At 42.1% G+C, this 144,179-nt stretch overlaps 1 protein-coding gene across 2 annotated transcripts; it reads left to right on the top strand.

Moving 5' to 3' along the window:
- Positions 1–39,016: 39,016 nt before the first annotated feature.
- Positions 39,017–123,608, top strand: STAM (signal transducing adaptor molecule). 2 transcript variants are annotated; one of them, XM_032782891.2, is made up of 14 exons: positions 39,017–39,147; positions 70,894–70,978; positions 94,384–94,459; positions 94,548–94,643; positions 98,302–98,448; positions 98,795–98,885; positions 103,204–103,396; positions 106,723–106,817; positions 108,803–108,891; positions 110,661–110,748; positions 116,302–116,356; positions 116,964–117,117; positions 120,303–120,478; positions 121,565–123,608. In XM_032782891.2, exons 1-14 carry the CDS (start codon positions 39,108–39,110, stop codon positions 121,785–121,787), a joined length of 1,608 nt encoding a protein of 535 aa, XP_032638782.1. In that variant the 5' UTR covers positions 39,017–39,107; the 3' UTR covers positions 121,788–123,608. The 2 variants fall into 2 exon arrangements, with proteins under 2 accessions (XP_032638782.1, XP_074918412.1); XM_075062311.1 differs by lacking the exons at positions 39,017–39,147; positions 70,894–70,978 and adding an exon at positions 92,250–92,331.
- The last annotated feature ends 20,571 nt before the right edge of the window (positions 123,609–144,179 follow it).

Below are 144,179 nucleotides of genomic sequence, written 5' to 3'. Positions count from 1 at the left end.
ACTCATTTGCGCAAAATCAGTGTCGGCAGTTCAGGGAATCTGAGGAACTCTCGGGAACTGGAAAGCGGGTCCAGCCCAGACCCAGGACAAAAAGCGGGCATTCCCTCTAGCTCAATCCGGATTCCCACGGAGCAGCCACGCCAGTGAATCAGCTTACGGGCTGCTACGAGCAGCAGCTGCGGTTGAATTTGATTAGTGCATGCAGAACACACATGTTCACCTCTCCCTGCGTGAAGTACTAACTGTAAGTTTGAAACACAGTCTAAAGGACCTCTCTCCGGCAGAATGGGTAGGTTTCTGGTACCTCCACGATCCCATGCGGGTCGATAAGGGATTTTTTGTAATCCCAGGGTACATGATGACAGACTCATCAGGCGATTATCAAAGTGCAAGTTTGGCACAAGATCCCCTCAGACTCTGCCAAGGATCTAATCTATTGCTGCAGCTCATTCTTAGTGCTTTATCTCAGTTCCTGGAGCGGTACAGGCAGGAAAGAGTGATGCGGCTTTGGTCTCTACGCTTGATAGGGAACTCGACCACCACGTCACTGGCACCGCCATACGTTGGCATTAAATTTGAATGGTCGCGTTTTCCTTGGTCTCATCTGACAAAGGAAGCCGATAGTGGACTGTCATTCGCTCTAGCAGAGTGGGCGTCTTGCCTGGCCTCTCGAGTCCACAAAAGAGTGTGGGCGTAGAGAGGGAATCAGGCAGCAAGGCGAATCGTCTCCTGACTTTCAAGTTACTCCAAAGAGAAGGTAGTAGCGACTATATTGTCCATGTATATACATGCCACCTGACCCATTAATAGTTTGGGGCAGATATATTGTTGGAGGAAACATTCGATGCCACATTGAATTAAATCTGTGTCATGGGAACCGCAGGTTGCCTCTGTACGTGTTATCAAACAAATACCTGTTATGGGTGAGGGGGGGGGGGGGGGGGGGTGCAGTGGCTGCTATTAGGGGAGAAATATGGGACCTTTGCATGCCTAGTTGCCAGAGCAGCTGCAGCAGGCGGACGTAGGAGTATTCCATCTAGCCTTGGAATAACAACCCGGTTTTTCGTAATACAGAAAAGTCAGGAGGTGTGGAGATTATCCTGCCGATGGTTTAGGGAAATTTAATAAATGATATTCAAGCCCATGGGCCCTGCTTCAGTTTGGTCTCCAAATCCTAATTGTGATTCCTAATTCTTATAAAATGTGCTGTTATTGTTCTTAAGGATTTGTTTTTTTACAATTCCACTTGCTAAAGCAGACAGGGAAAAATTGGCATTTACTGTGCCCGGTCTATAACCATGGCCCAATCTGACACAAACCGGTATTCTAATGGAAGGTTTTGCCCCGGTCATGCTAAATTCATCAACGCTAATGGTTCAACATTTTGTTGATTTGGCTCTGCGCGATTTTCGCGTAACACACCCGGAGTTAAGAGATTGTATCATTATTATGGATTGACATTTTGCTGGCTGGAGTTGTTGTTGAATGACCTTGTTTGTACAGGCACTTAGAACAAACACTTGCGTTGTTTGGCCTTGTAGTTCCCCAGAGAAGGTTATAAGGAAAGCACGCTATTTATATCAGTAGGCAATAAAAATTGCTATTCACTATATGCCTCTCCGGCAGCCCCTGAAGTGGTAATTCCCACACCCTGAGCACTGGTGAGTTGCGAACGAATTAATAGGGCACCTAAATTGATTAGGCCTTTTTTTAAACTGCCCACAAAATTGTTACAACATGTTTCAGCTTATTGAAAGGACCCAAGCATCCAACTGATTGTTGATTCAAATTACTTCAGCTCTTACAGTTTCTGTGTGTGATAGTTGAATGTGGCTGTAGCCGATGATATTTGTTTGATCCAGCCTCCACAGGGCTTTGGCCCTTTAAATTAGCTCTGTTGACACGACTGCCCACCACCCCTACAGGGGTGTTATATGTCGATAAGGAAAAAGATTTCTGTGGTATATTAATTGAATGGATGTATTTGCCTTCGACCCCCCCCACGAGCATATTACCCATATATGGGATGCCTTGGCCGATCTTGCTTCGTAAAGCTCGGCATCAGCTTTGCAGTTAAACTAGGGTTTGATCTTTTTAAGGTCTGTCTTCCAATACCCCATGGACGAATTTCACCATTTACAGCAAACATTCCTTGTCTTGGCAAATGCCTTTTGTAGATTATGTAGGAGAAATTGGCATCATAATTCCCCAAGGATCCTCGTTTAGTAACTTGTACAACAGGTTCCAGCTTATGCTCACATCCAAGGCTTCCCCTGATCTCTCGGTTGTACAAAGCCATTACAGTATTTATGCATGGCGGTTTTCCCCTTTTGGGGCACGTGGGCGTTGTACCTAACCGGCACCCTGTTACTAATGCATGCAGACTCGTTTTTACCACTGCCTCCAAAAGTCAGCCCAACGATCAGAGATTGCAGCAGTCATTTTGGGCTTTTTCGACTTTTTTGTGATCAACCATTTAATTTGGTAGTTGATATCTGTTTAGCGTTTATTAGTTGCTGATTCACCTTCCACATTCCTTATTAACTCCCTCACTTGGATTCTTGATTTGTTGTCTCTTGTTCCTTACCTTGCCAATACTCTATTATCTGTCGACGACATCATTGGGTGTTTGTCTGTCATGTCAGAAGCCACACCGCGTTTGCCAGACATTGCTCACTCCAAGGCAATTGCTTAATGCTGAGTTCAAGCACTTAAACAACTAGTATATGCCATTCCTTGTTCTTTCTGATCCTATCTGATAGTCAGCCTTTTTTCATCCTATCTCCTTAAGGTTTTGGCTAACAATTTTAATTTGCCACTTCCCTCAAGCTCAGCAAAATTGTCCGTCTTGCCTCACGGTGCCATGATTCCTGTTGACTTCCCTCACGCGGTAAATCCCAGAGGCACAGAAGGCTAACGCAGTGTGCGCAGAATGAGATGTCAACAATGGTTTCCCTTTTTTAAAGCCATGTAATCGATGTTTCATATTAACTGTTAGATTACCTTTTCAGGATTTATTTTGGGCTAGCAGCCCAGCGCGGTGCAACAGTGGACACAGGTGAGGCAAGTCACGTTCTGGCACTGTATTGCAGTCCATGGGGAGACCGAAGAATTGAAAAACTGATAAATGCTCCTGCTTATGTTTTCGACGATTTTCAGATTTTTGTCTCTCAATGGGCAAATTCACATGTCAGCATGTATTCCCCTATAATTCTACTGGCCAGGTATTTGTGAACGGGCTAACCGCTTCCTTCAAGAACATTTTTGGAAAAACAAATTAAAACAGGGGGAAATCCTAGGACCGTAAGGGAGGTCTTACAGCAGAATTATATATTTTTGTTATTTAACTTTAAATTATTTAACCTTGAATTCGGATTCTTATTGTCTGCGATCTCCATTTTAAATTTCAGTGCCCATGGGAACGACCGCTTGCTATGGTTATATCGACAGCTACCGGACCCTTGAGTGAAAAAGGCCCAGTTGCGCTTAGGTCATATAACATGGGGAAAGGGTGCAATGCTTCTGTTTCCACTGAATACAGTCCAGTTACTGTGGGTACCAGCACGGTGCGTGAAACCAGCGGTGAGACGCATGGCATGGCACCAAGGCCTGAAGAACCCGATCCCGAACTTCCAACTGACCATTGGGGAGGAGACTCAAGACCCAGCACCTGACCAAGCGCCGCCAGCAGGACCTGAATCACCTGCATGCCGTCCAGCTGACTTTGGTGGCTACCTGATTTACTTGGCTGAGAACGGCCTTTGGATATTGCATAATTGGCTTGGCTGGACTTGTGGCTGTTGCTGTTTTATTCATGCTTTCCTTTCCTTGTGATCAGTTGCTGTACACGCTACTTGGTCCTCAACGGCCAAACTATAAGGCTGTCTGCTGACGACGTGGCACGTCTTGAGAAACAGTTTGCGTGGCGGGTACCGGTGACCCGCAGTTATTTAGATTGAAAAGAAGGGGATGTAGGAATGACCCGGGCCACAGGCCTGGATACCTTTATTATTGAGGCATTTTGTTCTTGTCTGCAAACTGGCACACCCGTGATTCTTATCTTCAGGAACTTGCCTTGCCTCCATCCTCCCCTGTATTTCACACGGACGGCCCGTCTTGCATCTGGCGGTGTTTTGTAACTTCCCCCTTTGCTTTTCCAGACTGCTGCGTTTTTGCAGCTGGGGGGTGTTTTGCAGTTTGCTATGCTGTTGAGCTCGTGATGATGGGAGATTTTTGTAAGAAATCTTGATTTGTGCTGTGCAATTGCGCATGTGTAATCTTAGATAATAAAAGAGGCAGGTGAACTCAGAAAAGCAGCTTTTTCACCTCCTCATTTATCCTGCAAATTGGTGTCGAGTCTTTCCTTCATTCAATGAATAGAAAATTGTTGGGGGCATACTTAGATCTGGACAAGGATAAGTCAGGAGATAATTGTGAGACATGAGGGACAGGCAGTAAAAACAAAACTGAAACTGTTTGAGCAGCATATTCCAGAAGTCTTTAGGTCTTTGAGTGTAGCCTTCACTGATTTGAGATCTACCATACCATTCTCTCACTACAAGGGGAAACCTATAATGGTAGCAGGCTGTAAAAGAGACCCAGTTTGGAAATAAGAACCATTCAAGACATATGTTTGCTGATGCTGCTTTAAAGAAAGTCACACCAGTTAACTGGTGGAAGTCACTTAAGCATTTGGATTCAGAGACTGTTGAAGTGATAATTTCACTTTTAAGAGCAGCAGCTGCTTCTGCTGGTGTAGAAAGAATATCTTCTTCCTTTGGACTAATTCATTCCAAAGTGAGAAATCATTTGGGACCTGAAAAAGCAGGAAAGTTTGTTCATAATCGGGAAAAGAAAAACAAAACAGGAAAATGAAGGTGAAGACAACCGAGTTAGCAGAAGCCAATATTTTAAGTTTCTCGTATTGACCTGGCTGACATAAATAAAATATTAAAAAAAATAAATTGACTAACTATTTTTGTTAAAAACAATTTTAACAAATCCACCCTGGCCAGAATTGAGGTGCACTAACAGCTAGGCTGCCTGGCCGTCTGAGTATCCTATCACACAAGCAAAGTGAAATTTGTTTTCAAAAGTTCAATAACTGTGAATATTCAAGTGATCTCCTACCCACATTGCCCCTGAAGCTTAACTATCTGTCCCAACTTGCATTTAGCTCAGACACTTGGATTTCTTTCCCCAGACCTGAAGAAGAGCTCTGTGTAGTTTGAAAGCTTGTACCTTCCACCAGCAGAAGTTGGTCCAATAAAAGATATTATCTTACCTACCTTGTTTCTTTAATATATATATATATATATATAGGAATATTTGTCCAATTCTAGTGGTATTATGACCCCAGGGGAGCTCCAGCTACCTCATTCAGATATCTTCATTTGCATACTTAATATAAGACAAAAGGAACACACTTGAAGGAAAAGGCAGCACGTTTTAAATTGATAAAAGAAAATTGTCTTAACATAATGAATAATTAACCCAGAGGTCAGCAACCTTTCAGAAGTGGTGGGCCGGGTATTCATTTATTCACTCTAATTTAAGGTTTAGCATGCCAGTAATACATTTTAATTTTTTTAGAAGGTCTCTTTCTATAAGCCTATAATATATAACTAAACTATTATTGTATGTGTAACCCTTCTGCCCCTCTGAGTTGGGAGCAACAAGGGCTGGGTTCAGTATCCAGGGGTTCTGTTTCAATAACACAATGCAAAACTGGCTCGAGCCCCTGCCCAGTGACCTGGGACAATCCCCCCGGGCGCCTCTAGGAGGCAATACTTCCCCTCTCGCAAGCACAGAGTCTGAGTATAGCAAAATCCTTTTAATAAAGGAGGGAAACAATGTGGCATCACATTTGAGAAACACCACAAACAGGATTATAACACAAATCATAAGCAAAAAAACCCACCTCCAAGTACTTGTGGCAAAGTCCTCTCCCTCTTAGGGTCTTAAGTCCAATCACCCCCAAGTCCAACAACCCCAAAAGTCTCTGGTCAGTGCCAGTTCTGGTGAAACATTTTTATCTGCAGAGTTTTACCCCCTCAGCCTGGGTGGAAATGGGGGGGAATCCACACAGGGTGTTAAGGGGCACCTTATGTGGGCCAGGGCCACTGCTCCGCCTTGCTGTGGAGTTCTGCTGCAGCCTTCACCACAACCAGCTCTACGGGACAGTAAATTGCCCTCTCGTTGTAATTCAAGGAGTTTAAAGTACAGTAATCTTCCAGGAAACCATGAAGGGAAGCCTGGGGGAAGTAAAAAGAAGACAAGGGGGGGGTTATTTCCCTTTGTGTAAGACTCAGCGTCTAGTTCATGGGGGTCCCCAGGGAAGGTTTTGGAGACCCAGAGTGGCCAAACACTGGAAATTTTTCGGTGGTGCAGCTGATCAGACCAAGCTGTAATTAAGCTTGGAGGTTATTGCTAGGCACCCACATTTTGGATGCTACGGTTCAGAATTCAGATTTTGCTTATGATAGGGGGAGTTAAACTTCTGCAGACTAAACTTTGAACTTGGGTGGGACTGATCGGGGACAGAGTCTTTTGGGTTGTGGCTTTGGGTATGAGATTAAGACCCTAAGGGGAAAATGACATGCCAAACTTATGTTGGTTCTTTGCTCATGTTTATTATGAATCCTGTTTGTGGTGTTTCCCCAATGTGATGCGCATTATGTCCCTCCTTTATTAATAAGGTTATTTTGCATTACTCAGACCTGTGCTTTGCAGAGGGGACAGTATTGCCTGCCTAGAGGGCGCACCGGTGGATTGTCAGGTCATGGGCAGGGCTCGAGCCAGTTGCAATGTGTTATTGAAACAGAAACCCTGGAGTACTGAACCAGCCCTTTTTGCTCCACTCAAGAGGGCAGAAGGGTTTACACATAACAATAATAGTTAGTATTTTTATATTTATAGGCCCTTAATAGAAAGAGACCTTCTAAAAAAATAAAAATTATTACTGGCATCTACCTTAAATTAGAGTGAATAATGAACCACGCCCACCATCTTCTGAAAGGTGTCGAACCTCTGGGTTATATATTCATTATGTTAAGACAATTTTCTTTTATCAATTTAACAACGTGCTCTTTTCCTTCAAGTGTGTCCTTATGTCTATATTAAAGTATGCAAATTGAAGATATCTGAATGAGGGTGCGGAGCTCCCTGCGGTATAGAACACTAGATAGGACAATATATCATATAATAATATATATATTTAAGAAACAAGGTAGGTAAGATATATCTTTTATTGGACCAACTTTGCTTGTGGAGGTACAGCTTTAAAACTACACAGAGCTCTTCTTCAGGTCTGGGAAAAGGAATCAAGTGTCTGATCTAAAGCAAGTTGGACAGTAGTTATGCTCAGGGCAATGTGGGTAGAGATCACTTGAATATTCAAGTATTATGAACTTTTGTAAAACAAATTCAGTTGCTTGTGTGATAGATACTCAGACGGCCAGGCAGCTAGCGTTAGTGCACCTCAAATTCTGCATGGTGGATTTGTATAAATTGTTTTTACAAAAAGATAGTTAGTCAATTTATTTTTTTTAATATTTTATTTATGTCAGCCATGGTCAATACGAGACTAAAATATGGTTTTGTCTAACTCGGTTGTCTCACTGTCATTTCCTGTTTTGGTTTTTCTTTTGCCCGATATGAACAAACTTTCTTGCTTGCAGTCCACAAATGATTTCTTCACATTTGGAATGAATTAGTCAAAAGGAAGATAGATGTCTTTCTACACCAGCAGAAGCATCTGCTGCTCTTAAAAGATAATATCACTTCAACAGTCTCGGAATCAAATGCTTAAGTGACTTCACAGTTAATGGTGTGAACTTTCTTAAAGTGCAGCGATCAGCAAACATATGTCTTGAATGGTTCTTAATTTCCAAAATCTGGGTCTCTTTACGCCTGCTACCATTATAGGTTCCTCCTTGTAGTGAGAGAAGTTATGTAGATCTCAAATCAGTGAAGCTACACTCAAGACCTAAGACTGGAATATGGCTGCTCAAACAGTTTCATTTTGTTTTTAACTGTCCTTCCCTCTGTCTCCACAATTATCTCCTGACTATCCTGTCCAGATCTAAGTATGCCCCCAACAATTTTCATTCATTGAATGAGAGAAAGACTCGAACCAATTGCAGGATAAATGAGAGGTGAAAAGCTGCCGTTTCTGAGTTCACCTGCCTCTTTATTCTATTAGAATGTCACACGAAGCGCAATTGACGCACAAATAAGATTTTCGTACAAAATACTCCCATCACGAGCTCCAAACAGCATAGCAAACTGAAAACACCCCCCAGCTGGCAAAACGCAGCATCTGGAACAGCAAAGGGGGAATGTACAAAACACCGCCAGATGACAGACGGGCCTGTCCGTGTGAAATACAGGGGATGGAGGAAGGCCAAGTTCTGACAGATAAGAAACCGGTGTCCAGTTTGCAGAAGAACAAAATGCCTTCATAATAAAGGTACAGGCCTGTGGCCGGGTATTCCTACATCCCCTTCTTTTCATTTAATAATGCGGTCACCGGTACCCACCAACTGTTTCTCCAAGACGTGCCACGTCGTCACAGACAGCCTTATATTTGGCCGTTGAGGACCAAGTAGTGTACAGCACTGATACAAGGAAAGGAAAGAATGGATTAAAACAGCAACAGCCACAAGTCCGCCAAGCCAATTATGCAATATCCAAAGGCGTTCTCAGCCAAGTTAAATCAGGTAGCCACCAAAGTCCTGGACGATGCAGGTGATCAGGTCCGCTGCAGGCGCTGGGTCAGGTGCTGGTCTTGAGTCTCCCCCCAATGGTCGTTGGAAAGTTCGGGATCGGGTTCTTCGCCTTGGTGCCATGCCGATGCCTCACCGCTGGTTTCAGCACCGTGCTGTACCCACACTGACTGTATTCACGTGGAAACAGAGCATACCCTTTCCCATGTTATAAGCGCATGGGCCTTTCATCAGGGTCCGAGCTGTCGATATAACATAAGGGTCGTTCATGGGCCACTAAATTTAAAATGGATGACCGCAGGACAATATAGAATCCGAATTCAAGGTTAATAATTTAAAGTTAAATATACAAAATAATAATTTCTGCTGTACTCCCTTACGGTCCTAGGATTTCCCCCTGTTGTCATTTGTTTTTCCAAAAATGTTCTGAAGAGCAGTTAGCCCGTTCACAAATAGCTGGCAGTAGAATTATAGGACTACATGCTGACATTGAATTTGCATGAGAACAAACTCTGAAAATCGTCGAGAAATAAGCAGGAGCATTATCAGTTTTTCATTCTTCGTCTCCCCATGACTGCATAAGTGCCAGAACTGATTTCTTACCTGGGTCCATGTTGCACCGCGCTGGCTGCTAGCCCAAAATAAATCCTGAAAAGTTAATCAACAGTTAATATGAACATTGATTACATGCTTTAAAAAAAGGAAACCATTGTTGACATCCATCTGCCACACTGCGTTAGCCTTGGCCTCTGGGATTAACCGCGTGAGGAGGCACAGGAATCATGGCACCGTGAGGCAACCGGACATTGCTGAGCTTGGGAGTGGCAATTAAAATTGTTAGCCAAAACCTTTAGCAGATAGGATGAAAAAAGGATGGCTATAAAATAGGATCAGAACACAAGAATGCATAAGTAGTTGTTTAAGTGCTGAAACAGCATTAAGCAATTGCCTTGGAGTGGCAATGTCTGGCAAACGCTGTGGTTCTGACATGACGACAAACACCCAATGATTCGTCGACAGATAATAAGTATTGGCAAGTAAGGAACAGAGACAAAATCAAGAATCCAAGTGAGGGAGTTAATAAGGAATGTGAAGGTGACCAGCAACTAATAAACGCTAACAGATATCACTACCAAATAAATGTTGATCACAAAAAAGTCGAAAAAGCCAAATGACTGCTGCAATCTATGATCGTTGGGCTGACTTTTGGCAGGGGTAAACGAGTCTGCATGCATTATATCAGGTTGCAGGTTAGGCACACCCCGTGCAGGGAACATCATAAATACTGTAATGGCTTTGTAAGGTACAGGGAAGCTTGGATTTGAGCGTTTGGACCTCTGTACAATACTAAACGAGATCCTTTAGAATTATGATGCCAATCCTCCTACATCATCACAAAAGCCATTTGCCAAACAAGAATTTGCTGTAAATGGTGAATTCGTCCATGGGGTATTGAAGAAGACCTTAAAAGATCAACCCGTAACTGCAAAGCTCATTCCGACCTTACGAAGCAAATCGGCCAAGGCATCCCATATATGGGTAATATGCCGTGGGGGTCGAAGGGATACATCCATTCAATTAATATACCACAGAAATCTTTTTCCTATCGAATATAACACCCTGTAGGGGTGTGGGCAGTCGTGTCAACAGATCTATTTAAAGGCCAAAGCCCTGTGGAGGCTGGATCAAACAAATACATCGGCTACAGCCACATTCAACTATCACACAAAGAAACTGTAAGAGCTGGAGTAATTTGAATTAACATCAGTGGATGCTTGGGTCCTTTCAATAGCTGAAACATGTTGTAACAATTTTTGGGCAGTTAAAAAAAGGCCTAATCAATTTAGTGCCCTATTAATTCGTTCGCAACCCACCATTCAGGGGTTGGACTTACCACTTCAGGGCTGCCGGAGCGGCATAAGTGAATAGCATTTTATGCCTAGATATAAAACGGGCTTTCCTTATAACCTTCTCTGGGGAACTACAAGGCCAAACAAACAGTGTTGGTTCTAATGCCTGTAAAACAAGCTCATTCACAACAACTCCAGCAGCAAATTGTCAATCCATAATAATGATACAATCTCTACTCCGGGTGTGTACGCGAAAATCGCGCAAAGCAGATCAACAAAATGTTGAACCATTAGCGTTGATGAATTGCATACCTGGGCAAAACCTTCCATTAGATACCGGTTTGTGTCAGATTGGGCCATGGTTATAGACCGGGCACAGTAAATGCAAATTTCCCTGTCGGCTTTTCAAGTGGAATTGTAAAAAAACAATCCTTAAGATCAATAAAACATTTGATAAGAATTAGGAATCAAATTAGGATTTGGAGACCAAACTGAAGATGGCCCATGGCTTGAATACATTTATTAAATTTCCCTTAATCATGCAATAATTCCACCCTCCTGACTTTTCTGTATTACGAAAAACCGGGTTGTTATTCCAAGGGTAGATTGAATACTCATACGCCCTTCCTGCAGCTGCTCTGCAACTAGGCATGCAAATGTCCCAATTTCTCCCTAGTAGCAGCCACTGCTCCACCCATACAGGGATTTGTTTGATACCACGTACAGAGGCAACCTGCGGTTCCCATGACACAGATTTAATTCAATGTGGCATCAATGTTTCCTTCAAAAATCTCTGCCCAAACTATTAATGGGCAGGTGGCATTATAACATGGACAATATAGTCGCACTACCTTCTCTGGAGTCACTGAAAGTCAGGATAGATTCGCCTTGCTGCCTGATTCCCTCCTCGCCCCAATCTTTTTGGACTCGAAGGCCAGGCAAGACGCCCACTCTGCAGAGCGAATGACATCATCGGCTCTGTGCAGAAGACCAAGGAAAACCGACCATTCACATTTAATGCCAACGTAGGCGGTGCCAGTCCGGGGTGGTCGAATCCTTCAAGGTAGAACAAGCCGGACCCTCTTTCCTGCCTGTACCGCTCCAGAATGATAAGACTAAGAATAGCTGCAGCAATAGATTGATCCTGGGCAGAGCTGAGGGAATTTGTCCCAAACTTGCACTTTGATATCCCCTGATGTTGTCAATGTACCCTGGATTACAAAAAATCCCTTATCGACCCGCATGGGATCGTGGGTTACCAGAAACCTACATTCTGCAGGAGAGTCCTTTAGCCTGTGTTTCAAACTTACTGTACTTCACCAGGGAGAGTGAAATCTGTGTTTGCATGCATAATCAAATCCACCGCGCTGCTGCCGTAGCAGCCCGTAAGCTATTCCTGGCTTGGTGCTCCGTGGGATCGCATGAGAGGGGAATGCCCGCTTTTGTCCTGGGTCTGGGGTGACCCGCTCTCCAGTTCCCGAGAGTTCTCAGATTCCCTGACTGACCACTATTCCAATGAGTATCGCTTCTGGCACTTCGGACACGTTTTGGACGTCTTTTCTGTTTAATAGCGACAACACTTCCCGCTGAAACTGTCCTGGTCCTACATTAAACAATTTTCCTGTCCTGTTTCCCGGGTGTAACGGCACTGCCAACGACCCGCTTTATGAGGTCTGGAGATCCAATATTCTGGCAGGCACGGCAGCATGTTCTGAGAGTGGACAAGATTTGTTTAGCAGAAGTGCCTTAATTGCTGTTTGCAGTCCTCATTCGCACTGCTCTATGGCTTTTAACAAATCTCCTGCGCGCATCGGTGTCAAACCTGATGATTTATGGCTTCCTGCAGGCGATTGCTAAATCTAAAAACATTCTGTAGACCCCATGACGATGGAGGCGAAGCTTTAGTGGCTTTCCTGCGTGGACCTTTTTAAAGGCATACTGCGCACAAGCTGTAATGAGGGGGATAATGTCTGCAGTGCGACTTTGAGTGTTTGGCATCGCCCACTCCCCTATCGCAATGATCAAAACACCCACCCTTCGGATAAATTGGCTGGGACTTGAGCCGGATACTTCAGTTCCATTGCGAATCAACTTAACCAAATCACATACTGACCAGGGTTGAGCCATTCTATGATGATTTCCAATCATATGGTACTAGGCTACCATTCCCAAGCCACTCAATAAGGCCTTAAGCATAAGTGCTGGCCAATTCCCAAATTCGTTGAATAGCCTTACGAATCTCTTCTCAAACAGAAAAGTAGTGCGCCCATGGTGCCAATAAGGTAGGATTACCGTCCACGTCCAAGTCCCCTCAACCCAGGTCACAGGCAGTACAACGTCGGTCAGCTAATTCTGAGGCTGATAAATCAGGGACAACTTAGTGCAAAGGCCCCCCCCCCCCCCACCGTCTTGTTTTTTGAAATTAGGGGCCCCCCCGTTTTGCCCTGCGTGCCTTACAGGAAGTGCAGTGTCATGGGACTGGGCAAAGGTTGGCCCTGGTTGAGGGGCAAGGGGTTTGTTCGCGAGAGGCGCGGGGCAGGTAAGAAGGGGTTACTATAGGTTTAGGAACAGGTGCAGGAGGGGAGAGTAGTAGGCCAAGGTGTGGAGACCACATTCAAAGCAACGATTGAAGCCTCTGAGGGGCCAATCGCTCCACCGCATCCCTGCAGAGATGCCAAGAGTGCAGGCACCTTCAATCGGTGCCCTAGTTCAAATGCAACGTACGGCAATTTTTTCCATTTCCGATAATCGGAGGTTCGCCTCCGGATACCAAAATTGTCCCCTACTTAGCTTAAGCATAGCAGACAAGCTCTTTAACACTGCATTTATGATGAGCCTTACGAGCAAATAAAAACGTCATCCCTTGCCTTAGCTCTGTATGCTGATAGGTAAGCTCCATATTCACCGAGGATCAAGAGATCGGAACTGATGACGCGTCTGTAACCTTGCGGGCGTGGTGAGCGAAAGACCTCAGGTACAGCCTAGGCTCTGTTCCAGTTGTCGGCCCACGTTGGCGCCAGATGAAGTAAAGATCACACCAATTGCAGAATACAATGAGGAGTGAAAAGCTGCTTTTCTTTTGAGTTCACCTGCCTCTTTTTTATCTAAGATTACACATGCGCAATTGCACAGCACAATACAAGATTTCTACAAAATCTCCCATTCACGAGTCAACGCATAGCAAACTGCAAAAAACATTCCAGCTGCAAACGCAGCAGTCTGGGAAAAAGAAGAAGGGGGAAGTTACAAACACCACCAAGATGAAGACGGGGCCATCCGTATTGAAAGTACAGGGATGATGAGGAGGCCAAGTTCTGAGCTAAACCGGGTATGCCAGTTTGCAGACAAGAACAAAATGCTCAATAATAAGGTTATATCAGCGTGTGGGCCCAGGGTTTCCTACAATTGAACTTTTGTTGAAACTTTTCACGTTTTAGAGAAGGTAAGAGATTACTCTATGTACACAAATTTGCGAGCCATAGGGTTGACGTCTGTTATTTCTCCTCTATTATTTTTTTATTGTATTTAAAACTTTTTGCTGTTAACAGAGCATGTTATTTGAGAACATCCACAGTTTGAGAACTGCGAAACTAGCCCTCCTTCATGGTATGTCCTAGATTGAGCATGGTCCCATGGTAGATTTGAAGAGAACCTAAATAAATCTATAGAAGCCCCTGGAAGACCATAAGATTGGGTCCCTAATCCCCATTTTGGGGGGAATCTATTTGAACTCATTTAACATTTCTTAAAGATTACATGCTATATTTCTCATACTATGAATTAGAAGATATAATCCGCTATTCTAGGATGAGAATCTTTGAGCTGTAATTGTATCTATCTTAGATGACTTTTTTCCCAAAGCATTTTTATCAAAAATCCAATTTAAATTAAAAAAAATCAATTTTTTTTAAATCATTGATTTTATCCTCCTGCTTCTGGCCCTCATGCTTCCTGGCAGCAGAACGTGCCTGGTTCTGACCGTGGCTGGGACCTTCTGGTTCCACGTTGCATTGGGCCTTAGCCTTTAAAGAGGTGGGGTGATGACCCTGCACTCCCTCTCACCAAGTACAGGCACAGGCCCTGTGCAATGCAAGCCCAAGGCCTCCCAACAGGAGTCTAAGTCCACTGGTCTAGGTGACAACTTTTCAAAAGGCAAAGCAAGATACATGCAGGAGCCCCACCCCTTCTGTGGCCCCACCCTCGTCCCCTCTTTCCCCCAGTCCTAGCCAGATGGAAGAGAGATGGGCACAGTTCAGAGCCATCCAGGGAGGCCGGGCCACTGTGGGGAGTCACGGGACCCTCCACTTGCTTAGGTGGGGGCTGGGTGCATGAGAGCATCTCTGTGGCCTGTAGCCCCATTCTCCAGGCATCACCTAGGCATCTGTGGACAGTCCAGGCTCCCCGCAGCTCTTATCTCCTGCTTTGAGTTCTGACTGGCCAGGAGGCTTTGGGGAACGGGTTGGCCTCGATGGCAAGAGGCGGGGGCTAAAGCCCACCTCAGCCCCCACAGCTGGGAAAGGCTACACTGCCAATGAACCTTGGGCAGCTGGGACAATGCAGTCCTGGATTCAGCCTGACAGGACTTAACTTTGCATTTTGGAAGGGACGCATCAATTCGGGCATGGGTGGCTACCTACCACTGCCTTTGGAACTACTTCCCTACCCATTCCTTCAGTTTGTGGCATGTCTGCCCTTATAATCCAGTCTCTAGTGTCTTCGAAGTAGCTCCCCTAGTGGCATTCTTCATGTCTCTAGGCCGCGTGTGGCTAAGGTGGATGTGAAGGTAGGAGGGGCTTAGCTCCACTGTGTCTTTATAATCAATACCACAGTTTTGCTTGCTAAACGTAACTCAATTTGCATACCTTTAGATCTATTTTCCCGTAGTGTAGAACCTGCCCCAGTCATGGCACACTCTTCTCTGCCATGCTGCCTGCCTTGTGAGATTCCTTCATGTAGAGGGCAAATTTATCTCCTGCTTCTCTCAGAAGGTCTACTTCTCTCTCCTAGTCTTTCGCTCCAGGCTTGGCTTGGCGCGTATTGCAGAGCTGGCTAGTGGACCATAGCTCTCTTTAACCTTTTCTGCTGGAATGAGTATCTGCTTCATCAAAGCCTGTGTTCACTTTGAAAAAGAAACTGCTTAGAATATTCACAAAAATGCAAATATAATTCATTAGTTTCAAGCATTGACCAGGAACAAGTTGTGACGATTGTTCTGGCGGACCCACTGCAGATGCCAATCAGATCAATGCTCAACAGGGCAGTACAGCCAAAGGCGGGGTTTTCTCCCTCTAAGCAAACCAACAGCCAGACAAAAACTTGGTGTCACCCTTGGGCTTAACCGCAAGTCACACAAGCAATTTCCTTAGACACCGTTCTCCCAGTATTACCACCAGTCCCACCCGTCCTGGATGATTGGTTATGAAAACCAACACCCCAGTAAAAGAAAAGGTTCTCTCGATTCCCAAAGGACCAAGCCCCAGACCCAGGTCAATCAATATGGTTCATTAGAGATATTCAAATAAGATATACACGAGTTTGCAGTCAGTCATTAGTCATCGGGCAACACAAGGTATGTGGGACGCTGGTATTTGGTTATGGGTTAGCATTATAGTACATACAGTCTGTAATGTCCCAATGCCTAGTCTACGTGGGTTGGGTTCAAAGTATATGTTATGAGGAGCAGTCAGGGTACACTCGCTCATCTAATGGGCTTTACAATAGTCATGATTAGAGCAAGGCAGCCGGCGGGTAATGGACAGTGACCACGAGGGGAATCCAGATGATGGTCAGGACTCAGGGATGTAGTTTAAGTAGGGGGGTTGTAAGAGTTTTCCCTCCCCCCGTGGGTGCGTGGAGCCACATCAGCCTCACTCCTAGTATGGCGTGCCGTATGTGCTTCGGGTATAGAGTCCCTTGGACCACCGTGATAGGTCGAGGACATCAAACGTTCAGTCAGTCGTGCACGAGCCCACACCCACAGGCCCTAAGTACACGTTTCGTTCTACAGGGTCCAGTGGCCTAACACTCTATCTTACCCACAAATCACGCTGTTCCAAATCCTTTAGAATCTAAAAATCTAAAGGTTTATTCTAAAAGGAAAAGATAGAGCTGAGAGGCTAGATTGGTTAAACGAATCAGTTACATACGTAATGGCAAAGTCTTAGTTCAGGCTTTGTAGCAGTGATAAGGTAACTGCGTTTAAATCCAGTCTCTGGAGAACATCCCTGCTGGGATGGAGTCATCAGTCCTTTGTGCAGAGCTTCAGATTTTAGCCATAGTTCCCTTCCAGGGGTAGAAGCAGGAGTATTTGAAGACAAAAATGTAGATGAGGCCTTCCCCTTTATACGACTTTTCCAGGTTGTAAGAACATTTCCTGCTGTGAAGTATACAGCAAATGGGAGTTTGCAGTCATGGAGCCCAGTTTCTGCATACACTTGTCTGAGTCCCAACGCGTATTTGCCTCTTCAATGGGTTCATTGTGTAGGTGATAGTCCTTAATGGGCATCAAGCAGGTAGGCTGAGCTGAACCCAGCTTGTCTGGAGGTGTCTCCCAGAACTGCCGCCCAGTGTTAAAATACAGACAGCTACAGCACCATATTATAATGTAACTACACAATGTAGAATACAGCGCATTATAACCAGTAACCGTAACCTGGTTTAGCACCTATATGACCACCATGTTACACAGGATTTGGTGCCACTACCGAACCTTGGTTGCAAACCCGTGTATTATATCCGGTCCCCGAGTTTATATCAATAACGTCAAACAAGGCTTTAGAATGTATTGCTCACTCTAATCAAGGAATTCAAGTGTTGTTATCCATACATCACACCGTGTTGCCAGGCAAGCAGTTCAAGTGAGCAGCCCAGGTTGAAAACTTTAATGTAAAGTTTCATCTAATCATATTTGAACAAAAAGCACTGACTCCTTTAATCTACGTCAGAGGCATACTATGAACTGAAATGGGCAATTATATAATTATTTGCTTTAACTGGCAGTTATTGTGAATATTTTGAATACTTTTAGATCAGGCACTATTAGGTTGTTATCTGCACTAAGGCCTATGGTTTGGAATGGGTGAACATGGGAAACAACACTTGCATAACTTGTAGGAAATTTTTGAATTGTGCTGATGCATTTGCGCATGTGTATTCTATAGATAATAAAAGAGGCAGGTGAACTCAGAAAAGCAGCTTTTGCTCCTCGGATTTCTACAACTTGGTGTCAAGTCTTTCCTTCATCTGGCGCACCACGTGGGGGCCGCGAGCAACTTGGAACAGAGGCCTTAGGCCGGTGACCTGAAGGCCTTTTGGCTCACCCGTACGCCCGGCAAGGGTTTACAGACGCGTCATTCATCCGACTCTTGGATCGACGCAGTGAGTATGGGAGCTTCCCATCAGCAAAGCAGCTAAAACATAGGGGATGACTTGTCTTATTTGCTCCCAGAAGGCTCATCATAAATGCAGTGTTAAAGAGCTTTCTGCTATGCTTCAGCTTATAGGCCGGAAAACAATGTCCTTGGTAATCCGGAGGGCGGGACCCTCCAATTATCAAGACTGGGAAAAAATTGGCTATACGTTGCATGCTGAACCTAGGGCACCAATTGCGGTGGCTGCGCTCCTGGCATCTCTGCAGGGATGCGGTGGAGCACTTTTGCCCCTCCAGAGGCTCAATCGTTGCTTGAATGTAGTCCTCCAGCAGCCTTGCCTACTATTTCTCCTCCCTCCGGTGCACCTGTTTACCTAAGTAAGCTAATGGTAACCCCCCTGTACCTGCCCCCCCGTGCCTCTCACGGAAATAGATAACCCCTTTGTTCCTCAATGCCCAGGGCCACCTTCGCCAGTCCCCGTGACACTGGCACCTTCTACTGTAAGGCACCGCAGCAAAACTGCTATCAAAGATGGTGGCTGCTGCTAAGTCATCCCCTGAGTTTATCAGCCTCAGAATTAGCTGACCTGACGGCTGTATGCCCTGTGTACCTGGGTTGCAGGGGACTTGGACGTGTGACGGTAAGTCCTACCGTTATTGTAGCGCCTGGGCTGCACTACCTTTTCTGTTGTGGAAGAGATTCGTAAGGCTATTAACGAATTTGGAATTGGTCAGCACTTATGTTAAAGGACTTATTGAGTGAGGGCTTGGGGACCTGATTATGTCTGGTAACCTGAGATGATTGGATAATTACTTATGAGAATGAAGTGCTCATCTGGTCAGTAATGATGACCCTGGGCTGCGTGAGTTTCGTCAGATGGCTGAGTATCAGGCTCAGATCCAACCCATGTTAACTGGGGGCTGTTGTTTGACCATTCTAGCTGGAGAGAAGGTAGAAGAAGGGTCAGAGAGAGGCAGGAATCAGCCCCCAGGCTCCCAACACGGCCTCTTCCAAAACCCAGACCACAGGGATAAAAAAAGGGCGTTCCCTCTGCAATCCGATCCCAACGGAGCAGCCAAGCCAGTGAATCAGCTACGGGCTGCTACGGCAGGCAGCGCTGGGTTGGATTTGATTATGCAAACAGAACACAGATTTCACTCTCCCTGGTTGAAGTACATGTAGTTGAAACACAGTCGCTAAGGACCTCTTCCGGCAGGAATGGTAGGTCTGTTCTTGTACTCCCACGATCCCATGCGGGATCGAAAGGGATTTTTTGTAATCCCAGGGGTAATTGATGCAGCTATCAGGGGAGATTATCAAGGTGCAAGTTTGGACAAAACCTCGCTCAGGTTCGCTGCCTTTAGCTAAGGATGCAATACTATGCTAGATTCTCCTCAGCCTCATATTTTAGTTTGCCCTTATTCAGTTCCTGGAGCGGTTACAGCAGGAAACAGTGGATGCCGCTTTGGTAGTCTACCTTGATATAGGACTGACCAGCCAATGGTCACTGGCACCCGGCCTATGCGTTGGCATTAAATGTGAATGGTCGCGTTTTCCTTTGGTCATTTGACACAGGAGCCGACGTGACTGTCATTCGCCTGCAGGCAGGAGTGGCCGTCTTCCTGGCCTCTGAGGCCACAAAAGAGTTGTGGGAACGTAGGAGGGAATCAGGCAGCAAGGCGAAGTCTCTCCTGGTGCTTTCCAGTGTACTCCAAAGAGAAGGAGTAGCAACTAACTATATGTCCATTTATAATGCACCTGCCCATTAATATTTGGGGCAGAGATTTGTTGAGAGAAAAACTTGATGCCCACCATTGAATTAAATTTGTAAGTCATGGGAACGCGTTGCCTCTTACCGTGTACTATCAACAAATCCTGTATGGGGTGGAGCAGGTGGCCTACCTAGAGAGAACAATTGGGACATTTGCATGCCTTAGTTGCAGAAGCAGCTTGCAGCAGGGCATATAGAGTATTCCACTAGCCCCTGGAATACACCGGTTTTTGTAATACAGAAAAAGCCAGGAGGTGGAGATTATTGCATGATTTAAGGGAAATTAACAAATGTATTCAGCCCATGGGCCCTCTTTAGTTTGGTCTCCCAATCCTAACTTAATTCCTAATTCTTATCAAATTGTGTTTATTGATCTTAAGGATTGTTTTTTTACAAATTCCCCTTGCTAAAGCAATAAAATGACCAATAGGGAAAAAATTTGCATTTACTGTGCCCAGGTCTATATCATGCCCAACCGACACAACTGTCGGTATCAATGGAAGGTTTTGCCCCAGGGTATGCTAAATTCACCAACGTTACTGTCAACATATTTGTTGATCTGGCTTTGCGCGATTTTCGTGTAACACACCCGGAGTTAGAGATTTATCATTATATGGATGGACATTTTGCTGGCTGAGTTGTTGTTGATGACCTTGTTTTACAGGCATTAGAAACAACACTTGCGTTTGTTTGGCCTTGTAGTCACCCCAGAGAAGGTTCAAAGGGAAGCAATTCCGTTTTTATATCTAGGGCAATAATGCTTTCCACTTATGCCTCTCCGGCAGCCCCTGAAGTGAATAATTCCCACACCCTGACACTGGTGGGAGTTGCAACAAATTATAGGGCACCTAAAATTGGATTAGGCCTTTTTTAAACTGCCCACAGAATTGTTACAACCCTCTGTTTCAGCTATTGAAAGGACCCAACATTCCAACTGATATGATTCAAATTACTCCAGCTCTTTTACAGCTTGTGTTGATAAAATTGAATGTGGCTCTAGCGCACTGATGTATTTGTTGATTGGCCTCCAAGCCTTTGGCCCTTAAATTTAGCTCTGTTACAGACTGCCCACACCCCTACAGGGGTGTTATATGTTGATAAGGAAAAAACTTCTGTGTATATTGTTGAATGGAATGTATTTGCCTTCGACCCCACGGTAACCCCGTCGGGATATAATACCCTATATGGATGCTTGGCCGATTTGCTTCGTAAAGCTCGGCATCGAGCTTTGCAGTTAACTGGGTTTGATCTTTTTAAGGTCTGTCTTTCCAATCACCTGCGGGATGAATTTCACCATTTACAGCAACATTCCCTTGTTTGGCAAATGGCCTTTTGTGATTATGTAGGAGAAATTGCATATAATTCCCCTAAGGGATTCTCGTTTAGTAATTGTACAACAGGTTCCACTTACACTCAAATCCAAGCTTTCCCCTGTACCCTTACAAGCCATTACAGTATTTACTGATGGTCCCCCACCCGTGGGGCTGTAGCTACCAGCACCCTGATACTAATGCATGGCAGACTCGGTTTACCCCTGCCTCAAAAGTCAGCCCAACAATCAGAGATTGCAGCAGTCATTTTGGCTTTTCGGCTTTTTTGTGATCAACCATTTAATTTGGTAGTTGATACTGTTTGTTTATCAGTTGCTGGCTCACCTTCCACATTCCTTATTAACCCTCACTTGGATGCTGATTTGTTGTCTCTGTTCCTTACCTTGCAATACTTATTATCTCGACGACATCATTTTGGTGTTTGTCTCATGTCAGAAGCCACACCGCTCTGCCAGACATGCTCACCCAAGGCAATGCTTATGCTGATTCAGCACCTTAAACAATACGGATGCATTCCTTGTTTTCTGATCCTATTGATAGTCATGCCTTTTTTCATCAATCTGCTAAGGTTTTGGGCTAAGCAGTTTAATTTGCCGCTTTCTCAAGCTCAGCAAATTGTCCGGTCTTGCCCTCACTGTGCTATGATTCCTGTAGCCTTGCCCTCACGCGGTTAATCCCAGAGGGACAGAGGCTAACCAGTTGTGGCAGATGGATGTCACAATGGTTCCCTTTTTTTAAGCCAGTGTAATCATGTTCATTTAACTGTTGATACCTTTTCAGGATTTATCTGGGCTACAGCCCAGCGCAGTGCAAACGCGACCCAGGTTAGCAATCACGTTCTGCACTGTATTGCAGTCACGGGGGAGACCGAAGAAATTGAAAACTGATAATGCTCCTGCTTATGTTTCTCGACAATTTTCAGATTTTTGTTCTCAATGGCAAATTCAATTGTCACATGGTATTCCTATAATTCTACAAGCCAGGCTATTGTGGAACGGGCTAACCGCTCCTTCAAGACACTTTTGGAAAAACAAAGTAAAACAGGGGGAAATCCTAGGACCGTAAGGGAGTACAGCAGAAATTATATATTTTGTATATTTACTTTATTATAACCTTGATTCGGATTTCTATATTGTCCTGCGTCATCCATTTTAAATTTCAGTGCCCATGAACGACTATGGTTATATCGACAGCTACCGGACCCTTGAGTGAAGCCCATGCCGCTTATAACATGGGGAACAAGGTATGCTTCTGTTTCCACTGATACAGTCAGTGTGGGTACCAGCAGGTGCGTGAACCAGCGGTGAGGCATGGCATGGCACCAAGGCTTGAAGAAACCCAGCTCCCGAACTTCAATGACATTGGGGGGAGACTCAGAGACCGCACCTGACCAGCGCCATAGCAGCGGACCTGAATCACCTGCATGCCGTCCAGGACTTTGGTGGCTACTGATTTAACTTGGCTGAGAACGGCCTTTGGATATTGCATAATTGGCTTGGCGACTTGTGGCTGTTGCTGTTTTATTCATTGCTCCTTTCCTTGTATCAGTGCTGTACAGCTACTTGGTCCTCCACGGCCAAGATATTAAGGCTGTCTGCGACGACGTGGCAGTTTGGGAAACAGTTGGTGGTACCGTAGACCGCATTTATTAAAATTGAAAAGAAGGGGATGTAGGAATTGACCCCGGGCCACAGGCCTGTACCTTTATTATGAGGCATTTTGTTCTGTCTGCAAACTGGACACCGGTTCTTATCTTCAGGAACTTGGCTTCTCCATCCTCCCCTGTATTTCACCGGACGGCCCCGTCTTGTGATCTGGCGGTGTTTTGTACTTCCCCCCTTCTGCTTTTCCAGATGCTGCGTTTTTGCCGCTGGGGGTGTTTCAGTTTGCTATGTGTTGAGCGTCGTGATGGAGTTTTTGTACGAAATCTTATTTGTGCTGCTCAATTGCGCCATTCGTGTGTAATTCTTAAGAATAAAGAGGCAGGGTGAACTCAGAAACGGCAGCTTTTTCACCTCTCATTATCTGCAAATGTTCGAGTCTTTCTTCATTCAATGAATGAGAAATTGTTGGGGGCATACTTAGATCTGGACAAGGATAAGTCAGGAAGGATAATTGTGAATTGAGACATGAGGGAAGGCAGTTAAAAACAAATTAACTGTCTTGAGCGCCATATTCCGAGTCTTGAGGTCTTGAGTGTAGCTTCACTGATTTGAGATCTACCATACCTCTCTCACTTACAAGGAGGGAAACCTATAATGGTAGCAGGCGTAAAAAGAGACCCAGATTTGGAATAAGCAACCATTCAAGACATTATGTTTCTGTATCGCTGCATTTAAGAAAGTTCACACCAGTTAACTGGTGAAGTCACTTAAGCATTTGATTAGAGACTGATTGAAGTGATAATTTATTTTTAAGAGCAGCAGCTGGCTTCTGTGGTGTAGAAAGAAATCTTCTTTCCTTTTGGACTAATCATTCCAACATTGAGAAGAAATCATTTGGGACACTGCACGAAAAGTTGTTTCATATCGGGCAAAGAAAAACCAAAAAGGAAATGAAGTGAAGACAACCGAGTTAGCAAACATATTTTAGTTTCTCGTATTACCTGGCTGACCATAAATAAAATTAAAAAAATAAATCTGACTATATTTTTGTAAAAACAATTTAACAAATCCACCACCTGCAGAATTTGAGGTGCACTAACAGCTAGGTGCCTGGCCGTCTGAGACTATCACCACAAGCCAAACGTGAAATTTGTTTTACAAAAGTTCATAAATTGAATATCAAGTGATCTCTACCACATTGCCCTGAGCATTAACTACTGTCCAACTTGCTTTAGATCAGACAATTTGATTCTTCCCAGACCTGAAGAAGAGCTCTGTGTAGTTTGTAAGCTTGTACCTCACCAGCAAAGTGGTCCAATTAAAAGATATTATCTTACCTACCTTGTTCTTTAATATATATATATTATTATATGATCTTTGTCAATCTAGGTGGTTTATACCCAGGGAGCTCCCGCTACCTCATTCCAGATATCTTCATTTGCATACTTTAATTATAGACAAAGGAACACACTTGAAGAAAAGAGCACTTGTTAAATTGATTAAAGAAAATTGTCTTAACATAATGAATATTAACAGAGGTTCGCACCTTTCAGAAGTGGTGGGCGGGTATTCATTTATTCACTCTAATTTTAAGGTTTAGCATGCCAGTAATAATTTTTATTTTTTTAGAAGGTCTCTTCTATTAAGGGGCCTATAAATTAATAAAAAAACTTAAACTTATTATTGTATGTGTAACCCTTGCCCTCTTGAGTGGAGCAAAAAGGCTGGGTTCAGTACTCCAGGGGTTTCTGTTTCAATAACACATTCAACTGGCGTCGAGGCCTGCCCATGACCTGGGACAATCCACCGGGCGCCCTCTAGGCAGGCAATACTTCCCCTCCGCAAAGCAACAGGTCTGAGTATATCAAAATCCTTAATTAATAAAGGGGGACAATAATGTCGCATCAATTGGGAACACCACAAACAGGATTCATCAATATAAACCATGGAGCAAAAGACCAATAAGTTTGGCTATGTCATTTCCCTTAGGGTCTTAAGTCCATACCCAAAAGTCCACAACCCAAAAGACTCTGTCCCCTGATCAGTCCCACCCAAGTTCAAAGTTTATCTGCAGAGTTTAACCCCCCTATCATAAGCATAATCTGAATTCTGAACCTTAGCATCCAAAATGGTGGGTGCCTATCATAACCTCCAAGCTTTAATTACCAGCTTGTCTGATAAGCTGCCACCAGCCCGAAAAATTTCCAGTGTTGGCTCACTTGGTCTCCAAACCTTCCCTGGGGACCCCATGACTCAGATGCCTGATCTTACACAAGGGAAATAACCCCTCCCTTGTCTTTCTTTTTACTTCCCCCAGGCTTCCCTTCCATGGGTTCCTGGAAGATTACTGTACTTTAAACTCCTTGAATTACAACGAGAGGCATTACCTGTCCCCTCTTCTTCTCCTTCTTTTTCCCCCTCCCAGTCTTTCCCTGAGAGAGACCGTAATCCTGGCACAGGGATTTCTATCCCCTAGAGCCTCACTTAGAAAAGAAAATCCAACAGGTTTTAAAAAGAAAAGCTTTATATAAAAAGAAAGAAAAGACATAAAAATGGTCTATGTATCAAGATAACAATATACAGGGTCAATTGCTTAAAAGAAAAATATGAATAAACAGCCTTATTCAAAAAGAAATACAATTTAAACATCCCAGCAACTACACACATGTAAATACAAAAAAACAATAAAAAGCCTATTGTTTTTCTACCTTTGTACTCACAACTTGGAAACTGAAGATTAGAAGCTTGAAGATAGAAAGATCCCTTTCATAGCCGAGAGACAGACAAAAGACACAGACAAAGGGATACACACCCAAACATTCCCTCCATGAGCTTTTAAAAATCTTGTTTCCTGATTGGTCCTCTGGTCAAGTGTGGTTCCCTTTGTTAACCCTTTACAGGTAAAAGAAACATTAACCCTCAGCTATCTATTTATGATACCCCTCCAGCCTGGATGGAAATGGGGGGGCACATGCAGGGTGTTAAGGGGCACCTTACGTGGGCCAGGGCCGACTGCTCCGCCTCTCCATGGAGTTCTGCTGCAGCCTTCACCACGACTGGCTTCGCTCCACCAGCTATGCTGCTCCACCCGTCCCCGCAAACCGCTCCACTCTGCTTGCTGTTCCGTGGGTTGCTCCAACTATGCTGCAAACTGCTCCGCTCTGCCAGCTGCTTAGCGATAGATCTTCAGGCTCCCCCACTAGTTAATACAGCACTCAGTGATCTCAGCTCAGTAAGTTTAGCTCTTTTAGTGATTTCAGCTTGTAGTAGGGGAGCCCCAGTGCTAGTGCATCATTGGCCCAAAAGAATTCAGCTCAGCAGCCTCTAGATGAGCTCCTAATGGAATCAAAATTAGCTCTGCTCTTCAACAGTGGAGAGAGGAGGCAGTGCAATTGGTGTTCCAGGCCCTCAAAAGGGGTCCATACCATCAGATGTACACACCAATCCCCACCCTCTCTCCATTCACTGGGTTTTGGCATCCATGTCCCTTGTCTAGCGAGTGCTACTTAATTGATGCTGAGACTTTCTGTCATAAAGCAGTTTCATAGTTCCTCATTCACATAATCAGGGTGACAACACTTTATTCCTCCTCCCCCAATAACAAAGAAATTTGGGATCCCAGAGCTGTCAAAATAACTATCCCAGGCTGCGATGGGCTATGCTAGGCGGGGTGGGTGTCCAAATGCAAACACCTGAAATTCCTTTCCACAGTCCCCGTAATTCACGACCAGATGTCAGGTAAGAGCTCATCCTGACCCTGCTTACATCTGTAAAGTAAATAAGGTTTTTAAAATGTTTAAGAAGATTCATTTAAAATTAAATTAAAATGCAGAGCCCCCTGCCCACTGGCAGGACCGGGCAGTGTGAGTGCTACTGAAAATCAGCTCACGTGCCGCCTTTGGCATGCATGCCATCGGTTGCCTTCCCCTGAATTAACCCATATAACTCAGTGCTGAGGGAAATAGTTTAACAGAAATAAAAAAGGAAGCAGATGTACTGGGATAAGAGAAAATATCCAGAGTTACTCATTAGATAAAATTTTACATGGTAAATCAATCTTTATACTGCAGGGCAGGATTTACAACACATTGTCACAGGCTGGGACTAAGAAGAAATGTCCTTTTACCCATATTACTGTATAAATATCCATTATGAAGATCTTACATCCTCCTCTAAAGATCTGTTACTGACCACTGTTGAAGACAGGGTATGGGATTAGATATGCTATTGACACTTCCTTTGTTCTGAGAATTTGTTTTCTGCTTCCACTTTCTCTCCATCCCCAGTTCCAAGTAAAAAGCAATTTATAACAAAGGATATCCCTGGAAAACTAAAATTAAAATACTGAGGGGGTGAGTCCTGTATCTGGCTGATACCTTGGCTGGAAGTTTGGTCTCGGTATCTGTTCTGTTCCTGAGTCTGTCTGTATGACTTCTTTTCTGGCTCATACCACTCAAGGACAGCTGCTAAAAACCTCATGCTGCTACGCTGGGCATGTGTGCTACATTAAATATGGATGCCAGGTCTGAGTATTCCTCACTGAACACGCTCCCCGGAAGTCCAGTTGACCTTCCTTTGATGGTCATAGTATTTTTGTCTTTACTCTAAAAAAATATGCTCACTGCAATTTGGGCTGACCACCAGACTGCCAGTTACTATAATCTGTCTGGAAATAGACTATATCCTTACAACTGGCCTAACCTGTTCTAATTTAGAAATAACTGTTCAAAAGTGCACCCCTAGAACAAAAGGGGGATGGGGTACACTGTGTTATCATAACTTAACTTGATACCTAGAGTCAAATGTACATGACAGACACATGTGAACAAAACATGTCTTAAATAGCTAACAAAAAATCCATACAGATTTGTAGTAAAAACAAAATTGAAAAGTGTGTGTGTGTGTATCAAAAAAAAAATATGGGCATCACAGAAACTTGGTGGAATGAGGATAATCAATGGGACACAATAATACCAGGGTAGAAAATATATCTGAAGGACTGAACAGGTTGTGCTGGTGGGGAAGTGGCACCATATCATATTTATCAAATGAAATAAAAATCTTAAATGAACCAGATTGTAGCATAGAATTTTTATAGTAATTCCATGCTCTAATAATATAGCAGTCGGGATAGACTACTGACCACCTGACCCGGCTGATGATAGTGACTGTGAAATGCTCAGGGAGATTAGAGAGGCTATAAAAATAAAAAAACTCAATGATAATTGGGGATTTCAACTATCCCCATATTGATTGGGTACATGTTACCTCAGGACAGGATGCAGAGATAAATTTTCCTGAGACTTTAAATGACTGCTTCTTGGAGCATCTAGTTCTGGAACCCACAAGAGGAGAGACAACTCTTGATTTAGTCCTAAGCAGAGCACAGGATCTGGCCCAAGAAGTGATTATAGCTGGACTGCTTGGTAATGGTGACCATAATATAATTAAATTAAACATCCCTGTGGTGAGGAAAATACCACAGCAGCCCAACACCATAGCATCTAATTTTCATAAAGGGAGCCGACACAAAAATGAGGAAGTTAGTTAAAGAGACATTAAAAGGTACAGTGCGAAAAGTGAAATGCCTGCAAGCTGCATGGAAACTTTTAAAAGACACCATAATAGAGGCACAACTTAAATGTATACCCCAAATTAAAAAGCCTAATAAGAGAACAAAAATAGTGCCACCATGACTAAACCACAAAGTAAAAGAAGCAGTGAGAGACAAAAAGGCATCCTTTAAAAAGTGGAAGTTAAATTCTATTGAGGAAAATGGAAAATGGACACTTCTGACAAGTGAAGTGTAAAAATGTAATTAGAAAGGCCAAAAAAGAATTTGAAGAACAGCCAAAGACTCCAAAAGTAATAGCAATTTTTGTAAAGTACATCAGAAGCAGGAAGCCTGCTAAACAACCAGTGGAGCCACTGGACAATCGAGATGCTAAAGGAGCACGATAAGGCTATTGCGGAGAAACTAAATGAATTATTTGCATCTGTCTTCACTGCTGAGGATAAAAGGGAGATTCCCAAACCAAAACCAGTCTTTTTAGGTGACAAATCTGTGGGACTGTCCCAGATGGAGGTATCATTAGAGGAGGTTTAGGAACAAATTGATAAACTAAACAGTAATAAGTCACCAGGACCAGATGGTATTCACCAACACTTTTGAAAGAAATCAAACGTGAAATTGCAGAACTACTAACTGTAGGTTGTAACCTATCATTTAAATCGGCTTCTGTAACACATGACTGGACTTGACACATGGTGTCAAGCTAATGTGACACCAATTTTTTAAAAGGGCTCCATAGGTGATCCTAGCAATTACAGGCTGGTAAACCTGACTTTAGTACCAGCCAAACTGGTTGAAACTGTAGTAAAGAATAAAATTTTCAAACACATAGATGAACATGATTTGTTGGGGAAAAGTCAACATGTTTTTTGTAAAAGGAAATCATGCGTCACCAATTTGCTAGAATTCTTTGAGGAGGTCAACAAGCAGGTGGACAAAGGGGATCAGTTTTTCTGAAAACATCTACTCAATGTGCAGTGGCAGTCAAAAAAGCAAACAGAATGTTGGGAATTTATTAAGAAAGGGATAGATAATAAGACAGAAAATATCATATTGCCTCTATATAAATCCATGGTATGCCCACACCTTGAATACTGCGTGCAGATGTGGTCAGCCCATCTCAGAAAAGATATATTGGAATTGGAAAAGGTTCAGAAAAGGGGTATGGAACAGCTTCCGCATGAGGAGAAATTAGTCTGGGACTTTTCAGCTTTGAAAAGAGACGACTAAGGGGGAATGTGATAGAGGTCTATTTAACTATGACTGGTGTGATGAAAGTAAATAAGGAAGTGTTATTTACTCCTTCTCATAACACATGAACTAGGGATCACCAAATGAAACGAATAGATAGTAGGTTTAAAACAAACAAAAGGAAGTAATTTTTCACACAGCACATAGTCAACCTGTGGAACTCCTTACCAGAGGATGTTGTGAAGGCCAAGACTATAACAGGGTTAAAAAAAGAACTAGATACATTCATGGAGGATAGGTTCATCAATGGCTATTAGCCAGGATGGGCTGGGATGGTGTCCCAAGCCTCTGTTTGCCAGAAGCTGGGAATGGGAGACAAGGAATGGATCACTTGATGATTATCTGTTCTGTTCATTCCCTCTGGGGCATCTGGCATTGGCCACTGTTGGAAGACAGGATACTAGGCTAGATGGACCTTTGATCTGACCTAGTATGGCTGCTCTTACGTTATTTTCCTGCAAGCCAATGGGTAGTGAATGTTTTGTTTCAATGTAAGGCTTTAACCTACGGGAGTGGAATGTTGATGTACTTAAAATTCCATTCCATTTTAAGTGACTCAAAAGTAAGCAGCTAGACGATACAGTGCAGATATTATGAAAATATAACAGTGCAGAGAAAATTATTATCCCTTAAGCTGTATCTATTTTTCTGTTTATTCCAGAGGCAAATCATATTTCAACATGTGCACATTTCATTGCTGTCAAATCAAATTTGGTCTGGATTGTAAAATTCAGTAAGGGTGGGAAAAATGGCTTTAATAACTATTGATTTCAGTCATGACTAACTTGAGAATATAATTAAAATGTGATACAACAGTCTTTTTTTTCTGTTCATTCTGTAAAATCACTAAGATGGAGGATTTCATTTGGCTGTATTTTTCTATTCTCAGGTGAGTTTTGTCTGACTAAGGTAATATAAAACAGAACAGTGTGTGTATCTGTACCACAGTGGATTCAGAACTGTTTAGCTGGATGTCATAGCCTTGATAGTGCTACCAGTTAATGGAAAATTTTCTTTAGCTATAGGACCTGAATGCTCAAAAGGAGTTAAGTATTGTGACATTGTGCATCATAGCATCTAAATTTTAGGTGACTAGAAAATCACTGATTCACAAAGCCTGAGTTCAGTGTCTAAACTCCTATATAATTGTTACCGAAATGTCAGGTCCGCCTAGCTGAGAGCCAATGACAGCCAGACAGGGATAAGGAAAAGTTGCTTTATTCTGCAGAAGAAAGGAGAGTTTTGCACCTTGGTAGAAAGACTCTACTCCATACAAAAACCAGAGATCTTTTATACACTCCCACACACAGGCTCCGGTCGTGTTAACATTTCATTGGTGGTTAACAAACGCTGCACTTCTGCTATCTGGTGAGCAAAAACTGGCTTGGGACCAGCTTCAGCTGCCTCAAGGCTGAAAAGGGAAGACAGTTCAAAAGTTCAGGCAACTGTGTACATGAGGTGTCTGATTTCCCCTAATGGCTACTAACTGCTATCTATCAAAAAGGCTACCAGAAGTTAAGGGGGTTGCTGCTAACTGTCAAAGTCCCCCCTTCGGGCCTGACAATCCCAAATTGTCAGGCCCGTTACTCAATTTGCGATCAAGCTGGAGGGAGAGATATTGTGTTCTCCTATGGACAGCAGAACCTTTTGTAACAGCATTACATGTTTCTGGCGACCCCAGATGGCACCCTCCTAGCTTGGACATTGGACTCCAGATGGCTGCGGCGAACAAGGAGTCGCACCACAGGGGTGCTTAGCCCCTCATCCTCACTTCACCGAGCCCCCTGGGGTTCGTGCTCCGATAAGGTGAGCCCTAATAGGATAAGGAAACACTATTTGGCTCTGGTTCTGGTTCTATTCTGGTTAACTGATTAATGCATTTCTGTCTCATACACTCAGGTGTTGGGAGTGGGCGGAACAGAGTTTCTCATTTGTAATTCCTCGGGGTGGAAGCCATGGCGTGCGAGGAAGCCCTGAGGTCGAATTGAGATCCCTCTGTCCCGTCCCCTGCAGCAGTCAGTTGTGAACAGAGATTGCTGGGTTGGACTTTCTGGATTAGACCATTATTCCCTCTGTCTTTCTGTTTAATTCTCTATTTGAGTGTCAGAAGGGGGGTGGATGCGTCTCAGTGGAAACTCTCTAGGGATAGCCCTTTGGATTACATGTTAAATAAATGGCCTTTACCCGGTGTTCAGAAAGGAATGTCGAAGAGACGCCTGTTGCGGCTTTGTACCCAGGATTGGCCAGCCCTGGATACCGATTGGCCCGAGTCCAGATCTTTTGACATTCCGATCCACTTAACTCCCCTGTGCCTGGTGCTGGAAAACCAGGCACCGGGACAAATGGATTATTGGTTCTTGTGGGACGATGAAGCTCATCATTGTTTAAAGAAAATACAGATTCAAGCCCCTCTATACCCAAAACCTTCTGCCCCTAAAGAGGCCGATTTTGGGGAGGATAATCCCTCCATATATTGTCCTCAACCTTGACCACCGGTAGCAACAGCACTACCAAGTGAGATGGGCCCGGTACCTTCCTCAGCAGCCGTAGGTTCAGAGACAGCAGCCCTACCACAGAAACCCTCGCCCGAGAAAACTGAGGACGCTACAGTTCAAATAGACGATTCGGCTACTGGTGGGATGACAAGTAGTGGGTTAGATGCTCCCATCTTTTAGCCCCTTGGGTAGTCCATCCCATAGACTGGGGTCAATTTATGGGAAGAAAACCATGGGCAACATAATTCAAGTACCCCTCGGGGTCATCCCAGTTCCAACAACAGAAGGGAATGTTGTGGACCGTCACGTTCATGTTCCGTTTACCACAGCGGACCTCATGAATTGGCAAACCACTACACCTCGCTTCAGGGACAACCTGGATGTCGTCCATAGGCAATTTCGTACCATTTTTCAGTCTCATAATCCTGATTGGCAAGATGTGGGCCAATTTTTGGATTGTTTGTTATGCACAGAGGAGAAGGAATGGGTCCTCCATGGTGCCCGGGCTGCTGCAGAAGCCAGCAGCCATTGCCGTGACCTTATAAGCCTTGCTAACCCAGCCCAATGCAACCCGAATGATTCGGCCCACCAGACAAATTTAAAGGCATTTCGGGACTGCATTTTAACAGGTATCAAATAGGCAGGCGAGAGAACTCTGCATTGGTCAAAGGTTCACAATATTGTGCAAGGAAAGGAGGAGTACCCTTCCGACTTTTATGAGAGACTTTGTAAAGCATTCTGTACCTAAACTAACCTAGACCCCAAGACCATGGAGGCACAGTCCACGGTCCGGCTTATCTTTATTTCCCAGTCAGCCCCGGACATCAAAAAACGGTTGCAGCAACTCGAGGGCTCTGAAGGGAAATCCCTGGAAGAACTAGTAAGCGTGGCTACCCGTGAATATAACACAAGAGAGAAGGTCCAAGAGACAAAGCAGGTGAGAATGCTGGCAGCTCTTGTAAATGCTGGGAATGAAAAACAAGGACGGTGGAGGGGACCTCCCAAGAGACAACCTAAAACGGACAAAGGGGGGGGGGGTCCTGGGACATGCCAAAGATATGTGTAACTATTGTAAGCAGCTTGGTCATTGGAAGAGGGAGTGCCCATACCGACCCACTTGGTGGCAGCCCTGCCGCCCAGACCCACTGCGACACTTGATGGCTGTGGAGAAAATGGACATTAACGATAGTGAGGAATGACGGCGACCGGGGGGTCCTTCTGTCACCTAGTCAAATGAGTTTACCACTTATGTTTGTTCCTCCAATGACCCACAGGTCCATCTAACTTTGGGATGAACCATCTATTCTTGTCTTCTGGACTCTGGAGCTGCCCTTTCTACTGTCACTGCCAAACCACATAAGGGGAGCCTGATGTATAAAAGTATCCGGTAATGGGTAGAGGAGGAAAGCCATTTGAAATCTTCTGTGTTGCAGGAAGCTACTGTGGAAATTTCTGGTGTCTCCGCCTCTCATGCCTTTTTGCTAGCTCCGGATTCCCCAGTTAACCTCTTGGGAAGAGACCTGTTGTGTAAATTATATGCTCAGATTTTCTTTTAATATAATAATAAAAAAAGTGATACAAGTCTTTTTTTCCCAGTTCATTCTGTAAAATCACTAAGATGGAGGATTTCATTTGGCTGTAAGTTTTGTCTGACTAAGGTAATATAAAACAGAACACTGTGTGTATCTGTACCACAGTGGATTCAGAACTGTTTAGCTGGATGTCATAGCCTTGACAGTGCTACCAGTTAATGGAAAATTTTCTTTAGCTATAGGACCCAAATGCTCAAAAGGAGTTAAGTATAGTGACACTGAGCATCATAACATCTAAATTTTAGGTGCCTAGAGAATCACTGATTCACAAAGCCTGAGTTCAGCGTCTAAGCTCCTATATAATGAATGGGAAGAGACTGGCACCATAGGGTATGTCTACATGTTCAGACTCGTACTGCAGCCTGGGTTTCAAGGCCCTCCCACCTTGCTGAGTTTCAGAGCTTGGGATCCAGTCTGAACCTGAACGTCTACACTACTATTTTTAGTACGAGCCCTGCAAGCCTGAGTCATTTCACTAGGGGGGCTCTGAGCAGTACCGGCTTTATAATGGCACCATGGTGGCCTACACTCAGAATTTGCTGTGTACCTGTACAGTTAGTCTGCAATTCACAAAAGCCAGCATTCTAGAAAGGGAGCTGCCTAAGCTATCCAATGGGAGATGGTGACAAGAGGGCTATTTGCTAAGCCCTGCCCCTGTCTCAGCTGCAGGGAGGCATCGATATGTGCTTGGGATTCTGAGCTATAAACCCTCTCTTGGCATTAAGTGCTTATGCTGTTTTAACAAGAAGCGGACATAAGGAGGAAGAGAAGTTATCTGAGAGAGACTTAGGATCTGGTCCCCCTGCACCAAACCTCTTTAATTATTTATCCAGAGTGCAACAGCTTCAACAGGAGATTGAAGAAACCCCACAGCAGAATATCCCATAGCTCAAGTTAAAGCAGGCATGTGAGTGGTGATATACATCTTAGGTGGAGGGGGTGACTTGACCTGGGTGTCTCCCACATCCCAGGTGAGAATCCTATCCACTGTGCTAAAAGTTATGAGGGAGATTCACCTCTGGCTGTTTTGTGTGAACTCACCTGAAGGGCCTGATAAGCTAGTTGGCCTCTAAGCACACCTATTGAATTTTGCCATGCATTCTGCTTAGGTGACAGAACACCTATCTTCCTCTGGTTTGTGAATCACTCTGGGGCTTAGATGGGAGATAGGAACCTAGAGGGAGGCAGAAGTATGTGTGCTAAGGAGCCAAAACAAAGGCACCTAGGGAATTTTTACTGCAAAAACCTAGGTGTGTACAAGTTCAGAGGGAGTTTGTGCATGAGTGGTTCCAAAACTGGGACTTGGGGACTTAGGTGCCTAACCCCTTTTGTGTATATGGGCCTCTAAGTGCTTATGATTCTGAAGCTAGATAATTTGAGTTCTATCCCTGGTGCTCCTATGATGCTCCAAACTGCTGTGATCTGCAACATAGAGATAATGAAAAAGTCACATGTGGCTATGGATTTGTTTGCCTCTGAGCCATGTGGAAAAGCACATTTTATAAGTTAATAAATAAAACAAATTATAAATACTTATTTGTACTGTCTGTGTAATGTTTTTATATTAATTATGCTTTATAAGACTAACTCGTTTGATAGCACCAACTGAAAGTCATAACTATTGGAAGACTACCCCTTGGTCTTTGTGAAGTGAGTTGGGTATCTCAATCAATTTCATAATGGACAGGTGGCCACATTTCAGAAAAATCTTTCATAACTGACATTTGTTGTCAATCTTGTCAAGAAAGCCAAGCAGACTGAACTTCTCTCTCATGCCCACCGATAGTCCTTCAAAACAGGGTTGAGATATATTGCCCAATGTTTTAATGATCCCAGTAGAAATTTTACAATGGAGAACTTTGAAAATTAATATATTTCACAATTTATACACCCTCTTTTATCCCAAACCTCTTCATAAACCATATATATAAAATATCACTGAGTGCACCCATCTCTGAAGTGGAGAGTAGCAACCAGTCAACACACAGAATGCTGTATTATTAAGAGGAAGGGACAACTTTGGCCTAGAACAGACAAGCAAACCTTTATCCATTAACTGCCATGTTGGTTTATAGTTATGCAGCTCAGCCACAGCTTTGTTTTTTAAAGTCTTATCTGAAAGATCATGGCACAGTAAACTGCAAATTATCCACCTTGGAAAAATGATCTACATCATACAAGTTGGACTGCACCCTGTGGTTCCATGGAGTCTAGGTATACAAAAAATGATGCTTAGAGCAAAACACGTCCCCTCTGGTTTTAAAGCACTTCAGTGGGGTGAAACAGGATTTCAGTCCCCTAGTATATTAACCTATATTAAATTTCATGAAGCCTACATTTATAGTGGTCACCTTTAAAAACTTTCTGATTTTGCTCTATTTAATAGTATTTGAAGTATTCTCTAAATACACTCTACAGTAAGTGCAGGGAACACTGTAAATATTGAGGTCTAATCTAAGGAAAACTGGAAAGTTTTTTAGGGAGATCACTTAATTATTTTAAAAAGTGTAACTCTTACAAAAAATTACATATATTTAAATTTCCTCTAGAAATGCCTTTACAAATTGCAAAACAGAAAAACCTGTTTTTAAAATAATATTTTATAACAGTGTTACTACTGTAAATAAAGCTGGGACTGACACTAGCTTGTAATGTGAAATCAACAACTATAGAGGGACATAGTCTCTGATGGCTAACTCTACTGAAGTCCAAAGAGTTGCACCAGCAGAGAATTTGATACAGGGTATTTCCTGTCTGTTACTAAAGCTACCTTTCATTTTTTGCTGTATATAATATGCAAAAGACATTAAAAGTAGACAGCTCTAGTTGACGCTAAAGAATCCTTTAAGATGCCAAAATACAGTATTATGTGCATTTGAGACAAGCTTCTGAAAACCTTCTTGTTTTCTAAACCAGTGAGACTAAGAATCAACCTTCATCCAAGTTATTTAAAAAGAAATATCCAGATATGTGCATGACTTAATAACAGTGACACTAGATGAGGGAAAAAATGGGAAATTTAAGTATTGCCTTGAAATATATTGCAAAATCAATTTTTCAGAGACATAATTGCCCTTTCTCCCTTAAATGTGGAATTTCCTCTAGTTCTAGAACAGGAGCTTTATTAGGGGAGATTCCCTGCATCAATGGGATCCAATAGTCTGTTCTAAACCTGTAAAGGCCAGATAACAGGACTTTAAAAGCAGAGCATTTTTATAAGCATAAACTATTTTTGCTTATTTTTGAAAACTTTTTTTTAAATTACTTTCTCTTAGTCCTGTACAACTGAACTCATGACCTAGCTTTACAAGCAGAGATACAAAAATGGTTCCTATAATAATTTGAAAAACTCTAGATTTTTTTCCTGTAACACGTGTAGGCAATCTTTCTCTGGTAGGTTGTTTTTTATAAAAAATGGTGTCTACATGAAGCTGGTCAAGAGTTTGGAATATCAAAGTAAGTCCTGGGGAGATGGATTAAGGGGTAGAAAGCAGATGAGGCAGTCAGAAACGTGAAAAATACATGTAGCACATGGTTCTGCAATTTGTCACATGGATATCACTGTCCAGTAGGAGGCATGTGTAAACACAGAGCAATTAAGAAACAGGAACTGATTAAGCTACATTGATAATTAACTGAGCATTATTACTAATATAATAGTGGCATATTTATGAATAGTTCTATATAAAAGGTGAAGTATGTCAAATATATAATAGGTCCCTGTCTCAAGGGCTTGTAGACCTTCCTATGCAGAGGAAAGGTGATTTTTTTTTTAGCAGTTTTTCTGAAGGATTTTGTGAAGGCCTGTTGCATAGTAGACAACATCTATTAAGTCATGAATATACTGACCAAATGGGGAGGGATTTTCCCCATTTGGTCAGTATATTTAACCATTTTATTTCTGTATTGCATAAGTTAATATAAATCTTACTTTTTAAATTCATGTTTGTTGCTATTTTGTTTTCTTTTATGATATGTCAACACCATCCTTCCTGAGCAGATACTTCTGACTGTCATCACTATTCACTCTCTTTCGAGCTCCCTAATTATGCCACCCTAACAACCTATAAAGAAAATGACTGAGCTTTAAATGGCAGGGACAGGCAGGAAATGTGTCATATGCTGTGACCCAAATCCTGCTCATGGAATAAATTCCATTGGACGTGATGGGGTCACTCCTATGAAGTTAAGAAAACAAGATTTAGCCTCAGGGTTACATATCATGTGCATATTAAGTACCATAAAAACAATAATACCTTTATCAATAATGTATCTCTATATAAATCCACATTGATAACAGGCCAGTCCATGTTTATTTATAAATATATACTGTATTGAGGAATAATCTCAGTGTCATCATCCTGAAACCCATCCTTAATTTCCTAATTTTTTTCAAAGGTTTGAGAAAGTTAACAGGAATAGTGTTAGATCAGCCCAATCCACAGGGAATCCTTGAACATTAGAAACAGAAATCATAGCAGTTTGGGCACGAAAATGACTCACAATTTGGGACAGCAACAAGGGAGGGGGACAAAGAGGTCCCTTTTAATGACATTTTACTTGCTCCTTGCCGCTACAACACTGAATTGCTTGCCCTGGCGCAGCTAGAATTGGACGAAGCTGGGGCCTGGGGGTGTGTGGAGGGAATTAGTCACAACTACCAAGAATGGGGAAGGGACAGTAGAGCAGCGGGGATCCGAAGCCAGGCAACGGGGGACCGGAGCTCGGAGGTCCCTCATCTGCCAGGCCCTGGACTCTGGAGCTGCTCCTCCCTCCACCCAGAGCACGCAGCTGTAACCACGCAGCAATGTGGTACAAAGGACAGAGCCCGCTCCAGCCTCGTGACCCCATCCCTCGTGCAAATCACGTCAGCATCAGCAGTCACGGGGCCCCCGCCGTTGTGGCTAAGATGCGCGAGCTGCCCCCTGAAACGCGGGGCCTGGGAGCAGGTGCCGCCGGGGTGCGGGCGAAAGGCCCAGGAGCCGCCAGTGGGTGAGGGACGAGCCCCCTCCCTCCCGACGCCTTAAAGGGACAGCACCCGCCGCGTGGGACTGTCCCGCTGCAAAGCGTCCCTGCCTGGGCCACTTGCCAGCAGGTGTAACGTCCCGGCTCGCACTCGCTTCAGTCTGACGGGAGGGGTGTGTGTGTGTCAATCACCGACCGTCAGGGGCATAGCTGGCCTGAGAACGCCTGAGGGGCCTCCTCTGCTGGCTGACCCAGCTCCCTATCCAACGACCCATCCTGGGGCGACAGGGGCAATGAAAGCACCGCGATTAACATACAGCCAGGGGGAAGAGCCCCTGTCAGCCCTTTGTGCCTGTGCTGAGAGGAGTCTTCGGGTCAGGCATTGGACTGGGGAACCCTATTTTTCCCAGCATGCTCTGCGAGCACGGAGAGGCGGCTCCTGAGCTGTTCCCTGACAGGGAGGCGGAGCTAAGGCCGCCGCCGAGCCCCGCCCCCCCATCGCCTTCACGCACTACACACCGTACCCGCGACCGGGAGGGGAGGGTGAGGCTGTGCCCTACCCGCAGCGCGCGGATCCGAGATGCCGCTCTTCGCCACCAACCCCTTTGACCAGGATGTGGGTAAGTGGCACCGACACAAGCGGGCCCGGCCCCTTCTGTCTGGTACCAAACGCTCTCCCCGCCTGCCCCCTGGTGTCGGGCCCTCCCCACTCTGCTGTGTGCTCCCCCCTCCTACCCGGGTCTGTCACTATCAGCTCTGGCTCGCCCCTTCCCCATGCTCTGAGTTGGCCCCAGCTCCTCATCTCAAACTTGTTTTGCCTCCCCCCCCCCCCGGGGAGCCCCCGTTGTTCATGGCTTTGTTGTCTGGGGGAGGGGCAGAAACAGCTGGGACCCGGGGTAGGCATGGGGGTGGGCTGTGCTGAGCCTTGCCGACAGTGCTACTGCGCTCTCAGGGGCTGCACTCCGTCACGAGGGACAGGGACACGCACACAAAGGGGATGGAAATGCTCACTGGTGAGAGCACCGTGGACAACGAGGAGTTGGTGTCTGCCTGACATGATTCAAACTGCTCCTTCGGTTGGTTATTATGGGTGCCATCCGTGCATATGCTGCTGTGCAGAGGCACCAAGGCCTCTGGCCTGACTAATAAAACGCTTGTCACAGGGTCTGCATCAGAAAGAAACTGCAAAAAAACTGTGGTTCTGAATGTCTTATTGAAACATACACAAAGTAAAATTCCCACCTAGAGACATAAGCACACACAGCACAATTATCTGTCTCCCCAGAAAGAGAGCATAAGCAATGCTCTTAGAGTTAATCACTAAAGAGAAACTTTACTCTTCGGATATGATCTATTTTCCTCCTTTTTCCATGCCTGACCAGTACTTAACTGAAAGGAGAGGAAATATGTTCCTTTTATACTTGATCTAATTTATTCTTAGTGTCTTGATTCTGCCAAAATGTAAAGCTACATATTAATGAGCTGAAGTTATTTTCTGCCTGCCCATTTGATTTTTGTGTGTAGTTGGTTTCTTATCAGTGATTAGCTTCAAATTTTTCAGTGCTGTGTTACATAGAGAAGTTAACATGAAGGCAATTACACTTTTAAAGACAATTACACTGTCAGTGACCTAACTGTTTTAAAGGTAGAGATCTCTGGTTCATCTTATTTTGATAAGCAAGTAAAGCCACTCGTGATCTAAAAACTCTATGCTATTAAAATATGAAATATGTTTCTGGGATCAGATTTGTTCAGTACTCATCACTTTTTGTGTTTAGGACTTATAAGCTGCACATGTAGCTGCACTACATACTCTCTGCAGATTTATATAGCCATTAGCCTGAGAGACCTGTTAAAAGTTCTCCCCAAGAAACCCTGGATTTTTCTGTCATGGCACGTCCAAATTACCAATTTGATACTGTCCTGACAAAGGGTTCTTGTACATAACTTCATTAAGATTTGCTCTTTAAAGGCCCAAATTGGCTGAAAATGATTGAAATGTATGTGAAAGTGGTATTAAAGGCAGAACTGAATGGACTGAAAAACTTAGAAGTCATGCACAAGAAAAAATATTGCAAATAGCCAATTTGACTGAAAATTATTTATTTATGGGCAATAAAATGTATGAAAGAACTAAAAATTCTTGCCCTCCTGGGATGTTTTATGCATCAATATTTTCTGCAATCATCAGTCTAACAGATAATGTGCAGTAAATTACCATGTCTGTCTTTTGATAGCAAGTATTACCCAACTCCCATAATTTGTTTTTCATGGCTATACTAACTTTTTACTGTAGGCTGGACTGTTTTGCTGTTTTCCCTTAAGAGAAGTGTTTGTACACCAGCCTCACTGTTACGTTTAATGATGATAAATTTAATAAAGTTGATGCATTTTTCTATGCAAATACCTAAAATATTACCATTTTATTTGTCAGCTAATATATTTTTCTCAGCAACAGCATTGAGAAAAGAAAAGCACAAACCTTTTTGCTGGGATCCTCTTGTCATGGTCTTAAAAATATTTAAGAAATAAATGTCATATACAACTTATCTATGAATCAATGTGATTATATAAATCAACGTATTTTCTTATTCAAATCTAGTGTTCATTTTGAACTATATTGTTGTTGACACTGTAGTGCTTATTCCCTGAGTAAAATACATTTTTATTTCCCACTCAGACAGTCTGCTTTCAAAATCTCTCTTGTTGCACACATTGTCTTTGTGAATGACAGGTTCAGAAGCTTTTTTTGTCAATGTTCTCACACTTCTGACACTTACACAAGCCTGTGTGGGAAAACCCATCAGCAAAACAGGAATACCTCTCTGTTTGACTTTTCACATGCCTGCAGCATATTATCTGGTGCTGGATTTTTGTCATCCAGGTGCTTGCTGGCAAGCCCCTTGATTTCTAAATGCTATCCGTGATCAATGGGAAGGGGCATACATCCTGTTAACAAGAGAGTGCCTCATTATAGCAGCCTCATTATTTGCCCACTTGCTCTGTTGGTATAGAGCAGGGGTTCTCAAACTTCATTGCATTGCGATCCCATTCTGGCAACAAAAATTACTACATGACCCGAGGAAGAGGCACCAAAGCCTGACTCCATCCGAGTCCCACTGCTCCAGGTTGGGGTTCCAAAGCCCGAGCTCCACGGGCTGGGGTGACAGGGCTGGACTTCAGCCCTGGGGCTGTAGGTCTCGGGCTTTGGCCCTGGGCAGTGGGGTTTGGGCTTTGACCTTGGCTTCAGCCCCAAGCCCCAGCAAGTCTATGGTCAGCCCTGGCGACCCCATTAAAATGGGTTAACGACCCACTTTGGGGTCCTGACCCACAGTTTGAGAACTGCTGGTGTAGAGCATCACATGTTTGTGGCATGCTCTATTCAGGCAGTGAAGATGATGGTAGGGAGCACGTATCCTGTGATGAAGTTTGGCCTTACAGGTGACTAACAAATTTACTTAAGCACAGGGAATCATCCAAAGCACAGGTCTTGGTGGTGATGGGGGACTTCAACTACCAAGACTACTTACAAACTTTAAGGTCAGAAGAGACCATCATAATCATCTAGCTGGACCTCCTGTGGATTGCAGGCCATAGAACTGCACCCACCCACTCCTGTAATAGACCCATAACCTATGGCTGAGTTACTGAAGTGCTCAAATCATGATTTAAACACTCTGAGTTACAGAGAATCCACTTTTTACGCTAGTTTAACCTGTAAGTGACCTGTACCCCATGCTGCAGAGAAGGGCGAAGGCCTCCCTCCCCAGGTTTCTGCCAATCTGACCTGGAAGGAAATTCCTTTCCAACCCCAAATACATCGATCAGTTAGACCCTAAGTATGTGGGCAAGACCCAGCAGCCAGGCACCTGGGAAAGAATTCTCAGAGCCCTCCCCAACTAGTGTCCCATCATCGGCCATTGGAGATATTGCTACTAGCAGATGCAGATTGGCTGCATGCTGTTATAAGCAATCTCATCATACCTTTCTCTCCATAAACTTATCAAGCTCAGTCTTGAAGCCAGTTAGGTTTTTTGCCTCTACTACTCCCCTTTGAACGCTGTTCCAGAACTTCACTCCTCTAATGGTCAGAAACCTTCGTCTAATTTCAAGCTTAATGTTATTGATGGTTAGGTTTTAGCCATTTGTTTTTGTGTCAACATTGGTGATTAACTTAAATAACTACTTTCCCTTCCTGACATTTATCCCTCTCATGTATGTATACAGAGCAATCCTATCTCTCCTCAGTGTTCTTTTGGTCAGGCTAAACAAGCCAAGCTCTTTGAGTTTCCTCTCAACGGTAGGTTTTCCATTCCTCTGATCATCCTAGTAGCTCATTCTCTGCACCTCTTCCTAATTAAATTAATCTTTCTTAAACATGGGAGACCAGAATTGTACATAGTATTCCAGATGAGGTCTCACCAATGCCTTGAACAGTGGAACTAACACTTCCTTGTCTTTTTACTGGAAATACCTCCCATGATGTATCCTAGGATTGCATTAGCTTTTTTTCACAGTTGCATCACATTGGCAGTTCATAGTCATCCTGTGATCATCCAGTCCACCCCAGTCTTTCTCCTTCTTTGTCACTTCCAATTGATAAATCCCCATTTTATAGCAAACATTCTTAGTGTTAATCTCAAAGTGCGTGACCTTGCATTTTGCACTATTAAATTTCATCCCATCTCTATTACTCTAGTTTTCAAAGTCATCCAGATCTTCTTGTATGATATTCCAGTCCTCCTTCATATTTGTAATACCTCTCAGCTTTGTGTAATCCACAAATTTTATTAACATACTCCACTTTAGTGCCAAAGTCATTAATAAAAATGTTAAATAAGAAAAGTTCCAAGACCGATCCCTGAAGAACTCTACTAGTAACCTCCTTCCAGCCTGACAGTTCACCTTTCAGTATAACTCAGGGATCAGCAACCTTTCAGAAGTGGTGTGCCGAGTCTTCATTTATTCACTTTAATTTAAGGTTTTGTGTGCCAGTAATACATTTTAATGTTTTTAGAAGATCTCTTTCTATAAGTCTATAATATATAACTAAACTGTTGTATGTAAAGTAAATAAGGTTTTGAAAATGTTTAAGAAGCTTCATTTAAAATTAAATGCAGAGCCCCCTTGGACTAGTGGCCAGGACCTGGGCAGTGTGAGTGCCACTGAAAATCAGCTCACTTGCTGCCTTCGGCACATGTGCCATAGGTTGCCTACCCCTGGTATAACTTGTTGTCTCCCCTTTAACCAGTTCCTTATCCACTTTTCAGTTTTCATATTATCTTCTCCAATTTAACTAATTAATTTCCCATGTGGAACTATATCAAATGCCTTGCTGAAATCCCGGCAGATGTCTGTTGGGAAATAATACAGCAGGGCACAAGCTATTCAGTAAGTTCTTGGAATGCACTAGAGACAGGTTTTTATTACAGAAGGTGAGAATGCAATGGGGCAAGACTGTTCTAGATTTGATTCTGACAAAGAGGGAGGAACTGGTTGAAAATTTGAAGGTGGAAGGCAGCTTGCATGAAAATGATCATGAAATGATAGAGTTCATGATTATAAGAAATGGTAGGAGAGAAGACAGCAGAATAAGAACAATAGACTTCACAAAGGCTGACATTAGCAAATTCAGGGAACTGGGAGGTAAGATCCCATGGGAAGCAAGTTTAAGGGAAAAAAGTGGGCAGGAGAGCCGGCAGATTTTTTTTTTTAAAGATATATTAAGGGCACAAGAACCAACTATCCCAATGCAAAGAAAAGATAGAAAGTATGGTAAGAGACCACCCTGATTAATGAATAAATCTTCAGTGTCTGGAAACTCAAAAAAGAGTCATACAAAAGGGGAAACTAGGTCAAATTACAAGGATTAATATAAAAACAGTAACACGTGCGTATAGGAAAGAAATTAGAAAGGCTAAGGACAAAAACAGAACCTCTCCCACTCCCAAAAGCAACCCTCCCAAATTAAATTAGCTAGGGACTTAAAGGGTAACAAGAAAATGTTTTACAAATATATTAAAAGTAAGAGGAAGACCAAGGACAGAGTAGGCCCGTTACTTAATGAGAAGAGAGAGACTATAAGAGAAAACATGGCAGTGGCCAGTGTATTAAATGCCCTTTTTTGTTTCAGTGTTCACCAAAAAAGATTAGTAGTGATCAAATGATTAACATAGCGAACATCAGTGTAAATGAGATTTGGTCTGAACCTAACTAGAGAAAGAACAGGTTAAGAATTATTTAGATAAGTTAGAAGTCTGCAAATCAGCAGGGCCTGATGAAATACATTCTAGAATACTTAAGGAGCTGTCTGAAGAGATCTTTGAGCCATTAGCAGTTATCTTTGAGAATTCATGGAGGATGGGAGACATACCTGAGGACTGGAAAGGGTCAAATATAGTACCTAGCTATAAATAGCAGAATAGGGACAACTCAGGGAATTAGAGACCAGTCAGCTTAATTTTGGTACCTGGAAAGATAATGGAGCAAATAATAGGTCAATTTGTAAACACCTAGAAGAAAATAAGGTGATAAGTAACAGTCAACATGGATTTCTCAAGAGCCAGTCGTCATGTCGTATCCTTCTTTGACAGGGTAATGGGCCTTGTGGATATAAGGGGAAGCAGCAGATATTAGATATCTTGATTTTAGTAAAACTTCTGATACTCTCTCATATGACCTTCTCACAAGCAAACTAGGGAAATATAGCTTAGGCATACCTACTGGAAAGGGGGCGGAGGAGGCGGGGAGACCAGACCCCTGGTTGTAAAGCTGTACTCCAAGAGTATCAATGGTTCAAAGTCAAGTTGAAAGGGCATATCGAGGGGGGTCCCTCAGGGAGCTGTCCTGGGTCTGATTTTGTTCAGTATCTTTGTAAATGATTTGGGTAATGGCATAGAGCAGTGTTTCCCAAACTTGTTCCACCGCTTGTGCAAGGAAAGCCCCTGGCAGGCCGGGCCAGTTTGTTTACCTGCCTCATCTGCAGGTTCGGCTGATTGCGGCTCCCAGTGGCTGCAGTTCACTGCTCCAGGCCAATGGGGGCTGCAAGAAGTGGCGCGGGCCGAGGGACATACTGGCTGCCGCTTCCAGCAGCTCCCATTGACCTGGAGAGGCGAACTGTGGCCAGTGGGAGCTACGATCAACCAAACCTGCGGACGTGGCAGGTAAATAAACTGGCCCGGCCTGCCAGGGGCTTTCCCTGCGCAAGCGACAGAACAAATTTGGGAACCGCTGGCATAGAGGGTACACTAATAAAGTCTGCAGACAATACCAAGCCAAGAGAGATTGCAAGCACTTAAGAAGACAGCATTAGAATTCAAAATGATCTTGACAAACTGAGAAATGGTCTGAAATAAATAGGATAAAATTCAATAAAGTTAAAAGCAAAAGACTATGCTTAGGAAGAAATAATCAATTTGCATAAATACAAAATGGGAAATGGCTCCTGAGGAAGGAGTACTGCAGAAAAAGGATCTAGAGGTTATAGTGAATCATAAACTAAACGTGAATCAACAATGTACTGCTGTTGCAAAAATAGCAAACATCATTTTGGATATATTAGCAGGAGTGTTGTAAGCAAGACCTGAGAAGTAATTCTTCCACTCTATTCAGCACTGATAAGGTTTCAGCTGGAATACTGCATCCAGTTCTGAGTACCGCATTTTGGGAAGGATCTGGACAAATTTGAGAAAGTTCAGAGGAGAGAAAAAAATTAAAGGTCTAGAAGACATGGTTTATGAGGAAAGATTGAAACATCTGGGTTTGTTTAGTCTGTAAAAAGGACAGCTGAGAGGGGACAAGACTTCAAGTACGTAAAAGGTTGTTATAAAGAGAGGGTGATATACAGTTCTTCTTACCCACCGAGGACAGGACAAGTAAGTAATGAGCTTAAATTCCAGCAAGGGAGATCTAGATTATACATTAGGAAAAACCTCCTAACTGTGAGGCTAGTTAACCATCACTAGAGGTTTTTAAGAACAAGTTAGATAAGCACTGGTGAGGGACGGTCTAGAGATAATCCTTAGCCCTGCCTCAGTGCAGGGGACTGGACAAGATGACCTAATGAGGTCCCTTACAGTCCTACATTTTTATGATTCTATGATTTAAACTGTTCTGATTCCCAAAGTGTGCAATATCTCTTGATGGAATCTAAATGCTCATTTTTGGATCTACCTGAACCTCAACCACCAACAAATTCAGGAGTACTTTAACAGAAAAGAGTACTACTCAGTGCAGACACAAGCCGTAGTAAATTGCTGTGGGAAATTCCTGTATGCGTACACAGGGTGGCTAGGCAAAGTGCATGATGCCAGAATTTAAGGAAACAAAATTCTGGACTTGTAAAGCAGGGGACTCTATTCCAGTGTAAAACATTGACATTTATGTCTTTATCCTTATTAATTTTCTGAAGGACCTTAATATCAATTTTTGCTCCATTCCTGACAGATGCAGATTCAACTCTACTTTTGGTAGCTGCAAGACGGTAGTGGACTGTGGCTTTTGGGAGATTGAAAGCAAGATGGTGATATCTGACTTACCATGACAGTTTGATTACTAGTGCTGCAACTATATTGATGTGCTGCATTTTGCATAATAGATGGATGCAAAAGCAAGGTCCTTAATGAACAATAGAGTGAGGAGCCAGGAGTTTGGACACAGTTGCACTTGAGTCTGCTAAGTTAGATTAGCATAGCCTACTAGTGTGCTTCCTGCCCAAAGTACAACTGCTCTTTGCTCTAATATATGTTGCTAGAGAAATTTCATGTTGTTTTGGTGGTTTTATGGCAAGGAGTTCTTAGAGGCTTTTTTATACTTGTGGTGGCGGATTTTACTATTGATGATCTCAGGCATTTATTTTTATCATGATTAAGTAATGACTTGTATTATTTATGGGGAGTAAGTTTATGGATGAGTGAATTGATGATTTATTGACATTAAGCAGCATGCTTGAAGTGTTAATTGTCCTTTTCCAGAGTCTGATTTATAAATCAAACATTCAGACCAGCTGCAGTTGCAGAGATCTAGGTAAAATATTCTCAGTAAAAAGGCCAACAGAGTGTTGTACTGTTTTACAAAGTACATTTATTGGGAAGTCATCCAGAAGTGAGTGAGTGTCTGTCTAGTTTTAGCTGGTAACTTTTTGAATCTCCATTCAGGAATTGTTGCATTTCAACCTCCCCAGCTGCTTTCCCTTACTTTCATTGTGGGAACGAGAAAGAGAGCACTATAAAGATTGATCTTTATTCCTCTACGAAAGATTAATAATGGTAGAGAGTGTGAACAGCATCAGACTGTAAGCTTGATCACACTGAAAGATTTTTTGAAAATCATTGGCACATGGATGCATCAACAACTTGAGACAGAAGTTAGCAGAAGTTGGTTTGGTTTCCACTCAAGAATAGGCACAAGGAAGGCAGTTTTTGCCCTGAGGATTGTATATGAGTGTGCGATAGAAGTGTAAAGGGAAATGTATATGTGTGCTATAGATTTTGAGTAGACGTTTAAAAAAATGCTGCTTGACAAGATGATACATATTCTTGAAGAATGTAATATTGATTTCCAAGATCTACAGTTACTAAAAAGCAAGTCAGAAAGCAGCAGTCTGAACAAACTGAAATATCCAAGTATTGCAACATCAATAAATCTGTACACCAGCGTTGCATTCAATCTTTGTAACTATTCAACATATGTGTATATGGTAGGTATAATCAGGGAAAGTTTAGAAATTGCCAAGGGGCAAACAGGTCAATGGAATATACACCAACAACATGAGATACACCAATGACCTAGTTTGCAAAACTTTGAGTAGGGAAGAACTTCAGAAAATGCTTATTGCTGTGAATAATGCCAGCAAGAAATGTGAAAAGACAATCGATGTTAGGAAGATAAGAAGTATGACAATAAGTAAACACAGCAGTGTACAAGATAGGTACCATCTAGATTTCGTAGTCAGGTGGTGAAACAACAGTATAATTCTTCCTATTTAGGGATTTTAAATAACCGACAAAAGATACGTGAAGAAATCAAGAGAAGGATATAACTTGCAGAAAATACATTCAGCACTTTCAAAGGCTTCTGTGAAGTTGGAAGAAGGATGTTCAAATTAACTGGATAACCAAAAGTATGAATGATGAGGTGATGAGAAGGATGAATTTAAAAAAGAGCACAATTACTTGAGATCCTAAGTAAGAGAATAACATCTTTCTGTGGACACATTGCTCACCAGTCACAGTGTGTCTCGATTCTGCCACTCATACTATCAGGCATGTTCACAGGCAAAGCAGGAAGAGGAAGAAGAACCACTACATCGGACATATCACCAGATGGATTGGTATCCACAGGAGAGTGGAAATTTTACACCTCTGTTGAAACTGCAAAAGATGATGTGGTTGACAACCTCCATATCCGAGATGTCATTTGAAGGTATATTGGGAGGGATGGAATGCATGGGGCATGGATGAGGGAGCTGGAGAGTAGAGTCCAGTAAGTAGTAGTGTATTATGATTACCGGTATATGCAGGAATAGGAACGTGCTCTCAACTTGATTCTTCTGTCTGTTGAAATTTTAAAATTATAGCTTTTTTTCGTTTCCTTCTTGTTCAAAAGAAGTGCTGGATTGGCCCTCTATTTTTCTGCCTGTACTAGTCCAGTGTTTGAATCTTGCCCCTTAATTTGTGCTGCTTATACTCAGTGTTCCCTCTAATTTTTCCCACCCGTGTGTGAAATACATTTTGTTATGTGCACCAAGCTGCGGATGTGTGCCACCAGTAGAAACAAAAAACCTAGATATAGTATATATTTTTAAAAAGTTACAAATAGGGATAATTACTCCAGCGAGGGCAAGTTAGGCATTTTAGAACTCACTACTCAAAGAATTACATTTAAAGGTAAGAGAGAAGTAAAAATTATGAAATGCATAGACCAGTAAAAAACTAAAATAAAACACTTTGAAAGAATAAAATTGCATAGAATATGTGTGCATTGCAGGAAGTACCAAGAAATAACAACAGCAGCATGTTTATGTGTGAGACGTTGACACTGTGTGTGCTGGCTGCTGGGGAAGTTTCTGAGAGACGCCCGTCAGCTGTCTCTTCAAGGCACTCACTGTAAGCTCCTCCTCCTCCTGCACCATGTCCCCGTTCCTCCGCTCTGTGGAGATGGAGTACATGGGCAGGAGGGAGGGAAAGAGACTGTGTGTGTGTGTGTGTGTGTGTGTGTGCGCGCGCGCACGCGAGAGAGGGAGAGACAGAGAATGTGTGCGCTGGCTGCTGGGGAAGTTTCTGAGAGATTGTGTGCTGTCTCTTTAAGGCACTCACTCACCGGAAGGCTCGTTCAGACCTCAGAGCTGCTGTGAGTCCTGAGCTCTGTCCCCTCTACCCTGCTCTGTGGAGATGAGGTACAGGGGCTGGGGAAGAGGGACACCCTGACATCAGCACCCTCCTCCCCCTGCCACGCTCTGCACAGTCAGCAGGAGGGTCCTGGGAGTAGCTGCAGGAGCAACATGGCTGCAAAGCAGCGGGGGGTCCAGGGGAGGCACCTGAATACACGCTGCTGGCTGGATGTGCATGGCACAGCACTTTAATCTCTCCTGGGCGGCCACCCAACCACACAGCTTACAGGAAACACAGCTATATGTTCAGTCCAAGTCCCCATTCTCATGTCCAGGAATAAGTTGCCACTGATTTTTTTCTCTTACTGGAGCTCACGCACGTAAGAGTTTCTGTCACTGCATTCTGACTGCTGGTCTCTTGTCGGTTTCGGAATGTCCTTAGTGCTGCAGTGATTAATACAGGGAGAGAGAAGAAATGATAGTTAATCACAATGACATTCCTAGAGTTCAATTTTGAATTCCAGTGCTTTCTTGGACTGGAGTTGGTAAAGACGTCTCATTAGAACTAGCACACAATATGGTGAATGGGTGTGCTAGATTATTGTGAAAATGAGGTAAAAAAGGGTAAAGGGATCTGTTGATGGTCAGTGTAACTAGGTTAAATAAGGTTGTTTATTGAGACAAACAGGACCCTTGAAATCATTTAGTTATGGAACGAAGAAACTTTATTCAAAAGGTAGGAGAGAGGCTTATATTAGAGTATTTCATGTGGATACCACCAAAGGTAAACTGCATGAGTCTGTGGAGGTTGTTGGAAATATGTAGTGACCTATACTTTGATACTACAACTTACTGAAAGGTGTTTGGACATTATTATGATAGTGCCCAGTGGCCATCTGAGAATGGGACTCCATTGTGGTAGGCACTGTACAAATACAGTGTAATACAGTCCTTGTCCCAAAATGCTTATAGTTAATAGACAAGATAAAGGGAAAGGAGCGTACCATATAAGTATGGTGATGGTTTTCAAACACTTGGTTCCAAAATGTTGTCCGATCTTGTCTTGGTAGCCAATAACTTGATGATGATTTCATAACAATGGCAGTACAGGGGATATGAGTAGCAGTGAAGAGGTGACATTGCTGTGACAGATAATGATTTGTAATCACAGAAGAAGACAAACAACTTGAATTTAAAAATGACTTTGGATATTTTCTCTTTTCTCCCCTACTTCCCACCCAAGACTTCAAAATTGAGATTTATATTTACAATATCAGAGGCCTTTTTTGTGTCAAGATATCACAGTGGTTTATAGCAATGAGATATTCCCGGGTTGTCTGAGTGTCAACTGCTGTTAAACTGAGACTAATTTAGATTAATCTAATGACAGAACTTGAATTGTCTTGGCTGTAAATGTTATGACTTTTTTGAAACATGGTGGAATAAGTGAAGACATTGTTTTAAGTGAGTTTAGTGCAAATCATGCCTTCTACACACAGAACTGATGCAGCATTAGCAGCTGCCCTCCAAGCTTCTTTATGTTGCCAGTGTCTCTAAATTGCATTGGAGATAACACCCCCAGAGTTATAGAGGTAATTCAGTCATTGGTGCTGTGTTGACTGAGATACCATCCTTATTTTAAGATGACCAGTATCAGAGAGTCTACTCTGAACAGCCCCAGTGTGGTGTTGGCCTGTAGTTTCTACTCATCAGAACAATTTAACTGAAGATGATTCTGTATTCCATTGCCAATCCCTTGCTGTAAATATTTTTCAGGTTGATTAGTGCTAGGAAAAAGAACTAGTGTGACTTTTATTCTTAACAACAGGTCTTCTAGAAATATTGGAGTCAAATCTGCAAGTAAGTTTGTTCTGTGCTATATTTTGTTTAGCACTTGGCCAATCTGAAACTGTTTGTGCTTCATAAATTAAAATTAGTTGTGACCTCGCAACTTTGTAGTTACCTCTTTGACTTACTAATAAATGTCATTGCTGGATTCTGGAATGAGCTGATGAGAAAAATAAGTACTAATTATGTAACATGCTGAAGAATTTGTAGTGGTCTCAAGCTATTGGGTGTAAGGGCTGGTGGATGTTTCACTTAATAAAACAACTGGCAGAGCAAATACGTTGCCATAAAGTTTATAAGCCCAAACACCCAGTTTATATTTTTGTATTATCAAATATGTTAATCTCGTGTTATTCCAAAGTGTATATATTTCAAAAGTGTGTGTGTGTGTGTGTGTATGTGTATATACATATATAATGACAGCTATTTTTATATGTATAATGAAAGCTCTCTATATAAAAATAGCTTTCATTTTATATGTATATATATAAAAGCTTCCATAAGAACTAATTTTTCTCTTGTGTATACAGAGAGAGTGAGATAGCACTATCTATTCAGAAAAATAATAGCATCGGCAAATGATGGACATCATCTTCTCTGCATTAATCTCATCAAATGCGATCTGCTCTGAGTCCTCTCTCTCCAAAGTGCTCTGTTCAGTGCCATATCCTCTCTACCGCCACGTGCTAACACATATTCCTGTATAATATCCCACTGCTGCTTCTGGGTTGGACTCTGCCTTTTTCCTTCCATCTTGATGTGTTGTACTTTTACCCACATGGTTGTCAGGTCTGCACTTTATCTGTCCAAACCATCTGAGCCTACATACACTAATTTTTTTCATTTATGGGTATTACTTGGCACATGTCTCAACATACATGTTCCTCGTGGTCTTTCTTGCTTACTCATCCATCTTAGCGTTTGCATGTCTATGGAACAGATCACTTGTTCATGTTTGAATGTTGGGCAACAAGGAACAGTGTCCTACATTAAAACTGGATAGGCCACCATTACATAGACTTTCTCTTTTTTAATCTTACTGATATTTTCCTGTCACATACCTCTCACTTAATTCTCTTCATCTGAGCCAGGCATTTATAATCTAAACTCATATTTTATCCTCCAGTTTTCCAAGATTCTGGAACCCAGATACTTAAAACTTTTCATTTTTATTATTGTTTGCCCATGTAGTTTGAAAGATCATTCTTCAGTGTTCACATTATTGATCTTACATACCAAATGCTCTGTTTTTCCTCTGCTTATTTTGAACCCATGTCTCTCCAAGACATCTCTCCATTTATCAAGATCCTTTTCTAGACTGTCTTTCTCCTACTGCATATAATGATATCACCTGCAAACAACATGCACCAAGATGCCGCCTTCTGTATATTCCTTGTGGAGGTAACCAGGATGAGGATAAATTAGAAAGACCTCATTGCTGATCTTGGATGCACTCTTTTACTGATAGTTCATTTGTTTCACCGCTAGATGTTCTGACTGTTGACATTGTACCTACGTAGTTGGCTTGAACAAGCCACACAAAGTTCTGGTACCAGTTTTTCCCTCATCCACCACCAGATGACTGCCCTTGGAACTGGATCAAAGATCTTATCCAGATGAATCAGCACCAAGTGAATGTTTTTTCCGTTTCTCTCTAATCTTTCCACTAGCTGCCTCAGTGCAAAACCAGCATCTATTGTTGACCTTCCTAGCATGACTCCATATTGTTTTGCGGTAATATGTACTTCACTTCTTAATGTCTTATCAATGACTCTGTTCCCCAGCTCCATTGTATAAATCACCAGTTTTATACCTCTATAATTTGTACAGTTTCCAGCACCACCTTTTCTCTTACATATTGCCATAAAGATACTTTTCTTCCATGTGTTTGGTATCTTTTTCCCATCTCATGGTTGAAGAGGGATGTCGGCAGATGGATGCCTTCTTTTCCAAAGTTTCTCCATGTATCAGTAGGGATTCCTTCTGGGCCTAGGTCCTTTATTATTTTTCATTTCTTTTACAGCATTTGCTACTTCCATCTGGTGTAATAGGCTCTACTACACAAACGTTAATTTTGAAGTCATAGATTCCAAGTCCAGAAGGTGGTATTGTGTTAATTATTATACAGTCTGACCTCCTGTATAACACAGGCCATTAGAAGTTCCCTCAAATACTTTCTAGGGCATATTTTTTAGAAAAAAAAATCTGTTTTGATTTAAAAATGGCCAGTGACGGTGGATCCACCACAACATTTGGTCAATTGTTCTAATGGTTAATTATTTTCACTGTTAAAATGTATACCTTATTTCCCATCTGAATTTATCTCATTTCAGCTTCCCGCCAAAGGATTATGTTTATACCTTTCTCTTCTAGACTGACGAACCCATTATTAAATATTTGTTCCCCATCTAAAGATACTTATAGACTGTAATCAAGTCACCAGTTCTCTTTAAGATGAATAGATTGAGCTCTTTGAGTTTATTGCTGTAAGACATGTTTTCTAATCCTTCAGTCATTCTTGTGGCTCTTCTCTGAGCCCTCTCCAGTTTATCAACAGCTTTCTTGAATTGTGAACACCAGAACTCAACACAGTATTCCAGTGGTGGTTGCACCGGTGCCAGACAGAGAGGTAAAATAACCTCTCTGCTCCTAATGAATTCCCCTGTTTATGCATCCCAGGGTTGTATTAGCTCTTTTAGCCACAGTGTCACGCTGGGAGCTCATGTTCAGCTGATTATCCACCACGGCCCCCAAACCTCTTTGAAAGTTTCTGCTTTCCGCGATGGAGTCCCCCATTCTGTAAACATAACTTATGTTCTTTGCTTCTAGATGTATACATTGAATTTAAGCCATATTAAAACTCGTATTGTTTGTGTGTGAAGTTTACCAAGCAATCCAGATTGTTCTCAATCTGTGACCAGTCCTCTTCATTATTTACGAATCCCCAGATTTTTCTGTCATCTGCAGCCTTTATGACTGATGATATTGTTTTCTTTCAAGTCATTATCAGTGTTAAATAGCATAGGACAAGAATAGATCCACGCGGGACCCCACTGGAAATATATGAGCTTGTTGACTTTTGCATTTGGAGACCTAACAGTTAGCTTGTTCTTAATCCATCTAATGTGTGTCATGTTAATTTCACATTTTTCTAGTTTTTTAATCAAAATGTTGTGTGGTACCAAGTCAAATGCCTTACAGAAGTATAAGTATATTACTATGGTGGGATTCCCAGGGGGTAGCCTGGAACTGGGATACTGCTGTGTCCCATTAACTCTCCAGCCTGGGCTGTCTCTCACAATGCTTTGCTAGTGACAAGCAGTAAACCCCTCCAGGCTCTGTTGTCACTCAGCACAACAGCATGTGGGACTCACACTCAGCTAGATTGCATGAATGCACCCAAAGCCACTTATGAATCACACAGAGAAAGACATTAGCCAATTCCTCTGAGCCCCCTAACCTTAGACCCCAGAGCTGTGACCAGTGTAAGTGTATTACCCGGTCCGCCCCTCCCTCAATGTGGAGAGGACATGCACTAGCCTTTGTAAACTGAGCTGAGATTTTTCAAGCACTTCAAACAAAATACACTGTTTTAGAAAAAGTATAAAACAGATGTATTAACTACAGAAAGATAGATTTTTAATTGATTGTAAGTGGTAGGCATAAAAGGACAATAATAGTTACCAAAGAAAATAAAAGATAAACACACCATCTAAATCTTAAACTTTATTATATTAGACAGTATTTAGATCAAGCAGTCTTTCTTAATAGACAGGCCTCTCCCTTAAGCCTGAAGCAGTCTCCTCAGTTGAAGTCAATCTTCTCAGCATTCTTGTTGCTTCCAATGTAGGCGGGGGAGGAGAAAGGCAAGAGCATGATGCTATGGTACCCTATTTTATGTCCTCATTCTATGTGCTTAGAAGACACTTGCCTGGACATGTCCTGGTGGGCTTTACTGAATCATTAGCTTGAGTAATCCCCCGGCATGGTCTTGTGTAACTGAGTCATTGAGTTGAGCATTCTCCATTGTGTGGTACTTTTGCAATTGTCATTGAATTGTAACTCCCTTGATTACAAGTCCCCTGCTGATTAATGGTTGTTTAACATCCTCCTAGGAGTGGTTCATCACCTAGTAGTAGAGACTTTCAAACTTATAACATATTTCAATAACAAACATATTGCAAAATCTCATAACTTTGTGCACACTAATGTTGTATATATTTGGATAGAACAACAGGTTTCAACAGATTCATGACCTTTCATAAGATATCTTAGATATCATGCTTTGTATGAAATATCACAGCCATATATGAATGATAAATGTAGGGGTTATAGAGTGCTATTTTGAGGTACGGTATGTCACAATTACATTAACAGTATTACCTTTACGAACCAAACTTTTAATCTCATCAAAAAAGGTATCAAATTATTTTGACAGGATTTATTTTCCATAAATTTGTATTGAGTTGCATTGCTGTCTTGGATTTTCTTAATTTAAAAGCTGTTCAGAATATTTTTCCATTGATCTATCATGCAACTATGATCAGTCAACCCCATACCAGTTTAGTCTTTGGTGGACCTCACTTCCTTTTTATCTTTGGTGAAACCACAGGAGAGAGTACCAATCTGTACATTTTCCCTCCATCCTTTGCTCCAAGTCTTCCATAAAGTTCCTCAAAGATCTTTGCTTTTGCTTTGGCAACTAAATTCCTGGCCATTTTCTTTACATCCTTGTGTTCCTCCAGGTCTCATTTGCTCCTACTCCTTTGCCAGTGTTTAAACTTCTTTCTCTTATCTTTTATCACTTGTTTTTCTTTGCTCCACCCATCAAGTTTATTTTCTGAAGAAAAGGCTTTTCCTTTTTGATTTGTCCATAACTTGTTTAGCACTCTCCAATATATTTGTGACCATAAAATCCCCAAATTTATCTGCTCCTCCTGCATGTGGCGCTGACCTCAGCTTCTCTTTAGCCAACTTCCTAACATGTCCATTTAAATTGGCACCATTAATATTTTCTGAAGATATTTCCCAGGAACTTGTCTTCTCATCCTCACCACAGCCAGACTGGGAAATATGTGCTGATCTATATTTCGTCAGCCACATGCAAATGACAACTGGCTCCTCATGAGCCAGTTGTTGATTCTACTTACTCTCATCGTTCTTTCCTTTATTTTACTATCAAGAGCTCTGCCTATTCTGTTTCTTGAGTTGGAGGCCTCACAGTACCTTTAATTAGTTTGCATCTTTCTCCAGTGTCTTTGGTCTTCTCTGCTTTCCATTTTGTTTCATGGATGCATGCTATCTGTACTTTTCATCCTTTTTAGCGTCTCTGCCAGCTCCATTTTAAGGCAGTTAGTGTGCCAGCATTTCTGAAGTCTGTTCTTTTATTTAAATGGCATGGAGATAGGTGGGATGGAAGGAATCAAATTTTGCCACACACGAAAAAAAGAAAAAATGCAATTGTTTTGTGAAGAGATGTTTATTGAAGATTCTGAGTATTAAAAACAATAGCAAACAAGAGGCAACCGTTCACTCCCATTTTTATTAGACGTGTTTACTTCTAATTTCTCTCCCTATTTATCTGTTTTCCTCACCCCCCCCCCCCATGTGTTTGTACGGAGTCTTCCTCCATGGTATTTGAATGCTGTACAACAATTAAACAGTGTCTTATCTCCTTAGTAACAGGCTACACTCAGTGCCCTTCCACTTGCCCCATTTTTTGGATTTTCAGCTTGGATGCTGATGTGTTTATGTGACTGTGTTAACACTAATAACAGTTCACTTCACAATGGCCATGTGGGGAGTGAACTGCATGCTTATGGTATCCAGACAGGATCAGTGGTAGGTGGGGAAAAGAGCAGCACATCTGAATTTGAATAAATGGGACAGGTGCCTGAATGGAAAAAGAAAAATCTCGTAAAAATCAAATTAAGTATCTGTTACCTCAAGGGGAGTAAGGCAACGCTTCAAAAGGAAATACTTGAGAAATGAGAGGGGAAAGATAGAAAAGGAAAGCCCCTTTTCTCAGAAGTGCAGACTCTGCTCCCTTTCTTGTCTATCACCAGTGGATTTAGCTTCCCAAATAAAATATCCCTCCCTCCCTGTATAATGTAATAAAAATGAAGAGAAGACAACGTAATGTGGTGCAAACAAAGCTGAGTGTATTAAGGGTAATGGTACAGAAACTGGGATAAGTGGCGGGGGAGAGGAAAAGTGCTATTATTAATACAAACAGTGATACAGTGACTGGCTTTAGGAGCTTGAAGCTCAGGCCTGTAAAACCTCACTTGGTATTCAGAAAACAATAAAGGAAACCTCCAGCACAGAAACCTTTCCTATGGTTAAGTGCAATGGACACAGCGTACAGGTGCAAAGCCCAGGACCTTCCACTCTCTGGCTAATTGGAAGCCTTTGGGGAGGAACACTGGGGAGTCCAGACGCCAGCTGAATATTGTCGCTGTCGGGGAGACCCTCTAGGATGATGAACACCAGGAAAGCAGGATTCTCTTCTCTACAGACAAGATAAGATGGATTTGATTTGTTGTAGTGCGGATGGCGATGACAGCCTCTCCTTCCTCAGCCTCACTGTGGGATAGATGTTATTCTTCTCCTTGGCTCTGGAGCACTGGGAAGATCCGACCTGTGTACATGCTGCCGCTGGAATGCACAGCAGTGCCCAGGCGCTGAGCAAGTCCTTATAAAGCTTTTGTGGTGGGAAAAGTTCTGAGGAGATAGAATGTTGGGGCTGGCTTTGGCGGGAAAAACTGGTTCTGACCAGTCTGAGCCAAGGACTCGTAGTGTTCTCAGTGGTAAACAAGTCCGCTCTTAAAGATGGAGTCAATAGTTCATATACTCCATCTTGGATTTTATTTAAAGCCAGTACTTTACTTAACATTACCTTATAAAAGTATTATTAAACAACCGATTAAACACACCAAACAGATTTATTTATACCTAACATATCATAACTTAATTATGGCATCACTAAATAATTTGTTACCTTACCATCTTTGATATATAGTTACTACACTGTTGACAACTGATTAATCACCTCTTATAATTACTAGAATATAATTGTTGTTGGTCTGCATTTTTGTGTCATGTCTGTTCAGATCCGCTCACTGACATATCACTAGTATGTATTTTTTCTCTCATAAATGCTCTTGATCAATTTACTCATTCCGGAATATGCTATGTATCTATAAAGACTGGCTTTTTAATACTGTGGTATGAACTTAATTATCCAAAATAAAATTATTGATCCCATTATCTGGTAATTACATTGAAGATTTTCTAGATTATCAGAAACCTGTCTCCGATGACATTTGGTTAGTCAGGTTTGTACTCTGTGTCTTAAAAGTATTGTAACAGGTGTTTATTTGCCTTTATGTGCATGTTGAGCTTGGAGGCATCTGGTAATTATTAAATCATACTTCTGAGTGAGGTGTTTTGGTGCTGCACATTTGAGTGGTTTTGGTTTTACATGTTTTGGGATTTATTTTTCATATATGTTGGCCCTCATAAAGTTTGAAAACACTTGTCCAGTGTATAGGACATTGGTGCCTCTACTTTTTTCAGGATGTAATTGTATGCGTAAGATCCTAGATGGAGGTTTTTTTGATCTTGGGTATGTTTAGCAGTGTGTTTGGGGAAGCTAGTGGTGATGTAAAGAGTAGGTTTAAATTGTCTATCCCTTTGCTTTTCTGAAATTTTCCATGGTTTGCTTAGTCTTAATATTGAGGATTATGGAGTATATAGTGTGTGTGTGTGTGTGTATGTATGTATGTATGTATGTATGTATAATTGCTTTTCAGAAGGATAAAAATACTAAATAAATATCCTGAAAAGTTAGCAGTCCAAAGACTCAATGATTTCTTTAACTGTGTGCGGATTTTTTTCATTAATAAGCTTAAGGGTGCCGAGTAGTATAGGAAAATGACTTTAAGGAGATGAGGAAGAATGTTTGGCACATGTTAATTAAGAGACTTCTAAAGAAGCAACAAAGTTGGGAATGGTAAAATCAGTACAAGAAGGAGAGAAGTTTGGGAAGACCATAGGGCTCCGGCTGGGAGTGCAGACTCTGGGGTGCAGCTGGGTATGAGAGGTTTGAGGTGCAGGAGGTTGCTCCGGGGTGGGATCTAAGGGTTTGGAGGGCAATCAGGGCTGGGGCAGGTGGTTGGTGCGTGGTGCGGGTCAGGGGTGCAGGATCTGGGTGGCCCTTACTTAAGCGGCTCCTGGAAACTGCGGCTCATCCCCTGTCTTGCTCCCACGTGGGGGCGGGGTCACACTGCTCTGCATGCTGCCCTGTTTGCAGGCATTGCCCCCTCAGCTCCCATTGGCTGCAGTTCCCGGCCAATGGGAGCTGCAGAGCTGGTGCTTGGGGTGGGAGCAGCGTGTGAATCCCCCTGCCTGCCCCTGCTTCTGGGAGCCACGCGGAGCTGTTGCATGCGTGGAGCGGAGCAAGGCAAGCCCACGACTCTGCTCCCCAGCTGGAGCACTGGAATGGGGAAAGCTTCCAGTGCCGCTCGCTGGCGGAAGCTTGAGGGCCAGATTGAAAGATCCGATGGGCCGGATGTGGCCCGTGGGCCGTAGTTTGCCCACCCTTGTAATAACTGGTTGAATTAAGTGATGGTGGCATGTTTATGGTACAGTCTTTATAATCCTTTGAATTAGTTCCAAATGTAAGAGAGAGACTGGCAGGCCAGGATTCATTTATATCAGTTATCTAGTGTTAGAATGCCACGTTATATTTGTAACATTGGCATCCAGATTACCGTGCATTTGTGTTTTTGATTAATCTTTGTCTTAAGTTTATAAAGGCATTTTTATAACTGTGCATTAGGTATTGAAAGAGATGGTATGTTTTTATTATTTTTGTTGTTGTTGTTGGCAGGAATAATGGAAGTCTGCAGGAAATGTCTGGAGTGAGTTTGACTTGTATATTCCTGACATGAATCAAATCTTTTCTCTGAGGACATAGAATAGATTACTTTTCCTAAAAGCATATACAAAGGAAGATGGTCAACTTGAAATCTCAGTGATAAAAATTAGATACTAAACTTGTCCTTATGTGTTCCTGCAAGTTCCTTCTGTTACATTTCTCTCCCCTTTTGCTAAAATAAACAAGATTAAAAAAATGGAGAAATATTTTCTCTAACTTTCCAACTGTAATAATTTTGGGCAATGTCTGTAATAGGAGCAGGTTTCCCCTCGCCCCGCACCCCCTGAAGGCTGATTTTTAGGTAACTAGTGTAGTTTAATGGTCTGCTAGCATTTCTTAGTTCTGGAACTTTAAAAGATTTTGGATATCAGTATGGCACTGGCAGCCACAAATTATTAATTTTTTCCATAATTTTGTTGAATGTGTACTTTATAAGTTTGTCAGCAGGCCTGCAAGACATGTACAATAAGTTTCTGTAAGGCTATCTGAGACAACACAGACCTTGGGTCCGTTCTCCTTATTTGATCTGAAGGGCACAAAGATGATCAGCTGCCATCCAGGATTTTTCTATATTCTCTTCGGTTCCCATTTGATTCTTGCCTCATGGAGTAGTGCAGCATGCAAAAAAGTGACTTCCACATCCACATCTCACACTATTTTGTTTCTCCTTAGAATATGCTATTTGAGAGCATAAAACAGCCCAAGAAGGCTAAATTAAAAGAGGTAGTGACAGGGTGGATTTGATTTAAATCATGATCTAAATCACTAGTCAGGAAGACTCAATTTAATCATGGATTTCTACATAAAAGTGCATTCTTGTTGGTTGTTATAACCTTAATACATATTCTTCACAACTCAGAGATGTATGTAGGCTTCATTTTTAGAAGGTACACACTATACATTTTTAAGTGATTTATTCTGAAAACTTTTCAGATTAGTTTTACAGCTATATCAGAAGATGAATAACTGTTTGGTTATTTCATTTACCAAAGGGAATTGAAGTAGATATTTATGAAGTCATTGGGAGGTGAACTATCTCTGATTCAACAGGTTAATCATTAATATTGAGAGGATTTTTTTGCCATGCTGTATTAGGAGGAGAACATCATCAGATAGACATTTACATTGTTTTATTTAACTAAAACAATGTTATGTATTCTGGATTTTTTCTTCAACTGCAAACATATAATATTTTAACAAAACAAGCTTAGAATTTTTGAATTGAGTTAAACATTCAAGTTTTTTAAAATCAAGTTTGTTTTTGTTAAAATTGTTTTTAAGGAAAATAGTTAAATGAAATATTTAAAAAAAACCCACAAATATTAAATTGACTGTCAGCCAGGTCAACATGAGAAACTTAAAATATTGGCTTCTGCAGCTAACTCGGTCGTCTTCACCTTCATTTTCCTTTTCGTTCATAATCTGGAAAAGAAAAACAAGCTTTCCTATTTTTTCAGATCCCAAACAATTTTTCAATTTGGAATGAATTAGTCCAAAGGAAGAAAATATTCTTTCTACACCGGCAGAAGAAGCTACTACTGTTAAAAGTGAGATTATCACTTCAGCAGTCTCTGAATCCAAGTGCTTAAATGACTTCCGCCAGTTCACTGGTGTGACTTTCTTTAAAACATCATCAGCAAACATATATTTCTTGAATGGTTCACCCTTAGCTCTGAAGTTTATTGTAGTTGATATTATAGAGGGATGATTGCTGGATGTCCATGTCATAGCCAACTCCTTTTCTTCAGCAGTTAAGGTTTGACCCTGGTACCGGGTATTGAGAATATTTGCAAGAAAATGAGCTGGAGAGCGGGCTTGTCCCATTCTTTTTTTAATGCTTATAATTTAACTCTGTCATTGCATATTTCATTTTTTAAAATCTCACTCAGTTCCTTCCACATTTCAACAGCATCAGCAATAAAATAGCTGTTTCCCTGCATTTTGTTCAAGGCTACAGAAGTAGACTTCAGGGTACTCAGCATGTGTTCAACATTTCTCTTAAGCCCAATGTTGAGAACTTTGGCTGTGATAATGCCATCTATTTTTTCACGATTTTGTTCACAAACTGGCATCAGATTAAGCCAGTTCTTGATATAGTGCTCAAAACAGTCCACTACTGAGTTCCATCACACGTCTTGTGGGAGAGTTAGCTTGGTTCCCCCTGCTTTTTTCGGAGCAGCTGCTGCAAAGTGGTTATTACAGACGTATTTTGAAATTTTAACAACATTAGCCTTCATTTCTGGACCACTGAAGTCTTTGGCTAGGAGGTGCATCAAATGAGCACTGCAACTGTATGCTATTAGCTTGGGACTCTTCTAAATTTCTTCTAATCTTGGATACATTTGCAGCATTGTCTGTGACGGCGCTGCGTACTAGGCATTTGAATTTTTTTTTCAGTTTGATATAACTTTTACTGCTACTTCTGTAAGTATTCTGCTCTGTGTGCATTTCCTGTTGTATCAGTTGTTTCTGTAAGGAAAACAGTCCCTTCTTCTGTTGTCATACAAGCACATACAACAAGATCATTGTGGACATTGCTCTTCCTCCCATCAAGACTCAGGTTAACAATTTTACCATCTAGACTTTATCCTGCAGTTTGCCTGTGACATCTGCTCCATTGGGTCGACTGTATCCTGGTCTTAATGACTGAACCATGTTAATGAAGCATGGGTTCTCAATCATATGGAAAGGAGAGTTTGTTGCATAAACAAACTGGGCAATTTTTTTCATCAAGTACCTCTTTTTGTAATCTGTTGGTTCTTATCACAAACTTATGTATGGTTGTTCCTGGATGATGGAGGTGTTTTTTGTTTTGGTTTGTTTGTTTTTGCTACAGGTGATATACTATTGCTATGTGACATACATGATGTGACCGAAACAGTCTCACTGGCAGATAACTCTGAAACTATAGAAAATGATGGTAATCTTGAAGGTGGATAGTTTTCAGAATCCTGTATGTTGAGGATTAATTCTCCTAAACAAAATAAGTCAATGAAGTTATTTAATTCTTACTACCATACTGCTCATTTAGGATTACATATTGCAGTCACTAACACTCAGTGCTACTTTAAAGGTGAAATTGTAAAAGGAAGATCTGCCTATTTCAGCTATTTTTTTTCATCACAACTGTGTCTAAAATTATAGTACCATAGAGTAACAACTGTATTTTTTGCTCAGACATGAGAATTCAAGAATAGTCCAGAAGGAAGACAGGCAGTTCTTAAGAAGGAAGTATGAAATAAAAAAGTTTACCAAACTGAAGATCCTGCATGTTCATACACGTTCCTTTCATCATCTTTGACTTCAACCCAGTTTTCTCCTGAGAAGGAACACTTCTCATGATGTTGGGTTTTATTTGGGCAACTAGACCTTGCATTTCTTTGTTGCACTGTTTGCATTTTGCACACATGCCTGTCTTACCCAGAGGTAGAGGAACTTCATTAAAATATTCCCAAAACTGGTCTCTTTTATGGCCTGCTGTCATTATTGGTTTTCCCTTCTAGTGAGAGAATGGTATTGTAGATCTCAAATCAATGAAGGCCTCAAGACTTCTGGAATATGCTGCTCAAACAGTTTCACTTTTGCTTCTACTGCCTGTCCCTCCCTTCTCACATTTATCGCCAGACTTCTTCTCCTTGTCCAGATCTATTCCACCTCCAACAATCTTCTATTCATTGAACTTTTTTAAACTTTTCATTTTAGAGAGAGGTAAGGGATTGACTCTATGTACACAAATGTGCAGAGGGACAATAGGGTTGAGGTCTGTTATTTCTCACCTCTATTATTTTTTTATTTATTTAAAAACATTTTTGCTATTAACAAGCATGTTATCTCTGGAGACACAAATCCACAGTTTGAGAACTGCAAAACTAGGCATCTCTGATGGTATGTTGTAGACTGAGCACTGAGTCCCATTGGGTAGATAGAAAGATTAACCTAAATAATGTATACAGAAGCCTGTGGAACCCCATAAGATTGGGTTCCTAATCCATGAACTATTGGAACTCATTTACAAAACTTTTCTTAAACATTACATGAATATATTGTCTCATACTATGGAATTAGAATGTATAATCCCTATTCTAGGATGAGAGATCTTTGAGCTATAATGCATCTTAATTAAAACTTTCTGTAGATAGCCTTTTTCCTCAAAGCATGTTATCAAAAAAATCCGATCTAAATAAAAAAAATCAAATTTTTTTTTTAAACTCACTGATCTTTATCCACCCTGGGTGGTGAGGGGAGCCTCAGTTTTATTTTTTGCAGTAGAGCTTTATTCTACTGTGTTAGGGTAGCAAAAGTTTCTGAGAGAAACAACTATTAGAGTGAGACAATAACTGTCCTGTTCAGCTTGTGTGCAGGACAGAGAAACTGACTTGCAGGAATTTAGGCCCACAGCTTTGGGCTCAAAGATGGATATTCCTCGTGACTTCTGGGAGACAGGATGTTTCCCTGACACGGTCTTCTCTGTAGCCACTGAATTGCTAGTATGGATTTAATAAGTCTTTCCCAGAAAAACTTAGCTGCCTGGAGAACTTTGCTTCCCTTCAGAAAATTATCTAGAAAGCTACCCTGAGGCCTGGGATTATTTGTTGAGGCAGCTATTAAATTAAAAGCCCAGAAATAAAGTTGGATGAGGCAGGGCCAGGAACGGGGGAGCCAAGAAACCCCCTCCTGGTCTACTCTTCTGTTCACAGAATCGTGGAAACTGTGCCTTCCCTGACAGCAAGCTAGGTTTTTTTAGTGCCACCCAGTGGTGACATAGGGTACGTCTACACTATGGATTATTCCGATTTTACATAAACCGGTTTTATAAAACAGATTGTATAAAGTCGAGTGCACGCGGCCACACTGAGCACATTAATTCGGCGGTGTGCGCCCATGGGCTGAGACTAGTGTCGATTTCCGGAGCGTTGCACTGTGGGTAGCTGTTCTGTAGCTATCCCATAGTTCCCGCAGTCTCCTCCACCCCTAAGAATTCAGGGCTGAGAGCCCCAGTGGCTGATAGGGCAAAAATCATTGTCGAGGGTGGTTCTTGGTAAATGTCATCAGTCATTCCTTCCTCTGGGAAAGCAACGGCAGACAATCATTTCACTCCCTTTTTCCCTGGATTTCCCTGGTAGACGCCATAGCACGGCAACCATGGAGCCCGTTCAGCTTTTTTTTTTTTTTTTTTTTTTTTGTTTTTTACGGTCACCGTATTGTACTGATGCGGCGGCGGACAGAGGCGATAACTCCGCGCACACAGCAGCATCATTGCTTTTGCACTCCGATAGCCAGAGACGGTTATCAGTGCGTCGTACCTGTTGCTTGCCGGGTAATTGGCAATGAGATGACGGTTTCTGTACCTTCTGTAACGTTGCGCTATCATGCGGTTGCCCCTGGCCCCCCCCCTGAGATCGCCGGGTGCCAAAAGCAAAACTGGGATGACTTCCCAAGTCAATTCCTCTTTAATGGTTTCTAAAAATAGTCAGTCCTGCCAGAATATGGGTCAAGTGTACTAGAGACACCAGTGGTATCAGAGAGCATAGCTGCTCCGTGTCAGATCCTGCAGAAATTGATGAGCACATGCCTTCATCGGGGGGTGCCCTGCAACAACCCCACCCATTGTCTCCCTCCTCCAACCTTCCTGCTACCATCGGCAGTGTCCCCCCCATTTGTGTCATGAAGTATAAAGAATGCAGAATAAGAAAACACTGAGTTTTTTAGTGACATAAAATAGGGGGAGGCAGCCTCCCGGTGCTTGACAGTTCCAGGCAGGACAGAATCTTTTCTTTAACACAGGAAGGGGGGGCTGATGGAAGCTCAGGCCCCCAGTTGCTATGATGAAAGAGGTTACCAGCCGTTCTGTACATCTACTGGTGATATGACGGAAAGTATTCCTATTTTTACCCAGAGGCGCCTCCAGCCAGCCTCACCTGAAGCCACAGAGCACTCACATCGACAGTTGAATAACAAGATGGTTACCAGTCCTCACGCAGCCGTCTGCCACGCGGCAGGGGAGAGAAGTGGATACCAGCGCTCACTGCTGCAGCACGCGTCTACCAGCAGCATTCAGTGACATAGGTGACTATTGAAAGAAGTGCAAGAAACAATTTCTTTCCCTTTCTTTCATGTGGGGCAGGGGAGTAAATTGACGACGCTATCCCTGAAGCACGCCAGACAAAGTGTTTGACCCTACTGGCATTGGAGCTCAGTCAAGAATGCATACTTTTCGGAGACTGCTGTGGACTGTGGGATAGCTGGAGTCCTCAGTACCCCCCGCTCCCCTCCATGAACATCCATTTGAGTCTCTGGCTTCCCGTTACGCTTGTCGAGCAGCACTGTGTAGCCTGGAGATTTTTTTTTTCAAATCTTTGGCATTTCATGTTCGTAACGAGCTTGATAGAACAGTTTTTTCCCCATACAGCGATCAGATCCGGTATCTCCCGTACGGGTCCATGGTGGAGCTCTTTTTGGATTTGGGACTGCATTGCACCCGTGCTGATCAGAGCTCCATGCTGGGCAACAGGAAATGAAAATCAAAATTTCGCAGGGCTTTCTGTTTACCTGGCCACTGCATCCGGAGTTGCAAGATTGCTGTCCAGAGTGGTCACAGTAGTGCACTGTGAGATCCGCCCGGAGGCCAATACCATCGATTTGCGGCCACACTAACCCTAATCCCATATGGTAATACTGGGATTTTAGCGCTACTCCTCTCGTTCAGGGAGGAGTACAGAAACTGATTTAAAGAGCCCTTTATATCGATGTAAAGGCCCTCGTAGTGTGGATGGGTACAAGGCGTTAAATCGTTAATGCTGCTAAAATCATTTAATGTGTAGCGCTAGACAAGCATAAACTCCCTCAGGATTCGAATGGATTTCCTCATTCAGAATTAGAGGGGAAACTCAGTTTCCATGTTTTTTCCCTTTTATGGTGTTTTATTCACCTGCCGCCCATCCTAGAACATGACCAGCTTTGGGGGAGATGTTGATTTGTTGCCCCTGTTGTCTAGCAGCTGAATCTGCTTCCTGATTGCTCGCTCTTTGTTGTTCTCTCTGCAGCAGGGGATAGTTTGTTGGTGGTGCCAAATCAAGAGAGATGGCATAAATTGGAGGAAAGAGAAGGCTGAGCTCTTTGGCTCTACCTGGCTATCATGGGATTAGCAAGACTTCTTGGTGGAAAGAGGCCACTAAAGAATCAGCAAGACAGAGCTGAGTTGGGGAGCTAAAAGTTGGAGTGACTTTTCTCTTTTTAACCATCCTTGAACCCGTTGAGGTTCCATTGTAAGTCTAATAGTTGGGGGTGTCAACCTACAGGTTGTGAAACTGCTCAAAACTATTATTTGCAAACAAGCATCAGGCACGGCAAGACAGCAGCATATTAGAATCATAGGACTGGAAGGGACCTTGAGAGGTCATCTAGTCCAGTCCCTTGCACTCATAAATTCATAGACTCATAGACTTTAAGGTCAGAAGGGACCATATTAGATCATCTAGTCGGACCTCCTGCACAATACAGGCCACAGAATCTCACCCGCCCACTCCTGTAAGAAACCCCTAACTATGTCTGAGTTACTGAAGTCCTCAATTGTGATTTGAAGACCTCAAGGTAGAGAGTCCTCCAGCAAGTGACCTGTGCCCCATGCTGCAGAGGAAGCAAAAACCTCTAGGCCTCTGCCAATCTGCCCTGGAGGAAAATTCCTTCTGACTCCAATATGGCAATCAGTTAAACCTGAACATGTGGGCAAGACTCACCAGCCAACACCCAGGAAAGAGTTCTCCGTAGTAACTCAGATCCCACCGCCATCTAACATCCCATCACAGACCACTGGGCATGCTTACCTGCTGATAATCAAAGATCAGTTCCGAATTAATTGCCAAAATTAGGCTTACCCATCATACATCCCTCCATAACTTATCAGCTTTATCTTAAACAGATATGTCTTTTGCCCCCATTATCCCTTTGGAAGGCAGTTCCAGAATTTCACTCCTCTGATGGTTAGAAACCTTCATCTAATTTCAAGTCTAAACTTCCTAGTGTCATTTATTCCATTTGTTCTTGTGTCCTGTCATAAAACAGATAACTAAGGGTTAAGTCTCTTTCACCTGGAAAGGATTAACAAACAACACCTGACCGAGAGGACCAATCAGGGAAACAAGATACTTTCAGATCTAGGTGGAGGAAGTTTGGGTGTGGGTCCTTTGTTCTTGGTCTGTTCTCTCTCTGGGCTGTGAGAGTGACCAACGAATCTCCAGGCTCTCTAATCTCTGTTTCCAATTTTGTAAGTTACAAAGGTAGAAGACAATATAGCTTTTACATTGTTTTCTGTGTTTGCAAATGTGTAGTTGTCTGGAAATATTTTAAATTGTATTTTTTCGGATAAGGCTGTTATCACATTTCTATAAGCTGAAAGACCTGTAATATTATCATCTTAATTTACAGAGATTATTTTTACTTTTTGTCTTTTTAAAACTTCCTTTTTAAAGACCTATTTTGATTTTTTACTCCTTGTTAATGCTAAAGGTATTGAGTCTGTATTCCCCAAGGACTTGGTGGAGGGAAAGGTGAATTCCTCTTGGTTAGATCATGAGCTTGATCTATATTGCCTCTGGGTGAGGGGAGAAGGGGAGAGAGAAACCTGATCTCTCTGTGTTGTGTTTCAGGAGTTGAGCACGGTAATCTCCTGGTGTACCCAGGCAGGAAGATCTGGGAGGGAGGTAAAGAGAGGGGAGGGAATGGTTTATTTCCCTTTGTGTGAGACTCAAGGATTTGGGTCTTGGGGTCCCCAGGGAAGGTTTGGGGAGACCAGAGTTTATCAGGTACTCCAGAATCCTGATTGGTGCAGCCTATCAGTTCAAGTTGATAATTAAGCTTAGAGGATTTCATGCTGGTACCCATAATTTTGACGCTAAGGGTCAAATTTGGGATTATACTAGACGTGTCCACATTGATACTAAGTTTAAAATATTTCCTCTCCTCTCTAGTATTTATACCTCTGATATTTAAGAGGGCAATCATATCTCCCTCAGTCTTCTTTTTGGTAGGCTAACAAGCCAAGCTCTTGAGTCTCCTTTCAAAGATAGGTTTTCCAATTCCTCGGATCATCCTAGTAGCCCTTCTCTGTACCTGTTTCCAGTTTGAATTCATCCTTCTTAAACATGGGAGACCAGAACTGCACACAGTATTCCAGATGAGGTTTCACCAGTGCCTTGTATAAAGGTACTAACACCTCCTTATCTTTGCTGGAAATACCTCGCCTGATGCATCCTAAAACCACATTAGCTCTTTTAACGGCCATATTATATTGGCGGCTCATAGTCATCCTGTGATCAACCAATACTCCTGTCAGACTAAGTATTATCTAGACCAGTGGTTCTCAAAGTTGGTCCGCTGCTTGTTCAGGGAAAGCCCCTAGCAGGCTGGACCGGTTTGTTTCCCTGTTGTGTCTGCAGGTTTGGCTGATTGTGGGTTCCACTGGCCGTGGTTCACCGCTCCAGGCCAATGAGGGCTCGGGGAAGGGCAGCCAGCACATCCCTTGGCCTGCGCCACTTCCCACAGCCCCCAATGGCCTGGAGTGGCGGACCGCGGCCAGTGGGACCCATGGTTGGCCGAACCTGTGGACACAACAGGGAAACAAACTGGCTTGGCCCACCAGGGGCTTTCCCTGAGCAAGCAGTGGATCAGCTTTGAGAACCACTGATCTAGACCATTCCTGACAGCTCTTTGTCTAACTTTGTCTTACTGAATATGTTGTGGGTGGAATTGCTGAGGCACAAGGGTGTATTGATGTGGCAAAACAGTATACTAATGTCCTGGGAAGTGGTAGCCTTTGGAATTCATTTGCAGACCCATAACTGAGCGTGCACAGAATTTTCTTGAAAGCTGATATATTTCTTGGAATATAAAAATAATTCTGAAATACAAACAGAAAAAGTGAAATGCTCATTTGCTTATTAATTCAAATATTAGGGCACCAAGTGAATGTTTGGATATTTTAATGTTTTATGCAACGGTAAAAAATACATGTGTGTAAAATGCAAATTTGTAAGAACTACTTCAATAAATTAATTAAAAGCAAGGTGACATAAAACATTGGCATTTAACAGAAATCTTACAGCATTAAATCTTGGCAGGTCTGTTAAATTTTCACATACGTGTGTGTGTGTGTGTGTGTCTGTGTGTATATCTATATATATCTATATATCTGTATGAACAAGTAGTTTATTCTGGTCTATTTACTCTCTTTTTTTTTTTTTTTTAAACCAGAGAAAGCAACCAGTGAGATGAATACTGCAGAGGACTGGGGCCTCATTTTAGATATCTGTGATAAAGTTGGACAGTCGCGCACAGGGTAAGTGTTATGAACTGTGAGGTTTTTTGCATTTAAACTATGAATCTTTCATTTATATCCTTTTAGATCACTGTTCATTATACTGATGGTGAGGGGGAGAGATGATGACAATTTTGAGTTCAGACATTGACTTGTCCTCAGTAGTTTAATTAACTTGGTTTAGAATGTACTTGCTGTAGAAGCAAAGGAGGGATATTTATTTTCACACGCTATTTAAAAATCTGGTCCTTTGATTTTAGGATTTGCATTTGTGCGTACAGCTGTTACTTTGAGTGTGAGAGAACAGGAGATTTGATCTCTGTTCTAAACACTGTCATTACAAACCCAGTATGATAGTATATATCATTTTAAGTGTGATAAATGGTCATCTTGAATAGGGGATTAATAATTAAATTATACACGTGTTAACATAGGCTGTTCAGTCTACTTTCCCAATACACAGTAGCTGAAATTCATCTCAGATATGTTTTATTGAGGGATCTACTCTCAAGATGAAAAGCCAGATCCTAATCTGAGTTGGTTTTTGTGAAGAGAAATCATGCCTCACCAATCTACTAGAATTCATTGAGGAGGTCAACAGGCATGTGGCCAAGGATGATTCAGTGGATATCGTGTACTTAGATTTTCAGAAAGCCTTTGACAAGGTCTCTCACCAAAGGCTCTTAACCAAAGTAAGCTGTCATGGGATAAGAGGGAAGATCCTCACGTGGATTTGTAACTGGTTAAAATATAGGAAACAAAGGGTAGGAATAAATAGTTTTCAGAATGGAGGGAGGTAAATAGCAGTGTCGTCCAGGGGTCTGTATTATGACCAGTCCTATTTAACATATTCATAAATGATCTGGAAAAGGGAGTAAACAGTGAGGTGGCAAAATTTGCAGATGATACAAAACTACTTAAGATAGTTAAGTCCCAGGCAGACTGCGAAGAGCTACAAAAGGATCTCACAAAACTGAGTGACTGGGCAACATAATGGCAGATGAAATTCGGTATTGATAAATGCAAAGTAATGCACATTTGAGAACAAAATCCCAACTATACGTATAAAATGATGGGGTCTAAATTAGCTGTTACCACTCAAGAATGAGATCTTGGAGTCATTGTGGATAGTTCTCTGAAAACAACCACTCAATTTACAGAGGCAGTCAAAAGAGCAAACATAATGTTGGGAATCATAAGGAAGGGGATAGATAATAAGACAGAAAATATCATATTGCCTCCTATATAAATCCATGGTATGCCCACATCTTGAATACTGCGTGCAGGTGTGGTTGCCTTATCTCAAAAAAGATATATTGGAATTGGAAAAGGTTCAAAAAAGGGTAACAAAAATAATTAAAGGTATGGAACAGCTTCCGCATGAGGAGATATTAATAAGTCTGGGACTTTTCAGCTTGGAAAAGAGATGACTAAGCTGGCGCTATCATAGAGGTCTATAAAATCATGACTGGTGTGGAAAAAGTAAATAAGGAAGTTATTTACTCCTCATAAAACACAAACTAGGGGTCACCAAATGAAATGAATAGGAAGCAGGTTTAAAACAAACAAAAGGAAGTATTTTTTTCACACAATGCACAGCCAACCTGTGGAACTCTTTGCCAGAGGATGTTGTGAAGGCCAAGACTCAGGGTGGATTTGATTTAAATCAGTTTGATTCAAATCACTAGTCAGGAAGACTCGATTTAATCATGGTTTTCTACATAAAAATGCATTCTTGTTGGTTGGTGTAACCTTAATACATATTCTTCACAACTCAGAGATAGATGTAGGCTTCATTTTTTAGAAGGTACACACTACACATTTTTAAAGTGATTTTATTTTGAAATCTTTTCAGATTAGTTTTACAGCTATATCAGAAAATGAGTAATTGTTTGGTTATTTCATTTACCAAAGGGGATTGAAGCAGATATTTATGAAGTCATTGGGAGGTGAACTATCTCCAATTCAACACGTTAATCATTAATATTTGGAGGATTTTTTTGCCATGCTGTATTTGGAGGAGAACATCATCAGACAGATATTTAAATTGTTTTATTTAACTAAAGCAACAACACTTAGTATTCTGGATATTTTTCTTCAACAGCAAACATATATTTTAACAAAACAAGCGTATGTCCCTTGCTTCTCACATTTATCTCCATGCTTCTTGTCCAGATCTATTCCACCCCCCACAATCTTCTATTCATTGAACTTTTTTGAAACTTTGCACTTTTAGAGAGAGGTAAGGGATTGACTCTGTGTACACAAATTTTCAGAGGGACAATAGAGTTGAGGTCTATTATTTCTCAGCTAGTCTATATTATTCATTTATTTAAAACATAGTTGATGATAAAAAGCATGTTACCTCTGGAGACACAAATGCACAGTTTGAGAATGGAAAAATTAAGCATCTCTGATGGTATCTTCCAGACTGAGCACTGAGTCTCATTGGGTTGGTAGAAAGATTAACCTAAATAATCTATAAAGAAGCCTGTGGAACCCCGAAAGATTGGGTCCCTAATCCATGAACTATTCGCACTCATTTACAAAACTTTTCTTAAACATTACATGAAATATTGTCTCATACTATAGAATTAGAATTTATAATCCCTATTCCATGATGAAAAATCTTTGAGCTATATAATGTATCGTAATTAAAACTATCTTTTAGATAGGTTTTTTCCTCAAAAAGCATGTTATCAAAAAAACGATGTAAATAAAAAAAAAATCCTTTTTAAATCAGTTAAAAAAAATCATTGATTTTTATCCACCCTGCCAAGACTATAGCAAAGTTCAAAAAAGAACTAGATAAATTCATGGAGGAAAGGTCTATCAATGGCTATTAGCCAGGATAGGCAGGAATGGTGTCTCTATCCTCTGTTTGTCAGGAGCTGGGAATGAGCGACAGGGGATGGATCACTTGATGATTACCTCTTCTGTTCACTCCCTTTGGGGCACCTGGCATTGGCCACTGTTGGAAGACGGGATACTGGCTAGATGGACCTTTGCTCTGATCCAGTATGGCCTCCCTTATGTTCTTATGATATGAGATTCACATAACTGAATATTCTGGAGTAGTAGTAGTTAATGTGATGGGGCGTGGAGTTGCGTGCTATGAAAAATGGAATGTGGTGACATAGCAATGTTATTTGAGAAGCTGGAAATGCATGGTCTGAATGTATCTTTTTATAAGCCCACTGAGCTGACCATTCAGTTAGAATCTAGACTCAAGCAGAGGGGTGTGCTCCAACTGTCTCATAACAGTGGAAGGGACTGTATGGGAAGAATAGGGACTGCCCTGTAAGCCTCTAGGAGACAAGGTATTGAGTCCCAGAAAGCACAGAGCCTCCCCAGCAAGGAATTTATCCCAAGGTGCTGGCCATCACATACAACAAGCCTGCCTCACTGAACAGTTGTTGGAGTTTAGAGGTAATCTGTGTAGAAACACTTCAGAATGGAGTGACAAATTGAGATTCCTCATGCTGTCTTGTACAGTTCTGTTATAGATTATGGTCGGTAAGCAAGTATTAACTTTTATATATTTATTTCTATATGTAAAACTGTATTCCTTCTAAAATAAGTGTAGTGCTGCTGCTCTTGGTTCACAACTACTGTTAATTTGGAGAGTTAAATGGTATCACTTCTTTTCCCATAACTTGTGACATGAATAGTGTCACTATAAGGAATTATCTGGGAAGGTTTAGCCTAACAATTCACCATCAACAGAAAATGTTATCTAGCAAAAAAGGATCAGGGAGACAACCCTTAGTCCTGAGTAATTACACAGCCAAAGTTAGTGGTATGCTGGCAATATAATCTTAAATTTCTCTCAGGAGAACCTTGAATTCTTCTTCGAGAGATGTTCCTGTGGGTGCTCCACTTTAGGTGTCGGTGCGCCCCTGCGCCTTTGATCGGAGATTTTTACAGCAGTACTCCTACCGGCCACACATGCTTAGAACCTGTCACTCACTCTGAGTATGTCACTAGAGAGCATGCGCGGCGGGTACCTCAGTTCTCTCTACCGCCCTGGCTTGAGACGGAGCTCAACAGACTCCTTAATATTCTTCTCTCATCTTAAATACTGTCGTTAGCCAGTTTTTCTCCGGTTGCTTAGCTCTTAGTTAGTGTACCTATTTTCTTCTACTAGTTTAAAAAAATAAAATAAATTCTCCTTCTGTCAGCTGCTTCAATATCCTGGCACAGGCTTTAAGCATGCTCCTCTTGTAAGGACTCTATCCTCTTTCTGATGGGCTCTCTAGAGTGTGTAAAAGCTTGGGGACACTCATATTCCCCAAAATGCCTCACTGCACTAAGTTAAGCTCTAGAGCAGAACAGGGAGTTAAAGTTAAAACTTCTTCTGCTCAAAAACCTGCAGTCTGCCTCAGACCCTGGCGCGACTCTGCCTCAGACCAGCTCTAATCCTTCAAAAAACTAAGACGACAGCTAAAAGAGAACACTCACATCAAGAGAAACTTACTGGTAAACGTCTCCTGTCAGCTCGTCAGTTTCCTTACAGCTTGTCAGTTTCCCCCCTGAGTGTTTGACGAGCCGAGCTCTCCGGTACCCGCTACGCCCGCTGTGCTTTTGGCAGCAGCGCGAGCTCTAGTGCTGAGGCCACAGCTTCAGTTACCTGCCTCGATTATGGCACTATCGCACCAGTGAATGCGGCACCGCGCTGAACCACTGTGCTTTCGGCGCAGCGTGAGCTCTGGTGCGAGGCGACGGCTTCAGTTGCCTGCCTCGATTGTGGCACCTATCGGCACGGAATGAATGCGCACCGACACTCAGCATCGAGAGGCAGGAGGCACCGCAGTCGCTACTAATAGCACGGCACCGCCTGCGGCACTGCATTACTACCGCTACTTGGCATGGAGCCAAGCTAAAAACTCCGGTCCAGCGGTTTCTCACAGGATCTCTATCTGCGTTCGCCTACGACTGCCCACCTTACATTCCCATCAAGTGACCTCCTAGTGTCACCTACGCTGCAATCGCCCTTTTTGGGATGGTTCTCTATACAACGACTCAGGGTCGAGCAGCCTTCTCCAGTGAGCAGGAGTTCGAACTACTGCTGTCAGTGCAATCTGAATTCTACCTCACAGTCCTGTCCCCGTGGACAAGGAAAACTGTTCACACCAACCTCAAGATCCCACCTCGTGTGTTCACCCTGGATGCACCTGCTATGTCTTTCCACCACATGGCAGTATTGGCTCCGTGCCACTTTCCTCGGCAGCATTCCGCTACTCTACTCACACTAGACTTGAACGTCAAAATCCTATGACGCACTTGGCGGCACTCCATCCTCAGGATCAATTAACCCAGCTCGACCCAGTATTACTGACGACCAACTGATCCAATACCTGAGAGGCGTTACTTCCTTCCCTCCACTGCCATCAATGATTTTCAAAACACCAAGATCTCTTCAAAAGGTTTCCAATGACTTACAATCAATTTGCAGGAAGTACTGACCAACAACATGACTAACACTTCCTGCAACCATCTTCATCATCCAGACTGCATTACCAATTAACTCAGCCTTCTGGGACTCCTAAATCCATCTGGCAGACTCCAGCCACAAGCCAGCCTACCTGCAAACAGCGAACCGGAAATACTTCATTCCCTCAAGGCTCTGAATCCTTTTCTCACATCTGGCCAATCTTTTTGGTATGGACGCAGCCAATCAGTGAAATAAACAAGCACCCAACCAAACAAGAGGGCAAACGCTTAGACTGCTGGTCGTAGGTATATGCTCTCAATGTTGCAATTTCGAATTGCCATTATACCGCAATTCTAGCAAGTACGACAAAACTATATATCATGCACTTTATTGAACACATCCCAGACAACAAGAAACAACAGTTTACAGCTTTAGTTTCTGAGGCCAAATCATATCCTGCGCGGCTCTTCAAGCGCTCTGGATTCAGCCAATTATGCAGCAAGATCCACCGCTACAGCGGCTGTCGTGCGCCGATTCTGGCTTCCTCTTCTCTCTTTCTCGTGAAGTTCAGAGCACCATGAGAGATTCCCTTTGATGGTGATAACTCTTGCTTCCCACCAATGAGTGCTGCACTCATTAAGGACTCAAGGTCGTCCACTTAGGTATCCAGACCCTACAAACAGAAGGCACAGTACGGATATCAACCTTACCACGTCCGCTACCCTTATATACTCAGCATTCCCAGGAGCTCAGGATCAACACACAACAGCCAACACAGGTCAGATACAGCACGTTGCCAATCTTCGGATACCCAACTTCCTCAAAATAATAAACAAATTTGAACCTTGGTCGAGGGTCTCGAAAACGTCGCTCCTATTCCGGCGCATGTACTGTCGCAACTGTCTTTGGACATCGTCTACAGCCATTTTTACACCAACGGCAGAATATTACCACGCGACAAGTGGGTTCTAGAGGTCATCACAACGGGTATTCCATCCCTTCCCTCTCCTTACCTCCCACCCCCACCTCCCCGTCCCTCTTCAGGAACTTTTCACGAGCCACACTCCAGCAAGAAAACATCTTCTTCGCCTGGTGCTATCGGAACTTGTGCCAAGCCAAGGGGAAAGATTTCTGTCCCCTTATTTCTAACAACAGAAAAATGGAGGATGGCGACCGATCCTCATCCTCAGCAACTCAACAATTTCGTCAAGAAACGAAAGTTAAAAATGGTTACTCACACATATCAGCCTGCAGCAGGCGATGGTTTTCAGCCTCGACCTACAAGACGCCTATTTCACGTCACTATCCACCGTTTTCTCCGTTTTACCTTTTGGCTCGACGCATTACCAATAAGATTCTACCATTTGCCTGTTCCACTGCCCCCAAGTTTTCTCCAAACTTCTACGGGTAGTCACTCTACTCAGGAAACAAGGGTTAGATATTTCTTACCTGGATGTCCTTCTCAAGCCTCCACACACGCCAGGCCTCCATTCATAAAATCACCATCGAGTGCTTTCATCCCTGGCCTGCAAATAAATGAGAACAAATCCACATTAAGTCCTACCCAAGCGCCTGGACTTTATAGAAGCAAGCTCATACTCCAGAACTGGACGGCATCCTTCCACTGACCATGTCAATACTATACAACGCTGGCTGTCAAGGCTTCACAGCAGCCTCGGTCGCCGCCGAGACTGCCTCCAACTATGAGACATGGCTCGTGACTTTCATGGTCCAAATGCATTCTCCACATGAGATGCTTCCAACTGCTGGCACGGTTTACAATCAAACGTGCATTCAATAAACAAATATTACCCATACCTTACGCGGTCAAGGACTCTGTATATGGTGGACAGTCCTGACAACCTCGTTCTGATCCCCTCCTCGCACCCAAACTGTGATATGACAACCGATGCATCCTCATGCTGGGGGCCCATATCTCCACCACACAGTACACGGGCTAGCTGCCACTCCGAGACTCCCTACCACATAACGTTCTAGAATTCACGCTATCCGGAGTGCTTCTGTTGCTTCCTCCCACTAATCAAGAATCAGCATGTACGCATAAAAACAGACAACTTGCCTGCATGTTCTACGTCACAGACAAGGAGGGCTCATTCCACTCTTGTTCAGAGCCATGAAACTCTGGAATTGGTGCCTTGCAACCATCCATATCAGTCGGTTTCATCCCAGGCGTGATAACACACATGCCGACGAACTAAGCAGACTGCTTTCGAGACGGATAACAAGGCAAACCCACGACAGCAAGGTCGGCCGGTGCTCTACCCATCAGCTGACAGCACACCGCTACAGCACAAGCAGCCTAACAGGAACTCTTTAAGCAACACGAGAACAGCAGTCACCACAACCACACATAAATAGTATCGCGCGAGACCCATTTCTACCATACAAAACTAACGCAAAAAAAAATCCCATCAGCAGGTCTGTGATCTGTCCCTGCACGCAAATGGCCGCACTGCGCAGTGCACTCCCCTGTGCACCGCAAATGCCACGGTGCAGCAGCGTGCTCCTCCTCAGCACTGCAAACGACGCAGCGCGCAGCGCACTCCTCGGGCTCACCAAGCGGCCACTGGGCAACGTGCTGCTCAGCACTGCAGAACGCGCCGTGCCGGCAGCGTGCCCCCTGCACGCGGCTCTCTCGTCCTTATCAGACATTATGCCACCGCTCATTCCATCACAAAGGTTCCTGAAGGCACACAAACCCATATCAGATTAAGTCCACTACCCTCCATGGGATCTTCACTAGTATTGCCTGTTTAACTACCAACCTTTGAGCTTAGCCTGCCCCTTTTGCACCTCTCAATGAAATAGCCTTTTTGTGGCCATTACCTCCGCCAACGGGCAGGCGATAGCAGCTCTGGAGCGGATCCGACCATGTGCCCTCTTCAAGACAGAGTTTTTCTGGTAACCAAAAAAAACTCTTCCAAAAGTTCATGCCTCCTTTTCACCTCAATGAACCAATACATTAACAACTTTCTCTGAAACCAGACGCAACTCCTTTGAGGCCACGATGCACAACACTGATGTGCGTAGGCCTTGTCCTTTTATTGGACAGAACACGACCTTCCGAGCTCTTCTGGATCTTTGTCTCTATCGTGACGTTCAAGGCATGCTATCTCTGCTCAAGCTTTCGAGCTATGGATCTCTGAGTGCATACGTCTGTTATAGATTAGTAAGTTACAACTCGCATTGATCAGACATATTCCACTGGACTATATCTACTCTGTAGCCTTCCTACGCAGAGACCCTTGTCAGACATTGTAGGGCGCACTTGGTCCCCACCATAACATTCGTTACTCACTATGCCTTACTCAAGCCCTCTCTACACTCGATTAGGAGGGCAGTATTGTTTATGGCATTCCTGCAGATTAAGCAGGGCAGTGTTGTCTACGGCATTCCTGCCAGACCCGAAGTCCCTACCTCCTTGAGATACACTGCTTTGAAGTCACCAGAAGTGGAGCACCCACAGGGACATCTCTTGAAGAAGAAGAGGAGGTTACTCACCTTGTGCAGTAACTGACGTTCTTCGAGATGAGTGTCCCTGTGGGTGCTCCACTACCCACCCTCCTCCCCTCTACTTCGGAGTTGGGGTAGCCTCCGTTGTAGAGAAGGAGCTGAGGGTACCGGCCGTGCATGCTCTCTAGTGACATACTCAGAGTGAGTGACAGGTTCTAAGCATGCGTGGCCGGTAGGAGTACTGCTGTAAAAATCTCCGATCAAAGTCGCAGGGGCGCACCGACACCTAAAGTGGAGCACCCACAGGGACACTCATCTCGAAGAACGTCAGTTACTCCACGAGGTGAGTAACCTTCTCTTCTTTTACAATAGGAGCCAGCTAGAACAGTGGATTTGTTCTGTCTGTACTGTAGACTTACCCGTAAACTTAAGTCAACCTATGTTGGATGTTAGCCACCACAGTAGTTTAGTGCAGTTTTTCATGGCCACACTACGCTCCTTTGTCGGTGGTGTGCATCCTCACTAGGAATGCTTCCACTGACTCGAGGGGCAGTGTGGAAACTGAGAGCCCCCTCTGGGAGCCCAGCCTGGGCTCACAGCTCCGTACAGAGTTCCCTGCCAGGTGCATGGCTGCACTCTGGCTCCCCGCTGTCTCTTGGACGCCCCACTCCCTGCCGGGAGCTGCCCCCCAAGGCTCCTCGCTCCCCACTGAGAGCCTGGCTGTCCCCTGAGCTCTTGGCTCTAGGTGTGGAACTCCCCACTCGGAGCTGGGCTCCCAGCCAGGAGCCCCAGGAGCGGTAGCCAGGCTCAGAATGGGGAGCACCCAGCCTGCCCCGGGGCGATGGCCCAAGCTGTCAGCCGGGCATGGGGTTCACAGCAAGAGCCTACCAGCCTTTCTTATCAATTTCATGGTTCCAGCTGGGAGCTGTGAAATTGACAAGAATTACAGCCAACAGCTGATGTAATTAATGCAGCATCTACACCAGGGGTGGGCAAACTATGGCCTGCGGGATTACCCCCCCTCCCGTGGTGCCATGGGCCTGGTGCCACTCTCAGAAGCAGCCCCAGGGCAGAGGGCTCCGAATGCGTTGCCCTTGCCTCCAGGCACTTCCCCCCGCAGCTGCCGTTGGCTGGGAATGGGGAACCGTGGCCAATGGTAGCTTTGTGGGAGGTACCTGGAGGCATGGCAAGGGCAATGCACACAGAGCCCTCCGCCCTTCCTCCCCCAGGGGCCGCAGCGCTTCCTGGACCGGCGCAGGGCCGGGGTCCTGGTGCACACCGCTGCCACTCCAGAGCCACTTTAGGTAAATGACTCCGGGCCGGAGCCCAAACTCTTCCTGCCCCCCAGCTCCCTGCCCTAAGCCCCCGCCTGCACCTCGCAACTCTCTTGCACCCCAACTCCCTGCCCTGAGCCCCATCGTACATGGCGCACCTCTTCCTGCACCTGAACCCCCTGTCCTGAGCTCCCTGCTGCACCGTGCCCCCCCCGTGCACCTCAACCCCTGCCCTGAGCCTCTTCCTGCAGTCCGCACCCCTGCCCTGAGCCCTTCCTGCACTCTGTACCTCTCCTACACCCCAACCCCCTTCCCTGAGCCCCTTCATACACCCTATACCCCTCTCTGCCCCAATCCCTTGTCCTGAGCCCCTTCCTGCACACTGCACCCCCTCCTATACCCCGCACTCACTCCCATACTCCAACCCCGTGCCCTGCCCCTGCATACAATTTCCCCACCCAGATGTGGCCCTCGGCCCAAAAAGTTTGCCCACCCCTGATCTGCACAGACACTGCCTCACCCTAACTACACTGACATAAGCCCTATGCCTCTCGTGGAGGTAGAGTTACTATGTTGGTGTAGTAGGGCACTTTCGTCAATGGGCATAAGGCTATATAAGTGTAGAGTAGACACAAACACAAGATCAGTGTAAGCTGCCTTATATTGACCTAACTGTAGTGTAAACCAGGCCTATGACTTCAACCTTTGTAACATTGAAGTGAGCTTATATCTGGCTTTCAGGCTGGTTTAAAATAGGGGTTTGCTTAGGCTTACTAGTAGTTTTACTTTTTTGTCTCAGAAAATATAAAGTACAATATAGGAGTGATGATAAACCAAAGTTCTCTATAAGAATTGCAGTCTAATATACTGTACTATGGTACTACTCTTTGGTCCTTGCTCAAAGCTCAGTGTCCTGTCAGCTCCACTAGACACAAGTCCTGTGGCAAGGATTCCAGAATTTGTCGGGGCCTCCTTGACCCTTTTTACTGCTTTCCAAGTCCAGTGCAATGAGTGAATGTTGCACATTCCTCCTATTACATTATCAGGTCTCTGGAGTAGAGATTTTCTCATCTTGTGTATGTCTGTACAGCATTCAACAAAACTATACACGTAGTGCCATATATAGATATTCATACTATTTCCAAACCTACAGTAGACTTAGAAGGGCTATCTTCTTTGTCCTGGGAGAAAATTGCATTAAAGTGGCATGTAGCTGTTTTTGGGAACATTAGTCCTCTAGATCTATAACACGCAATTCTTATTTGTCATCTTTCTGTCTAGGAGACCAGTCATTCAGGTGTAAATATGTTCACCTCTATTGGGAAGACAGGCAGAGCTGAGTTTGGGGTATTGTGCTGGAAGATAGTAGTAGGTGCATCAACTGTTTTCTGAATCTCTAGACAATTTCAGAGGTGCTTGAAGCTGTGGCTCTGCTAAACAAAAGAAAGGGGCTCTGTGTCCCTCATTTTTCCCCCTTTTGGTTTTCTGATTTTCTTGAATCGATAGGGTTTTGCTCACTGATGCCTAGAACATTCCCTGACATTTTGGAAATGATTTGGTGTGGCATACAAAAGTTATCGCATTACATACTGATTGAGAAATACCATAAAGTTGCGTGTGTAGCCAAGCTTACCAGAGGAGCTTTACTAAATATTTGAACCAGTTAATGCTTAAACAATGAAGTGGGGAATATGACTGTCAATTTACACTTTCATGTGTATTTAGAAGATTGTATGAAGAACTGGATTATTTATTTATCTTTTCTTATCTGTCTTACAAAATTTTACTTGACTGTTTGCCCAGGGCAAGAGTTTTTTGTTGCTTTGACTTTTTACAAGAGAATAAAAAAATCTTGTTTTTTATCATCCGTCATAATTAGGGCCCAGTTTAATTCATGATTTTATTTATTTATTTGAAAATTTGCAACAATATAAATGTTAAAGTATTGAATTTAATGGAATTTGCTTGTGTGGAATGAATTTAACCAGTAAAGTTAATCAGTTTCAAGGAGGATGCACTGAATAAATTTTACAACTAAATGTAATCAGTTTCAAGGACAGAATTAATTTAACCAGTAAAGTTACCGGTAATCAATTTTATAATTAAAATAAGCAGCAAGTACAAACATATGCAGTCCATTAAATGTTCACTTATTTCTATTTTGAATTATAGTTAAGTATCACTTGTCAATTCACTTGTTCCTCTTTCATAAATTATCTGCACAAGAACCTGCCAATATGCTGCTTCACTCAGCATCCATAGTGTCAGGGATAACAGAAAAGTATAACTTGGCCAGTTTTGCAATGTTGGGGAAGTATGGTTCTGCAGCCCTCCACAAAGCAGTCAGTGAAAGGGTACTGCTGCATTTCTTTGCATAAAACCAGTAGCCTTGTAATTCATTTTTGCAAACTCCTATTAAAGCCAGGTATTGAATCCAGTGGAAGAGCATCCAGCCTTAATGTACATACTTGCATCAGATCAAACACCCGTACACCTTTAAGGAACTGGTATGCCCTCTGGGTGAAACAGTTTTCTTTCATTGATATTGTAGTAATTTGAAAGCTTATCTGAAAGTTTCAATATATGGGTTTTGAATCCATGTGTCACTGCTGTGTTGCTCACATTTAAGTGCTCAATATGTGTTAATTAAGTCAACTTTTATTGTTCATTTGATGAACACGGATTTCACAGGATTACAGCAAATCTAACCCCTGATGTAGACGTCACCGAGTCGATGGAAGAATTCTTCTGTTGACTTAGCTACCTCCTCTTGGGGAGGTGAATTAACTGCAGTCACAGGAGAACCTCTTCCATTGCTGTATTGAGTGTCTATACTAACATGCTACAGCAGTGCAGCTGCAGCATTTCAGGTGTAGGCAAGCATTGCAAGTAAGTTAATCTTACCTGCAATGCTCACATAATATACCTTGCTAATAACATTGGGATGACCAATTTCCCACACGCTGATACGCTAGCAGCAATAGTCAAAAAGATTTTTAAACATTGAGGATAAAAATTGCATTTTAAATCAACAAGCTCTTTGCCATGTCTTGTGATGAAGTCAAGTTTTATCTGTAAAATTTCTGATTTTTCCAGCAGATGTTTCAGCTCTTCAACACTTCCATGTCTGGTGTAACTTTCTTTCCTCCTCCACAAAACTGGAGTAGACTGCATGATACTCAATAGCAACATACCAGCTTCCCATCTTGTCTTAACTGATTCAGGGGGCAGTTTTACAGGAAAACTGGGACCCACACTTGGACTACATTTTGCAGATACTGTTTAAAATGCAATTTTCTGCTCAGACAATGTTGACTATTATTGTTAGCTTGTCAGCGTGTGGGAAATTGGTCATTCTAATGTCTTGAGAAAGGTCTACTGTGTGAGCATTGCAGGTAAGATGAACTGTGCACTTGTCTACACTTGAAATTCTGCAGCTGCACTGCTGTGTATACACTCAATACAGTGATGAAAGAAGTTCTCCCATCAGTTAATCCACCTTCTCAAGGTAGGTAGCTAAGTCGACAGAAGAATTCTTCCATCAACCCTGTGCTGTCTGCTCCAGGAGTTAGGACGGCTTAACTATGTTGCTCAGGTGCGTCTTACATTTTGAGTGTAGACCTGGCCTGAGTTAGGCTGTAAGCCCTGAAGCACTTGCTTGTAAGCTTTTTACATGCAGGATACGTTTTCAGATACAAATGTACTGATATAATCAAAATCCATTCCAAAGATATTCAAATACTTAACTATAATACCACTGCACAAGCTATTGCAGATAAATTATATCAGCAAGGACAGCGTACTGGTCCGAGTCAGGTGTGTCTTCACCATTTAGGTCTTGCAAAACAAATATTATGCGACACATACTCATGTTGGCCACCAATTGATTCATCTGTGATACAGACAACGAGACTTCTTCATGAGTTCCATAGTCCTTCTTGTGACACTCATCAGCTTCAAGTAAATATTCATCAATTCAGCTAAGATGTGAAGAAATCTCTCCACCTTTTGCTATACTCCATCCAAAGAATTCCCTTGGCCTCGGGTTGTCCAGATTTTCAAGAGGCATATTTGCGTAAACATATACCTCTAGTGGATCAGTATTTATAGTTAGATTCACGTTTTTTGGTGCAATTTTGAAACAAGGAAGTCACAAGTTTTGTTTCTTAGCAAGTAAAGCAGCTGCCCATATTGCTTTGTATTCCTGACTTTCTCTTTTGGTGACTACGTCATTCAAGATGCGTATTAGACTCTTTTTTTTTTTTTTTTTTTTTTTTAATGAGAACAATAATATTGCAGAAGGTCTATCACTATGTAAGACACCCTGATAAATACTGCTTTTGTGTGATCATCTGCAGACACCATTTTAGCTTTTTTAGATGCATCATTCTGCTGTTGTCAGTGAGCAATGTTTCCCACCTAGATTGCATTTTTAGATTTCTGTCGTGCACTTCTGCTGTGCATGTGCATAACACTGTTCTTCCGCACGCGGGTGCAGCACTGTAAGCTAAAGATCATTTTTTATATTAAATACTTTATTACAGAAATTTTTCCTTTTTTAAAAAAAATTGAAAATAGTCCATGGTTTTGGGGTATCTTCATGATTTCTGTGCCCTGCATGAAATCATGATTTACGCAGGGACCTCACTATACACTCTCACTGGAGGACTGTCTGGATATGTGGACTTTCTACTCAGACCCTATGCCACCAGCACTCCCAGCTATCTCCGTGACACCACTGATTTCCTGAGGAAACTACAATGCATTGGTCACCTCCCAGAAAACACCATCCTAGCCACCATGGATGTAGAGGCTCTCTACACAAACATCCCCACATTAGTGGAATACAAGTATCCCTGATGATGCACATTCACACTGGCTGCTGAGCTCTGTGCCTTTATACTCACACACAACTATGTCAAATTGTATGACAATATATATCTCCAGATCAGTGGCACTGCTATAGGCACTCGCATTGGGCCACATATGCCAATATTTTTATGGCTGACCCTGGACATAACGCTTTCCAGCTCTCGTTCCGCTCACGCCCTTCTCTACCTACCTACATATGACACATCTTCATTCATCTGGCACCATGGGAAGAGACTTGGAAAAATTCCACCACGATTTCAACAGCTTCCACCCACCATCACCTAGCCTGACCAATCTACACGGGAGGTCACTTTCTAGACACCACGGTGCATATAATGATCGGTCACATTAACACACCCTATATCGAAACCTCCTGACCTCTATGCTACCTTCATGCCTCAGCTTCCATTCCCGGGCACATCAACGATCCATGGTTACAGCCAAGCATGAGGTACACCGCATCTGCTCTAACCCCTCAGACAGAGAACCACACCTCAAATCTCTCCACATTTTCCTCAAAACTACAATACCCACCGAGGAAATAAGGAAACAGATCAACAGGCAGACGTGTACCCGAGCCCCCTACTACAGACCAAACCAAGAACGAAACAACGGACTCACTGGCCATCACATACAGCCCCAGCTAAAACCTCCAAACGATCATCAGGGATCTACAACCCTTCCTGACAATGATCCCACACTTTCACAGGCCTGGGGTGGCAGGCAATCTCGCTCACGACACCTGTGCCAGCTGAAACGTTATTCCTCACCAGCAACTGCACACCACACCATTAGGAACTCCAGCTTCAGGAACCAATCCATGCAACAACACCTCGATTGCAACTGCCCACGTATCTACACACGTGACACCACTCAACAGGACCTAACCAGTATGCAGCCCACACATCACCGGTTCATTCACCTGCACGTCCACCAATGTACTATCCCCATCATTATGCAGCAATGGCCGTTCTGCTAATGTACATTGGCCAACTGGACCGTCTCTACGGAGAAAGGATCAATGGACACAAATTCAGTTATTGGAATGGCAATATACACAAAACTGTGAGGCGGCACCTTAACTCGCCTGGCCCATATAGCCAGACCTTATGTGACCATCTGCAGCAAAAAACTTCAGGACCAGACTTCAAGAGAAACTGCTGAAGCTTCAGTTCATCTGCAAATTTGACACCATAGCTCAGGATTTGAAAAAAAATACTATGAATGGCTATGCCAACTACAGAAACAGCTTCTCCTCTCTTGCGTTTTCACACCTCAGCTGCTAGAACAGGCCCTCATCCTCCCTGATTGAACTAACCTCGTTATCTCTAGCTTGTTTGCTAGCATATATATACCTGCCCCTGGAAATTTCCACTGCATGCATCTGACGAAGTGGGTATTCATCCATGAAAACTCATGCTCCAAAACATCTATTACTCTATAAGGTGCCACAGGATTCTCTGTTGCTTTTACAGATCCAGACTAACACGGCTACCCCTCTGATACTTGACAGGGACCTAACTGTAATAAATTTCGGATAAATAGATTTTGTACCTGGGCTGGCAAACTTATGACAATTTTTCAGTGCTGGCCAAACTCTTAATTGCGATCCCTTAAATGTTTCTCCTTGTAATGTTACTCTCTTAGGTCTACATACATCTTAACTTTTAATGTTAATAATAGTTGTTCCTAAAAGGTACCTATGCCTTTTCTCAGCTACATTGAAGCTTATCAAATTAATGTGTAATGATTGTATGGACAACAGCTATTCCAAAGTGTGTGTATGTTTGTATTGCAATAACTGTGAAGAGAAAAGTTTTACTTTATCTTATACTGATATATTCTCAATCTGTTTTATGAAGACATGTACTGAGTGATAGCCATAGCATGTAGCAGCCTTTTCTATAATTAGTAGTACTGCATATGAGAGGGAGGTTTATGTAAAACGTAGACACAGCCAAATATAGTTTAGCCAAGCAGTAGTGTAACTTATACTAGAGTTTCATTTTAGTTGTCAGATATCAATGCACACTGTAAAACTCTTTTCGGTGTTAAAGACGAAAAACAAACCTACTGTAAATTCATTTGAGAAGAGAAAAAAGAACAATTTGTTGTTAAGGGAACACAGCTCAGATTTGTTCAATGGAATATTCAAAAAAAATTGTTGCTTGTGTGGGGGTGATACTTTTTCAAACTCCCATTCTTTCAAATAAAACCCCATATAGTTATATTACAGGCCCATAGCATATGATTGAAAATTCCAATGGAACTGCAGCATTTTCTCTTAATTTTACTTTATACGTTATTGGTACCTGTTATGATACAAGTAAAACCTTTACAATGGGTAGCTGGAAAGTGGCGGCTGCTGAAGAAGACAGAGCTGCCACCAGTAGCAGCGCAAAAGTAAGAGTCGCAATACTGTGACTCCCTAAAATAACCGTGCAACTCCCTTTTGGATCAGGACCTCCAATTTGAGAAAAGCTGGTCTCCCCCATAAAATCTGCATAGTATAGGGTAAAAGCACACACAAGACCAGATTTCATGGTGGGAGACCAGATTTCATGATCTGTGATATGTTTTTCATGGCCAGGATTTTGGAGGGGCCCTATTTATGATACAGGCACGGTGCTTAGAGTGTTCTGAAAAGTGTGTGTGGGAGTGTGTGTGTGCCTGGCATCACTGCCATATGAACCCAACAATTCTGGCCTCCAAGTCAATGCTGTTCACAATTCCCCCATCCAGGCCCTGGGGTCGTGCAGTGGAGTCCCCTTCTCTTCCACACTGCCCAAATGCCTTACTAAGGCTATTTAAAATCAAGCAAGTACATAGCCAATATTCATAACTTTGAATACAAAAATGATACATGCATACAAATAGAATGAATAGATTATAACCTTTACAGAGAGATGTTACATGGCATATGTAGCATAAATGTCATATATACATTCCTAAACATATTTCCATACACCCTTATGGGGTGCACCATCACAGCATTATAAACCTCAACTGGCCTCTCGATTCTTCCTGCCGCCTGCCAGGCAGGACTCTCACAGAAAGAGGAGCAAGGGCTTTAGGAGAAGACCTCCAGAATCCTCTTCCACATCTGTCTACTCCCCTCAGACACTAGCAGGGTGGGGGGTCCAAGCAGGCCTTTGATGGGATGCTTGGGGTGATGAGGTAGAACAGGACTCCGATCCAACCTACTCTGTATTTGCAAACCATTTATCCCATTTCTGTCAGGCTTGGGCCCATATTATGACAAACCGCTGGGTGTTAAGCTCAATAGCAGTAGGACATACCCTTCAATTCAGTTCTCCCCCCCCCTTCTCCCACCCTCCCGCTCTGTCCCTCTTCAGGAACCCTTCTCACGAGAAAATTCTAGCCCAAGAGATGTAGTCACTCCTAAGATTGGGAGCTGTGGAAGAGTTCCACCAGAGTCAAGGGGCCAGGGGTTCTACTCCTGAAATTTTGTAATCCCGAAAGCCAACGGTGGTCTCAGACTGATTCTGGATCTCCCAAAGCTCAACGGATACATGAAGAAGCTGAAGTTCTGCGTGATCTCCTTGGCTTCCATCATCCCTTCCCTTCAGGGGACTGTTACACTGACCTCGGTTTGAAGGATGCTTACTTCCATTTTTCAGTTTTTTTTCACAGACGATGCCTCAGATTCTTGGTGATCCACATGCACTACCAATCTGCAGTTCTCCCGTTTGGCCTGTCAGCAGCCCCTCAGGTGTTTACAAAGTACCTGGTGGTCGTGCAGTGTTCTTGAGGAGGCAGGGGATTCAGCTTTACCCTTACCTTGATAACTGGCCAGAGCCTTCCTCCAAGCAGGGCGTTCCAGGTAGTAGTGATGCTTATAGAGAGCCTCAGATATCATCCCATTGCGACAGCAAGAAACTGCTTGAAGCTCCTAGGCCACATAGCCTCATCCACCTGTGTGGTGCTGCATGCAAGACTTGAACTCCAGCCTCTCCAGTCATAGCTGGCAATGGTATACTTGCTAAGCCAACACCATTTGGACATAGTGATTACAGTTCCCCTGTCAGTGCTTGCCTCCCTCAAGTGGTGGCTAGACCCCCTGATGGTGTATGCAGGAGTCCTGTTCTCAAGGGTCCAGCCATCAGTATCTCTCATTACAGAAGCTTCAGTGAGGAGCTGGTGTGCTTACTTGCTCCCTCAGAACTCCGGGCGTCTGGTCTCAGGCAGTGTTCCCTGCATCAGGGAGCTCAGGGCAGTGGGCCTGGCTTTCCAGGCATTCCAGCCTCAGGTGGCAGGCAAGAATGTGTCAATTTTCACAGACAACATAACGGTGATGTTTTTTATCAAGCAGGGAGAAGTGCGTTCCTCTCTCCTGTGTCAAGAAGTGCTTCACTTGTGGGAATTTTGCATAGCCCACTCGATTCACCTCGAGGCCTTCTAGCTGCCGAGATCACAGAACAGTCTAGCGGATCACCTCAGCAGATCCTTCTCCAGCCATCACGAGTGATCCATCCCAGATGTCATGAAAACCATTTTCTGGAGGTGAGGAATGCACCAGATATACCTGTTCGCGACAAAGCATGACAAGAAGTGTCTGCAGTTCTGCTCCCTCCTGGGCCATAGCCCCAGATCTCTTGCAGACGCCTTCCTCCTCCCTTGGATGGGTCATTTTTTCTATGTGTTTCCTCCTATTCCTCTCATACCCAGGGTCTTACTGAGAATCGGAAGAGACACAGTGCGAGTCATCCTGATAGCCCCTGCATGGCCCCATCAATATTGGTTTGCCACACTTCTAGGCCTCTCGGTGGACACCAATCCTTCTGCCTTTATATCCAGACCTGATCTCACAGGACCATGGCTGCCTGCATCACCTGATCCTCGAGTCCCTCCATCTGACAGCCTGGAAGCTCTCGAGTCCCTCCATCTGACAGCCTGGAAGCTCTGGAAGCTAGAACCCCGCAGAGCTAGCATGCTCGGAGCAGGTCCATGAGGTCCTACTAGGGAGCAGGAAGCCCTCCACCAGAACTATTTACCTGGTAAAGTGGAAGAGGTTCTCTGTCTGATCCATGCAGAAGAGAGTATTGCCTATGCAATCATCAATACTATTCATTTTGGTCTGCTTACCACACCTGAAGCAACAAGGTCTAACTGTGGCATCTATTAGAGTTCATCTGGCCACAATCTCAGCTTTTCACCCATGGGTGAAAAGCTGATCTGTGTTCTTGAACAACATCTCTAATTGGTTTCTTAAGGTTTGAGAGATTGTACGACAACGAATCTCTCCCTCGAACCTCAAGCTGGTATTATCAAACCTGACAGAACCCCCATTTGAGTCGCTGGCAACACGCTCTCTCTTCTATGTCCTGGAGGTGACCACCAGGCCATTACTTTTGCCAGAAGTGTCTCAGAGATCCATGCCCTAACATCAGAACCACCATACACAGTAGTCTTCAAGGACAAGGTCCAATTGCGTCCTCATCCAGCCTTCCTTCCGAAAGTGGTTTTGCAGTTCCATAGTAAACAGGCCATCTTCCTGCTGGTCTTTTATCTGAAACCACATACCCAGAAAGAACAAAGCCTCCATTTGCTAGGTATTAGACATGCACTGGCCTTCTACATAAAAAGGACTAAACCATTTTGGAAAACTACTCAACTATTCGTGGCCATTGCAGCCAGGATGAAAGGTCTTCCTGTTTTAGCCCAAAGAATTTCATCATGGATCACATCCTGCATCCACACGTGCTATGACCTGGCAAAGGTTCCTGCTCCACCTCCCCTGACAGTACATTCCACAAAGGCCCAAGCATCTTGGGTAGCATTCATAGAACAAGTCCCTATCCAGGAAGTTTGTAGATTGGCAATGTGGTCGTTAGTGCGTACTTTTGTTTCTCATTACACCATCACCCACCAGGCTAGGGACAATGCTGGATTTGGCCAAGTGGTGTTGCAAGTCAGTGTGTCAATAGACTCCAAACTCTTTACCTGGACAGCTGCTTGGGAATCACCTACATTGGAATAGACATGGGCAAGCACTCAAAGGAAAAATTGTTACTAACCTCTCCATAACTGTTGTTCTTAAAGGTGTGTTGAACATGTCCTTCCAAGACCCGCCCTCCAACCCCTCTTCACAGTGGGCCAGAAAGAAGGAACTGAGGTGCCATGGGTCAGCAGGACCCTTTTATACTGGTGCTATGAGCGTGCAACTCCAGGGGGGACTAGAGCCGACCCAACAGATACCACTGAGGGGAAAATTTCTGGCATCTGTGCTCAGAGCGAGCACACACCTACATAGGAATGGACACGTGCAACACATCTTGAACAACAGTAGTTACGGAAAGGTTAGTAATAGTTTTTTCCTTTTCCCTCTTTGGTGAAAATAGTATCAGCTCTTCAGGGGAGAGGCAGAGAACTCTGCCTGTCTCTTGCAGCAGCCTGGATTGCTGTTGCCCCAGGAGGTACTAAAAGCAGCCAGTTTGCCCCAGGTGCTTCTAAAAATGTGCACCCCTCAGCAACCCAGTTCCCTTCTTGGAAATTTGATTTTACAGGTCTGTGACCTGCATCTTTTATACACTTTAGAGTCCCCCAGAAAAAAGATTATTTAAAGTGACTGTAGATTTACTGAAAGGCTTATTCGTGTCAATAGTTAATGAATTGACTATTGCTTAAAAAGTATAGGGAGCTGTCGTCTTTGCTTTGTTGTAGGTATTAGTGATGGATGTAAAAAAAAGCTAAAGAGATATAAAATAGAATCCTAAACATTCAAATCTTATTTCCACTTTTTTGGGGAGTATGGAGGTGTGTTTATTATGGAGTACTATTACCTTCACCACAACCAGTTTTGTATACCAATAATATATATACAGTATATATTCCAAACCACTACTCCTCTTCCCCAGTTTCAGAAAAACCAAGGCAATCCATCTTGAAATTCATATATCGGATGTCATGCCAGGGTAGAATTTTTCTGGGAAGTATGGGGCAAATGGAAGGCATATGGGGGTTACAAATTAAGTTCTTTACTTTTAAAGAACATTTTCTAAATCTCTTTTTTGGCTTGGAATATCTCCAACAGAGATGTGAATAGAAATTTCATCTTCATTTCTCCAAAATCCCCAACAAGTAGACTATCCTTTCATATGTTTTGAATGGTTACATATAAGAATTACAAAGACATTGTGTGAGAATCCAAAAACAGACATATATTCACTTAAAAATAATATGCAATAGATGATTTATCTTTAGAAGTGTATACAAGGTGTTTCTTTTAAGATGGTTATAACACAACACAAAACACAGCATTATGCACACGAAGCCCCTGGATACTGTGCAAAGCTTACGTTGTCCAGATATGGATCGCTGTGGTAGGAAGAGTGGCCAGATTGGGACCTGTGGGGTGCAGCTGAGTCTAGTCTGCCAAGAGTGTGAGGAAGAGTATTTGCCTTTTGGTAAGAGGTGGTAGAGAATCTAGTACATGAAATGGGTAGAGAGGAGGCAAGCACAAATGAATGTATGATCTTGTTTGGGAAAGAATTAGGGTCTATTCCTGCAGTGTGTAACTCTGCAGGACTCCTGTCTGCAGGAAACTCTATCACTGAGCAATTCTCTTAATTTAAAAAAAAAAAACCAGACAAAACACTCATAAGGGTTTTTAGGTTGGCTAATAAGATTTTTTTTTCCTGAAATATAGCTGTTGCCTATCGTTCTAATTGTAGTTTCTATCTGAGACAAAAACCATAAATGAACCACATGAAAGATTGCATTTGACCTGCAATATTCCATTCATATTACAACATGAAATACCCAGGTATAGAATATGTAGCCAGCTATATATTACTGTCAGATTATAACAACAGTTTTTGTTCACCTTTCTATTTTGTGTAGATGTACACAAAGAAAGCTATTCCAAACTAAAATTGGATATTGATGTGTTTCCTGCTCATACAGAAAATCTGAATATGCAGAGACAAACTAGATCTAGCTAGAAATTGGTCTTCGTAGAAATTATGCTGTATTTTACACAGTATATGCAACATACGTTTGCTACTTTATGAATTTTTTTTAAAAAACCAAGTTTTTTTCATAAAGGTAGATGGACTATACAGAAATATAATTCAAAAGATGAAATAAATTTAGCCTAATGGAGAGCTCCGCCTAATTCAGAAATCTAACGATCTTGCACATAGAAATGTTTGGGAAAGTAGAACTGCTAAAGGTATAGTTCTTAAAATTGCAACATGGACAAAAATGTTTTTTGTCCTTGAAGCTAACAAAGAATTATTTTCCTGATATTTATGTAAAGCTTGCTTTACTTCTGCCTTTTCCCTCATAATTAGATGTGGTTCATGGACTGTAATATTTCAAAATTGTAATTTTCCCCCCTTAATTATTAGGCCTAAGGATTGCCTTCGGTCTATTATGAAGAGAGTGAACCATAAGGATCCTCATGTTGCTATGCAAGCACTGACAGTAGGTGGCCTTTTCCTTCTTCCTTTTTCCTCCTGCAAAGCTATGTTGTACAATGCATGGCTGTTTTTTAATTTCTTTTTCTCTCCAGCTTCTAGGAGCATGCGTATCAAACTGTGGTAAAATCTTTCATTTAGAAGTATGTTCGAGAGATTTTGCTAGTGAAGTAAGCAACGTATTGAATAAGGTAATGTATTGTGTTTCTTTACAGTTTTTCATGATAGGATCTGAATTAAATGGGGGCAATACCATTCTGAGAGGTGAGATGGAATCTGTGCTATTGGGATTGGAAACTGTGGAGATGTGAATTTTAACAGAGCTGTGAGGGATGGCTGAGGCTGTAGTGAGTGAGGGTTGGTAAGAAAATGGTTGCTTGTCACGTTGTGGTGGGAACAGAGTGTATGCATTAGAACTTTTTTTAAAAAAATTCTGTAGTAGCTATGAGCATGAGTCAGTCTTTCTCTAGATACTTTAGATGACGCATCTCATAGTAATACATGTTTTTCTTGTGTATGTGAAACAGCAAACAGTAGGTTTCAGAGTAGCAGCCGTGTTAGTCTGTATCCGCAAAAAGAACAGGAGTACTTGTGGCACCTTAGAGACTAACAAATTTATTTCAGCACGAGCTTTCGTGAGCTACAGCTCACTTCTTCGGATGCATAGAATGGAACACACAGTCAGGAGATATTTTTTATACATGCCAGAGAACATGAAAAAGTGGAAGTATGCATTACCAACAGGAAGAGTCTAATCAATTTAGATGAGCTATCTCATCAGCAGAGAGAAAAAAAATCTTTCCTGAAGTGAATAATTAAGATGACCCATAGAAGGTGTGAGGAGAGACTTAACAGGGGAATAGATAGTCAGTAGTGTAATGACCAGCCCATTCCCGTCTCTTTTAAGCCTGAGTTAATTGTATTCTAATTTGCATATTAACTTTCAGAGTCTTCAGCAGCTCTCTTCGGAGTTCTGTGTGCTTTGAAGTTTTTTTTGTTGCCAAATTGCCAACCTTCAAGTCTGTCACTGAGTGGTTAGAGAGGTTGAAGTGTTCTCCCACTGTTTTTTGAATGGTTATGATTCCTGATGTCAGATTTGTGTCCATTTATCTTTTGTGTAGAGTGTGTCCGGTTTGGCCAATGGTACATGGCAGAGGGGGCATTGCTGGCACATGATGGGCATATATCACGTTGGTAGATGTGCAGGTGAATGAACCCTGATGGCGTGGCTGATGTGATTTAGGTTCTATGATGGTGTCACTTGAATAGATATGTGGACAGAGCTGGCAGCGGGCTTTGTTGCAAGGATAGGTTCCTGGTAGTGTTTATGTATGGTAGTGCGGTTGCTGGTGAGTATTTGCTTTCAGGTTGGGGGGCTGTCTATAAGCGAGGACTGGCCTGTCTCCCAAGATCTGTGAGAGTGAGGGATCATCTTTCAGGATAGGTTGTAGATCTTTTGATGATGCGCTGGAGAGGTTTTAAGTTGGGGGCTGTAGGTGATGAGCTAGTGATCCGCGTTCTGTTATTTTCTTTGGGTTGGGCCTGTCTGTAGTAGGTGGCTTCTGGGTACTCTTCTGGCTCTGTCAATCTGTTTTTCACTTCAGCAGGTGGGTTATTGTAGTTTTAAGAATGCTTGATAAGAGATCTTGTAGGTGTTTATCTCTGTCTGAGGATTGGGAGCAAATACAGTTTGTATCTTAGAGCTTGGCTGTAGACAATGATCGTTGTGTGGTGTGTCCTGGATGGACGCTGGAGGCATGTAGGTAAGTATAGCAGTCAGTTGGGGTTTCACGGTTTATAGGGGTGGTGTTTATGTGACCATCCCTTATTAGCACAGTAGTGTTAGGAAATGGACCGCTTGTGTGGATTGGTCTAGGCTGAGGTTGATGGTGGGATGGAAATTGTTAAAATCATGGTGGATTCCTCGAGGGCTTCTTTTCCATACAGTCCAGATGATGAAGATGTCATCAATGTAGCGCAAGTAGAGTAGGGGCGTTAGGGAACGAGAGCTAAGGAAGCGTTGTTCTAAGTCAGCCATAAAGTTTGTTGGCATACTGTGGGGCCATGCCGGGTACCCATAGCAGTGCCGCTGACTTGAATGGATTTGTGTTCCCCAAATGTGAAAGTAGTTGTGGGTGAGGCAAAGTCACAAAGTTCAGCCACTAGGTTAGCCATGATATTATTCGGGGATACTATCCCGATTGGCTTGTAGTCCATCTTTGTGTGGAATGTTGGTGTAGAGGGCTTCCACTATCCATAGTGGCCAGGATGGTGTTTTCTGGGAAGATCACCGATGGATTGTAGTTCCTCAGGAAGTCAGTGGTGTCTCGAAGATAGCTGGGAGTGCTGGTAGCATTAGGGCCTGAGGAGAGAGTCCACATAGCCAGACAATCTGCTGTTAAGGTGCCCAATGCTTGAGATGGGCTCGTCCAGATTTCCAAGGTTTATGGATCTTTGTACATAGCAAATAGAATACACCTGGTCGGGGTTCTAGGCATGTGTCTGTACGGATCTGTTCCTGTGCTTTAAACGCTGAAGCTGTCTGAACACAATGCCTCAACAGCCTCAAGAACAACTCTGATCATAATCAAAAAGGCGACAAAAGGGAGGTGCTGTCGTCAATCATGAATAGTCGGAATATGAAGAGGAAGGCTGCGAGCAGCCTCTCTAACTCCACATTTTACAGGCCATTACCCTTTCTGATCCCACTGATGATTACCAAAAAGAAACATATACCATCGGCCTCAAAAACTCCCTGATGGGGCAAGTGATGCTGCTTTTCCACAATTTCAGCCCATGCACGTTGACAGAAGCAATCTATGTAGAAGTCCAGTCTGTTTCAACCCTCAGGAGGAGTCCATGCAGAATCCTTTTTATTATAGCGTTGGTAGGAAGGATTCTGTGGGTTAGTATGTTGTTCAGAGGTGTGTTGGAAGTATTCTTTGAGTCGGAGATGGCAAAAGTAGGATTCTAGGTCACCGCAGAACTGTGTCATGTTCGTGGGTCTGGAAGGACAAAAGGAGAGGCCCCGGGATAGGACAGATTCTTCTGCTGGGCTAAGAGAATAGCTGGAAAGATTAACAATATTGTTGGGTCGGTTAAGGGAGCTACTGTTGTGGCTTCTTGTGGCATGTAGCAGTTTAGACAGTTTAGTGTCCTTTTTCTTTTGTAGAGAAGCAAAGTTTGTGTTGTAAATGGCTTGTCTAGTTTTTGTAAAGTCTATCCATGAGCAATAGTAGGACTCCATTGCCTAGATCTCCTAAAATTTTGACAGAGAAATGAAAAATTGGTGAAAGATCAGTTAGATTTGAATAAGTTGCTAAGGCTATGGCAGTTGTCGTTATTTTCTTCTTCAACACTTAGCCAAATGGTCAGCCATAGCAATCGTTTACCATTTGGTCTGTTCTTGTGCAGCCATAGAGGGCTTGATGGGCTGAAAGTCTAACACTGAAACAGGCTTGATGCATCCATGTACTAGCAGGTCTGCCTCTGGGCTGTCTCCACCCCTCAGTTGGTGGAATTTTATCTTGGATGTGGAATATGGCAGTAAAAAAATTTAAATGTTTTTAAATACAATTTTAATGCTGATAGAGTCCTTACCAATTGTGATTGTGTCACGGTTCTTCAGTCTGTTCTTATTATCAGACAATACTAATGGTTAAACATTTGAAGAAACTCTCCACCTTAATTTTTTCTGTATGCATCTTGGTTGGTATAGGAAATGAAGAGAATTAAGAATGCATCAATTTGATTATTTTGTGTACTACTTGAGATACTAAATTTAATTTAATAAGAAATTATTAGGAACAGATTCCTAAATTTATGTAACTTAACTTCTGCCATTTCCAGGGTCATCCAAAAGTCTGTGAAAAGCTAAAAGCCCTCATGGTGGAATGGACAGATGAATTCAAGAACGACCCACAGCTTAGTCTAATATCTGCCATGATAAAAAATCTTAAGGAACAAGGAGTTACATTTCCAGCTGTTGGTTCACAGGTATAATAATATGCAAAAGCTTGTGAATTGAAGTGATGAGTGAATTCTTGGAATTTCATACAAATTCTATTTATCTTCGAGGCCTGCAGTTTTGTAGGTTTACTTTTAAAAGTTATATAAAGCATTTTAAAAACAAAAAGCCAGCTTATAGAAACGTTAAGAATTCCTTTGTTTTAGACAAAAATTGAATGCTCCTTTAAAGAGTGCATGCTGTGATTTATGTTGGATTTTAAAATAAATGGCCTCATGAAATTTAGTTGAGACAATGACAGAACAAAATAGTGTGTTTAATGCACTGCCATAAAGTCTATTGTAATTGACTTTCACTTTTTTGGTGTTTGGCTAGGCTGCAGAACAAGCAAAAGCAAGCCCCGCTCTAGTAGCCAAAGATCCTGGTACGGCAGCTAACAAAAAGGAAGAGGAAGATTTAGCAAAAGGTGAGTGTATTTATTTTCTGATCTATATATTTTATGATGTATTTAGTAGCTATTAACAATTATATATTGCGTAATGGATGGTTTTGTTTTGCCTCCTTTCTTGTGTGTAATAGTATATTTATGGACTGATTTATGATTATGTAAACATAGTTATGATTATTTCCATTTTAAATATTTAAAAAACATGGAAAAGATTTAAAAAATGCTTTGTTTTACTTATAGGTATTAAAAATCGTTTTCTCCTTTTAACTTATAGGTATTAAAAAAAATCATTCTCTGCTTTTTGAATTAGTGAAGTGAAAAAGTGAAGTGACATTGTAATAGCCTGCTAGTTAATTGTGATCTCAAGGAGAGCTTCACTTTGAAAGACTTAGTGGAAATTCTTTACTTGTTTTTTTCCCTCATTTGGGGGTAGAGGAGGCACTTTAGTTGTCTGGAGTATCAAAACTTGATAGGATCAGCAATCGACACAGTGCAAGTGATGTGCAAAACTGGCTTAAATTTTTTGCTTGCACTACCCCAATCATAGTGCTACTTTGTGCACTTCTCTCCACCATGCATTTAGAGTAGTCTAGAAGCTGCTCTAAGTTACACTGGATGGTAATTGCCATGATGGCCCAAAAAACTAGTCCAGAATTGTGATAGTTTAGTGGGGTCCTGACCAGCACCTCCTTTTCAGTAGCCTTGCATCTTTCCTCTCTCCTTACTCAGGCATCAAGGAGCTTGTGTTATTCATGAGCTCCTATGCCAGTTGTACACCTCAGCAGGATCATTCTTGTGCTGAGTTGATCCTACCTGGGCCAATTATCAGTTTTTTAAATCAAAACATGCTAGCAGTGACAAGATTCTCAAAAATCTGGCCTTATATATTTTTAGCAAGAAGAACGACCTTTTGATTTAAGTCTGTAGCACGGGGACGGGCAAACATTTTGACCCAAGGTCCACATCTGGGTATGGAAATTGCATGGTAGACCATGAATGCTCACGAAATTGGGAGTTGGGGTGCGGGAGGGGGTGAGGGCTCTGGCCGCGAGTGTGGATTCTTGGGGTGGGGTCAGAAATGAGGAATTTGGGATGTAGGAGGGGGTTCCAGGCTGGGGTGGGGGTGTGAGCTCTGGGGTGGGGCCAGGTATGAGAAGTTGGGTGTGGAGGAGGGTGTTCCGGGCTGGGACGAAGGGGTTTGGAGGGTGGGAGGGGGGATCAGGGCTGGTGCAGGGATTGGGGCGCAGAAGCTATGCAGGCTGTGGGTGGCGCTTACCTCAAGCAGCTTCTGAAAGCAGCGGCATGTTCCCCCTCTGGTTTCTACACAGAGGCATTGCCAGTTGGCTCTTTGCACTGCCCCATCCACAAGCACCGCCCCCTCAGCTCCCATTGGCCTCATTTCCTAGCCAATGGGGGCTGTGGGGGCAGCACTTGGGGCAGGGGAAGCGTGTGGAGCCCCCTGGCTGTCCCTATGTGTAGGAGTCGGTGGGGGGACATGCCGTTGCTTCTGGTAGCCACATGGAGACATGGAACATGCAGAGCGGAATAAGCTCCAGACCCTGCTACCAGGCGAGAGCTCGAAGGCCGGATTAAGACGTCTCTAGGGCTGGATGCGAGGTAGCAGGGTTTAATTCTTGTGAAATCTCCATGAGATAAAATGTTGTTATTTTAAAAACCGAACCAATATATTTCATGATCGGGATGCTTCAGTCTACATTCTCTGGACACAGTCTGGTTAATCATAGTTACAAAGTGCAGAGACAATGGCAAGTGTAAAATTACAATCTTTTTCTGTTTTACTAGAATTGCATATCTGCTTGGCTAGAGAGGGGGTGGAGTGGTGGCAGATAGTGCCCTTGCGTGCAAAAGACTTTAAAAACGATTTCAGGCCTTTCACATTTTGAAGGACATAACTTTTCTTATGGTGGTGCCCTATTGCTAAAGGAAGATATTATTCCAAGCAGTTGGTGGGAAACCTGCAGTGTATTAAAACATGTAGTGACTGAACTGCACATCTGTGAGTGGAGTGGGCTAGTCAGCTACTGAGGTGGCCCTTGGAAATGTTCCCTTTCCTGCAATGTAACTGCATATCGAGAGTTTCTGCTTCAGGAAAGGTTTGCAACTATCAATAATCAGGATTGGGTCAGAGTCCATGAGAGAATTAACAGGATGCAACATTAGTTCACACAGAGCTTACCCTGGTGTTCCTGCATGCAGACCTCTACAGCCTTCCTCTTCCCCATCCCTGGCACAGTTCTGGACAAAAAATATCATCCTACTTGTACTTGGGAGAAATAATTTTGTGACCCACAGAACATGGACTAACTCGAACTGAAATGGACTAGATTTGGAAATAGAAGACAGTTTCCGAAAAACACACACGCAGTTCACTTTTTCCAGGTGGCTCCATAGATGGTTCAGTGATTAGAGTGGCAGATTTAAAACTCTTACTACTGAAAGGAAAACATGACTGACCCTGGCAAACATCTGTGACTTTACAGTTAAAAAAAAGTTTAAAGCAGGTTTTTTACTATTTTCAATTTCCGATTTCCATCTTGAACTCCGTGTGGTAGTGGGTGGGGGAGTGGAGGGAGAGGAGGAGATTTCAAAGTGTTCTGAAACAATCTGCCATTAGTAGGTACATGGTGCCAGCCAGGGCTTCTCATAACTTGTGCATTGGTTCACAGAGCAGAAATCCCTTCCATTATTGTAGTAATAAACTTTTACTTGGAGTCAGAAACTTAACAGGTTCTGGAGAGGCTTTGGTCTCCTTTTCTGCAGGCTTGCAGTGGGATGTTCCTTGGGGTGGGGGAAGATGAAAAAGCTGTGTGGAGTAGGGACCTAGAATTTGCTGTTAATTCTGTTCCACAGCCTTCTTTGTGATTGGTTTCATAAACAGAGTCACCTGCTGCTGGCTCCCATCAGTCCCCATGCTGGATTCAGGGACAAGCAGGGCACCATTCTGGCTGACCAGATCGTCATGCACCATGGTTGACTCCTTGCTGGATGCAGTGCCCAGCACTCGGTCAAACTCCTGATAAAACAGCCATGACATTGGTGAATTGCCCAAGATGTGGTTCTTGTCTCTCGTCTTCTGGTACTCACTCTTCAATCTCTTAATACGCTCCTTGCACTGATCACATGTCCAGAAGATCTGCAAAGCTAGCCAGCCTTTTAGCTCTTTGCTGGGACACATGGTCATTATTGGAACTTTTGCTGAAGTCCACAGTTTTAGTGGCCTTGCACTAGAGTCTCACCAAAATCAGGCTGTGCTCCCGTGGTCGTGAAGCAGCACAATTTACAAAGGGCTTATTCTGTTTGGTATCCACTGCAAACTCAGTCTGTCCGATAGTGTGCTTGCAGCTGAGTGATCAGAAGAGAATAGGTTAATGTTGACTCACGAAGCTGGTGCTGTATGCTAAAAGAGAGGGGGTGGGGTGGCTTCTATTTTCATTTGAGTTGATTGGCGATTATAAGATAGAGAGGACAGAGGAAGTCGGCCCTTGGAATTGTGGGATACTTCTGGAGGACTCCCAGGACACTAGTCAAGCAAGGCTGCATCTATACTGCAGAGCAATAGGGTTCCAACTCTGAGTGTCCTGTCTTGACTTGGGCTGAGCCCTGGGTTATCATGATTTCAGTGAAGATAGAAGGGGGGTTAGGATTGAACTTGAATTTAAGTCTTGGCTTATGTTGCAGTGTAGACATATGCTATATGACTAAGCAGGTTAGCAAAGGATATATAGATTCTTTGTATTCATTGTATGTATAAAGTTTTTGCACTAGTAGTTGGTGGATATTTCTGACCTTTGACAGATGACAGCTTCAAGGATTTTTGTATTACCAAATGTAACTTGTAACCATAAACTGTTAAAAGTGAATTTTTTAAAATAGCAATATGTTTATTTTCTTTTTTAACACTTCAATCAGCTTTTAGTAAGAATTTAAATTAAATTTACGTGTCCAAAGAAAAATATTCATTGAGTTGCAAATGTTTGGATCAAACCCACAGGTACGTAAACCTATGGGAAAAACTCCCCCTGACTTCTTTGGACCGGGGACTTTAAGTATTAAGTACTGATCTTGTTCCCATTGAATGCTATAGTAAAGCTCTCATTGACTTCACCTCGAGCAAGATTTTGCCCACTATCTTTAAGATGATGAAAGTTAGTATTTTTGCTCAGTGTAGTTATTCCTACACAAAGGGAAGAAATTAAGTTTGTGCGACAAATGCAGAGTTATGCTACAAAACTAGCATAGAGCAAAATTTACAAATTGTTACACCTGCGCCTTTTTGTATCTGTGAATTTTAAAGGAAATTATTTACTTTTTGTAGCCATTGAATTGTCTTTAAAAGAACAAAGACCACAGCAAACAACACTTTCCAGTTTGTATCCAAGCACAGCAAGCCTCTCAACGAACCACAAACATGAGGGCCGAAAGGTTCGCGCAGTCTATGATTTTGAAGCTGCTGAAGATAACGAATTAACATTTAAGGCTGGAGAACTTATAACTGTACTTGATGACAGGTAACTTACATAAATGTTCACAAGTAATGCGTGCTAGAAGTACATTTCTCAGACAAATGTTGAATATTAAAATAAATTCTAAATCCTCAAACTCTATAGTTACTATATTTTTGACAACGCTAGTTAGTATAATCTACATTACGATCATGTATAATGTTGTGATCATATATTGCACTACTCCAATGCTGGTATGCTTTTATTCCTCTATTGGAGGTTTATTGTTTCTCAGAATTGGATTTTATTTTCCTTAATCAGTTTCTTGTACTCAGGTTGCTTTAATTATAATGTAATGAGGAAGAAATAGATCCAGGATGTAGCTATTTCGAAGTTTTTGGATATCTTCCAGTTTGTTTAGCGAAAAAGTTTTTATTCTACCTAAATTTAATTTTTCCAAGAGCAATGTCAGTGCTAATGAATAGTAATTATTAGAATTGTTTGACTATTTCATATTTATACTATGGTAGCATCTAGAGGCCCCAAGCAGGTTCAGTGCTCCATTGTGCTATGTGCAATATAAACATAACAAGTCCCTGTTCTAAACACCTTATTCTCTTGTTGTTAAAATTTAAATGTCCAAATTAAGTAGCACTATCAATGAGCAGCATTTATCTTTAATTCTTATTTTAATTCATAGGGCAACAAGTAACTCTTCTTCTTCTCCAGGGAACATTTGCTTTCTAATCAGAGTGGCTGGTTTCCCTTTTTTTATCCAAACACAGATACATACACTTATCCTCAAAACTCTTTGGGTTACTGTCCTTCTGCTTCCCTGCTGTTTGTCTGGCATTTCTACTACTGATTTAACTAGTAGGTTTTTCACTGTTTTCAGTTGTACTACTATTTCTTGCTTTCGAGGTTCAGAAATTGCGCAATTTGCATAATTCGCAAATTATGATCACATTCCATTCTCCCTTAGACATCCTATCTGTTTTATATGGTTTGTTGTATACCATCACTGAAAAGTGCAGGAGCATACAGGATTCCTAGGGAGAACGTAAATCTGTTTCTGTTAAATATTGAGCTGTGTTCTAAGATTTTTCATTTATTCTTGACATAGTTAGACCTTACCTACACTTAAAAGTTTTGTTGCTGTTGCTACACCTGCAAAGCCCTTTTAGTGTTGAGTAGTAAAAAAGTGCATTTGCAGGTAGAGCTTATTTTGCTCATCAATCCAGAATAAGATATACCAGCAAAAGTACTTTTTTGCTGATATAACTGCCTGTATAGTCGGACTTTTGCTGCTCTAGATATGTTGTGTGTGTTTAGGATTGTTTGGGGGGTTTTTAGTTCATTTATTTATTTATTTATTTATTTTATGAACAACACTAATTCACATAGCTATGCTGCTAAATCTTTTAATTATAGACTCGGCCTAAATTGAATGGGTTGATGAGATTTTAAAATCTTGCTAGTATATAGGGCACTAATTTTCTATAAATGCCATGTATATATCACTGAAATGATGATTTAAAAAAAAAACCATACACTTCGCTCTCTAGACATTTGTTAGTAACAATAAATGAGACACTAATCACTGGCTATCTAATTTGTATTTTAAAAAATTGTCTCATCTACATTCTCTAAACACATGTACAGCTTTTAAACTGTAACTAAACAAAAACATTTTACAGATTGGTTTAGTGCCAACAAAGAACTCTGCCTCAAACTATCAAGTTTTTCTAATCAGTTATTAATCACAGGAAATTCCCTGTACCTCTGGTATTATGTAAGTAGTAAAACTTAACTAACAGCTCAATATTAAATAAAAAGAGACATAACTTTCTTTCTCCAGTGACTGTGCTGGAATCTCTCAGCAAATGCAGGAAGTCTATCATGAGGATGCAATATGGAGAGTAAAAAAAACCTAAACAGGAGGTTGGGATTCCCTCTGACACCTTTTCCACTCGGCTTATCCAGAACACCTTGTCCAGTTCAGGGAGAACACTCCATCCAGTTCTCTGGGATCCAAAACCCCAGTTTGACTTTGGATTTCATCATTCAGGTTCCTTTATTTGTCATACAGCAAAGCTATGTTGAGTTGATCAGACTCAAGCCTAGGGCTGGGTATAGGGCATACCATACATCCAAAGTTACACAGGCAACTTCTTCCTATACATACGTTTACACATTACATTGTATTTGCTATACATTAAATCACACGTTTTTGGATTGGCTTTGTTACTTTGCAGGAACCAACTCCTGTACAGCATGCTCTGTCCATGTGCTGTTCACATGGAACCTGATCTTTACATTCCAGGTTTATCTTGTCTAACATCAGGGTATTGCTGCTTATTCTAGCTATTACAGACATCCTGATTCCAGCATACTGTTTGTCAAGTCCCTATTTACAACTTAATCTTCCATTCACCTTCCCTATTATGCCCACTAAGAACTGAGGCAAATTACTTATGTCAAGCCAGGTCTATCCAGTAATACCAACTGAAAATTCCCTGTATTTATTTTACAATTTGGCTATTTATATAAAGGCTGGAAAGTTCTGTTTTCCTTAAAATATTGTTGATCAACTATATAAACGTAGCCTTTCAAGAAAGAAGAAATAGTGGAATACACAAAGATTTAGTTAATTAACTAATATGAACATACAATGTGGACCAACGACTACCTTTCTGGCTTCTGCAGTACTCAGCAAAATATCTGGCTTCCTGCCCATCTATTTAGGGTTTGATCCTTCAAGATGCCAATTGCTTTCCACTGCCGTTGGTATTGTCTAGCACTTTGCAGGATCCAAGCCCTTAATGCAGAAGCTTAAAATCAGTACAGAAATATAAACGTTAGAATTGTCATACCAAGTTAGATCAGTGGCCCTTTCAGTCTAATATCCTGTCTCTGGCATTGTCCATTACCAGCTGATTCAGAGGAAGATTCAAGAAATCCTGCATCAAGCAGTTAAGGAATAACCTGCCCATCGGAAAAAGTTTCTTACTGATCCATGTCAGTTGGGGGTTGACTTCCATCTTTTAGAGGGAGAGAAACTTTCATGTTCTTAAACTCTTCTAATCCTTTAATCCTTTCTATAATTATGGATGTATCTATATAAATATTCAGTCCTTTTTGGTTTCTTGCTAAGTTCTTATCTTAAAGTTTCTAACAGGATATTGTGAAAAAAGAGAGGCAAGCAAAGTCCATAAAAAGCTTTTGGAAATATCAGGCTGCTCATACTCAATATTTGGACACATACATTAGAACCCCATGTTTAAATTAACTTATTTGCATGTTGAATGTTTTTATTTAAATGTCTCACATTTTTACTTGAATTATGCTATAATGTAGAGCATTCTAAATAAAAACTATTTTTTAATCTTCAGTGATCCAAACTGGTGGAAAGGTGAAACTCACCAAGGAATAGGATTATTTCCTTCTAATTTTGTAACAGCTGACCTTACTGCTGAACCAGAAATGAGTGAGTAACACTATGTTCATGCTGAAGAATATTTATACAACACAATGCACCCAATATTTGTTTTGATATTTTTAGTCTGTGCATACAGTGATATAAGGACCATTAAAAATGAGAAATAAACCATTCTGAATCTATTCCAAGCAAAATAATAATAATCTCAATGAAGTTCAACATAGAGCCTCCAATCCTAGTGTTCTTGTCTACATCTAGGTCAATGTAGATATGACTTTTCATAAATCTGTCACTTCAATAAGAGACTTGTAAGTTCTTGTCCACCGAGGGCCCTGCCACCAGAGCGTTCTGCTCTGAGACACAAGTAGGCAATTCTAGCTGTTAGCGTGGAATGCCCAGCTGTTAAAGAGGGACTACTAAGCTATAAGATTCAGATACTAGCACCAAGGACCCTACAGATAGAAGAAGATAGGACTCAGGATCCTACAGCCAATCATGTGGGCAACCCTTCCTTCCTAGATACTCTGCAGAGACAGGTACAGCTATACCTGGGCTTGGGGTTTATTCTTGTAAAAGGGATCTACCATTCAAAGGACTTTGTCTGCCCGGTCTGCTTATGAGCATGTGTGTCACGCTTTGGACTTCAGAGTCACTCTAGAATCCACAAAAATAGAGAGCATGAAAACATCATAGTCGAACCAACGGACTACGTGAAGAAGAAGAGTTCTCCCAGGAAGTCTGTTTCCCTTCGGACATTTTCATTAAAGTATACCCACATTATTCTACTTTGTAGTTCATTTATAAGGTTAGAGATACAGCAATGCTTTATGCGGAACCAAGGATCCTCTGCTGCATCCTTACAAACAGTAGTGGTATCTACCTGTCTTAGAGAACTATTCTGTAAATGATCCTTGATCCTACGAAAAAAATAAAAATTACAATTAAAGCTTACCATAATAGGGCAGTGACTGGGATGAAAGTAGAAAAGGCTAGAGCTCCAGCAGAAGAAATCTGCGAATTGGCCATTGCTTGTACCTTTCATAATTTCAAACACTTTCCCTCCAAGAATCTTTAGGTACAACTTTTAGTTGGAAACAATTCAATGCTGTGGCTGAAGTTAAAAGTAAAAACAAATCAGCTGTAACACTCTTATTTGTGAAGGTACTTTTTTCATTTTTTTGCCCTATTAGGTCTGCTCTGACACCTTCACAAAAGTATAGGATTGGTGGACACGTACCGGATGAAAGGGACAGTTTGCTATGTTAGTTCCTTTTAACAGAAATAACATCCTTCAGTCTGACCCTCTTTGAGCACTTAAATAAAAAGAATAAATGTTTAATATTTAATAAGGCTTTCAGGGTGACAAATTATACATTTAAATCTGATTTAATTTTTCATTAGACTTATCGGTGGATTTGTTAGGTTGGGTACTTTTGTTACCTTTAACAAATTTATGTTGAGATGGGAGTGGATGCAACTAAGCAATGTTTGTTTGTTTGTTTTTTAAAGTATGCTTGTGGGTGCACTTGTTCATGCTCTCACACACACATCAGCAACCTTAATAGGTGGTACTACCATCTTATTTTATATATCTGTAGATCAATCTATATATAAAATTATAAAATATGGCTTATTTCTAAGTAGTTATTGATAAAGCAAGAATTTTCCTCTGCACTTTCACATCAGGGTATCTGTTTACTTACATTCACTTGGAGGATGTTCCAGCTCTTAAAAAAGGCCTTGGGTAAAATTTTCAGAAGCACCTAAGTCCTATCTTCAAAAGTGATCAACCCTTGTCTGTAAATGCTTAGTAATAAGATTACAAAAATAAATATGTGCCGAGAGGTTCAGTTTTGTTTTTCAGAAAACAAATCTTTCAATTGCTTAAACTTTGTTTCTTTTTTCAGTTTCAAGTTTACAATGTGTTTCAACCGCCAAATAATTTAAATGGCAGACAAAATGTTTTCAGCGTAACAGTTTATTTTTGCAGTTGGGATTTCCTTTTTTTTTTAAATAGTCCATGTGTTTTACAGTGAAAACGGAGAAGAAAACAGTACAGTTCAGTGATGAAGTTCAAGTAGAGACAATAGAACCTGAGCCTGAACCAGTTTATATTGATGAAGTACGTACAGTAAAATATTCATTTCAGCATTTAATACCTCTAAACCAATAGTGTCCAAGCTCCTCAGTCCAAAAATGTTCCGAAATATCAAGGGGACCACAATCTAGAAGGGGAGAGGCACTTCAGACTTGCCATTTTTATTTAATATAATTATTATTTTTCACACTTCTGCAGGCCTTTTCCCCCCACTCACTTCTCTCCTATGTTCTTATTAAATTGAATTAGGAGCGGTTTCCAACTTGGGTTCCTAGCATCAAACTGTAGGTTCAGACTGCAGATTCACTTTCAAATTGGGCTTCCTTTTTTCAATTCTACTTTTATTGTCCCATCTCTCAGAAATGCCATATCTTGGCCCCCTTCTCTAGCATATACCCTGTGTAAACACTGTCTTCTGCCCCAGTCTCTGAAGGAACTTTTTCTTTCATTACCCAGGAATCTTAGCCTTGCCTCATCATAAACAGCCCCAAAGATTCAGGCCATCTTTCCTTCAGCACCTCCTCATTATTCCCAAGAACACACACTGGCCCCAGATCTTTCCTTCCTTCTCTCTGTTCTTCAAGAATAGCCTTGCTCTCCAAAATCCCTCCAAAGTCTCTCCCATCCTTCTGCCCCTTCCCCAAATTTAAGTTACTGAGGCCCTACAACTCTCCTAATATCAATTGCACCTCTCCTTAATTCTGGGAGCCCCCGCTGCTATTGCATTTGTGCTGTGCTGCTGTTGAGCTGCTTGCTTGTTCCCTTTCCATTCTGCTCTTGGAAGACTGTGTGGTTCCAGCCTTCTGCTTTCTCACTATATGCTGCTTTCCTCTTAGAACGTGCCTTATGGGCAAAAGGGGTGTGTATTTAAATTTAGTTAGCTTAACGGAGTTACCATGGCTTCCAGCATGTTAAACTACATCTTAGTGTGGCTTTTCAACTGTACCGAGCTAACATGATTGAAAAGCATGCCTTTTTGCCCATCAAGATGAGACTGTAAAGGCCAGGCAGCTCAGCACCTGCTTTGCTCTTAGCTTTCTCCTTCCCTTCCTTTATTTAGGTGCTTATGGACCGCTAGTTATACTTTCAAAATATGGCGTATAGCTCCAACTATATATGTATTAAATATTTATGCATTTCTTTTAGCGTACTTACTATGTGCACTTTGTAGATACTTACGTATCCCACTAGGTGGTAGCATTGCTTATGTAGTTGAAGTAGAATGAAAAGTAGAAGCTGCTTATAAAATAAAATTCTGAGGAATGACTTTTATATATGATGGATATTCTACATTTCACATTATTAAACCATTTTTGTCATATTCATTGCTTCTCCTTTTTAATTCTCTATGACTTTCTTTAAAGTTACATTTTCTTTGTGTGCAGTTGAAATTTTCAGATGGATAACCATCTCCTGGGAAATAAGAAATTTAGTGGAAACTTCTTAAAATAACACTTTTTCAGGAGAGTAAATGGAGCATTCTTGCTCCTTTTGTGCTATTAGGTTTTTTTTTATTTTTTTTGGAGGGGATGTGTTTGGCCCTTTGGTAATTACCATTATTAGCAATGAAAATCTTACATAAAGGCTCATACCGTTGTTCATATCTGCTGAAACAAAGTATGTTGTTAATGCTGGTAGAGTCCCTATCTTAGAGGATCAGAGAGAACATTTTGTGGGGGGAGGGGGCGCGGGGGGACGGGACATAAAGGAATATTGCATTACAGTAATCTTATAGCATCCAATGTAAAACCCAGCTATTTTTTCCCATACTAATTCTCTTATTTTCATTATAGGATAAAATGGACCAACTGTTACAGATGTTACAAAGTGCAGATCCAACTGATGATCAGCCAGACCTCCCAGAGCTGCTTCATCTTGAAGGTAAGGTAACTTTGTTCTTTTTTATTTTTTATTTTTTTTTGAATGATTGTCCACATGAATTTCACTGTGGTGCAGTTTAGACTCAGCCTCCTAAGGGCGAGAAGCCTGAAAAGGCCAGGCCACCTGAGGTTCCCTGCTACTGATCGCCAAGACTGCTCCTCTATATTCTCAGATTGCGTTTCTGTTGGTACCTGCACTCCTGGGTGCCCCAACACCCGAAGCAAACACTGCATTAAGTGACTTAACTGTGGGCCCGGTTCTAGAGTCACCTCTTTTTTGCAGGATTCAATGTGGTGATATCCATTCAACCAGCTTCTGAGATATCGGTACATCAAGTTCAGGAGGTATCCCCAGTACTACCATCTCCTCTCCAAATGCAGGGCACTCCCAATAGAATGGCTTTTGTGATGCACTTCCTCCTTTTCTTTCTCATCTCCCACCCATTCTCTTTCCGCTTCTTGGGTAGCACAATTGGCGTCGGAAAGGGATTCTAGGGAAGATTTCATGAGGTTAGCAGGAAGAGGCCTGGGACTCATAGGCTTACAGCCCTGTTGGTAGTCCCCCCTCCTCCATCCCTCAGTGTTCCCAACTAGCGCAGCCTTAGGTCCTAGCAGGAGGAAAATGAGGAAGAGCATCAAATACCAAGAAGAAGAACACCTACTCTCCTGTGTGACTTTCCTTCCCAGGTAAGGCAATAAACTCCTACATCTGCCTCAGTGGATGACTTCACAATGTTCCAGGACCTCATCAGGCACATAACAGAGACCCAGGATTTTTTCTAGATAGATAGATATGTAGGTCAGGCAAAACCACAAACTTTTGTACATCTTACACCCTTCCACACACAGCAGGGTCCCTATGCCAAAAAACTTGTGCCATGCAACAGCATCCATCCCAACCACAAAGCAAGCTGATGGGGCTATCAGGTCCCTCGTAAGGTATCAGAATATTTGTACACCCATCCAGTTGTGAGTTCTCTTGTAGTGGTTGCTGTTCAAGGAGGGTGAAAACAGGGACCTTCCAAATCCGTGTTGAGGGAGAAGCACCTAAACAAATTAAACTTATGTGGGCATAAGGTGTTTTTTTGTAAGCCAGCTTCCAGATGCAGATGTCTAACTGTCAGGCCCTTCTTTCTGAGTATTGCCTTTTAAACTGGGATACTTCATCTCAGTTAGTACACTATCTTCCAAAGAAATATCAAAAGAAGTTGAAAACCATCAGACAGAGGGACAGTTGATTGCCTGCATTTCCTTACAATCTTATGAATCTGACATCACAGCATGTAATATGCCCATGGGGGTGGGAGGCAGGGGGCTTCCTGATTCCAGTACTCAGGTATCCCCAGGGAGGTCCAAATAGCGATTAAGGATCTTCCCTTTGAAGGCAATGAACTTTTTATTCTAGGTCTGATGTGGCCCTCCAAGAGTGGCTTTTTTTTGTTTGGGCCTTTATGTTCCAGCCCTGTGAAAGGAACAAGCACATCAATAATCTTCCTTCACGCAGTCTTCTTTTTCTACCTGATACTATCGTCAGTCCCCAGAGGACCTTGTTGCTGCCAAGGAGAAGACACAGAGACTCAACCAGACATAACCCTCTGCCTCATCCTCTTCTGCCCCATAATCTGTGGCTTCCACCAGACAGCAGGTTTGATGCCAATGTCAAGAGCCTGACAGGACCATTCAGGGATCTTTTTCTTCCTACTCCTCTTGGTAGCTGCCTCTTATTTCAAGAAGCCTAGACTGGGATCACCTCAAACCAGTGGGCCCTGGAGATTGTAAAGGAGTATTCTGTCCAGTTCCAGTTCCTTTCTACCTTTTTCTCACTACTTTCTTGTCTCTTTTTTCAGGACCTCTTCTCAAAAGATAGTATTAAAGCTAGCAGTTGATTCCCTTCTACAACCGGGAGCAGTGGAGGAGGTGCCCTTAAAATTTCTCATCCCAGAGAAGAAAGGGAGATGACATTCCTTCACAGACCTTTAATGTCTCAGATTCATCCACTGTTTTAAGTTCAGGATGTTGACTAGCCTCCATAATTCCATTTTAAGGTTCTCAAGACTGTTCGTGGCTCTTGACCTGCAAGATGCTTATTTCCACATTCGTTCATCCAGCCTGCAGAAAATACCTCCAATTACACGTAAGAACATCTTCCCTACAGTGGGTCCTGCCCAAAGATCTTTCCGCTGCACCAAGATTATACACCAAGTGTTTGGCCATTGTGGCAGCTAATTTAAGGAGACCAGAGATCCAGGTCTAATAATACTTCAACAACTGGCTGATGTCATGAGGAAGATCACACCAACAGGTGACCAACTTGATTCAAAAACCTTAAAGCTCTTCTCTCAATACCCTACATAGTTACTCCGACTAGAAGCATAGAGTTCATAGGAGCAGTATTAGATTCTAGGTCAGGGAGAGTTTACCTTTCACAGGAAAGATTCCAAACTATAGTGAACCTCATCAACTAACTTGAAGCTCATCCAAGAACATCAGTGAAATCAGGCCTCAAACTGCTGAGACTCATGGTCTCATGCACTTACATGATGCACTTCACCTACATTGCATGCAAGGGTGGTTGAAATTGATATATATACCAAGCAAGTGACACATGGATCTGATCACAGTTCTACAAGAAGTCCTCTCTTTGTTCTGCTGGTGGCAAAAAAATTTCTCTACACCTCTACCTACCAAGAGTGGTGATGGGGTTCATGTAGATCACCTTCATGTTCAGGGTCTCCTCAATATACATGACTCCACATAAGTGCCCTAGAGTTCAGAGCCATCTGCCTGAGCAAAGCTTTTCTCTCTCTTTTCCTGGGATCCGCAATCCAATTTCTGACAGACAGCACCGCAACTATGCTTTATCATCAGAAAAGGTGGAGTGAGATCATCCCCACTCTGTCAGGAAGTCATGCAACTCTGGAGTTGGTGCATTCCAAATCAGATCAAACCAGTGGCTCTACATCTTCCTAGGCTTCCCAACACCTTTCAAAATCAACTCAGTAGACAGTTTTCAGACAACCATGAGGGGTCTCAGAAAGACTCAGTCCTGTAGAAAATTTTCACAAGTGGGGATACAAAGAAATAGGTTTGTTTTCCCCCACACCAGTAAAACAAGTAAGGCAGGACCCAGCACGGATGATTGATAGTGCCAGCATGGACTAAGCGGTTCTGGCACTTGGATCTGATGACTCTCTTTCAGCCCAGCCACCTTGCCTGCTCTGCCGGACATAGTCTCACAGAACAATGGCTGTATCCAGATGCAAAATCTGACTCCCTTAGCCTGAATGCTGGCTAGATGACATTCACTGAAGGAAGCTGTTCAGCTGAAATTCAGAACATTGTGCTCCAAAGCAGGAAAGCATCAGTCCAACCGATTTATAAAGCTAAATAGAAGAGATTTCCTATTTGTACATCTCAGCACCAGCTGTCTCCCTTGACAGCACCCATTTCAGTAATATTGGAATGCTTCTTGGCCCTGAAACTATACAGGTCCATCCAGCAGAAATGTCTGCACATCACTCTTCCATCCAAGGTTATACTGTGTTTTTCCCTCCCTTCACTGTAAGGTCCTCATTCATGTTTTTTCTCCCTGTTTGGGAGATCTCTCACTCTAGGGACTTCAATATAGTTGATGGATGTGTCCTGCCCACCGCGCACCCCCCGCCCCCGCGCGCGCACACACACTCACACACTTCGAACTCTTAGTAATATGTGTCTGTTTCACCTCTCTATGAGGACAGACTTTTAGTGGCCATTACATCAGGTTAGAGGGTAGGCAAAATTCAAGCCCTCGTTGTAGGTACTCCTTACAGTATTTCATAAGAACAAAGTTTCTCTCCATCCTCATCCCAAGTTCCTGCCCAAGAATATTTCAGAATTCTATGTGAACCCACATACTTGTCTCCCAGTTTTCTTCTCTAAGCCTCATTCACTGTTAGGGGAAACTACACTTCAGGCACTTGGTATACTAAGGTCACTGTCTTTTTACAGTGACAGGAAAAAATTATTCAGGAATGCACCTAGACTGTTTATGGCCTTTGTAGAGAGGCTTATGAGTCAAACCAGCAGTGAGCAACCTGCGGGAAGTGGCAGCCAGCACGTCCCTGAGGCTCGTGACACTTCCCGCAGCTCCCATTGGCAGGGAACGGAGAACCGCGGCCACTGGAAGCTGCAGGCAGCCATGTCTATGGGTGGTCAATGTAAACAAGCTGTCTTGCAGCCTGCGAGCAGATTACCTTGATACGCTGCAGGTTGCCCACCGCTCAGTCAGACAGTATCCTCTGAGATTACTAGCCAGGTTAGATCCATCTAGCCAAGCAGCCTCTGCTGCCTTTTTGAAGAATGTCCCTGTTTCTGAAATCTTTAGCCCAGCAACATGGAGCATAGTTCACACTTTTACAAGACATTGTTCTTTAATAGAGGTTTCCAGATCAAATGCCCACTTTGGTTGAGCTGTTCTGCGGTCACGGTTGAAGCAGGACTCCCATTACCTACCTCCAAGCAAACAGATACCTGGTTGTTGGTCACCAAGAATGGACAATCACTTGAAGAAAGAATGATTACTTTCCTGACAGTGACTGTGATTCTTGGAGACATGTCGTCCACTTAAATTCCATGACTCACCCTCCTTCCCCACTACTTATGGATTTGTACTCCTCTGGGATTCTGTATGGGTGGAGAAACTCAGGGACTGGGCCTGCTCTGCTTTATGCCACCGGTTGTGGGGGAGGAATAGGGCTTGAGCCATACAGGATGCAGGCCTGGCCCCAGTGGATGCTGCTAGCCAAGATCCCAGTCTTGTGCACAGAGGGCTCATTTGCACCAAGAGTGGAATCCATGTGTACAACACACCTTGAAGAAGCACAGTTACTGTAGGTAACCATTCTTTTTTAAACTTGCAAAAATAACTTGGTATATTTATAGAAAGTCAGAGGCTAGAGGCTAACGACTAATTTTTTCTGTCACTAGTCTGCTGGGTTACCTTGGGCAAGCGATTTCACCTCTGTTCTCAATTTTCTTCATCTGTAAAGTGGTGATAATATTTACCTCCTGTGTAAAGTGCTTTTGAGATCTAGTGAAAAATAAGAGCTAGGTGGTATTTTATATATATTCATAATATTTTTGCAACAGTCTATTAATATCTATTGACTATCACAGAATTGCCTTCTTTATACAAATTCCAGGGTTATAGTACTATGAAGAAACAGTGAGAACTGCAAAACCTTCTTGAGTTATTCCACTTCCTTAAAAATGTAAGGGGGAGAGGGGGATTTATGCTGGGTTTTGTTGCTTCCCAGTTTCCAAAATCTAACTTGGAGAAGCTAAGCCTCAATCTTTAATAAAAAAAGGGTACATAACCAACTTTTACTCTAGCTTTTTTGAATCACAAGTTAAATTGTATTTATGATCTTAGAAATTTATTTTGATGTCTAAATATTTCAAGTAGCTATTTTTTTTAAAAAAAAGCATTTGCAACAATGTTTCCTTTCTGATTTTCAGTACAAACAACTGAAATCTTCATGATTCTGATTATATATATTTAATTTTCTCCTAGCAATATGCCACCAAATGGGACCTCTCATTGATGAAAAGCTGGAAGATATTGATAGGTAAGAAAGTACATATATATGCTGATACTGATTATTAAGGCTCAGACTCTTTAGAAATAATAGCAAAAGTACCAATCGTTTACATTATGGCTTGCTATAAGTACTTTCAGTATAATATGTACCAGAGAAAGTACATATAGTTAATAAGGTCCTGCTCCATGATTATGGCCCCTTGGCAGTATGGTAATATAAATAATAGCAGTGTTCCTCATGGGAAGATGACTGAGGGGATTTTCTCTCAAAGGAGTGCTAGTACTTTTAGTGTGAATGATTTCTTTTGCTAACTTTAGAATGCTGAAATATTGCATCTCCTGCTTGTACTCAGGAGTAACTAATTAAAATTTCTTGCTTGTCTACTTGATGAAGAATTAATATTTCTGACTACTAGTTGAAGTTATAACACTTGATCAGTGTGTCCAGGCTTCATTTCCCATGCAGTAAGAGTAGTTTGCTATGGTACCTCATCATGTACAGATCCACCATATTACCCAGTTCAGTATAAATAGCTAAAATGTACAGTAAGTCATATGATCTCATAGATGAGATATGAAGGTATTTCTGTAAAAGGGAACTTCAGTTTACATTAAAATATTATTAATTATTCCAGGAAACATTCAGAACTTTCAGAGCTCAATGTTAAGGTCATGGAGGCTCTTTCATTGTATACCAAGTTGATGAACGAAGATCCAATGTATTCCATGTATGCAAAACTACCAAACCAACATTATTATATGCAGTCTTCTGGTGTTTCTGGCTCTCAGGTACATATTTGATTTTTAAAGACCTGGAATATCTCAGTGGTTTGAGCATTGGCCTGCTAAACCCAGGGTTGTGAGTTCAATCCTTGAGGGGGCCATTTGGGGATTGGTCCTGCTTTGGGCAGGGGGGTTGGACTAGAGGATCTCTTGAAGTCCCTTCCAACCCTAATGATATATCTAATATATTGAATATTTATTGAGCTGATTATGGCTAAGCTGCCTTGTAAGTTATCAGTGATGCACTACGACTAATCATTGTACAAAGTTAGCCACTATAAGAGAAAATTGTCTTACAGCAGTAAAATGAATATACAGTAACTTTTTAAAGCAGCAGATCACAGAAACTTGGAAGCCCTGTTGTCTGAGTGTATATTCTATGCAAGCAAGTGACCCTTATCTATTTTCTTTGGTACCCTCTATGGACAGAATCTACAGCCTCTCCCTTATTTCCCTAGTTACCTTTAGACTAGTTAATCTTTTTTCCTGAGGTGAGGATGTTTTGTCGTCTCCAGAACTAAACTACTATGTTCCCAGCATTAGCAGTCAAATACAAATTATAGTTGTATTTAAACAGAACACTGTTTATATAAGAGACAACACAAAAATAAAGAAAACCTTTAAACTTGTTCATGTTCAGTTGCAGGCTTTGAAAAGATTTTCTATGACAGATTCTGACTTAATTTAGCTCTGTTTTGTTTATTTCAATTTATAAAATTTACCAAAAAAGTGCTTATCCTGTGCCCCTGGTATCAGTGTGAAAATAAAATGAACAAAAGGAAAGCCAGCAGTTCCTTCACACCAAGACAAAAAATAACCAGCCACAGTAAAGTTTAAGTTAAACCATATGTTCTTTCCATCACAAACAACCTCTTCTATTGTCTTCCTTTCCCCAAACCCTGTGTAGGAGTTGGTCTTAAATTACAGAATTACGTGGGTAGCACTACACTTAAGGTATATCTGCATGCTTTTTGGCAGTAGCATGTAGAGGTCGTAGCCCCCCAGCATGGCGATAAATAGCAGTGTAGGTGGTGAGGTACGGCTTAGGTGCGTAGAGTAAAGACACATCTGTATGTATGCAAGGACATACCCCATGTGCTCTTGACATGCTCCAGCTGTGCTTCCTTCTCTACACCACTAAAAATAGTGGTTTATAGTATTCTGCTACTGGAGTAGGAAAAGTCTCTGGCAGCAAGGGAAGTCTCAGGTGAGGGGAGCCAGTGGGGAAGCTGAGGGGAATGCTCTGCCAGCACTCTGATGCTGGAGCCCCTCTTCCCCTCAAGGGAAAGATTCTGGCAGCGCGAAAAGACTATAGCAGCTCCCAGCTGCTGAAGCCTTTCCTCATTGCAATGAAAGGCTCTGATAGCAGGAAGCTAGTGAAGCTTTTCCCTGCTGTCTCCCCCTGACCAGAGCTTTTCACCCACACATGAAACTACACACTGCAGTGTGGACACAGCCTGCTTTTTGCTGTGGCCTGTAGCTATGTGTACGCTACTTGCCACTTACTATGTAAACAGCAGTTCATCACTCAGTTTTTTGGTTCTCAAATGTAGAAGGCTCTATTCATTCTCCTTAGTCAACTGTCTTGTAGCTCTTTTAGTTCATACTTCCATTCAGATCATACACTAAGAGATTTCTAAAGTCCTTATAAACATGTTAGCTATGCGTCTGACAAAGTGGGTATTCACCCATAAAAGCTTATGTTCCAATATGTCTGTTAGTCTATAAGGTGCCATAGGACTCTTGCTTTTTACAGATCCAGACTAACACAGCTACCTCTCTGATACATGTTAGCCATTGTAATTGTTCTAATACACAATTACCATTTTATTTTCCAGTTTATGAAAATATCAGAGATGTCAAGTATTTCAAGCTGTGCAATGTCTTAATTGCCTTTTATATATTTGGTCACTTCTAAAGATTTTCCTAAACATCAGAGAGAAGGGTTGGTTCATGTTTTAAATGAAGTCTGAAAATATGAGCCAGCTAATGAACTTCTGTATTTCCCACCACTGTGGTTCTGGGAAAACATTACCGGCAGAATTGGTTCTTTTACTTTCATAATGAAACCTATCCATTTATCTGTGGTGTCTTCCGACAACTGCCTTTTCTTTGCATAGTGACATTAGAACAAATCATTAGAAATCCTGAGTCTCTGCACCTACATGTAATCAAGTTCAGCAGACACCCATAGCAAATGATTTAGCTGCCTTGCAAACAGGCATATATCGAACCTCAGAAGAAATGCAAGACTTTTGGGATGGAGAGGAGTCACTATAAAGGCCTAAAGAAGCTAGGAAAACACCTTCATTCCCGGAATGAGGAGTTCTTGCACTCTTTCATTGTGTCATGTGTGTTAATAGAGTGAGTGCCTCAGATTCATAGATCTTAAGACCATTATAGTCAGCTACCCTGATCTTGTACATAACAGACTATAGAGTTTCACCTAGTTATCCCTGCAGTAGGCCAAATAATTTGTTTGAACTAAAACATTTTTTTTTAGAAACTCATCTAGTCTTGATATAAGAACATCAAGAGATGGAGAACCTAATATTTGGTAAACTGGTCTGTTGGCTAATTATACTCAGTAAAGTTATGCCTTATTTCCAGATGGAATTTTGTCTAGCAGACCACCTCCCCTCCCATTCACATAACATCCCAATGACAGCCTCAGCAATTACTTACATGAAAATGTTAGCTAAAAATAAGAAAATATTACCTTTGAATTTGCAGTTAGCAGCTGCATACAAAAGGAAAGCCAACACCATATTGCTAGACCATAGTTGCCCTACACTGACAGTTGTCTGATAAACAGTTGAAATTTTTAACTTTTATTCAAAAGGAAAAAACTACAGTAATATTTTGAATTACCACCATTACAAAATATATTTTTTAAATTTTAATGACTGACTCCTATTGGTATATAGTGTCTCAAATAATTTCCTAGAGTACTGGAGTCTTATTTTCCTTTTTGAGAAAGAGCAGATTTATGGTACAATCATAATACTCTCCACTGTTTGTTAGAACATTATCACACAGTGCAAATTAGTCAAGTTGCTTTTAAATACACAGCTTTTTGTGGGCAGAGGCTTGAGAGACTTTTCTTTAGATTCTGAACTGAGCAATTAACTAAGTAGCAATAATATGTTCCTGTATTTTATCTATGACCATCTTTTCTTTATTTTTTTAAGGTTTACCCAGGGCAGCCTCAAAGTAGTACATATTTGGTGGCAGGAAGTGCGCAAATGGGCCATATTCAAGGCTATAATCTTCCCCAAGAGCAACTTCCTTCTCTCAACCAAGGCACAGTTCCTCAATCGGCAAGCTCAGGACTGCCTAGTCAGGCAGCTCAGACATCTTATGCTAAGTAATTCTAATATTTACCTATTCTAAATAAACTTAAATTTCATTCTAAATAACTAGGACTGACTTTTAAGGAGAAATTTGTTTTTGGACAACCTTTATTTTAGTCATAATTGACTGGACTCCACAGTGCAGTCACTTCCAGTGTGTACTTACTGATGTTTAGATAACAAAAGTATTTTTAGCAATTGTATGAACTTTGTACACAAAACAACGTTACTGATTGTGAAACACTTGTTGTGTCTTGTGCTCTTTACACAAAAACAATGTGAAGAAACCAGGGCATGGCTGAGTTCCAAATAACCATGGTCACTGAATATATACAACATGCAAGGCAGCTTCATGCAAATATACTGCTGCTCTGACTGGTTTCTAGTACGTTCTAAAACACAAAGTATGATGAGTGCCATTAGGGATGATTGCCCTTCCTTTGCTTCAGACACCTCGCCATGTTGGCAGGTACTGATCATATTGGAAAAGGGTTAAGTAGATTTTGCAAAGTCAGCGAGGCTTGTTCATTTACCCAGATGCAAGGGGATTGGAAAGTGGGTCTCTGTAGAGGAAGTATCTAGAGAGCAGCCTATACAGGGTCAAAAGCTGGACTTAAATTCATCCTTTTATTGAGGTTAATTTTTGGCTTTCTACAGTAACGTTGTTTTAAAGTAGGTTGGGAAAGATATCTGCCATGAATTATTTTTAAAGTATTCATTTTTCCTTACTTAAATTACTTATATTAGACGATGTGATGTGACAAATATACGTGTTGGTAAAGCTTGTGCATTCTTTGCATAATGTGTATTACCAGTTACAATATGTAACTTTTTGTTAACAGAATAGAAATAGGACTTGAGTCATGTGTTTATATACGATAGAAAATAAAAGCATAGATTTATAATCCAGAGTTAAATATATTAATATGAAGCTTGGGAGGGAGCAGGAACATTGTCAAGATTTTCTTTGAAATGGAGCCCAGGAGAGGTGCTTTTCATACATATGTAATACATCTAAAAAACTTGCATTAATTTTGCTGTCCTATTGACTTGTTTCCTATCTTCTTTCTTATACAATGTTTCATTTCCCTTTCTCTCAGTGCAATGGTCAGCTCTCTTCCTGGAAGCACATATTCCAATCAGGCTTCAATGTACAGTCCACCTCCTGCTGCTGTTGATGTTGCTGCTTACCAGAATGCTGGAACTAGTGTGTCCCAGGTGCCAAACTATAACTTAGCATCTTCGTCTCTGCCTCCACCAGCAGGCAGTCAACAACCGCCGCCACCACAACCACATTCTTACTCCCAGAAGGCACTACTATAAGACCCAGGACTTCTGATTCCTAATCTTCTCTAACCTCTGCTAAATGCAGTTGACAATGTTATAAGCTTCTTCCTTTAATCTCTTAAACATTGTTTATCCTCAGTTTAATAGGAATCTACCCTGGTGAACAGGTTCAATGATTCAATTTGCACTGACTTTTTAGGATTTTTTTTAATTTTGCAGCGGAACAAAAATATTTAGGACATTTAATTCCTTTTAAAAGGCCTAAAATTGGTACAATATTATTTATGTCTGGTAAAATTGGCTAATCTGTGAAAACTCAACTTGCAAACTTTTGTGACATAAATGTTATGTATATAATAGTGTGTGTTTGCAATAGTGGCCATTTTGAAATAGCTATGGTGATCATGTGAATATATTTAACACACTGTTAAAATATTTTACATTACTGTTTTATTTTAATCATGAACAGATGACCATGTTTCACAGTTGTACCTAGTTTTGTAAAGGATGTGATATCCTTTTGCAATGCAGGAAAATGCTTAAATCTGCATATCATGGTTAATATTTACATGCTAAGGTCTATGTTAATTTCCAAACTTAACTACATGTAGGTTTCATTCATTGTGAATTGAATTTAAGTATATCATGACTTCCTGTATCTGCAGTACTATTAGCTGGCATTATCCACCAAAGTAAACTAGTTAACATTTTAAATGGTCTGGTGAGGTCACAGCAAATGATGATTCTGTTTTAGAATAATAATTATTTAAAACACCGATTTTACAGGCTGCTAAACATATCATGGGACCATGAAACTGACCAGAATCTTACAACTTATTGTTCAAAGCATATAATGATGTACTTTTCCATACTAGCCTTGTATAACTAGGGTTCTGAACTGTATTGTGTGTATTGGTGAAGATTACACCAAAGACAGAGAAACTGAGTTTGGATAGGAATGAATGGAATTTTTAAACTGGAACAAAAACATGAATACACTACATTATTCATGACTCTTGTAATTATTTAGATCACACACAAAGAATTGTGGACAGAGATAGTCACTTGGCTGAGCAAACCTTTACATTTTTATTTTAACTCTTGTGGCCCTGCTTAGCAAAATTGTTCTGTGTAGTGTTATTACACAAAACATTTCAGCCTTAATCCAACGTCTCTTCTTAATTTCCTAATTTTTAGTTGTCTGATGCCTTGTTGTTTATTTAATTCCTTCTCTAGTATGAATAGTTTCTCATTTCACTTTCTCAAAACTCTTCATAATTTGGTTAAAAGTCTAGATCATTTTACATTCTGTTCTGCAGTGATGTAAACTTACACAGGTTGTCCTGTCTCTCACTCTTTGGGGCATGAAACTCTCTGTATGCCACTCATAAACTCAGTGAAAGGGTAACAGTAACTGAATAAATCATTTTAGAGGGGTCTAATCAATGCATCTTCTACAAGAGAATGTTTGTTTTGATTTGTATTCTATTTCTGTTGATGCATCCTAGCATCCTGTTTGCCTTTTTTTAATGGGGCCTATTTTGAGTAGGTAGCTTTATAGATCTCTCAATATAAAACCCACATTCTGGTTTTGGTTAGCATACATGCCATAACTGGTTAATTTAATATTTATTTTCTATTTTTATGTATTTCTTCTTAAGTTTCATTCTTGTACGCATGTTATTGCTCAATTACTTTGACTATCCAGTATTTTCTGAATCTGTTTGTAGTGTTCATACTTATTTGCCATGTCTTCAGGTTTGCTATCATTAGCAAACATTGGTCTGTATCTTGCCTGTGAATGCTGTCAACCAAATAGATTGCATAAATACTAAACAAGATGGTTGCAAACCCCAACCTACTGCATTGCAGCTTAACGATATTCTTTTCAGTTACTGAAACTACTGTAGTTAGCTATTTCTTATATTTTCTCTCCAGCAGTCTAATTATCCCCATAAGTCATGACTTCTTAGTATAGCCAGGTATGTTTGTGGGATTTAAGGTGGAACATAAAACAATGTCTTGGAATCTTTTCTACCTTACAGATGAAAGCATACAACTAGGATTATGGGCTACCCTCTGTGTGTACTGGACAATTTATTCCAAAAGGAGAGAAATGAAGAGGAGTTGAATTTCTACACAAACAAAAAACCCCTTCTAATTCATGTTTCCTTAGGTCCTGATTCAAGAACATATTTAAGTAAGCCTGTGCCTAATTTTAACCATGAAGATAGTTCCACTGACTTTAGCAGAACTGCTCATATGCTTAAAGTTAGGCAAATGCTTAAGTACATTCCTAAATAAAGGCCTACGGCTTTTGTAACTACTAAGCACCAGTGGAATTCTGTACGGCCCAGCAAAACTAGATTTTTATTGTGGCTCTTGCTGATACTGATACTATTCTTTTTTCATAAAATCTGTAGCACATCTGACATCTTTTGTCTTTTTTTTCTCGTCTCAATTTAAATTTATCCATTTTTCTCTAAGATTATCTATTTTGCATTAGAATTTTCATACATTGGAAAATCTAGACAGATCTATTCTGAAAACTTTTAATGCAAGTCTGTGTTTGTGTGTGTGCTTCATATTTACTGAGCATTTAAAATCTATTATATGCATCTTAGATGGTCCCATCTTCCACTTTATGTATCATGCATATTTATTCACTTTTAAGGTTTAAATCTAAAATAGCTTCTGGCCAAGTATGCACTTCATCCCCTGTATAGTTTTGCAAAACTATTTTCCAAAATGGGATCTGTCACTCTAAACTCTACCAGTGTCTCCTCCTTGCCTCCTAAGTTCTTATCTTTCTCCATTTCTTTTACTGTTAACATCATTGTCCTTATCTAAATTTTGTAATAACATGTTTTGTGAACAACTCAGAATCATATATTTTGTCCTAAACTGCTGCACAGATTGTGGTGTAAAACTGTGGCACATTAGATCAGTGGTTCTCAAACTTGGGCTGCCACTTGCTCAGGGAAAGCCCCTGGTGGGTCGGGCCGGTTTCTTTACCTGCCGCGTCCGCAAGTGACATGAAAAGGGAGATGAGGCAATAGGAATATTGGTAAAGAATGACATGATCCTGCTGAATCAGTCCTCTAATGCAGTGGTTCGGCTGACTGTGGCTCCCACTGGCCGCGGTTTGCCACTGCAGGGCAATGAGGGCTGCAGGAAGGGCAGCCAGGATGTCCCTCGTCCTGCGTCGCTTCCCGCATCCCCCATTGGCCTGGAGCAGCAAACCTCAGCCAATGGGAGCCATGATCAGCCGAACCTTCAGATGCAGCAGGTAAACAAACTGGCCCGGCCCACCAGGCTCTTTCCCTGAATAAGCGGCGGCCCAAGTTTGAGAACCACTGCATTAGATGACTGATTCAGCAGGATCATGTCATTCTTTACCAACGTTCCTATTGCCTCATCTCCCTTTTCATGTCACTTGCAATATTCTTAAGTAGAATTCTAAGCTTTTGACTTTGCCTATCAAACTTAGTAATAGCTTTAAACATTTCCTATAAGAATAAAACTGGTACGCTTCCAGCTAAAACCTCTTTGCAAACATGATTGTCTGTTAAGCTCACATCACACTTCTTATGTTTACCATTACCTCTTGCTTCTCTCCACAGTGTCCTAAATTGGTTATATTTTCTCTTCCTCAGGATAGACTTTTCAGTGATTAGCTAATATTTGTAACATGCTGGAGACCTTTATTACACTAACTTTCTTATTCAACCTCCTTTCCTTTCCTACAAATTACTTAGCCACTGCCCTTCAGTTCAAACTAGTTCCTGCTAGTTATTTTTAATATATTCCACTTGTGAATCCCACTATTGATACTTTGTTGCTGTCACCCCTTTGGAGTCCTAAATCTGCCATGTACTATATCCAGAGCAGTTTCACATTTCTTGGTTTGTCTTCCTGTGTGAAATGTGAATGAAAAGAATGTGTCTCTCTACAGTTTCTCTGGAGAAAAGTTAAAGCTGAGATTTTAAATGTCAGCAAGTCAGGCTGTTCAAAAGTCTGGTTCCCTCAAAAATATTATCTACCATATTACACATTACACTATAGAAAGCTGATTTCTTTGAATGTCTTGATTTCTTTGCATATAAATTCTGGGTGTATTGCTAAAGTGTTTTTTAAAAAATCCATGTTCATGAAGGACTAGAAAAACTGTTATCTGACTTTTTAGATAGGGTGTTGTAGTGCTTTGCTTTCTGTGACCAACAGGAGCAAGTTCTCCTAAATGATTCTATTCACTTCATTTTATAGACATTTTGTCCATGTCTATCAGTTCAGTGCACATAGGCACAACAAAAATACATCTCAAGGAAATTGATTTTTCCAGAGAAGAAAACTAAGATGTAGTCCAAACTGAAAAGATTGCTACATTGATGTTATGGAGGAGACTACTACCAGAGTTTGCCACCATCTAGCTTCAGGATTGGATCAATGTATGCCCCGGCCATACTAGCTATTGGTGCCTCTGTATATAAGTATTTAGTGTTACCCGTTGGAATACAGCTACTGTAGCGATATACACTATTAGTATAGTGTAATTAAGCCCAAATAAAGTAGAAAGGAGGCTTAAAAGACAATAATATAAGGATCATTGAATCTTTTTCGAAAGTCTTGCAGCAGTGCACTGTCTTCCACAATATAGTTTCTTTGTGGATATTACCTTTGATTTCTGAAACGAAAATGAGTTTGGGTCACCAGAACTTCAGAGAATTCTATCTGTAATTGCAAATATTTCAAGTTATGTGCAAAATAGAGAACTCTGCTTATAATAAGAGCTATCTTTGATTATCTGTCTGAGATTGACCCATGATTCTCAGGTGGTAGGAACGTTGATTTTAGGCTGGAGAGCTAATATAAGAAATGAGCTCTCCAGCCTAAAATCAACCTCCCTACCACAATGTTTAAAGAAAAACTGTGTTTCTTTAAGTTCATTCACTTGATTCTTAACTATTTTCACTTGGCTTTCAAAGATTTCTGTCTAATCTTCACTTATATTGGTTTTAACCTCCTTCCCCAGTCTGCTGGGTTTTACAGGCAGATGGGCGATAACCATATGTGTTACAGCAGCTACCTGGCTTCCGTGTGGTACTTACTTCCAGAGAAAGCAGCATGTATCCATTTTTAGGAGCAGAGAAGGAAAATGTCTCCTTTAAGTTTTTCTTGAGTTTTATTTCACTCAAGTTTTTTTTCCATCTCATGCTAATTTTGCAATGAATAGCAGTAGGTAGACTCATTTTTACTGTTGTTCAGTCTTTATACAACTGACCAGCTTCACAATAGAGTTGTGCCTATTGTCCCTATTGCAACTATTAAAAATACTGATCACTTCAATGTGTATATTATAAAGTACAATGTCCAAGACATGAAAAAAAAGCCTTGATATTTGAGCTTTTCACTTTAATATATGAAAAACACAAGAAAATTGTTTTAAAAAGTTCATTGATATATTAGGCTCTCTTTGAGTCTGAGAAACATTCAGCTGGCTGGTTTAGGAATGTATAGCTGCAGGTCCAAAGCTCATTTTCTTCCTGCTGTCTCAGCCTGAAGGTGGCAGCAGATTTCTTTTCCATTCCTCTCTCCTGCATGTACTTCTGGAAAGCTGAATAACTTGTCTCTCATAGAAAAGAGAATGTTAAAGTCTGTCTTGGTTTTATTAGAGTATATGCAGTAGTCAAGTACTCTTTTATTTTTTAAATTCCACTTAATGTTGGCATATGTACATGGATTGCACTGTTGTAGAAGAGTGTAATTTAGTAAATAACACTTTGTAAAAACTGTTAATTGTTTTTGGTATGAATGTAGAATATTAAATTCAAAGCATTTAGTACATTATGTTGCAAAGTTATTTTATGCATTTCATAGTTTAAAATGCTCAAGAAAGGAAATACTTTGAAATGAACCAGAGAGATCTCGTGGACACACGCACTAACTTAAATGTCCAAACTCAGTTTTTTGCATATTGCATATAGGGAAAAATAGTATTGTTACACTACGTTTTTCAGCTGTGATCAAATTCCCTGAGTTAAAATCCAGGTAACTCATTGTATGTTACCATATTTCAAGTATGTTGCATACCATTTGTTTTCTGTAAGGCATACGGTATAAATATTTTATGGTGATAAAGTGCAAATGAAAGCGACAGTATTTCTGGACATTCTGTTCATACACCGCACATCAGTTTACAAGTCAATAACCAATACTACTTGCAGCTTAACAACCATAAATGTTTTTTTGCCTTTATTCATGTGAAACTATTTTTTAAAAGGAAGAAAATGTCTGGGAATACAGGAGTGATTGTTTGGTTACAATGTTCATAGCAAACAAAATGTGATAGGAGTATGATTTTCTGCTTTTTGCCTCTAGGTCACTGAAGGGTGTGTCTACACTATGCTTCCTTGTCAAACATATCTCACCGTTAGTATTTTCAAGTCAGCTTCACCTGTGGTAGCAGTGGTCAGAGCTTGTATAGATATGGCTTCAGGCACTACTGGTGTTTTCTAAGCATAATCTATGCTGCTCAAAGCAGGTCCACATAATGCAATACTTAAAATGCTTCAGGGGGCCAGTGCATTGTCTACACTAGCACTCCCACCACTGTTGCCAAAGTAGTAAATTATTATTAGAGAAATGCCTATTGTAGAAAAGGCTATTTTGAATCCAGCCCAGGATGGCAGTGACACACAGTAATTCCCAATTTAGAGGCTTTATGTTCTATGTTAAATGAGTTTGTCAGTCTAATACCTAGTGGACAAGTATCTACATTGTCACACAAAACACAATTACAGTTGATGTTAATTGGGACCCCTCTTGGAAGTCTCAGCAGAGAGACTAAATTTTGGAAGGGATACTAAACTTCATGCTTTCAGGACTAAAGCCAATCTAACTGTTGGAGATCAGGGTGAGACCTAATGTGGGCAACATCCTGCATTTGCCTACTCCAAGTCTCTTACACCTTTCCTCTGAAACATCTATACGTAGTCAATCTTAGGGACGAGATGGGCTAGATGGACCTCGGGTCTGATCCAGTCTGATGATTCCTTTGTTCCTAGAATTTAATTGACATGGAGAGTGAATACAAGACCACTCAGTTTAGGGATGAAACATGTTGGAGGAGGAGGAGGAGGTTTATTATACAGCACAACATGTGGTAGCATGTATATTTTGTTTGTTTTTATATACAAAATATATAAGAGAACATTTCAACTAAGTTGTATGTAAGAAGCGTGATTTGAATAATATTAAATGAAAATGTATTCCACATCTTTTAGGGTCTAAAGAAGATCTGCCAGTGAGAGTCTGCACGTTTTGGGTAAAATCAACATCAATCTCTGCTTAAAGAAAAAAAGCAGCAAAGTATAAAATAACAAAAATCATAGTAAAGTCAGTTGCTTTCTCATTTGAAAGGGGTAATGTGTGGTCTAAAAGAATGAGTGAAGTGTGACGTGTCAGGAACTCTAGTTCTAATTGTGGTTTGCTACTGACATACTTACTGGCCTTATGCAAGTCATTTAATCTCTCTGAGCTCTGGATGGAGGATATTGTTCCTCCAACTACTTTTATCTTCAGTGATTGATGAACTGGATGGTAGGCAACTCCTCCCTCAACTGCATCTTCACTGATCACCTTTGTATCTTCTTCAAGTGTTATACCTCTGGGAGCTCTACTTGTAGGTGCAGCAGCGCCCTCTGCACATGGGATCAGAGATCTTCATCAGCAGTGCCTGTTGGACTGCACATGTACACCTCCCCCATCCCATGCTGTGAGCAGGACATATTATATAATAATGTGCAGGCCGACTGCCCCCAGTTCCTTCTCTACCACCTTTGGTCTGGGACAGAATCTGCAGCACAGTCTGCTTCTCCTGTTCCCTCAGTAGATAGTGTCTTACCTGTTAGTTGTAGTATAGTTAGTTTTTTTTCTTCTTTTCCTTTCTTCTAGTTAAAAACAATTTTTTTGTTGTTTTTAACTTTACCTTTAAAGTTATTCATAGCTTAGGTTTCGGTTCTTCTACTTCCCGCCATTCCTAACTGGAACGCTTTTTTCCCTCACCCTTATGCACGAATCCCCTGGGTTTAAGAGGTGCATCTCTTGCAGGGCTGCCTTCCCAATAACTGCCAGCCAGCTGCAGTGTGTTCACTTTCTAGGAGAGGGACACATCCCATAAGTGTTCCTACTTCCACAGTGTTCTGATGGACAGAGTCAAAAAGGATTGGGCCATTTGATTAAAACTTCTCATGGAGAAATGACTGTAACTTGCATCGGACCCAGGCTCAGACTCTCCCCGTGAGGTTCTCAACTGCTGATCCTCACTCTCCATGTCCCTCAAAGAGAAACTAGTCTCTCTTTCACTCGGATGAAAAGAAGTGGGCTCCTTCCTCATACTTTGAGGCACAGCCCACCAGAATGCCATCTCCTGTGAGGTCAGTTGCCTAGACATCATCTGATGGGACATAGCTCCAGGGCCCGTCCAAGTACTTCCAATACCAAGATGAAGAAACAGTCTAAAGACCCTAACCAGGCAGACCCACAGCCCTCGGCACCATCTTTCAGCTCTGGAGATTGATGCAGGCTGACTTCAGGAGCTATGGCACCAGCAAAACTGCCAGCACCATTGTCCTTTTTAACACTGAGCAAGCCCTTGGCACCATTGAAAGTGTTGGCACTGGCCAAGTCATCTGCACCAGCCAAGTCTCTGGCTCCATCTACTGACTCTGCAGAGAAAACACATCCCTCCTTTGGCACTGAGTTGTACGCTGGCACTGATGATGTGTTTGGGTTTTTTTTCCCCCCTCTGCAAGACTTCTGATACCCTAAAGACCTGCTGGTATCTGATGCTACTGAGTCACCTCTACTTCAGCGTGACCTCTTCCTCTTCCCTCCCTCCTCGATTCCACCACCACCTCCAAACTCACGACACTCCTCCCTTTGTCTCCTGAAGATGGCACCTCCCTTCCCCAGCGATGCAGAGGAGAGCTTCATCACACCCTCGTGTTCCAGACAACTTTCAGTTACTGATCTTCACTATGCACAATCTATATGTGGTCTAGAGTCTTGATACAGACCACCACAGATGCAACCACTCCTTTCATACTGGCCATATTGGGACCCTTGGGTCAGGTACAGGGCACAATTCAGGAAACCTTCCATGGAGCAAAGCCAGAGACCTACACTTCTCCCTTCTCCATCGGTCTCTCATCCTCTGGGCTGAACTTCCACTGGTACCAACTGAGGAGGAGGAAGCTGCACCAGCATTACATTTTTCCTCCTCCTTCCCTGATGAGGCTATCATGCCTCCACCCTCTACAATTTTCGATGACTTCAGACATTTTCAAGATTTATTCTGCAGGATGTCAGACTCCCTGCAGATTCCTTTGGAGGAAATCAAGGACCAGAAGCATAAGATGCTTGATATCTTCCATACATCGTCGTCTTCCAAGATGGCACTACCAATCAATAAAGCTCTTAATTCTGCAAAAATGCTCTGGCAGACTCCAGCACCCATTCCTCGGACTTGAAAATGTGCCAACAAAAAATATTATGGCCCAGTGAAGGATGCAGAATTTCTGTTCTTGCATCTCAAATTCTCTGGTGATCGGTGTAGTGCAAGAGGGGGGCTATCAGTACAATCCTATTCTAGTCATCCAGACAGATTGGAAACACCTGGATTTATATGGACACACACGTTCATCAGCCATGCTCCAATTTCAAATTTCTAACTGCGAGGCTCTACAGCTCTACAAGCCTCGTTAGACTTGTCAGATACCGCCACCTAATGCATTGCAACTGCTGTAGTCATGAGACGGACATCATGGCTCCACCAATCGGGTTTTCCTAAGGAGGTTTGAACCATGGTGGAAGACTTACCTTTTGAGGGTCAAAAATATTCTTGTAGCACACAGATGATTCCCTGAATTCCTTTAAAGACTCCTGAACTCGCCCTCTGATCTTTCTGCATCTACATAACAGCGCCAAAAAGGTGTCCTGAAAAGTATCATCTCCTCCCTGCGATCTTGACCACTGCAGTATACTCCTCAATGGCACTATGACATCCAGCACTGAAAACAAAGGCCTCCCTCCAAACATAGACAACCGACTTCTTAGGGGCTACCTCTCAGGCATCCTGACCAAAACAATTTTGAAGGTGTGATCGAGGCCCTGAGAAGCCTCTCCACTCTTTTTCAGTCATCTCCACCAACTTTGACGTTCCAACAATTTGGCGAACATCTAGCTCCGTTTTTCCCAGCATGTAGACTAATCACCTTGTTCAAGTGGGTTCTAGAGATAATCAAACGATGCTCCATCCCCTTCCTATCCATCCCACTCCACCAGCCCCATCCCTCTTTAAAGACCCCTCACACAAACCTACGGGGAGAAGTAAATCATCTTCTGCAACTGGGAGCCATAGAACCAGTCCCTTTCCAACTCAGGGTTTTTACTCTCATTATTTCCTGATCCAGAAAAAACCTGGCGGCTGGCAACCTATCTTGGACCTTCACAGTCTAAACAAGTTTGTCAAACTATAACTTCAAGATGGTTACCCTCTCCACTATTATCCCAGTACTGGTACAGGGGGACTGGTTCTCAGCTCTTGATGTCGGAGATGCATACTTTCATATCACAGTACACCCTGCCCACATGTTATTTCTCTGACTCAACATGGGTGATGACCACTACCAGTACAAGGTACTGCATGTTGGACTGTCGATGGCCCATTGGGTGTTCTCCAAGGTTCTTGTGGTAGTCACTGCCTACCTAATGAAATAAGGTATTGTCATCTTTCCATACTTGGATACCTGTCTCCTCAAGGCCCCATCTGAGATCAACACTCTCTGAACTGTCCACGTAACAATGGAACTGTTTATGAAGGTAGACCTTCTCGTGAACCTAGAAAAGTCCCCTTTAATGCTGGTACAACACCTGGAAATCATCAGTGTGCATTTGGATACCATACAAGCCAGAACCTTCCTACCACTTCACAGATTCTTGGCCATACTAGATCTGGTATCCAGCATAAGGATCTGCCCCCAGATCTCTGCCAGAACGTGTCTCCAACTTCTAGGCCACAAGGCAGTGACCGCTTTCATGGCCAGACATGCAGGGCTACATATGCAACATCTTCAGACATGGCTTCATACTGTATGTCTCCCCCACAAACTCAGCCTCCACAAACTCTTATCCATGCCAACACGAGTCGAAGTACTCACTGCTTTGAAAGATGCAGCCCAATAATGTCAGTGTTGGAGTTCCTTTCCTCCCACCACCACCGACCATGATTAAATCTAAGATTTTGTCATGGTTATTTTTTGTAAAAGTCATGGACAGGTCATGGGCAATAAACAGGTCACGGCTTCCATGTTTATCTGTGACATTTGCTCCATGGTTTCCCCCACCACAGTGGTGGCTGGGGGAAAACCATGGAGCAAACAGGAGCTGCAGGATGACCATATTTCCCAAAGAGAAAACAGGACACACCAGCTGCTCACCTGAGGTCTCCCCCTCTTCCCGCTTTAGGCTGTTGCTGGAACCCTGAGGAGGGCCCCCTCCGGAGTCTGTCACCTGTCCCTGGAACTTTACAGGGGGCCTCATGTTGCTGCTGTCGCCTATTGCTGGAACCCTGCCAGGGGCCCACTGGCTGTCAGCTCCAGAGTCTTGCAGCTCTGGGGCTGAAGCAGAGAATGTCATAGGAGTCTCTGGAAGTCACAGATTCCATGACCTCCATGACATAAACGTAGTCTTAACCTTGATCCTAACAACCTTGATCCAACGTAGTCTTAACCTAGATCCCTTCCTAATTGGTTGGGGAATGCATCTTCATAATCACACAGTGTAGGGTAGATTGTCATTAACCAAATCCAGCCGACACATCAGGCTCCTAAAACAATGGGCAGTCTGCAGTGCCTGCTGATATTTCTTCCCTCCACCTGAACATCATACTATCAGAGTCATGACGGACAATCTTTCCTGCATTTTTTACATCAATAGGCAAAGCAGAGTGAGGTACCACTCTTTATGCTCTGAAGCCCTCAAACTGTGGAACTGTTGTATCTAACATATTAGCATTTCAGCCACATACCTCCCTGGACATTAGAACATCACTGCAAATGCACTGAGCAGGAGACTCTCCCATAATCATGAGTGGGAACTGGATATGCGAGCTCTTTTCAATCCATCTTCAAATGATGGGAATGCCCCACCATATATCTTTTTGCCACACCGCAAAATGTCTGCTGTCCTCAATTCTGCTCTAGAATGGGACTGAGACACAGATCTTTGGAATACGCATTCCTCATCACATGTGAAGCACCACTTCTTCTATGCCTTTCCTCCCTTTCCCCTCCTATTCTGAGTACTTCACAAGACACAGGAGGACCGAGCTCATGTCATACTTATAGCTACAACGTGTCCACAACAGGTCTGGTATACTTACCTCCGTCACAGAATGGTATGCTAACCAATCTCTCTCCGTCCAACACTGTCTTCTTTCACAAGACACATCCTCCATCTCAATCCCAGATGTTCCACCTCAAAGCCTGGCTCCTTGTGGTTCCGGGATCTGGAAATAACCTGTTCGGACTCAGTCAAACAGACTTTAGAACAGCAGGCGTCACACAACTAGACGCACTTTTATGTTCGCAAATGGATTAGATTTCAGTGCTGGTGTGCCTGCCACCAAGTCAATGCAACACGTGCTCCACTACCACTTATCCTGGACTACTTGTTACACCTTAAACAACCAGCTCCATTTGGTGGCAATTGCTACTTTTCATTGCTACATAGACGGCAGTTTTGTTTTCACACACCCACTCATGAAATGTTTTCTAAAGGGTCTCCAAAATCTTTATCCCCACATATGAGATATGACCCAATCCTGAGACCTTGGCCTCATCCTATGTTCTCTGACTTAGACTCCCTTTTGAACCAATGGCAACCTGCTCTTACATGCATTTATCAAGGAAAATGGCATTTCTTGTTGCTATCACTTCTGCCCGATAAGTCAGCAAAATTGCGGCCCTTATGGCATATCCTCTGTACATTCTTTTCCCCAAAGACAGAGTTACTCTATGCCCACATCCAAGGTTCCATCATCTTTCCATCTCAATCAACTGATACACCTTGTTTGCTTCTTCCTAAAGCATCACAGTAACTAATAGGAGGTAGCTTTACACACCCTAGACATGAGACAAGTATTACCTTTTTACTTGAACAGGACTAAAACTTTCTGAAAATCACCACAATTATTTCTCTCAACCACCGAAAGATCCATAGGCACAACCACCTCTAAACAACGCCTTTCAAAGTGGATCATCTAGTGTTTACATTTATCTTACGAACTCCACAACAGACAACCGCCTATTACAATTAAAGCACATTCCACACATTCATTATCCACCTTGATAGCTTTTTTCAATAATGCCCCCATAGCTGACATTTGCAAAGCTGCCATCACATCAACAGACACCTTTGCACATCACTACGCTATTACACATGATAACACAGCAGATGCTTTTCTAGGACATACTGTCCTATCATTGGCAGTAAATGTCACTCCAGAGCCCCAGCCTTCCAATTAGGGCCTCTGCTTTCTAGTCACTTACAAGTTAAGCACTCAAACAGACATCACTGGAAGAAGAGAAGGTTACTCACCTTGTGCAGTAACTGAGGTTCTTCATGATGTGTCCCCCTATGGGTGCTCCACTACCCACTGTCATCCTCTTTGTTTCGGAGCCAAAAACATATGCCCCATGACAGAGAAGGAACTGTGGGGTGGGGGGTGTTTGATCCACACAATGCTGTATGTGTTCCACTTACTGCACAGGTTGGGGGAGGTGTGCATGTATAGTCCGATGGGCACTGCAGATGAAGATTTCTGATCCCAGGCAGGGGGGTGCTGCCACATCTACAAGTGGAGCACCTATAGGGGAACATATCTTGAACCTCAGTTACTACACAGGGTGAGTAACTTCTTACAGACTGACAACTGAAACGGAAGGGACAACTACAGCAACAGTGGCTGAAGTCTTGTCCCAAATCTGACATACAATGACTTTAAAATCTTACACCATTGATTTGCAGGAGAAAAACATTTCTTTGCCTTCAGAGCATTTCTTAAATTTCAGGCAACAGAGTTATTCCGAGTCAGTGTCCATTATGGCGAATCCCAATTATCTGTGATTTGTGGTTGACATGGATCCTCTCCTCGTGTGAGAAAAATGTGTTACTTTATGGAGATTCAGGCTGAAATATCTGCTTCTGTTGACACAGAGCAATTTCTAGGTGATACAAATGCTAAGTTTTGCATTGGCCAATGATATAAGGCCTGAGATATTAGAGGTAAAAGGAATAAGACTGAGACTATTAATTTAAAATAAATAAATTGGAATAAGACTTAAAAGTTTGGTAAGCAGCTTTAAATACATTGTTAGATGTGGGGTCAAAAATGACACCTTTTAGAGTAAAAATACCATACTTTGAATTGTTTTAAAACCTGTAGGCAAACTTTTTGGCCTGAGGGCCACATCGGGGAATAGAAATTGTATGGCAGGCCACGAATGCTCATAAAATTGGGGTTGGGGGGTGGGAGGGGGTGCAAGCTCTGGGGTGGGGCTGGGGATGAGGCATTTGGGGTGGAGTGTGCTTTGGACTGGGCTGAGGGGGTCACAGGGTGGGAGGGAGATCAGGACTGGGGCAGAGGTGCAGGTTCTGGCTGGGAGTGCGGGCTATAGGGTGTGGCTGAGGATGAGAGGTTCGGAGTGCAGGAGGGTGCTCCGGGCTGGGATCGAGGGGTTTGGAGATGGGGGTGGGGGATTATGGCTGGGGCAGGGGGAGAGGCTCAGGGGGTGCAGGCTCCAAGCAGCGCTTACCTCAAGAGGGTCCTGGAAGCAGTGGCATGTCCCTTCTCCGGTTCCTATGCAGAGGTACTTCCATGCGGCTTTGCACGCTGCCCCATCTGCAGGCACCGCCCCTGCAGCTCCCAGTGGAGCATGTAGGAGCTGGACCAGGGTTATGCCATAGCTTCTGGGAGCTGTGGTGTGTCCCCAACCCAGCGCCCCATTTGGAGCGCCAAAGCAAGGCCAAGCCACGTGGTGTGGCACGTGGCTTGGCTTAAAACGGCTCGCAGGCCGGATCCATCCCGTGCGCTGTAGTTTTCCCACCCCTGCTTTAAAACATGAGAACTTCCACACCACAGCTAGTGTAGTTCTTTATGTCTTGACTTTTTAAACAGACAATAAACATGAGTTACGATGGACAAGTGTTTTCAGAAAACCATAGGTTACCTTTCAAATAAAATATATGCTTTATTATGTTATACAGTAATGCATTAAAATGAGCACACAAGTTTAAAAAGCTAAAACAGAATTACTGGTAGTAAAGTACATTAAATTATTGAATAGTTACATTTTTACTTTGCATTTAGACTAGGGCTCAGATTTTTAAAGATATTTAGGTATTGTTTTGCTTTGCAACACCTAAATCTCATCAAAAGTCAATGGAACATAGGCTAAGTCACTTTTGAAAATGAAACTTGGGCATTGCAATGCTAAAAAAAGCAATTCCTAAAAACCTGTAAAAATCTGGGCTTAAATTTCTTACTACACTTTTCCAATAGTGAGGCCTTATTTATTATCACTGCTATTTGGACTAACCTTTTACACATTTACTGGAAACCATACTACTAGAGAAATGTTCTGTTGTATTATGAAAGTTGTACAGATATAAACCACAATTTCAGTCCTCTCATGAAACCTGTCATCAGATGTGTTACTTCATATTTATGCTACACTCAATATAAGACTCTTATAGTTATTTTGATTATTTCTGTATCACAGCTATCCTGTACAATACATAATTTACACTGTAACATTTACAGGAATTAAGCATTTAAAAAGTGAATCTTTTTACAGTATTTGAAAGAGGGTATGCTAGGGTAATGGTTCTCAAACTTACTTGATCATACTCCCCTTCTTTTTGTCTTTAGTAGTTTACATACGCGCACACACACACCCCACCCATCACACAAGTATATATACCGATTATATGCAACAGCAGTGCTTCACTTGAATCACGTTTGGCTTCTTTGTTTTTCACTTGAGGTTTTTTTGGGTTTTTTTTTTTCTGTTGCATGAATGAGCCAATGATCCATTGTAATAAGAGCAAAAGCAAAGCTGATATTGTGGTCTCTGCTTACAATTAAATGTGCACACTGTCTTAGCAAACAGATTAACGTGCAGATGGCAATGACTTTGTATAATGCTATGCAAGCTTAACAGAAATCTGTCAAAATGCACATCGCCATCTGAGGACCTGATAGGTCTGGAGGAATCAGTTTTGTTATTCATTACTGTGGGTAAAATGTATGCAGTAAGTTTGAGGGTTTTTTTCCCTTGAAGCTTCTCATACGGCCACAGAATACATTCTATCTCTCTTCCCCTCTCACCCCCATGGGGGCCTGTCCCCCAGTTTGAGAACCTCTGTGTTAGGGTGTGGTGTGATGGTAAAGGCATTCTCAATATCAACTTCAATCTTCCTAATATGTTAGCCCAGGCTTGCTGGTAGCCAAACTCTGTCGTAGGTCCCATAAAGAAACAGCTTCCATTGAATCTGATGAATGTGTTTTTAATTGTTCTACTTCAATCTCTGAATTTTTTGTAAAATAAGCTCTGTTACCATTTAAGTTTGCCATCTTTTTCAATATGGTACACTAGTTGGCTAAGATGGTCAACTATGGAATAGGAACCTGTCCACTTAGAATCCAGGGTATGATCCTTTTTTCCTAGCTTTAAATACGTTACCTGGTCACTGGATTCCCATAGATCAGAATCGGTCGCTTTTTGCTTGTACAATTTTGTATTTATTTGTTCAGTGGCTTGGTTCACCCTGTATTGTAAGATGGTTTTGTCTTCTTGCAATTGTTAAAGCCACTAAAAGTAGTCACGCTGGGTTGCTGTAGGGTGTTCTTCAGTGAGGCGTTCAGGATTAATCATTAACTGCATTGGCTGCCCAAACAGGATTTGGCATGGCTGGATTTTTGTCCTCAGTTTATCACTGCTGCTGATGGCAGCTAGGATTAAGGTCAGCTTTTCAGGCCCATTCTTACTGGTGTGATCCACCACCGTTCGCAGTGCCTCTTTAATGATGCGATTCATTCTTTCCACCTGTCCTGAGGATTGGGGTCAGTATGGGATATGAAACTTTTTTGTTTAATTCCCAGAGCATGCACCCCCATTGTCTGCATCTGTAACCTGGAGGGTCCCATACCTACATACCACTTCTGTATCCTTTTTCATCAGCTGCTTTGCACGCATTTCTTTGCCAATCATACTTGCTTCCTCAGCCCCCGTGCAGGCAGAGCTCCTGCCCCCCTCAGCCCTTGCACCCCCAACCCGCTCGCAGCGTCTTCACTTGTACCACCCCCCCATCATTCCTTTGCTGCACTTCTTCCCTTTATACTCTTCCTTCATCCGCACCTCTCCCCTTGTACCTTCCCCCAGCCCTCACCTCCCGCACCTCCCCCTTCCCCTGCACCTCTTCTCCCGCAACCCTCCTGATACCCCCTCTCCTTCTCCACCCTCCTTCGCGAGTACATCACACCCTGCCTCTCTGCCAGTGTAGAGCCCCCAAGCACCACCACACCCATTCCTCTGCCTGAACCGTCTTTACTAGATCCCCATCTCTTTCCGGGTACAAGGTTTGAGGGCTAGTCCTTATGCCTTCCTCGTGCCTCTGGAGCACTAAAGATGGGGTTGCGGGGAATAGGGGGGCGAGATTTATACTAAAGTGAAATAAAAATAGAAGAAACGGTTTGATCTCCACTGCAAGTGTAAACGGGGATTGCTGTGGTGAACGAGGAGGTCACGTTCTGGGGGGAGCCCAGGGCTGGGGCGGCAGGGGGTGTAGGTGGGGAAGGGAAGAGAGAGCCCAGGACTGGGGTGACAGGGGGTCTGTGTGGGGAAGGACACTGGTGGGGAGGGGAGAGCCCAGGGCTAGGGTGGAGGGCAGCCAAACTTTTTTTTTTTTTTTTGCTTGGGGCACCAAAATACCTAGATCCTGCCCTGCCTACAATTTCTCAAGAGAGGGTGCTTGCACTAAAGCAATCCTCTGTTCCAGAGTGATCTCATGTTTATTTCCTTTTTCATTTAAAGCATGCATGAGCATGTCTGGTTTGAACAGTGTTTCAGTAATGACTCCTCTGTTAACATGAGGCATGTCCACTGGACCATGAAGGTATTAGAAACCTTACCTCCCATCAGTTTGCCTGACAAAATATATTTAAGGGGAGTATGGGTACTTTGAATAGCAATGGGAGCTGTGCCTGTGAGTAATTCAAAGGACTGTACTGCCCAGACACCTGCTAGGCATTCATGTTCACAAGGATCAACATTTAATTCTGCGCCTTGTAAATCCTTGATTCATAGGCTACTGGCACCAGCTTCCTTCTTTAATATTTTGCAGTAAAGTAGCTGCTAGTGCTACTTCATTAGCAGCCAGACCTTGACCTGTTGGGAAAGCGTAAAGCTGCGGCTGCTTTTTGTTTTAAAGTGCTTAGGGCGGAATCCTGTTCCAGCCCTCATTCCCACTGAGTCTTTTTAACAGTTTCCATAAAGGAAGTGTAATGTCAGCATACTTGCAAATATGTGGCTGCAGGAAATTGAATCCACCTAACCAGACTCATAAGGAGTGTACATCTTAGGGGGTTGACTGCTTCTAGCAGTGCCTTTTCTCTGATCTACTTGCCTGTCCATTCTCCCAACTACTATACCCAGGTACACTCAGCTGGGCTTGGAAGCTGGAAGCAGGGGCGGGTCTATGTATTTTGCCACTCCAAGTACGGCACTCAGGCGGCTTTCGGCGGCGTACCTGTGGGAAGTCCGCTGGTAACACGGATTTGGCAGCATGCCTAGGGGAGGTCCGCCCGTCCCGCGCCTTCGACATACCTGTCGCCGAAACCGTGGGATCGGTGGACGTCCCACAGGTATGCCACCTTCACGGCGACCGGCAGGCTGCCCCCCGTGGCTTGCCGCCCCAGGCACGTGCTTGGTGCACTGGTGCCTGGAGCCACCCCCGCTGGAAGTTGATTAAGATTTGCCAATCTTTTTTCCCCCAGTAACCAATGTTTTCACATACCCTTCTTTTCCTTGGTAATTTTATTTTGTGCTTAAAATTTATGTTCATCTTTTTTTTTCCTAATGCAGTATTCTCTCTCTTTTAAAACACAATACACAACAATGCTAGCAACAAGACAAACAATACAAAACATAACTTTTGTTGTGACGGTAAATCCATGGTATTCTGAGTTGCTCCTCAGCTGGTACCATTTTTTTCCTGAAGTTCTGAAAGACAAGAAACTTTTTTTTCTACCCCTTTGGGAGGTGAGTATGTGGCAGAATATTGCTTAAAAACCCTTTTTTTTTTTACAAATCTTCTTGCTCATTTGCAGGCAAAACACAGGAAAGTATGGGGGTAATTCCTCTGTTTTTCTTCTGTGGATAGGCCAGGTTTCAATGGCTTCCACCTTTTAAGGGTTTAGGGTGAATTATCCCACTGTGCAGTTATTAAATTTATGAGGTGATGTACCTCAGTTTTCCTTTTTATACAGCTGAAGACCAGGTTTGTAATAGTTTTTCTGCTGTGCTAAGCTTTAAATTTACAGGTAATAGCTGAGAAGCATTATTACAACTTTTTTTTTTTTGTGCTCACAGAGTTTTCATGTACTTTTATTGAAGTGACAGTGACAGTCTGATTACTACGAGCCATCTTAAGGCTCAGTGTTTCTAACCTTGATTCTTTGTGTACCTCAAGTTACTGTTGCTCCAGAGGGCACTGTCATTTTCCTTTTATAATTTTTTTTATTTTATTTTTACTACAGTTCTTGGCTGCCCCTTATTACATCCACGACTTTGGTCTTTATTGAAAAATATATTAAACTTTATAAAGCATTGTGGTACCCTAAGGGTTAAATGCTAAATACCAAAGCCAAACACTAAGTACCTGTGTCTGGCAAAAAGTATCTGTCAGTTTTGCGACTTTAAATGAAAGATTCAAATGGATTTTTAGTGGCATTATTTAAAAAAAAATCATCTTAAACCTACAAAACAGGGTTTTACAAACCAGGAGTGTTTTAGATTCTTAAAATTTTACATTTTTTTTAACATCCCTTGCACTGCTTTAATTATTTTACACATTATTTACTGTACGTAAATTACATTCCCTTTTATACGTTTGGGGGCAGTTACATTCCAATAAAAAAGCACCCTTATGTTCTTTAGTAAATTTGATTAAATTGTTCATAGTTAAATGATTTAAATCAGATTATTTCTCTGCCTCTAACATTTTTACAGCATTCAACTGCTTAATTCCTTCCAGCCTCTGCAGTGTTAACTTCTCACTCTTACTTAAATCACTTGCTTATCTCCCAAAATGACACCTCCATCAGCCCAAATATTACCATTTCAAGTACAGTCCCAGAGATTTGAATTCCCCATGTCTGTACTATTTCCCTCACTTCTGCCACTGTGCCCCTCAGGCTCCCAGCATGTTTTCTAATTTTTATCTGTTGCCTGCCTGCTTGTCTGGGCCCAATCTTGCTTTCCTTGCTGAACTGTCCCTTTTTATGGACACAGGCTTTGTTCCATTACCAATTTAGTAATCAACTAGCCCCCACACCTCCTGGTCCCTTTTCTTAAATATTTCTCCCCTCAAAATTGTGAAATTACAACATCACTCTTAAAAATAAAACAAAACAAAACAAAAACTACACTGCCCAAACTCCTATATACTTCAGAGTTTGGTTTAACACAGAAAATACTGCCTAAAACTCTTGTATCCCTCAGGGTTTATTCCGGTTCAACAGAGAGCAAGAAACTCCAAGTTCTTCTCTGACACAAAATAGTGTTTGCCCAAAACTCCTATAGCCTTCAGAGTTGGGTTTCATGTAGAAAATACTGCTTAAAACTCCTGTATCTTACAGAGTTTGCTAGGGTGCTTGGGTTAGAGTGAGAAACTCTAAGTTCTCCTCTTCTTTTACTTGGCTCGCTATGACCTAGGGTGTGCACACCAAATTCCATAATGATCTATTAGTTTATTTTATGCAGACTGTTACACTCTTCCAATAAGCATGGCATCTCTCCCTGTTCTCCGTACTGCAATTCTTCACCAAAAATCTTATGCTTATAAGAAGCACACAATCTTTTTAAAGGGGATAAGACAATATGCTGCATTTATTAAGAGTACAGTTTAAGCATTAAAATCAGCGTGCATACACACACACGTGCGGTTCTGCACCTGGATCTTATAGTTACCAGTCCTTAGTTTTGCTCGGTCAGTTCCAGTGGCCAGCTGAAACTGAACACGAGGGAGGGGAGCTGGGCCTCTGTTGAACGCATTCGAAGCTCTGATGTTGATGCAGAGTGAACCCAAAGTCCCATGGCAATACACCTTTCTTTTATAGTAATAAGTTTTCATACAAGACTATGGCACACCAGAGCTGTAGTCAAGGTTGCTCCCAATCAGGTTGTAACTGGGAGTATCCACAGCTGTTTCTTATCTCATTCCTCTGGTTCCACTCTTTATCTTGTCCTTGGGGACTATGCCTTTGCTTTAGGGTCGTCAATCTGCCATCTGGGTGATTCCTCTCGATTTCTCCACTCCCCTCCCGAGCATACATCCCATCAGTACTGGTCTCTGTTAACATGCCATACATTCTTCAGTCACACACAAAACAGTAAAGAATTTCAAAAGCAAGAATTGCAGCCATAACACTTCTATCCTTCTAAAAACAGTCAATAACACTTAAAGCAAAGAATAAAACCAAAACAATTTCTTCTTATTAATTCAAGGCTAACAAAATAAGCAAAATGGAGTACAATATACTCGAGACAATTTCTCCCCATTAGGCTTTGGGCCTACACCTGTGCATCACAGAACTGTGCAAAACACTGCTAGCAGAAAATAAATGATCAGTTAAGAATTTTTGCATTCTCTACCACATACACTATCACTGCCAGCTCAACATGAGACTAACAATGGGATTTCTCAAAATGCTCTCTAATAATAATAAATAATGATAATACTTTGCCCTTACTAGCTCCTAATGAAATCAGGGGAAGACTTGCATTGACTTCAGTGGGAATTGATTGGACACTGTATAGAATGAAGGGAAGATGCAAATTAAGTGGTTGAAGGAGAAGGGAAGGGAGATGGAGACCTTCTTCAAAACGATGGTCCTTCTGTTAAAAAGCATTGCTCCTAGATATGCACAGATGCTTGATATAAAAGGGGATGATCCAGATAAATAAGCAATTCTCAGGAAATCAAAGTCCATTTTACGGTTAAGGAAATAGGTTGCGAATTCTTTTGCAGAAATTATTACATTGGATACACAAATAAACTTGGTCCTGAATGAGTTCAGAATTATTA

Source organism: Chelonoidis abingdonii, chromosome 2 (genome assembly GCF_003597395.2).
Source record: "Chelonoidis abingdonii isolate Lonesome George chromosome 2, CheloAbing_2.0, whole genome shotgun sequence".
Taxonomy (NCBI): domain Eukaryota; kingdom Metazoa; phylum Chordata; order Testudines; family Testudinidae; genus Chelonoidis; species Chelonoidis abingdonii.
The sequence above is the reverse complement of the archived record's forward strand: the minus strand, read 5'-3'. Positions and strand labels throughout refer to the sequence as shown.

Coding starts and splice junctions, on each gene's coding strand:
- STAM (XM_032782891.2), top strand. CDS start 39,108: ATGCCGCTCTTCGCCACCAACCCCTTTGACCAGGATGTGG. Junction 94,460..94,547: donor TTGCTATGCAAGCACTGACA/GTAGGTGGCCTT, acceptor TTTTCTCTCCAG/CTTCTAGGAGCATGCGTATC. Junction 98,886..103,203: donor AGAGGAAGATTTAGCAAAAG/GTGAGTGTATTT, acceptor TACTTTTTGTAG/CCATTGAATTGTCTTTAAAA.